Source organism: Rosa chinensis, chromosome 3 (assembly GCF_002994745.2).
Source record: "Rosa chinensis cultivar Old Blush chromosome 3, RchiOBHm-V2, whole genome shotgun sequence".
Classification (NCBI taxonomy): domain Eukaryota; kingdom Viridiplantae; phylum Streptophyta; class Magnoliopsida; order Rosales; family Rosaceae; genus Rosa; species Rosa chinensis.
Window position 1 is genome coordinate 2500690 of NC_037090.1, and position 127519 is coordinate 2628208.

A 127519-nucleotide genomic window follows, 5' to 3' on the forward strand; every position below is an offset into this window, starting at 1 on the left:
AAATTTTCCCAAATTTGGTACGTATAAAAAGTCAATTTTTGAGACGCCCCTAAATACGTACGATTTCGAAATAAAATCGATCGAACTACTTCCACACTTCTCCAAGCTTCGTACAATCACCCATGACCACGAAATCATTCAAAAATGTCCTCGGAAAATAAATTGAATTTTCGGGGTATTACACATCCTTAATAAGTCTTCGAAGCCAAACACACTCCTGTGCAGCAAGTGTAGCTGCCTTGTACTCTGCTTTAGTTTTAGATAAAACCACTGCATCTTGTTTCTTGCTGCACCAAGAAACACTTGTATTGTTGCACAGAAAGGCATAACCAGAAGTGGATCTTCTTTCGTCTAAATCTCCACCAAAATTAGCATCTGTATAGCCATTTAACAAGAAACCACCACCTCTTTTATAAAAGAGACCCAGATTAAGAGTACAATTAACATACTTGAGAATCTTCTTTGCTGCTTCTAGATGTGGCTTCCGAGGCTCTTGCAAGTATCGGCTTATGAGCCCAACTGAAAAGGCAATGTCTGGCCTTGTGATTGTCAAATAAAGAAGACCACCAACAAGAGAACGATAAGACTTAGGATCTGGCAAGAGAGATCCTACATCTCGCCTTAATTTCTCACTTATGTCAAGTGGAGTAGATCGTCTCTTGCTAAGTTTCAGGCCATATTTCTCAACCAACTTCTTAGCATAACCTTCTTGTGATAACAGAACACCATCCTTCATATTTTTCACTTCTAAACCAAGAAAATGGCTTAGCTCACCCAAAATCTTCATATCGAACCGAGTAGATAATTCTGCCCTTAGCTTTGCAATCTCACCTTCATCACTTCCGGTTGCTATCATATCATCCACATATAAAAGGACCACCATATGCAAGTCTCCATCCTTCTTAACAAAAAGACTTGAATCTGCATCTGTAGAATGATAACCACAGAATTGTAGAAATTCTGCAATCTTCCCGTACCATGCTCTCGGAGCTTGCTTTAAACCATATAAAGCTTTCTTGAGTTTGCACACATAACTTGGATGAGCTTTTGATGTGTAGCCTATTGGTTGCTCCATATAGATATCCTTGTCAAGATCACCATATAGAAATGCATTTTTCACATCGAGCTGCCATAGCTTCCAACCTTGAGAGGCTGCCAAGGAAATCACAACACGAACAGATGTCATCTTTGCAACGGGATTGAAAGTCTCCTCATAATCTTCTCCATAGCTTTGAGAGAAACCACGAGCAACCAATCTAGCTTTAAATCTGTCCACACTTCCTTCAGCTTTTCTTTTCAACTTGTAAACCCATTTACATGTGATGGGATTCACATGATCTGGTTTTGGAACAAGATCCCAAGTCTCATTCTTAATGAGAGCTTTCATTTCTTCATCCATGGCTTGCCTCCGTTGATTACTTCCTTTAGCTTCCACATAACCAGAAGGTTCTTCATCATCAATTGGCCCTGTAAAGAAGCAAGAATAAGTGCTTGTGAAGTTTTCGTCTTGATATCGTGCCGGCTTGGTGATATTTCTTCTTGGCCTTTGATTTGCTCCAACACTTGCATCACCATCTTCTGGAACTCTTCCATCTTCAATTTCTTCTTCATTTTCAGCATTAATGCTCCCCCTTTCACCTTGCTGCAAATCAGATGAAGGCAAGTGAATACTAGGAGCATTTGAGGATGTAGGCAATTCAACAATTTCAGATTCTTGCCAATTTGTATCTCCACCACCAGCTGCACCATAATATGAAGAGATTTCATCAAATACAACATCTCTCGACACAACAAAATTGTGAGTGATAGGATCCATGCATTTCCAGCCCTTTTTCCTTTCATCGTACCCAATAAATATGCATTTTTTCGCCTTTGCATCCAGCTTCCCTCTTCTAGAGTCCGGCACATGAACATAGCAAATTGAGCCAAACACTTTGAAATGCTTTACACTAGGCTTCTCTCCAAACATCAGCTCATAAGGTGTCTTCATGTTATTTGGACTCAAAGGCAACCGATTGATTACATAGGCTGCACACATCATACCCTCCGCCCATAAGGCCTTGGGTAAATTTTTGGCATGTAACCAGCTTCTACATGTCTCCGTGAGATGCCGGATCTTCCTTTCTGCGATGCCATTTTGCTGGGGGGTTTCTGCACAAGAAAACTCTCTTCTTATCCCAAACCGATGACAAAAAGAAAAAAATTCATCAGAGATGAACTCTCCCCCATTGTCGGTTCGCAGCCTCTTAATTTTCAAACCAAGCTAGAACACCTTCAACAATCTCTTTGAACTCTTGAAACTTTGAGAAAGCATCTGATTTTTGCTTAATACAATAGACCCATGTAAATCTTGAAAAGTCATCAACAAGAATCAACATATATCGAAGACCAGAAAATGAAGGAGTTCTTGTAGAACTAAATAAAACACCATGAATGCATTCCAAGGGAGCCTTGCTTCTTGATTGAGAAATTCCGAATGGAAGACGATGAGACTTACCGAATTGGCACCCTTCACACACTTCTTTGCTAGGAAAGGTTGTCAAGCTTGGTAGACCTTTCACCAAATTCTTCCGAACCATGACTTTCAATTTATCAAAGTTCACATGCCCCAATCTAGCATGCCACAACGATGCATTCTCATTGCAGCTCACTTTATCAATATAAGATGAAGCGGCAGACAACACAAATGTATCTTTTACCCTCCTACCAGTATGCATAACATCTGCCTTTATAAATTTAACATTTCGGAGAAATTTAACATCATGTGGCCCAAACAAGACACTATAACCAGCATCCACAACATTTGGAACCGAAAATAAATTCTTCTTCATGCCAGGAACATGGAAAACATTATTTAAGGTGATAGAATCGTTACCTCCATCGTTAATGACTACCGTGCCTTCATTCTCAACCTTGTGAACTGTATTATCTGCTGTCACCATAGCTTCATTGCCAATGTGTGGTTGTAACTTGGAGAACTTTGATTCATCACCTGTCAAATGATGGCCGCAACCGGAGTCCACAATCCAATCATTCTGGAAATTAATAGAAGCCATGGCATTGAGAGTTGATGACTCCACCATAAAGCATTTCCCCCAACTGTCTTCATCTTCACCATGACTTGAGTCATGAAAGCCACCATTTTTCCTAGCATAATTTCCGGAGTTGAGCTTCACATTGCAGAACTTTTTTATATGACCAGGCCTACCACATCGATGACACTTGAACTTTTTCTTGTGGGAAGGTTCACCAGCTCCTTCATTCACATGCCTTTTAAACTTTTTCTTCTCAAATATGAAATTCTTCCTTCCATGAGCAGAGAGTGCCTCCCCTGTGTTGTTGGAGTTGCTTGATATTGAAATTCCAGCCATTTGTCTGGCTAGAGATTCTTGAGAAGACAAGAGGTGTCACGCCCCGAATTTTGAATAATGAATTAAAAAAAAACGAAACATGAATAAACTACTACAACATAAGCCACTTAAAATTCAAATCTCGAAAAACTCGAATTAATTATTACAACTCACTCATACAAGTAAGATTGTAAAGCTCAAAGTGAGCATAACAAACCTCTCAATAGAAAATCAGAGTATCATATGCAGCTACTCTACACAGCTCGATCGCCTTCCTGATTCTTCTGTCCTGTAGGATTACCCGCTACACCGTTTGAATAGTGTACCAGGAATTGCAACAACACAAAACCCGGTAAGCTTTTTGCAAAGCTCGTATGAGTAAACAAGAAGGAACTGTTGATTGATTAAATTACAATTCTTACAAATCAAGTGACATTTCAACAGTAATACGTCTGCAAAGAGACATCAAACCACTCATGGAAAACCACAAGGAATACATTATCACAATCCTCAAATCACAATACACCACACTGGTCCTACAAAACCCAACCCACATAGCACCACTTTGATCCAACTTGACCCTACGTTAGAGTTCTAACTACATTGTTGTCTGCCATCTCGGTTATTATTTAACCGGCGGTCTTCGGACTCTCCCTGTCCTCAGAGCACTACATCTCGGTTATTATTTAACCGGCGTTCTTCGGACTCTTCCGTCCTCAGAGCACTACATCTCAGTTATTATTTAACCGGCGTTCGCGTTCTTTGGACTCTCCGTCCTCAGAGCACTACATCTCGATTATTATTTAACCGACGTTCTTTGGACTCTTCCGTCCTCAGAGCACTACATTTCTACCCTCTAATCAACTCAGAAGGTCAACATGATTATCACACACATTTATCGGTTAACATTATCATAATGATCATGGCAATTTCTAAGACAATATCATATCTCAACCAAATTATCGTAATTCCACACACACCTCAATGTCACACCATTCCATATATATATCCACGTAAATATATATATACGTAATCATCCGCACATGGATAATCACTAATACCAACTATAATTCATACAAGAAAACAGGAAATTCATTTTGTATAATTTAAAATCATTTTACTTACCTATGGACCGTAGTTGATCAAGTCCATATGATTTAAAACAAATATTTATTCCATAAATATTTTTCACACAATTACGACAAATAAATTAATTAAAAGTACTCGGTTCGTAATATGAACCACGTGAGGTTTACTCACCTCTAATCCCGCTGCGTCTTCAATTTCACAAAACACCCCAAAACCGCTCACCAAGGAAGACCGTCAATCACCTAAATCCAATATGATCATAACTTAGCCAACAACTCATAAACAAAATTAAACGACGATCCAACGGTCAGATCGAAATTATATGATGATCCAACGGTCGGATCCTCACGGATCGCCCTAAGGATCATCCTCCTAATTTCTCACGAAGATCCAACGGTAGGATCTTCCTGAATCATCCTCATAAACATCTCCACAAAGTGTCATGAAAATCCGACGGTCGGATTCTCACAACTCGCACTCCGAATCACTATTTAGCAATTATACGAAGATCCAACGGTCGGATATTCACCCATGACCACACATGGTCACTGGGACAGTCATACGATCAACATATCAAAAGTACAAGTCCATCGGACGGTCCGATCTTCAAAAAACATTAATTGGATTATCGAAATCGATCGAACCCGTAAAAATTCATAACTAAATCATACGATATCCAAAAAATGCGTATAATATATCGAAATGATTGTATTGAAATGTAGTATCTAAAAATGTAAAGAAATCACATTGTGTTGGGCTTCCAAGCTCCTTGTTGGGTGAAGCTAATAGTCTCGTCTCGGACTTCCTTCACCTGATGTTGGGCTTCCTCCACCTGGTGTTGGGCTTCCAAGCTCCTTTCTTGGGTGGAACTGATGGCCTCACGTCGGGCTTCCTCCACCTGGTGTTGGGCTTCCAAGCTCCTTGTTGGGTGAAGCTGATAGTCTCGTCTCGGACTTCCTTCACATAATGTTAGGCTTCCTCCACCTGGTGTTGGGCTTCCAAGCTCCTTTCTTGGGTGGAACTGATGGCCTCACGTCGGCTTCCTCCACCTCGTGTTGGGCTTCCACCACCTTGAGTTGGTGGAACTCTATGGAAAGGACTATGCATTTTGGCATAGCTTTCGGAGAGAAGAGAAAGTTCAAGTCCCCCTTTCTGCTTATGAAGGATTGATATTTATAGGAGAAAGAGTAGTTGAGATGTTGAGGGAAGGCATGGGTTCTTCCCGAAAATCAGGGTGTCAGCCCCATGATTTCTGCTTCCTGACACTCCATCTGACAGAGTTGGTGACAGATGTCACAACTATGTGGTCTCTTCCTCTCACGTCACTTTTGGACCATGCCCTCCGACCATACCTATCATCAGAGCATGACACCTTGCCTAATAGGTAAGAGTTGGCCCTTGATTTCCACTAACTATGTCTCCTTTGCAATCACTTTGTCAAAGAGTGATCCTGGTAGTCGAGGCCTTAGCCTTGGAGGTCGTGGCTTCTAAGCTTGGGGGCCGAACTCTTGGTCTTGGGGGTTGAGGCTTTGGATTATGCCTCTCTAGTAGTGAGGTCATGATACATTTTTGCCTTGCCATCCAAGATGGTGAGTCAATTACATGGTGACCGTCCAAGACTTAAGAGGTGGAGATCCAAGGTTGAAGACTTGGAGTATCAAAGTGAGGCATCTCAATAGTCATGATTATTTCCATCTTAGAGTTATCTTTTCTTTCTTGATGAAAGGTTTAAGTGCGTTGAAAGGTCACAGTGCTACGTAGACTCTTTGACATTTCAACGCGTACCACGTGGAATGGGTTGAAAAGTCAAAAGTATTTGTCGAATCAAATTATGACATCAACAGTTACTTTACTATTTTCTTGAAGTTAATTCGCATCATTTTACTTGCTTTGCTTGAATTAGAGAAGAAAGATAAAGAAGGAAAGCCTGTACTCATAACACTGTTCCAAAGTATAGGAAGGAATGTTTATACATATGTATGACAATCATCTGAGTATGACCGTGTTTTTTACTTATTGATACAAACTGACTTACACAAAATGAAAAACAGGGGGAAAATCAAGGAATTTTTCAACAATCAAATTAATCTAAAGTATATCAAACTCATGTACGATGAAACTTGAACAAATGTAAGGCGCTATCTCTTGTATGGCATGATTATGAACCCTACTTTCACAGCATCATACCCACAGACACCATTACTATAGTCATCAACTGGAATTTGCCTGGCATGAAGTCGGCAGCTGAAAAACAAGAACAAACGAGTAATGTATCAATATATTGTGTGCCTACAATTATTGAACAGAAAATATGAACACGTGTACCAAGTCTAATGCATTTTTGCTTCTGTGAAATGTTTGGTATATGATGATGCCTTTTTTAAAGTCAATTGCGTAGAGATGTGAAGTTTTAAAGCCTCAAATCCTTGACCAAGTCTTAACCCTTAAATCCCCAGCAACTCTTCAAGAATAGACTTTTACAAACTATTATTTTTAAGGAGATGGGTTTGGCCTGCCTAAACCACATTGAAGACACCAAGAGGTCTTTTTTCGTGTATTATAAGTTTTCTTGCTCAGTAGTACCCTATCCTTATAGTTTTATCTGGGAGTGCTACCTTCTTAGTTCATTAATTAGCATACGTTGAAATTAAAATTAATTAGTATTTAGTAGACAACCACACAAATAGACATCAAATATTGGTGTTTTCTGGACAATCAATCTCACCTTTATTACTGTCAGTCGTCGTTCCATCGGGAGAGGTACTAGTCGAATCTGCAACCTTGATTCCAAGGGCAGCACAGTCAGGTTGAAGTGTGCCTGCAGAAGAAGAAAGTAAACAGAGCTAGTTCCTGTTAGTTTCTCCATCGTCAATCTTGGTTTGTTCAACACTGTTTCAATGAAAATAGGAGTTTAGTGTGTCTTACATTCGTTGTAGCAGGGGAATACACTGACGCCAAGAAGATTAGTAGCCCCTGAGTTGCATTTACACTCTGGTGTGTATAGATAGGTAGAGTTCTTGACGCATGTACCTTCTCCACAGTAAACCCAGTAGCAAGCTACACATAAAAGCACAGAGAAATTAACGAGTTGATCGATAAAAGACCGAACAAACCGTTGGTTTTTTTGGTTTTGTGTACTTACGATCGAAAGCAGATAAGTTGCGTGGGACTTCTGTGTAATCAGGAACTTTAGGAGGTGCTTGGCAACCGTTGTATTCCAGTGTGCCTGAAGAACCATGAAAAATGTGTAAAGATAAGAAGCTAGCTTTTAGAAGGGAGCTAATATCACCTAATCCTCTATTTATCGAAAGGAAAAAAAGTACTTACAGTTAGGGATGACACAAGGGAGAAACTTAAGATTATCGTTGCCTTCAGCGGTTCGCTTCCATCCTTGGTCGCACTCGCAGGTATAGCCTAATGGCTCACTGGTGTCGAAGCTGCAATTTCCTTTTCCACACTCAACTTGTTTACATATTTCATCTGCAAATTGAGATCCAACAAGAAGATAAATAAGAAGAAAGAAACTAAAATGTTTGCAGGTATATGTTTCGATATTTTTGCTGTATATGTCTCGGTACAGCAGATCGAGGATGAAGCTCAGTACTTACCGGCAATAGTAGGAGAAATATCTGGCCAGTCCACAGCGTAAGTAGCCATGGGTAGCAGAACAAGAAGAGTAGCTAACAAAGCCATGGATTTAGAGAAAGCCATTTGTTTCGGTCTTAGTTTCAGAGAGAGAGAGAGAGAGATTGAATAATCTGATAGAAGCTAGAGAATAGGACAATAGGTGGTGGTGGTGATGTTCAAAATGGTACTTCCTCCTATATATATATATATACAAGCTTCGAAAGGTTTTGAAGATTTCTTGGTACCCATGCAATTAATCAAAAAAATAAGAATAGGTATAAAAATCAACACGCCTAGCTTATTAGGAGCTTTAACATACAATAACATATAAAAGACTGGAAATTTGAGAAGCTTCTAATGGCGGGCTGAATCTGTAGACTGAAAGAAGCTTCTGCTTAATTAAAAAAACGTGAAAAGGGTATCGTTGCCATCTGCTCACGTTATAAAATTTGCAAATGGGGCTTTTTTTTAGGGACACATCAAGGGTTTGGTAACGTCAACAATAAGCTACTAGAAGAACAAAGATATCAAATATTCAACAATGAAATTTATGGGGTTGATTGGGTTTGTTAATGCAAAACCAAAAGGCATTGAAACATATGATGGTATGATTTGTTGAAAAAACCTCCTCCATTATTCATATGACGATTGACTAATCTCATCCAAAATTACTATGTGACAAGAAAATGTGTACGCGAAAATATATTTTTCAACTTCTTTCTCCTTTACCAAGTCCAATGGTATTTTTTTCTTAGGACATTCCTCTAGGTGTACAAAATTCAAAAGAGAAGATAATCTAGAAGAGGGACGCAAGGAAAGTAGAACCATTCAGCTCCGTCCAAAGTCAACATGTCACCCTCAATATCTAGCTATTTGCCGTTTTAAGACTAAACTGAACCATGGCCACAAAATAGAAACAGATGGAGAAGAGCAAGAAGCTGAAGGAAGATGTCAATTGCATGTCAATTTCTCCAATAGATAACGATGTATGCACTTAATGTCCCAAAGAGAGTAGGAGTGTTCGAATCCTCTCGAGTATGTTGAACGCCCTCAAGTTATGTTCAACACCTCTGGGCCGGGTGGTTATCTTTCTAAGAGCCTAAAACATTAGTCAAAGGTCTTTAGAATCAACAATTTTACAAGCACAACCACCTCCTGTATCTGAAAATGGAGAGGGCACATCCTCTTCTTGTTTAAATGTTGGCTTCTACATAAACTATTAAAATTAGAGTACCTATTTATATATCAACAAAATGTATTAATTTGAAGGAGTTTAGTTGCATGAACCTTGCAGAACGTACATGCATATATAAATTATAGTTTGTTTGTTTAAGAAGGTTGGCCAATGCTGAGAACAGTTAATTAGTTCTCCCCGGCCGTCAACCAAGATATGTAATCTCCATTATTAGATCACACCAGAAGAAAACAACAAGAAAATGATATTGAAAGTCAACTACGTACACATAATTGATTTGCTCATCATCAGAACTAATGTTTTGAAATCCAGTAGTACATGTTCATGACATATGAGTCATGTTACTTATCTAAACAGACGTACAAATGCATTATTAATCACATTTGGGAGTGTGTGTGTACTAATTTCAATTGTGTCTCCTCCGTTAAGATCTTCAATCAAACTCAACTTGGAGTCCTTTTTTTTTTTTTTAAGAGGTTAGGTAGTAATCTTGGATTGATTTATGCACTAGTACTGTTGGAGTGCTAGTGACAGGCCGGTGTCCGTACGTAGGCTCAAGAGTACACAAATCAGTTTGTGGGACGATGACTGTGGTAATATTGCTACAAAATGGTCGCCGGAGGCCTTAATCAAGGCAATAATCTTGTAAAGACGCGCGAGGCAGGAAGCCCTAGGATGTACTTGTGGATCTAGTTGTGGTGCAACGGAACTCGTGTGGCTCACTATTGGCTCAAATAGTCTGAATAATCTATCTTGACAGTAATGTTCACTTGATCAGTAACTGATCATAAAAATTATATTCAATTACCGTTTGATGTAAATTTAACGGTAGAAAATAAAACTCAACTTAAAAATAATTATTTCACCCGGTGGATTTACATCCAAAAGTAGTTGAGTAAGATATTTTTGGTCAGTAACTGACCAGGTAAACATTTGATGATCTTGATTGATCAATCACAGAACCTCATTAGCCTTTGTGTACAATGAAATGATATTTAGACTCTTTCGGGTAGTTAAATATTATTAACTTCTAAATTTGACTAATTTGCTTTTATTTTTTATTTTTAGAAGAATGAAGGGATTGCAATTATAAGCAATTAGATAGTTACAATATGCATAAATACATTGGACTCACCATTGTAGTTAATCCTCTATCTAAAAATTGGAATGCAGGAAACAAAAAAGCGATCCTGCAAACTAAATATGCGATGCATGAATACATTTCTTGTTCATACCATGTACAGATGCTGGTCACCGGCACCACAGGCTCGGAGGACCCACGGGACCAATACAGTGGCTGAACCAAATCAAACAATGGCTTGGTTCACACACCGCCAAAAAATTCAAAAGAGGAACCTACTTTCCCACATCGAAGACACCAGGCCAACAAGTCCCTAGAAGCAATATAAAAAGGCTCATATGTGGCCAAACTAGGTCAGTCCAAACTCTGCCTTTTCCTGTACTGTCATCTTGTCAAAATCGTCAACCGATACTGATTTAGGCATCGAAGAGCCAGAGACCGGCAACCTCGGTCTCCCTCTGATCTTTTCTTTGACTTGTGAACATATAGCCAGACATCGGCAACTAGGAGATCTCAGCGTGTTCAGGAACATTACCGACTGTCGATACTCTGAAACATTTCTTAAGGGGTTATATGTACATATAACTGTAGAGAAGAAGCAAAAAAAATGTCCTCGCTTCTTGTCTCACTACACCTCCACCATCAGAAATTCAGAATAAATGCACACCACATAAGCATTAACCACCACCTGATCGAGCAGCCAACATTGACATGTTATTCCGTGATGTCAAGTCATTCTTCATGGTTTTGCTGAGGTCAATTGAGTGATTTGATAAAGATGGAGTAGCTGCTTGTGAATCACAGTCCATTCATTGACAAATCCAGCATGGAAACAGAGAGATTGCCCAGCAACGATCTTCAGAAGGCACAACCTTTGGTACTACTCTATTACCAAGTCTCCCACCTTTCATAATACGTACGCCAACAACATGTAAATGAATCATTCCATTGCAGGAAATCAGGAACCAACCACGTCAACCAAGCCGTGCACCCCACTTAGAAACAAAACAACCAGACACATCTCCCACGAATCTCTTTGATAAATATTCTCCATAGTTCTGATACCAAAGTGCAGCACCAACAATTGAACCATTAGCGTCCGAAACTTACGCACTATGACTCCAACAATCTCTCAACCAGATACAACACAAATGATTTCCAAACCACTTAGATAGCTACTAAATCATGAACAATTGACACAGATACACCTGACATAACATTAATGAAAAGAAGACTCGGCAACAGTTGCTAGCTAGGCCTCAATCCCAGTATTTCAAAAGCCATATGACTCTACCAAAAGTGACTCATAGATTCTATGCATGCCCAGAGTACTAACGGTTCAACACAAACAAACAGAACCCAGTTGAAAAGTGCAAATCGGGTTAAGTGTTAGAGAGGAAATCGGGTTTTGTGTTTGGGTGGAAATCAGGGAAATTCGAGGAGTGAAGACTGGACACAGGGCCGCAATTAGAATTGGGGATGAATTAAAATAGGGTGAGGAGAAGAAAAGTATGATATGGGCCTCTAAAAATGCACGGAGAATCCATTATTGATGGGCCTAGTCCCTCAAATATTACTGAAAAAGAGGGTCTGTACAACTATCACTGACCAGATGCTAGTTCCTAACGACCAAAGCTTTACTGGACTGGCCCTGGATCAGCTCACAAAGCCCAATTCAATCCACTCATATTCTCAGGCTCGAGGATTAAGCACATAGCCCTATTCGCATTTCTCATTCACAAGAAAAGGTCCAACCTTACTCCTCTCTCCATTCTTTTCCTAGTCGATCAGTCCTTGCACGTAATTTGTCAAAGGACTTGGGTTTCCACTCAGCACAATCCCAATGTGTTTGGATGAACGAAGATGGGAGGAGTTAGACCTGGATTGCTTAACCAACGTGTTCGGAAGAGTCGGATTAGAGTCGCTGCTTTTGGCTATCCCTTTTGTATGCAAGTCCTGGTATACGACAAGTCTTAACCCTATATGCTGGCAATCTCTGCGTTTTCCAAAACCTGACCCTTCTCCTCTGTTCATTGATGATTTTAATGTCGAACAACCTGAACCTCAGAGTTTTGGCCCTTTTTATGGTAAGTGTGTATATAGATGAATATGGGATCGACAGGACTCGTTTCTCCATCACGTACGCTTTGGTAAAGTTGGTAGTTAACGCTGCAATTGAAGTGCTCAAGAACTCAAGCTATCTGAGTTATTTACGGAATAAAGGTTGAAATATGTTTCGAATGTGTACCCTAGACCCCTTAGATTTTTGAGTTTTCCGGATGATTTGGTGATTTTCAAGCATTCGCAACTTATTCTAGAAGTGATAAAGAAAGTGTAGGTTTCTAGGTGCTTGTCTTTGGAAGGCAACTGGGACAAAATTCTGGAGCAGAGGAAGACAACATTAGTCGAGTAGACATTTTGAGGCATTGTTGGATTTGGATAGTTCCATGTGTGAAAATTTTTGGAGAAAATCCTGGTACAGATTGGTATTCACTGCAAGGATTTGCGGAGTTTACGAATTTGTGAGGTCCATTTTGGTGTAGCTCTGGCAGTGACAATTGTGAATTTGATGCCAGATCTCAAGTGCTTAAGTATTTCAGAGTCTTACATTGACTGGCCGGGATGGTCTTGTTACACTACTGGCTGCAAGCAACTTGTGGGTTTTGAGGTCAGTAATTGTAGTGGCTTTGAACCAGGCGATGATGAAATATTACAGCTTGCTTCCCATATTAGTGGGTTTATGTCTGAAGGCCGTGGTCGATATGGTTTTGGAGTCTTGGACCTTTTTAAGGAAGCTTTTTTAGCTGGAGCCGGGAGTAGAGTCTACCACAGCTAGAGCTTATTTCTGTTTCAGAGTTTTTGCTAAGCTTTGGTATGTTGGCAGCTGATTTATAATCTCATTGCAATATTTACTTCAATGTTTCTAGTCCCAAACTCCTTGATGGATTTGTTTCTCTGTTTTTTCAAGTTGCTTTTCATCACGTTGGTAGTGTCTAACAAATAAAGTTTGGTGATGGAGTAACATCTTCTTGAAGAACTATTTGATCAAACTTGATCCAGTCTAACTAGCTAGGAAACATCTCAGGCCAATGGAATACCTAACGTAAGAACTAATGATTATTCAGCAAGCCATGGGGATGTGGCATTTTTCTAGTCCCCTTTATTGCCAATTCCTACCAATTTAGAATTTCCTTCGCTCAAAGGGACCTCAATGTTCACTCCTCGATCTTCTCAGCAAAAGTCACGACAACGCTGGTGAGCTTTAAAGTACTTACTCCTTCGCTCAAATACCTGATTTGTTACCTTATACACATTTATATTCCTTTGTTGACCCATTTGCTTCTCTGATTATATTTTTATTGCGTTTCAAAATATTGTTCTGTCTGAGGCTCTGAGCACTGCTTCTATGCTTACATATTTCTAATTGATCGGTTTGCTTTTATTTTAATTTTAGCAAATTTGTTCGTGCTGAGAAGTTGGATTGATTTTCTATTAATATTTAGACTTTGTTTGATTTGATTTGTTTCTCACTTAACAGCGCTAAATTGGGGGTCAAGGCCACTAATCAAGTTTATCTTTTTGCTGAGAAACTTCCTAGCAAGACATAACCTCCAAAAGGTTGAGGCACAAATGAATACAATTCTTCTATTTTAATATACATCTCTTATATTTTCCTTGTGTTTAAGGACAATGTAAATTTAAGAGAGAGAGAGAGAGAGAACAGAGATTCAAGTGTGTCTTTCATTTCATTCAAATGAGGTATTTATAGGGATACATTTTGAAGTAATTAATGATACAACTTGATGGCATCTTCAATTGTAACCTCATCTTGTGGCTTCTTCATTTGCAGCTTCACATTGTGGTTAATTGTGATGATGATGATTGCCACACTTGTTCCCCATTGGCATAAAGCTTGACTCATAAGTCACTATACCTAAAATACCTATCTTATACATGACATAGACATTTTATACTATGAACAATACAACATGTTTCATATATACTACAACACTCCCCCTTGGATATTTCATGTTGATAGTATTTGTCTAAGTCGTGCGCTTCGAAATTGCCTCATTAAAAACCTTGCCAAGTAATAAAACCCTGTGGGAAAAAACAACCTTGGTCGAAGGAGAAAAAGAGTGCAACGCGCTTTGAGTGTGGAGTCTGTTTCCAGATACTCCCCCTGATTTAGACTCCCCCTGAAGATCATGAGAGTTCGGATAATCTTCTTAATCCGATACTCTTCACATGTTTCTCGAAAGGGGGTTTTGGTAACGACTTAGTAAATAAGTCCGCTACATTATCCTCTGATCGGATTTGATTTACTTCAATGTTTAGAAGTGTTTGTTGTTGCTGATTGTAGAAGAATTTCGGTGATATATGTTTAGTATTGTCACCCTTGATAAAACCTAATTTCATTTGCTCAATACAAGCTGCATTATCTTCGTAAATGCATGTAGGTTTATCTGTGGTAAACTTCAAACCACAAGTTCCTCGAATGTGTCTATTTATAGACCTTAGCCATATGCATTCACGCACAGCTTCATGTAGAGCAATAATCTCTGCATGATTTGAGGAAGTAGCGACAAGTGTCTGTTTTGTAGATCTCCAAGATATCGCCGTGCTTCCCATGGTAAAGACATAACCTGTTTGGGAGCGACCTTTATGAGGGTCAGAGAGATACCCTGCATCAGCAAAGCCCATCAAAACATTATTTTTATTTTGATGGAGGGGAGGAGGAGAACGTCGGTCACCATGGATGGTGTTGCCGGCGTCTGTATTACGGAAGGTGGCTTTTTGCCTCATAGGGTCTGATCCCAATCTTCCGTCTTTCATTTTCTCTCTGTAGGGATAAAACAAGCCCATATCAATCGTACCTTTTAAGTATCGAAAGATTGTCTTTATGCCAATCCAATGGCGGCGTGTTGGCGCAGAACTATGTCGAGCTAACAAGTTCACTGCGAATGAGATATCTGGTCTTGTGCATTGTGCTAAATACAATAATGCGCCTATCGCACTTAGATAGGGTACTTCAGCCTCTAATAATTCTTCGTCCTCATCCCTTGGACGAAATGGATCTTTTGTGGGCTCAAGACTTCGGCCGATCATGGGAGTACTTACAGGCTTTGCTTTATCTTCATTAAAGCGCCTTAGTAATTTTTGAGTATATGCTGAATGATGGATCATAATCCCATCACTACGGTGCTCGAGTTCTATTCCGAGGCAAAACCGTGTTTTCCCAAGATCTTTCATCGCAAACTCGGATTCCAAATATTTAGCAGTTTCCTTTAACTCATTTAGAGTTCCAATTAGGTTCATGTCATCGACATAAACTGCTACAATTGCAAATCCGGAACTTGTTCTTTTAATGAACACGCAAGGGCATATTTCATTGTTAATATATCCCTTTCCAATCAAGTAGTCACTTAGACGGTTATACCATATCCGTCCGGATTGTTTCAATCCATATAGTGAGCGTCTTAATTTTATTGAAAACGCGCTCCGTGGTTTAGAGCCACTTGATTTTGGTAATTGAAGTCCATCCGGAACCTTCATATATATCTCTGAATCTAGATCCCCATAGAGATATGCTGTAATTACATCCATCAGCTGCATGTCAAGTTTTTCGGAAACTACCAAACTGACAAGGTAGCGGAACGTTATAATGTCCATTACGGGAGAGTATGTCTCCTCGTAGTCGATTCCAGGGCGTTGTGAGAAACCTTGTGCCACGAGGCGGGCTTTATATCTCATCACCTCATTTTTCTCATTACGTTTTCTAACAAAGACCCATTTATGGCCAACAGGCTTTATATTTGGTGGTGTCAGCATTATAGATCCAAATACCTGTCTCTTTGTTAGTGAATCCAATTCAGCCTGGATCGCATTTTTCCATTTAGGCAAATCCGCTCTTCGTTGACATTCTTCAACAGAGCGAGGTTCGATATCATCATATTCTATGATTCCTTTTGCAACATGATATGCAAACGCATCATCAATTGCCATAGAATTTCTATCCATCATCTCATGTACACTATTGTAATTTATGGAGATTTCTCTATTCTCTGGAGTTGGTTCTGACATTGGAGCGTCCCCCAATGGTGTCTCTTGGACATAACCATAATCCGGAATATTCTCGTGGGATGGATTATTCATATCTATGATTAATGGATTATTTTGTGCCAAACTCGCCTTCTTTCTTGGGCGAGAATCCATCGAACCTATAGGTCTCCCGTGCTTCCTGGCAGGAGCCGTGGGCCTAGCCAATGTGTTACCCATAGAGGGAACGTTGGCGCCATTCTCATGTATTCTTGAGATGGCATTATGTCTTTTAGGGACATCAATCCTTGCAGGTATATTTGCAGCAGGTATGTGTGATCTTGTCACTTTAGCGATATCAGAAAACGCATCAGGCATCGATTCTGCTACGTTCTGAAGATCGAGAATTCTCTGCACTTCTTTTTCAGATTGTGCGGTTCGGGGATCAAGATGAGACAAAGTGGGGACAAACCACGACAATTCCTGTCCTTTTTGTTGAACATTAGTTATGTTCATGTCTCCCCCTAAAGACGGGAAGACTGTCTCATCAAAGTGACAATCCGCAAATCTAGCGGTAAATAGATCACCTGTCAAGGGTTCTATGTAGCGGATTATGGTTGGAGAGTCATAGCCAACATAAAGGCCTAATCGTCTTTGAGGACCCATTTTAGTGCGCTGTGGTGGCGCAATTGGCACATAGACTGCACACCCAAATATGCGTAAATGTGAGACATTAGGCTCATACCCAGTCACCATCTGGGATGCAGAAAAAGGTTGGGTGGCAGTGGGCCTTAGACGAATAAGCACAGCTGCATGTAATATTGCATAGCCCCAAGCAGAAATAGGGAGATTGGTGCGCATAACCAATGCCCTAGCAACCATTTGAAGTCTTTTAATGGCAGCTTCTGCGAGACCATTTTGGGTATGTACATGAGGGACAGGGTGTTCAACCTCGATCCCAATGGACATGCAATAATCATCAAAAGTTTTTGATGTAAACTCCCCAGCATTGTCAAGACGAATTGACTTAATAGGATGATCAGGGTGGTGAGCCCTTAACTTAATGATTTGTGCTAGGAGTTTAGCAAATGCAGCATTTCTTGTGGATAAGAGCACGACATGTGACCAACGTGTCGATGCATCAACCAACACCATAAAATATCTAAATGGTCCGCAAGTTGGATGGATAGGTCCACAGATATCACCTTGTATTCTTTGCAAGAATGGTATATTTTCTTTAATGTCTTTTGCATAGGATGGTCTCGATCCTACTTTTGCTAAAGAGCAAGCTTTGCAAAACGAATGATATGCTTTAGAAGTAATTCTTTGAACCTCTTTTTGGTTCGTATTCCTTTTTGTTTTAAAGAATGGATGTCCGTGTGAAGTTTTTAATATACGGATCATCATATCACGACCTGGGTGTCCCAAACGGTCGTGCCAAAGCCTGTATGTGTCGGAATCCCATAAATTTTCATTCATGACATGGTTGGATTCAATGACTCTAATAGTGGTTGCGTACAATCCACTAGAGCGACACATGAGTTTCTCTAATACTCGTGTATTTCCGTAGTTATTAGAGGTAATGTAAAGGAACTCTTGTCCATTCTCACAATGTGTTTTCACATGAAAATCATTGGCTCTTATATCTTTAAAACTTAATAGGGTTCTTCCAGCCCTTGGAGCATATAAAGCTTCGGCGACATTAATATTTGTGCCATTCGGCAATAGAAATTGAGCTGGTCCACGACCATGAATCAATTGAGATGGTCCTGCCATCGTGGTCACTGAAGATTGACTAGGCGTCATCCATAAGAATAATTGCCTATGTCGTAATATAGTATGTGTGGTGCCACTATCTAGAAGGCATTCCAATTCTCCCGAAGACATACTGAAAAAATAAAGTTCGGAATATTAACATATGTCAATGACATTGATAATGCGATACTTTATTAATAGGGAAAATAGTCAATGATTACATCAAAGTTTCCAAAGTTTATTCCAATATAAAATCAAACTTTATACAAATTGTAATTGCTCAATCCGTTTGGTAATTTCAATAAAATATGACCAGGTAAGTATAGAGATGTTGGTGGAGCGAGGCTCGCTTAAGTACCATGATCTCAAATACTTGCCTAGACATCATACTTCATTGAGTACGCCACATAAGAAAGAGTCAATACAATTGTTATTTGACTAAGGCACATTTGCCGTTTTATTGGAAAATAGAAAAGACTATTTTAATCAAAGTCTGCGGCATCCTCGTGCTCTTCATTTTCAGCTTTGAAGTCTTTTATGGTGAGAATAACATCTTCACCATCATCTTCTTCAGCAAGGTGAGCTTCTTGCTCCCTCATTTCCCTGTACTCCTTGTAGCGTGCAGCTAGTTGTGTACTTGCTTGGCATTGCTTAAACCAATGCTCGATTGATCCACACCTATGACACACGTCATTGTGGTTGACTTTCTTTATTTGAGGTGCACGTTGTGGATATTCCCTAGGCGGGTTGTTGCTGCTACTTCCACGGCGTATTATGCGACCTCCACGGCCCAAAGTGTTACGGCCCATGGTGTTGTTATATTCTCCTCTCCCACGTGTGGATTTGCCACCACGTGTGCCCGCTCCAAAGTTGCGGTTTCCTTCCTTATTGGGGCGGTTGTATGGACCCATGCGTCCGTCATGTCCCTTGTTAGGGTATACATGCCCCTTATTAGTAGGGTACCGCTCCTTGCGCCCTTTCTTGGGTGCATTATAATTCGCCTCACGAACGCTTTTGGTTCCTACGGGCCTTGAATTATAATTCTTTACAAGGATATTGTCGTGCTTCTCATCTACCGACAAAATATTGATAAGCTCATTGAACTTCGTAAGTCGTCCAGCATTATATTCAGTGCGATATTGCTTTGATAGTATAATTGCTGCGACGGGGAAGGTGGAGAGAGTCTTCTCAATTAGCTCTTCTTCTGTGAGAGGTTTTTCACAGAACTTCAGCATGGCACTTAGCCGAAGAGCTTCTGAATTGTATTCAGCAACAGACTTGAAGTCGGAGAAGCGTAAATTGTTCCATTGAACCTTCAAGTCAGGGAGGAGGGAATCTTGGATATTATCAAAGCGCTCTTCTAGCGCTACCCATAGGTCCCTTGCATCTTTGATGGACATATACTCCAATCTGAGTGCTTTGTCCATATGGCGTCGCATCAAGATAATTGCTTGTGCATGTTTTATGGGTGTTCGTTGGAACACAAGGCCTGCATTTGGTGCCTGGATTATGGGCAATATCCCTTTTGATGTGAGATGGTTTTCAACGTCGGTTTTCCAACTATGGTAATCCGAACCAGTTGAGTCAAGGATTTGAAAATCGAGTCTAGGTTCATTCGACATCCTTGAAATATAAGAAGAAAAAGATGTATTAGTTTCGGAGTTTAAAACTTCCACGAAAAACTAAAATAATAAGATTTCCGAGCTATGCTACTAAGAAATCAATTTCCAAGAATATTTGGATTAGACCGAAACAATGATGTTTAATAGGGTCATAAATCGATGCTTGCGGACGCTCTTAGTCCGAATATTATGAACACTCTTAGTTCATTGACTACGAACGCTCTTAGTTCGTTTAGCGTGAATTCTATAATTCCGCCTTTTAATTGCAAGTTCCCAAAAAGAAAAAGGAGGAGAAAAATAAATAAAATCTCAAAAGCGGGAACTTTTAGTAAATAATACCTTGAAATAGTGTTGTCGGAAACGACCGAAAAAGTTGCCCAAAAGTTGCCGGAAAAGTGTCGGAAAGTTGCCGGAATGGCAGGTGACTCGGCAGCTGCTGCGCAGCTTCTCGGCAGCTGCTGCGCAGCGTCTCGGCAGCTGCTGCGTAGGGACTCGACAGGAGGTGCTGCTTTCTTTTTGACGGAATAGTTCAGGTCCCAAAACAACTCCGATGAGGCTGAAATTTTGAGGTCAGATAGAAGAGACAGAGATGAACAACTTTGATGAAGGAAGGATTTTGATCTGAGATCCCTATCAAGATGTTTCGGGGTGTGCAAGCAGGCTGATCTGCACAGGAACCAGCATGCTGAACAACTCCCACTTCAAATGATGTACAGGTCTCAAAACCACTCCAATAAGGCTGAAATTTGGAGGTCCAATAGAAAAGACAGAGACGAACAACTTTGATGAAGGAAGGATTTTGATCTGAGGTCCCGATCAAGATGTTTCGGGTGTGTAAACGGACTGATCTGCACAGGAACGAGCGCAGGGGCAGCGCACGGTATGGCTAGCAAGGGCTAGGAGCTCGTGCTGATAACGTGTTTAAGGACAATGTAAATTTAGCAGAGAGAGAGAGAGAGAGAGAGAACAGAGATTCAAGTGTGTCTTTCATTTCATTCAAAGGAGGTATTTATAGGGATACATTTTGAAGTAATTAATGATACAACTTGATGGCATCTTCAATTGTAACCTCATCTTGTGGCTTCTTCATTTGCAGCTTCACATTGTGGTTAATTGTGATGATGATGATTGCCACACTTGTTCCCCATTGGCATAAAGCTTGACTCATAAGTCACCATACCTAAAATACCTATCTTATACATGACATAGACATTTTATACTATGAACAATACAACATGTTTCATATATACTACAACACCTTGTTATTTTTATTACAAAATATCTAGTTAACGTTAAAACTGAGGAAGATCCATGGAATAGCACTTTGAACTTTGAATTATAACTCACACCAACTTTGAGAATAATTAGCATTAGCATTTGTTGATAATTAGCCCTGGTTTACTGACTTCCAACAACAACAAAAGATTTCCAAACCATTAATCATGACGAGTGGCACCAAATATACGGAATACAATATGCAGTATTAATCACTTGAATATGATTAGAAATGATATAACAACTAAAGATTCCCCATCCATAAGAAATGATGATGAGCGACAGAAAATATAAGAAATGCACGGTGGGTTAATGGACTGAAACAACTATTCTACTTAATTATTTGTAGACAAATCGAAAAGAGGTAGTCAGCATTGGACTACTGGCAGCCATTAGATTAATGACAGTGGGTATTTGATCAAATTATTCATATGTTTCTCGGTTGACGTCTAAGTGTGAAACTGACTTTAGACCAGCATAATCTCTATGGACTCCTCCTTCTCCGGCAGCCTCATGCCTGATTCTCTCATCTATGTTGTTTCCACATGCAAGTGGTTATTATCATATATGATTCGAACAACTTCATTTTATATTTTGCAGAAAGTCAATAATCGTGCAGTCATGGTAACCTTGTGTATAGCTTGAGTTATTGAAGGATATTTCAACGAAAGTGCACAGAACTTTTCTTGAGTTTCTTCTGTTCATCTTTGCTATCAAGAGTTTTGTCCCAAGAGATAAGAAGTTTCTAATTTTATGCAAATCAAGCCTGAACTTGTAAAAAAAAAAATCAGATCAGCATAATCTCTGTGTGTTGGATCTCTCTTCGGACAGACTGATCTACTTTGTTTCCTTTCAGTTGTTTGCGAAAAACTTGTAAGTGTTTTTTTTTATCGTTTATCATATATGTTTCTTTTGTTATCCTTAGTCTTGTTTTGAAATTTTGTTCTTTCTAATCACAGAGCTTAGTAACCATCTTTATTTATTTTTGGCAGGCCGATCACCATTTTCAAATTAATTAGACTCTGGATATCTTTTGGTCCCAAGGAAGCGTGCTTTTTACTTGTGGATCTGCGTATATTGCAATATGTCTTCCTCTTCTGTTTCTTCTACAGTCCTCCCCCCTAAAGAAAAGTATGATGTCTTTCTTAGTTTCAGAGGCACGGACACTCGCAAGACTTTAACCAGCCATCTACATGCTGCTTTGATACGGAGGAAAGTGGAAACCTTCATTGATTACAGACTGGAGAGAGCAAATGAAGTTGGACCCGCCCTTCTAAAAGCAATAGAGGAATCAAAGATTTCCGTGATCATTTTCTCAAAAAACTATGCTTCTTCCGCATGGTGCTTGGATGAACTGGTTTATATACTGAAATGCAGGAAAAAACATGGACGACATGTCATACCTATTTTTTACGACATAGCTACATCACATGTAGATCCATCACATGTACAATTCCATACCGGAAGTTATGCGACTGCATTTGCTGAACATGAAACAAGGTTGAAGGACGAGAGGGACAAGACGGACGAGAAAGACAAGACGAACAAGACGGACAAGGTGGCCAAGTGGAAGAAAGCTTTAGTAAAAGCAGCCAATATATCTGGGTTTGATTCAGCTTCAAGAACTACTCGGTAACTCTCTAACTTGTACTAATTTCTGCTTCTGACTAATCTACTAAAGTTAGAAAAAAGACGTAGTATGATACCTATTAATTACCTGTACTTGGTCATTTTTGGCAGGGATGATTCCGACTTAGTTGAGCAAGTCGTCGGAGATGTGTTGGCTATATTGAATCGTGAATCATCAAGCGATTTAACTGGTTTGATTGGAGCTGAAGTCCGCATTAAGAAAATTTTACTGGAATTAGACATCATCCCTGAAGATGTTCGTGTTCGCTTTGTAGTTATCTGGGGTATGGGTGGTATCGGCAAGACCACGCTCGCTGATGCTGTATATCATGGACTCTCTTCTCAATTCGAAGCTCACTGTTTTCTTCAACATGTTAGGGAACGATCAGGCGAGAAAGGAGCTATCTCTTTTGAACTGTGTCTTTTGCGAAATGAACTTCTTGGAGAATTACTAGGGGACAGGAATTTAGCTATCCATACTCGAACTATAGGTGCTGCTTACAAAGCGAGACTCCGCCAGACAAAAGTCCTTGTTGTTCTTGACGACGTCAATGATTCAAGCCAATTAACATTTTTAGCTGGAGAAGTTCAATTTGGCCAAGGAAGTAGAATAATTATAACAACTCGAGATATGCAACCAGTTAAGGAGACTCTACTAGTGAAGGAAGTAGCTGACCATGATGTTAAGATATACGAGGTGGAGAAATTAAATGGTTTTGAATCTCTTCAGCTCTTGCATTCAAATGCTGCCACACATTGTACAGAAAATCCAGATTTTTTAGAGAAGCAGGTGGTAGATCATGCTGCAGGAATTCCATTTGCCCTTAACATTTTGCGTTCACCATTCCTTCGATGCAAGAGCAAAGAAGATAAGGAATTATTGTCCGATAAATTGAAAAAGTTTCCCAACAAAAAACTTCAGAAAATTTACAGAGCGAGTTATGATGGATTAGAAGGAAATGAGAGGGAGATATTCCTTGATATTGCATGTTTTCACAAGAGGGAGAAACTTTGTGAGGCAAAAAGAATGTTAGCTGCCTGTGGTTTATTTCCGGATGATGGAATTAATATTCTCACTGGTAGGTCTCTCATATCAATCGAAGACAACTGCATATGGATGCACGATGTGATCCAAGAAATGGGTTGGGAGATAGTCCGGGAAGAATGTACTCAAGAGCCAGGAAATCGCAGTAGGTTGCACAATGGTGAGGACGTCTGTCAAGTATTGAAAAGGAATATGGTACGAGCTCAATGCATTGAGTTTCCTTTTGACAAAGCTTATGAATTTTCAGTGGATAAAATAACTGTTAACAGAGTAGCAAAAATTACTGTTTTACCTTATTACTGCAGCTTGCTTAAGTGGTTAGTGGCATACATCTATTGTACACGTGTCAATTTCTTATGTAATCTGGGCAAGTATATAGCTGCTGCACTTCCCTCATTTTCATTTGTAACGGATTTGCCTGATTGATATAACAAAAACTCTCTCTGTTTTCTCTCTGCTTCCTCTATTTTCTGTGTTCATAGACTCAAGCTTTCAATAACTAGCTAGAAGATACTATTTTCTGAAAAACTAGTTAGATGGATTTCCACAAATTGCTGTAGTTTTGATCTTTTTCTTTTCTTTTCTTTTTTTTCTTCAGGGAACTGCCAAAGTACAAAGCATTTCCAGCAGGAATTGTTTTAAGACGCTAGTGTTGGATCCTCAAGCTTTCACAGGGATGCATAAGTTAAGATTCCTTAGATTTATACATCTTGACTACGAGGGAAATCTGGAGTATCTGCCTGATGCCCTTCAATATCTCTATTGGGAGAAGTACCCTTTGAAATCTTTGCCATCAAAGTTCTCTATGGATAATCTTGTGGAGCTTCATATGCCCAGCAGCAAACTCAAGAGACTTTGGAAAAAAGGCCAGGTATGCTTAAGTGAGTATTTAAATGCATTAAATATGGTGCATGCATGGAAAAGTTATTTGTTCAGGTTTTAGTTATTCTTCATTGCCTTTTCTCTTTAATTTGTTACAGAATCCTAAGAAATTGGAAAGGATCGATCTTAGTTACTCCAGGGACCTGGCAGATGTTGGAGAGCTGTCAAATAGTGTGTATATTGAGAGTATAAATCTTCAAGGCTGTAAAAGTTTGGTTCAAGTTCCGGATTTGTCGAAGTGCGTATACATTAAGAGTATAAATCTCCACGGCTGTGTAAGTTTGGTTCAAGTTCCAGACCTGTCAAAGAGTGTAAACATTGAGAGTATAAATCTTCAAAGCTGTGCAGATTTGGTTCAAGTTCCTTCATACTTTCAGAAGTTCACAAGGCTTACTCATCTGAGTTTGGGAGGTTGCTCTAAAATTAGTATTCTACCAAAGATACCAAGCAAGATGGAATTCTTAGATTTAAGTGAAACTGCAGTAGTAGAATTGCCTCCATCAATTTGGTCTCTTGAGAAACTTCTTGAATTGAATCTTGATTGCTGTAGCTCCATCGAGAATTTTTCGGGCAGTCCATGGAAGATGAAATCCCTCAATCATCTTTCCTTGAGCGAGACAAATATAGAAACAGTGCCCTCATCGTCATTCACGTGTATGACTGGGATCATTTCACTTGAGCTGAGAGATTGTCATCGCCTTGTCAGTCTCCCAACCGATATTTGTAAGTTGAAATCTCTTGAGAGGCTTGATCTCTCTGGTTGCTCTAGTTTCACAACATTTCCGGAAATTGCGGAGCCTATGAAGCATCTGCAGTATCTTAATTTAAGAGGGACAAAAATTGAAGAGCTGCCGTCATCGGTTGGGAATCTTGTTGGGCTCAAGAAATTAGATGTAACTGACTGCACAAGCCTTGAATTACTCCCAAATAGCTTCGACAATTTAAACCTTCTCGAGTGGTTCTCACTTGGAGGATGTGTCAAGCTAAAAAAATTGCCTCTCTCGTTCATTTTGTGCTCTTTGGTAAATCTAAACCTCGGAGGCTGCACATTGTTAGAAGAAATTCCCGATTGCTTTACTAGCTTTCCCGCATTGCAAGTGTTAGATCTAAGGGGCACCAGGATTGAGACCGTACCTCCCAGCATCAAACAAGTTTCAAGGCTCAAGCATCTGTTCCTAAATCGTTGCAAGCTGCTTCAATCTTTGCCAGTGCTTCCATGTCTTCTAGAAGAATTGGTCGCAGAAGGGTGCACGAGACTCGAGACTGTGTCAGTTTCAGTGACTGCACAGACACAATGTTTGGATCAAATACTTCCTGGGAAGAGGACCGAGAGACATACATACCCAGGTTGCGTTAATTTGGATGAAAATGCACGGAGCAACATAATGGATGATGCACGCTTCAGAATTATGCGAATGGCAACTGCTTGTAATCATGTAAGTCTCTCTCTCTCTCTCTCTCTCTCTCAATAACCATGACGTTTATATATGGTATGTACCTGCAGGAACGTTTATCATCTGGTAAAGTAGAGTTCATGTGTCCGGGAAATGAAATTCCACAATGGTTTAGCTGTCAAACGGAGGGATCTTCAATGAATATTAAGCTTCCTCCGCATTGGTCTGATGATTCAAACTTCTTGGGTATTGCTCTCTGCTCTGTTTTTGCATTCAGTGGCAATTGTCATCATCTTGAGCCTCAATGTAGGATGATTGTCAAAAAGGACTCTGGTGAAACCCATATTGACAACTTGGGAAGTAGGGGGTGCTACGAGACTGATGACCCAACGGCTGAAACAGATCATGTGTCGGTGTGGTATTATCATACAGCCGGTGTAATTTCAGATGAAGCAAAATGGTCTACGGAAGCCTTTTTTGACTTCTATACAGAAAGCAAGCGTAAACCGTTAAATATCGTGAAACGGTGTGGGGTCTGCTTTCTGTATGACCAAGGCCAAGATGACGATGCTCTGAAATTTGAAGTCATTTGTCCACAGCAGCTTAGTGGTGAGTATGATTGGGGAAGTAGTGAGCGTGATTTGGTGAGAATGATTGGGGAGGCACTGAGTATGATTGGGGAAGTGAATCTTTTTCCTTTATTTTTCCTATTCCTTTTTGTTGTTCTTTTGGGTTGGTTGTGCAAATATTTGAGGGAATATTGGAGTACTTAATTACTTATGGACAGTATGATTGGGGAAGTGAAACATATGGTGAGTATGACTGGGGAAGCGGTGAGTATGATAGTGGAATTGAACTTTCTCCCTTTTTTTTTTTTTGTTCATGTTCTTTTTTCTTAACTATTACATAAGGTAGGATACATGGATGATTTATCTAGCATTATTCAAAATAAAAAGAGATTATAATGAAATTCTAAAAATAATAGTATTAAAATCAAAAGAGTTACACAATTTTGGAAATTTAGACGGTTCATCGTACACTTACTGAGTTATAATTCTGCAAGTCTCACAAGCTTATCAATATCTGATACTTATCAGTCTTCATCATCGAATGCACCAATCATGTGGGCTAATCAAGCCGGCCAACCACATATTGGCTCAAAAAGAGAAAAACCTACCATAAAAACATCACCCAACGAGTCTAGATGATTCAGTGATTGGCACTAATTTATATAGAGTATATATAGTGAAGATACGATCAATCACTTCCTACGAGCTAGTGAGATTCAAACTCACTTGAGGTGAAAATGCTCAAACAAATGGCACTATTGAGGTGAACGTATTGATAGTAATAAGCAAGAAGGCCGATCATCATAAAGTCAAAACCTGCCAGAGCAAATAACAGTTTAAACCCAGAAGGCCCAACTCAGGAAAGCTTAAGACTCAAGCCCATCACTAAGAGTGAGCCCAAGACCATTTTTCCATTTCTCATTGGCATACACTGGTCCAAAACCTGTTCTCTCTTGCGAAGGTAGTCCCAGTCCGGCAGTCCCTACCAATTGGTACGCTCCATCCCCATTTCTATCAACTTATTACTTGGGTTGTTTTTGTTTCTCAAACTTTCTTCACCGATCTGTTTCTCTGCAACAATCTATGAAACGCAAAAATGCAATATAGGGTTTATAGAAAAGACTTTATCTTGTTCAAATGAATCCTGGGCTCGGTGCTATAGGTTGAGTGACTGAGTCTTTATATGTTGTTCTTCGATTTTCTTGTTTCTTTGTGTAATTTGAAGTACAATTTGTAATTGTGGTTTTGTTTGTGTTAGATCTTTTATCAGAAAATGGTTTAAGCTTACTGTTGTAGTTAAGTTTTTACCAGAATTATGGGTAATGCTGTCAGCAATTGGAAAGAGTAAGATTGGGAAGTTTCTGGTTCAGCCTTCACCTTATGTTTCCCTGATTGCTAAAATATGATTTAATTAGCTGTATTTGGTTGTTGAAGTTTGAAACTTTATATACGACATTGCTTTTGGAAGAGTATTGCTGGTTGTCTTGTAGATGCAAGTTTCTGAAATTCGACAATGTTATGGACACTTGATTTTGAAGCCAGTCCAAGGTTTCTCGTATCTTGTGAATTATGACAGTGTTGTGTTTGAAGATGTGGGTGTAATACTGGTTTCGCATTTGGGTGGTGGATGAAGTGAGTAGTGATTTGTTACTTTGTTGTGATGCAGGCGGTGATTGAGAAACAAGGGATTGATAGATTGTGCTGAAGAGCTTTAGTGTGTTTTCAGAAAATGATACGAATCTTAAAGATTAAGCCCCTAATATCTACGCTTGAGTCTTCTTCAAGCCACCACTTCCTTCAGAGGTGCTCTGTGAGTGGGACTGCAAAGGGTAAGTCGAAAGAAGCCCGAGGAAGCTGAAATGCCTGGCATTTCGTGAGTGTGTATCTTCGGGATCATTTCAGTCGTACTGCAAGATAGCAAACTGCTTGTGAGGCTCCCAGCCAGCATCTATGAGTTAAAATCTCTGAAGAACTTGATCTCTCTGGTCGCTTTAGAATCAAGAAGTTCCCAGAAGTCTTGGAGGTAATGGAATGTCTCGAGTTTCTTCGTGTACATAATTAAGAAATTGTAGAGGTACCCTCGTCAATTGAAAATTTCGTTGGGCTTAAAACACTAGATTCATGTGGAAGCCTTGAGTTTGTCCCGAACAGCATCTACAATTTAAACGTTCTTGAGCATTTCTCAGTGACTTACAGGCTGCGTGAAACTGAAAAGATTGCCTCCCATGTCAGTGATTTTGTGCCCTTGATATCTCTAGACCTCAGTGATTGCCAATTTTTAGAAGAAATCCCTGATGGCCTCATTGGCTCAACCTCATTGCAAAGACTAAATCTGAGTGGAACCATGATTCAGACCATCAATTCAACAATCAAACAAGCGTCTGGGCTCAAGTATCTGAACACAAGTAACTGCAAGCGCCTTCAATCTTTGCCAGAGCTCCCATGTCTTCCAACTTCGGTGGCAAATGGCTGCCCGACACCGAAGACGGTGTCATAGCCAATGACTGCACCCACGCAAGATTTGAATCAGAGGCATTCATTTTTTGCTTCTATAAATTTGGATGAGAATACAAAAAGCAACATGATGGATGATGCACGGCTCAGAATTGTGAGAATGGCAACAGTATGTCTCTTGCTCTCTCACAGATACACACACACACACACTGTCTCACTGATATTAAATTGGAGTAGATTCCTCTGCTTTCTAATGACTCAAAGCCTTGACGAGTTGGATAACCATGATGTCTATAACTCTCTATATTGTACAGGATCATCATTATATGGTACCGTTACTCTAATATGTCCGGGAACTGAGATCCCAAAGTAGTTCAGCTGTGAAAAGGAGGGATCTTCAATAAAAACCAAGCTTCCTCTGCACTTGTCTGATGATAAAAACTTCTTGGGATTTGCTCTGTCGGCTGTTTTGCCATTCTATACAGCACATTCTGTCACACTTCAATGTGAATGCAATCTCACAACCAACAATGAGCGAAGCCATCAACTTAGTTTATTTCATTCTCATTCCCATATAGCCAGGGTTGATGGCCTCGAGGATGAACATTCAGATCACCTGTCAATGGTGTACAGATCCCTTTCACTTCCAGACACAGCAAAATGGTCCACTGAAGTTTCTTTTGACTTCTCTGCTAAACTTGATGGTCAGTTCATTGAGGTGAAAAGGTGTGGTGTGTGCTTTTTGTATGCCCAAGGCCAGGATCATGATTCTCTGAAATTTGAAGTCATTGATACAGAACACGCTACTAGTGGAATTGGAACTTCCAGTGAGTCTGAATCTGGTGAAAGTGAAACTTCTAGTGAGTATGAATATAGTGAAAGTGAAACTTCTACTTGGAGAGCTTTCTTTCAATGATGCTCGGAAGTTTTATCATTAAATAAAATCCCAAAAACATGGGTTTCGCAACTGCATAATGGAATATTTGTTTGCTGTCTTTCACAACTACATTTCTACATTCTGTAATTTAATATTTCTTTGTTCTGTTTTGCACTTTTGTACAGATGTCCAGAACTTGAATTTTGTTATGAAGTAATCAACTGCCTCTCAACCGTCAATCTATTTATCGACTCTTAATCAGTGTCTTATGATCTGAAATTTACCTCTACTGAGGTATTTCCTTCATGAATTAGCACTGAAGGTCAAATGTTCTTTTTTTTCATTTTTATAATTTTTAATTCCATTGATTTATGTCTCACAAGAATTTTTCTATTTTCCCATTTTCATCTATTTCCAAGTGAATTTGCAATTTTGACTCCAAAAACTTGTTTCTCAAGAGATCTCATTAACTCAAATGGTAACTGGTATGCCCAATCAGATGACCACAACACAGAACCAAACCCAAGGACCTGAATTATATACATTTATACAAGCACCAAATATCAAGATAGTGAAGCCATTCCCTGTGTAGTTAGGAGTCCTAAGGAAAGCACTATTATTATTATTATTGCTGGAAAAATTTGATATAGAAGAACATGAAAAATACGTGAAGGCCCATATGATACTACTTTATTACATGAACAGAGACAAACAATCTATTGAATTAGGAGAATCGGCCCATCAAAGCCAACTGCAACCCAACTCATACTAATCCTTCTCTAATCACGTAATACGTAATAGGTACGTTTCTCAGCTTCTATGTCTCTCTATGTAAATATTCACTTGGATGTCTCTATTCCGCAAATTTTATTGACTGATTTGTTTCTCTGTTTCTCTTGTTATTGCATTCATTCTAACTTCTAAGCAAGAAAATATGATTGGCAATGCTTTAAATATCCAATTTGCATTATAAATTGATTAGATGTTATATATTTCTCATTGACCACTGTTTATACTGTGAATCTTTGTATAAAATGAGAAAAATTCTAGGATCTGCAATGGAGAATGTTACCATTAGTTTTGCTTAAATATATACTCTTAATTGCTTGAATATGATCAGAAATGATCGATGTGAAAGCAAATGATATCCGATCCATAAAACATGATGAGTGACACCAAATATACGGAATACATTAAGCACTGTGGTTCAATGGATGGAAACAACTCTCTTCTCTGTACAATATCTTCCACTTAAATTATATTTTGAGAAATTGAAAATAACACAATTTGCACAGAAAGTCAGCAATGTTAGCCATTACATTAATGACAGTGGTTAGATTGAATTATTGAAATATAACGTAACGAAAGTGCATAGAACTTCACTCCTTTTTTTTTTTTCGTTTTACAACGTCTCTGCTTACGTCTATGTGCCAACAATTCTTGATCCAATGACTAACGAAGTGCTCGGAACTTTTCTTCAGTTTCTTCTCTGTCTCTCCTACCAAGATTGAGTTTGGCCCCAAGAGATAAGAAGTTCCTAATTTTGTGCAAATCAAACCTGAACTTGAAAACTGATCAGATCAGCATAATTTCTCAGTGTTCGATCTCTCTTCCAACAGCCTGATCTGCTTTATTTCCCCTTACTTTTTGCTAAGAACTTATTGGGGCTCTGCTCCAATATTCAGATATTTTCATTGTTTTTACTTGTTAACTAGGAATCCTACTTTATTTTCAGTATTATTGGTAGTGTGCCATGTCAATAGTCATCTGCCAGCCTGTTATCACGTGTTTGTTCCTTATCTCTTAGTGGACACGTATCCTTCATTCTCAGCTATATGTACTGGCCTTGGCCTCATTGAAAGACTATGAAATGATATAACAAATTCTCTCTTCTGCAATTTCCTTTACTTTCCTTCTATTTTAGTACTCTCTGGTTCCAGTACCATATTATCTGGTATCAGAGCCCTTGCGCTCATGCCAAAACCGAAAGGCGGTGGTGGTCATCCGGTGACCCGTGACTTAACGGCGACGGAGTTGGATTATCTTGCTCAACAATCGCTGTTTGACTCTCAGATTCAACATATGCGTGCTTCTGTGGAGGAGATTCGTGCTGCTCAAGACTCACTTCGTGCTCAAAATGCTGATATCCAGAGCAGAAACGCTGAGATGCAGAGTAGCAACGCTGAGATGCAGACTCGGTTGCTTGAAGAACTTCATCAGCTTCGGCTTGCTTCTTCACGACCGGCGACCGATCCAAATTCCCCCAACAATCTTCGTTTTGGCTCTCTACCCATCTCTGAAGCAGGTACCCAAGGATTTCTTTCCTCCGAACCTCTTCCTGTAGCTGGCTTGGGAATATTAAGCACTATGTCTGAAGGGGGTCCTTCTGGGTTCTCTCTCCCTAGCACGACAGTTCCTACTTCTTCTGTGTCGGTACCGCCTTCACCATCCTCCTCACAGGTAGCTTCTGGTGGCAGTCTAAGTCACCAAAGAGGTAAATCCATTGCTAGTACCGCTGCTACTACTGATGTTGTGACTAGATCTGTTGGTCATAGTGAAAGGTTAATGGGTGATGCTTTTCGAGCTAGAGATAGGGAAGAACGACATGATTACGGTGGCTTTCCTTATCAATCTAATTTTTATCAGCATACCGTAGCTCCCAATCATTATACTAACATACCTGCTTCTAATTCTCAATTTATTCATGGTATACCTGTGTCACATATGCACTATGTTCATGGAACTTCTATTTTGGGAGGGCCACTACAGCACGGACAGTCTAGCAATTCTTCAATGATACCTCCATGGCAATTTCCATCCAGTAATCTTAATTTTCAGGAACAGATGGCCAGGCCTTCATTACCATTTGCAGTGAACCATTACTTAACATCACAATTGTCTACTCAACCCATACCAGCTCAGGCTTCATCTACCTATTCCACCATTTCAACACCGTACTCTCATTTTCAACCTCCGCAGTTTTCGCAAGCACAGCATGCTCACTATCAGTATCCTCAAACTCATCATGCTATTCCACAACCACAGTTTCATTTACAACCTGAGATGGATCCAAATCTTCCGACTATGCGACAAATGAGGTTGGAGTTTCAAACTTTTGGTGATGGTGACCCTCTACAATGGCTTAATAAGGCAGAGCAATACTTCGAGTTGTATCAAATTCCAGAGGACAAAAAAGTGTCTATTGCTGCTATGCATCTAACCGATGAAGCAGCGGATGTTTGGCATCTATTCAAACATCAATACCCTGGGAATTGGTTTGGTTTTGCTGAACTTCTGATGCGAGAGTTTGGTTCCCATTCTAGAGCAGATTATCAGTCTGCTTTGATTAGGCTTAACCAAACTGGTTCAGTAAGTGAATACAAGTCTCAGTTTAACAAAAATGCAAGAAGAGCTCCGGGATTTTCAGATGATATATTGCTTGCCTGTTTCTTAGGGGGACTTAAGGAAGATATTCAGGTAGATGTGAGAGCAATGCGGCCAACCTCCTTGTACCAAGCCTATGAGTTAGCGATGATTTTTGAAGAAAGACATGCTGGCCACAGAAATGCGAGGTCCAATGTTCAAAGATCTCATTTTCCTAGCTACAATTTACAACAGAGAAATCCAGTTGCTTCAGGCAGAAACCTTCAAACATCTTCCCTGCGGCCACCAGTTGCTCAATCTGCTAAACATAATACACAAGCTAGTACTACTTCTGACAGAAAGTGGACTCAAAATGATTACCATGAAAGAAGGGCAAGAGGACTCTGTTTCTTTTGTGATGAGCCATATAAGGGAGGTCATGTGTGCAAGAGAACACCAGGTCAAGGACAAGGAAGAGCATTACTGATTGAAGGTATTCTGGAAGATGAAGTTGACGTCCCTCCTCCATCTGACCTTGTTGAAGGAGACTCTGATGACGGGGAAACTAAAGGTGAGGAAACTGCCACTCTACACGTAATTAATTGCATGGAAAATCCTATGACTATGCAGCTTAAGGGAATTTTCGGGAAAAAGGAAGTTCATGTTCTCATTGATGGAGGGGCAACTCATTCTTTTATCCACCCTAGCTTGTTACAACATAGTGATATCAAGGTTGATTATGGCCGATCCTTGCAAGTTGTTGTTGCTTGTGGATTAAAAGTGAAGTCTGCTGGCAAATTACAAATTCAACTGCAGCTACAGGATACTCCAGTGGATATAGAAGCATTTATCCTTCCTGTTAATGGTTGTGAAATTCTTTTGGGAGCTACTTGGTTACGAACCTTGGGAGATATAATTTGGAATTATGAGAAAATGACCATGAGGTTCAGTTTGTGTGGGAAATCTCATTTCTTACAAGGCATTTTAGCTAGTGAGACTTCTATGGTGAGTTCTGCTGCTATGACCAAATTATTGAAACAAGAGAAGGAAGCCTTGTGTATTGAACTGTTAGCTATATCTGCTGCTAATGACCAACCTTTGAAAGATGTTCATCCCAATATTGTTTCTTTGATTGACAACTTTGCAACTCTTTTTGAAAATCCAATGGGACTACCTCCTCCTCGGTTACATGACCACAGAATAGAGTTAGTTCCTGGAGCTGCTCCCGTTAGTGTGAGACCTTACAGATTTCCACAATTTCAAAAAAATGAAGTAGAAAAAATATGTACAGAACTTTTGGCAGGGAGACAGATACAACCAAGCACCAGTCCTTTCTCTTCTCCCGTTATTTTGGTAAAAAAGAAAGATGGCAGCAAGAGGATGTGTGTTGATTATAGGTCCCTCAATGCAGTAACAGTCAAAGATAAGTTCCCCATACCAATTGTGGATGAGCTATTAGATGAGTTGCATGGTTCTGTTTACTTCACTAAGCTGGATTTGAGGTCAGGTTACCATCAGATTCGTATGCATGAGGCTGATGTCCACAAGACGGCTTTTCGCACTCACCAGGGCCACTATGAATTTCTTGTAATGCCATTTGGTCTCACGAATGCCCCTTCTACCTTCCAGTCATTGATGAACGATATATTCAAAGATCACTTACGGAAATTTGTCTTGGTGTTTTTTGATGACATTCTTATTTACAGCAAGTCTCTTGAAGAACATCTACAACATTTAGCGGTTGTTTTTTCAAAATTGGAGGAACATCAGTTAAAGGTAAAGATGAGCAAATGCACCTTTGGAGCCAAGAGTGTGGAATACCTTGGCCATGTCATTTCAGAGAAAGGGGTGGCAGTGGATCCAGAAAAAATAGAAGCAATCAAGAACTGGAAAAAGCCTATGTCACTTAAGGGGTTAAGGGGTTTCTTAGGCATGGCAGGATATTACAGGAAATACGTCAAGAATTTTGGAATCATTGCTAAAGCCCTTACAAACATGCTCAAGAAGGATAACTTTGTTTGGACACTTGAGGCTGAAACGGCTTTTGAAGAGTTAAAAGCTGCTTTGTGTTCGACTCCAGTTTTAGCTTTACCTGATTTTACAAAAAAATTTGATGTTGAGTGTGATGCTTCCGGTCTTGGAATTGGCGCAGTTTTGTCTCAAGAGGGCCATCCCATTGCATACCTTAGTAAAGCTCTGGCTCCCAAGCATCTAGCATTGAGTGTTTATGATAAAGAAATGCTCGCAGTGGTGTTTGCAGTTGAACATTGGCGGCCTTACTTACTGGGACACCCATTTAGAATCATTACTGACCACAGAACGATTCAGTACTTTTTAAATCAGAGAATCACTACCCCTGCTCAACAAAAATGGTTGTTAAAGTTACTTGGCTATGATTATACCATTGTGTACAAGTCTGGTAATACCAACATTGTACCTGATGCTTTATCTCGGCAAGGTGAGTTGAATTCCTTAATGGGGGTCTCTAGCCCTGTGTTTGAATTTATAAATGACATATCCATCTTGTGTCACACTCATGTTGAAACTCAACGGCTGATGGAAGGCATTGAGCAGGGCACTATCACTTCCAAGAACTTTACCTCGTCTAATGGCCAGCTGCTTTATAAAAAGAGAATATTTGTTCCTGATGCAGACGATTGGAGATTGAAAATTATTAAGGAATTGCATTGTGGTAAGGGTGGCGGGCATTCAGGTTGGTTAAGAACTTACAAAAGGATTTCGAGGAGTTTTCTGTGGCCTGGAATTAAAAAACAGGTGAAGACTTTTGTTTCAGAATGTCTTATTTGTCAACAGGTTCACTATGAGACTATATCACCTCCGGGTTTACTTCAACCAAATCCAATTCCAGCTGGATTATGGACTGATATTTCAATGGACTTCATTGATGGCCTTCCTCAAAGTGCAGGTAAAACTTCTATTTTAGTAGTTGTTGATAGGCTGACTAAGTATGCTCATTTCATTGCTCTTAAGCACCCTTACACTGCTCGAAGTGTGGCTGAACTGTTCGTTCAGGAAATTTTTAGGCTTCATGGGATGCCTGAGAGCATTATCAGTGATAGGGATCCCATATTTCTCAGTGCATTTTGGAAAAATTTCTTTGAATTACAAGGGTCAAAGCTGTGTATGAGTACCGCATACCATCCGCAGACTGATGGTCAAACGGAATGCTTAAATAGAGTTCTGGAACAGTATCTAAGATGTGTGATTTTGGAAGAGCAAGGTCACTGGACAGATATTTTGCCTTGGGCCGAGTGGTGGTACAATACCACTTATCACTCAACTATTAAGATGTCTCCTTATCAAGCTCTTTATGGAATTCCTCCTCCTCAAGTGAGAAAATATGTCCCTGGTAGTACTGCTGTTCATCAAGTGGATCTAGTACTGAGGAACAGAGATGAATTACTGAGCAAGCTCAAGTGTAACATGGAACAAGCTCAGGCCAGAATGAAGGTTTACTATGACAAACATCACACTGAAAGAGAGTTTGACATTGGTGATTGGGTATTCCTCAAATTGCAGCCATACAGACAAAAGTCAGTGCAGGTCAGGAAATCCCACAAATTGTCTCCAAAATACTTTGGTCCTTATCAGGTGATAGAAAAGATTGGTAAAGTGGCATACAAGTTAGAGCTTCCCGCTTCTGCAAGGGTGCACCCAGTGTTTCATGTATCTCTTCTAAAGAAGAAACTTGGAAGCTCAGTAGTTCCTTCTCCAACCTTACCTCCTAGTTTTGATTCCAACAAGAGCAATTGGGTTCCTGCTAAGGTGCTTCAGCGAGCTTTATTCAAGAAGGGTAACAAACCTGAGGTGAGATGGTTGATTCAATGGAAGAATGGTTCAGAGGACGATGCCACGTGGGAATGTGCAGAAGAATTTCAGAAGCGTTTTCCAGATTTTAAGGGGTAACTGATGGTGTTTGTCAAGGGAGGTGGGATATTGGGGCTCTGCTCCAATATTCAGATATTTTCATTGTTTTTACTTGTTAACTAGGAATCCTACTTTATTTTCAGTATTATTGGTAGTGTGCCATGTCAATAGTCATCTGCCAGCCTGTTATCACGTGTTTGTTCCTTATCTCTTAGTGGACACGTATCCTTCATTCTCAGCTATATGTACTGGCCTTGGCCTCATTGAAAGACTATGAAATGATATAACAAATTCTCTCTTCTGCAATTTCCTTTACTTTCCTTCTATTTTAGTACTCTCTGGTTCCAGTACCATATTAGAACTTGCTAGTGTTCTTTCTCGTCTCTACCATTCATGTTTCTAACTACTTGGTTTTGTTTTCAAGTTTTGTTCTTTCTAATCACAGAGCAAGTAACCATCTTTTATATGTTTTTGACAGGCCACCATTGTCATAATCTGGAGAGTTTTTGGTCCCAAGGAAGCGTGCTTTGACTCGTGGATCTGCACATTTAGCAGAATGGCTTCTTCTTCTGTCATCCACCCCAAAGAAAAGTATGATGTTTTTCTCAGTTTCAGAGGCGAGGATACTCGCCAGACTTTTACCAGCCATCTTCACGCTTCTTTGATACGGAGGAAAGTGGAAACCTACATAGACTACAGACTTGAGAGAGGAGATGAAGTTGGACCCGCCCTTCGAAAAGCAATCGAGGAATCAAAGATTTCCTTGATCATTTTCTCAAAAGACTATGCTTCTTCCACATGGTGCTTGGATGAACTTGCTTATATACTGGAACGCAAGGAAACACATGGACAACATGTTATACCTATTTTTTACCAAATAGATCCAGCACATGTACGCTACCAGGTAGGAAGTTATAAGACTGCATTTTCTGAACATGAACGGAGGTTGAAGGACAAGACGGGAAAGGTGCCCAAGTGGAAGGAAGCTTTAGAAAAAGCAGCCAATCTATCTGGATTTGATTCAGCTTCAAGAACTGTTGGGTAACTCTCTTACTTGTATTAATTTCTGCTTTTGGCTAATGGATTAAAGTTAGAAAAATACATTTATGAATAACTATTAATTGCCTGTACTTGGTCATTTGTGGTAGGCATGATTCTGATTTAGTTGAGCAAGTTGTCAAAGAAGTGTTGGCTAAATTGAATCGTGAATCGTCAAGCGATTTAACTGGTTTGATTGGAGTTGAAGGCCGCATTAAGAAAATTTTATTGGAATTAGACGTCATCCCAGAAGATGTTCGTGTTCGCTCAGTGGTTATTTGGGGTATGGGTGGTATTGGCAAGACCACCCTTGCTGATGCTGTATTTCACGGACTCTCTTCTCAATTTGAAGCTCACTGTTTTCTTGCAAATGTTAGGGAACGATCAGGTACCAAAGGAGCTTTCTCTCCTGAGCTGTATCTTTTGCGAGATGAACTTCTTAGACAATTACTAGGAGACAAGAGTTTAACTATCCATACTCGAACTATAGGTGCCGTTGACAAAGAGAGGCTCCGCCGTACGAAAGTCCTTGTTGTTCTTGACGACGTGAACCATTCAAGCCAATTAACATTTTTAGTTGGAGAAGTTCCATTTGGCCCAGGAAGTAGAATAATTATAACAACTCGAGATATGCAACCAGTTAGGAAGACTCTAGAAGTGAAGGACGTAGCTGACCATGATGTGAAGACATACAAGGTGGAGGAATTAAATGGTGTTGAATCTCTTCAGCTTTTCCATTTAAATGCTCCCACACATTTTACAGAAACTCCAGAATTTTTAGAGAAGGTGGGAGATCATGCTGCAGGAATTCCGTTAGCCCTTAACATTTTGCGTTCACTATTGATAGCCATGGCCTTAGAGAAGAGCTAGAGTTCGAAGTTTGCAAGAGAGAGAGAGAGGAAAACGAGAGAGAAGATCACACCAATCTTTCTGTTATAGCAGTTCTTGTTACAGAAAATGAGCAAGAGATCTACTATTTATACTAGTCACGACCTATTCATCCTTTCTAACTAACTAATTAGCATGACTAATTAATTAGTAACTAATCAACTAATTAACAGATACTACAGCTGGAGATAGCAGATACTACAGCTGGAGACAGCTGGCATTAGAGACGTATTGAAACTGACGAAGCTTCTAGCTTCACCAACTAACACCCCTCCTCAAGCTCAGCTAGGTTTACTAGTCTGAGATTGGTACAATGTGTTCGAAATATTGGTGAAGGCAGCCCTTTTGTTAAAATATCTGCAGTTTGTTCTGTGGTGGACACATATTCAAGGCAGAGATCATTACGTTGTACACGTTCACGAACAAAGTGAAAGTCGTTATCCAAATGCTTGATCTTGGAATGAAACACAGGGTTTGATGCCAAAGCCAAAGCTGACAGATTGTCACATTTAAGCAACGGAGGACGAGGAATCTTAACTTTCAAGTCACACAACAAGTGTCTAATCCAACTAATCTCAGCAGCAGTGTTGGCTAAGCTCCTGTATTCAGCCTCAGTAGAGCTGCGTGACACCGTACCTTGCTTCTTGGATTGCCAGGATACAGGACACAAGCCAAGATATACAACAAACCCAGTAGTAGAACGTTTCTGTATGACTTCTCCAGCCCAATCAGCATCACAAAATGCCTTCACACACACAGCATTATTCAAAGCACCATTAGAACTATAAAACAACCCTTTATGTAAAGACCCTTGCAAGTACCTCAAAATTCTTTTGACAGCAGCATAGTGAATATCTGTGGGGTTTGTCATGAACTGGCAAACAGTATTGACTGCATAAGCTATATCTGGTCGTGTGAATGTTAAGTATTGCAGGGTACCTACAATGCTTCTGTACATTGTGGGATCTTTGAGAGGTGTACCTTGATCTTTTGTCATTTGATAATGTGGAAGACATGGAGAGCTACAAGATTTAATTGTATCCATTCCTGTCTTAGCAAGTAAATCTTTAGCATATTTGGTTTGACTCAGAAATATACCTTGTTGAACTCTGGTCACCTCTAATCCAAGAAAGTATGTTAAAGCCCCGAGATCCTTCATGTCAAACACCATACTTAGTTCAGAAATAACCTCATGAATACCTGCAGAGTCAGAGCCTGTGATCACAATATCATCTACATATAGTAACAAAGCTACCATTCCTGCAGCAGTGTGTCTAACAAAGAGGCTTGGATCAGAATGAGAGAAAGTAAACCCCAGGCTTGGCAAGAAATTAGTAAACTTCTCATTCCATGCTCTTGGAGCTTGCTTCAAGCCATAGAGGGATTTTCTTAACAAACACACATAATCAGGATGCATCGCGTCAACAAAACCTTGTGGTTGAGCCATATAAACCTCCTCCTTTAGATCTCCATGTAAAAAAGCATTTTTAACATCTAACTGTCTCAGCTCCCAATTGTTCATGGCAGCAAGAGCCAAAATAACTCTCACAGTACTGTGTCTCACCACAGGACTAAAGGTCTCATCATAGTCCAGACCTTTGGCTTGACTAAAACCTTGAGCCACCAATCTTGCTTTATATCTTGAAATAGAGCCATCTGGATTTTTCTTGATTTTGTATATCCACTTACTTCCCACTATATTTCTGTTCTTTGGACAGGGAACAAGGGACCAAGTACCTTGTTTCTCTAATGCTTCAATTTCTTCTAGCATTGCATTATCCCATTCTGTCTTTCCTGTAGCAGCTTTGAATGATTTTGGTTCAATCACTTCACTGATATCAGTAATAGCAGTAAAACCACTGAAGAATGGATACTCAGCATAAAGCTTTTGTTGTGTAATAGCAGAGAAACAATAAAAATCTTCAAAAGTTTTCTGTTTCACAATTCCATTCTTGGCTCTAGTCAACATAGAATGATCATTATAGTTTTGGTCCACAATGAAATTAAGTTCCTGAGGTAAGTTGTCACCTGCATCAATGCTTCCTCCATACTGTAATGCATTTAACTCATTTTCATTGAGACCATTAACTCCTGCAGCTTCTGTTTCCTGAGCTTGAGATTCAGTTACTTGAGTTACTTGTGGGGCATCATGTTCAACATCAACATCATCTTCTCCTTGAGAATGAGAGTCTTGAATATCTTCAGAATGAGGGTCTTGAATATCTTCAGGGTCTTGAATATCTTCAGATGCACTATCAGAATCAGAAGTAGTGGAGATATTAGCAACACCAACACCACCATCTGTACTTATGTCCCCCTGCAACTCAGTGAGGTCCTCACGGAGTGGCACAACAATTATGGTAGAGGGCTGCACTTGAGGTGGGGAAGAATGGGAAAAAGTGGGGAAGAATGTAACAGGATCAGCCTTAGCAGATGCAGACGGAGAGAAAGCCAAAAATGGAAATGTGGTTTCATCATGAACAACATGCCTGGAGATCCACAACTTGTTGAGAGAGATACTGTAACAAAAAACTCCTTTGTACCCTAGAGCATAACCCAAGAATACACACTGAGTAGTTCGAGGATCTAATTTGTCATGAGTATAAGGTCTAAGATATGGATAACAAGAAGAACCAAACACTCTAAGTTGTGTTACATCAGGAGGCTTATGAAATAGAAGCTCATAAGGGGAAGACATATGCAGTGACTTACATGGCATTCTGTTGATTAGATAACAGGAATGAGCAGTACTATGGAACCAAAACTGTTTAGGAAGACCTGCAGTTGACATCAAGGAAATAGCTGTTTCCACAATATGTCTATTTTTCCTCTCAGCAACTCCATTTTGCTGAGGAGTATAAGGACAGGTAATTTGATGTAAAATACCTTTTGAAAGCAGAAAATTATGAAAGGCTTTGCTATTAAACTCCCCTCCACCATCTGTCTGAAATGTCTTAATTGTCAAACCAAACTGAGTTTGGACAAAAGCACAGAAATGCACAAATTTGGCAAGAACATCTGATTTATTGATAAGTGGGAAAATCCACACAAACTTCGTACAGTCATCAATGAATGTAACATAGTATCTATATCCTTCTATGGACAAGCTTGGGGCAGGTCCCCATACATCAGAATGCACCTTATGGAAGGGCACAGAAGAGTGAGACACTGAATCATTAAAAGGCAGTCTATGCATCTTACCTTCTAAACAAAAGGAACAAATATGACTAGGAGGAGAATTAGAGAGCTTTATTTGAGAGCTAGAGAGCATCTTGGTCATCACAGGTTGAGAAGGATGACCTAAACGCTGGTGCCAAATAGGAAAAGATGCTGAAGATCCAACAAAGGCAGTGTGCGACAGGGAACTTATTGATGAAATTTGTGGTGTCTTGAAGAGAAACAGTCCCTCCTCACTACTCTTTCCTTGATACAGAACAGCTTTTGTTACTTTGTCCTGTAGAGCAATATCATTCTCATCAAGAGTTATAAAGCAATCATTATCTCTGCATAATTTTGTAAAGGATAGCAGGTTCATGGCTAGACTAGGAACATGTAAAACTTGATTTAGTTTCAAAACATGATTAGCAGGCTTAATGTAGCTAGACCCAGTATGTGCTACAGTCAAACCTGCTCCATTGCCAATAGTGATCTTGTTGTCTGAGGCATAAGGTTGAGCAATGGTCAAGTTCCTCAGGTCAGAGGTCATGTGGTGAGTAGCCCCAGAATCACCAACCCATACTTCAGTATTATTTGAGGTGCCAGCAGTACCAGAAGATGAAGCTCCAATGCTTGGATGAAAACCACCAGGGAAGGTTGATGTAGTAGCTCCATTGGACACCAAGTATCCACCATGAGATGGCTGAAACATACCATTGTGATCACCATTATTTTGTGCAACCAATGCAGCAAGAGAGGCAGGTGGCTCAGAGCCTTGATAGGCAAAGTTGGTTCTGTGAGTACAATTCAAAGCAACATGGCCCTTTAATCCACAAATCTGACAGGTAGGAGTAGACAATGAAGGATGTCCAGCAGGAACATCTGATCTATAGAAACAATTTGTAGCAGTATGACCCTTCTTAGAGCAAATTTGGCACTCAGGTGCTGGTCCATTACTTGATGACCTATTTTGAGGCAGTGTAGCTTGTTGACTCTTGTACTCAGGATTCTGATAGCAAGTGCTGGTAAGATGACCATGTTTCCCACAGATTTGACACTTGTGAACCCGAAAGCATGTGTCCACAGTGTGTCCTCTCTTTCCACACACTGGACACTCAGTACTGCCACTAGTTTGTTTTCCATCCTTTCCTTTACCATCACCCTTGTGACCCCATCCTCTTGTATCACCATCTCTTTCTCCATTCCTGTATCCATCACCTCGAGCCACCATAGCACTCATGTTGGAATGGAGGGAAAAACTTCCTTCAATGCGCCTTTCTGCAGAAAGCAATTGAGATCTCAGGTCTCGAAGAGTAATAGCTGTCTCTCGTCCCTCAATCACAGTTCTAACTGTGGAATATTCGTCTGGCAGTCCATTTAGGATAACAATGATAATGTCCTCATCTGGAATAGCAACTCCAACAGACAGGAGTTGATCACGAGCATTCTTCACGCGCTGTAAGTACTTCTCAACAGATTCTCCTCCTTTTCTAAGTGTGTGTAACTCAGATTTGAGCTGCATGACACTCACTCTGGACACAGCAGAAAAACGTTCTTGAAGTGCAAGCCAGGCTTGCCGAGATGTTTTGCAGCCAATAATCACATCCACAATGTCTTCATCCAGTGTTGCCATAAGCAAACTCAGTAGAGCCATATCAGTTTGTTTCCAGGCTTTATATGCATCAGTTTCTTCATTAGTAACCTGGCCTTCTGTAGTAAGGGCATAACGAGGTGGAGCCACCTCAGTGCCAGCATAATATCCGAAAAGACCATTTCCAGCTAGAGTAGACTCGAACTGAAAGCTCCATTTGATGAAGTTTCTTTCTCCCAGTCGCATAGTAATCACACTCAATAATGAGTGTACATCAGAGTGAGTAAGTGCAGGTGTAGTACCAATTCGAGGTGCCATTAGTAACCTTCTGCAAATATCCAACAATAATTTCCTATAGAGAACAATAATTGCAAGAACGTCGCCAAATTCCACAACTTAATAGAGATTAGCAGCCTTAAACCCTAGATCCTTCAATTTGATTCAACGTTTACTCAATTTTGCCCTATTTGCTCAGACATTTCCACTCATATTACTTATCACCAAAACAATTTACTCAAATTGTGCTCTATACACAAAATATCTCTTCAATTTTCTAGAATGTTAGCACAGATTTTGCTCAACAAGACACAGTGCTCAGATCTTGCTCAACAAGACATAGTGCTCAAGATTTTATACATCATTTTGCTCATTTTGCTCAAGAATATAGCTCGAAAACACAAATCACTTCACAGAAGTAGAGAGACAAGTATGATTCACCTTTACAAGATCAGCGAGCACAAGAACAGCTTCGAATTGAAAGTTGAAGAAGAGCGACACTTGATTCAAGCTTCGTAGACGATCAAGGCTTCAAATCGTAGCAGAGACGAAACGAAATCTGAAATCACAAAAGATAATCACTCACACAACAATAAGAATGCGGAAGCATGAATTACAGATCCCGAATCTATGAAGGCTCTGATACCATGATAGCCATGGCCTTAGAGAAGAGCTAGAGTTCGAAGTTTGCAAGAGAGAGAGAGAGGAAAACGAGAGAGAAGATCACACCAATCTTTCTGTTATAGCAGTTCTTGTTACAGAAAATGAGCAAGAGATCTACTATTTATACTAGTCACGACCTATTCATCCTTTCTAACTAACTAATTAGCATGACTAATTAATTAGTAACTAATCAACTAATTAACAGATACTACAGCTGGAGATACCAGATACTACAGCTGGAGACAGCTGGCATTAGAGACGTATTGAAACCAATGTTTTCAAATGCGAAAGCGAAGGCGAAGGCGACCACCTAGAGCCTCGCGAGGCGAGTGCCTCAAGGCATTGAGGCGTCGCCTTTCCCGTAATTATTATAATAATACACTACATTTATAAATAATATGAATATACTTAAATAAGGTTCCAAACAACAACCATATAGGAAAATCCAAAGAATCAAGCTACATTTTAAGCATTTCAAGAGTCAAGAAATCCCTAAATTACTAAAACCGATTTGAGCAAAACCCCAAACCACATTCAATGCCAAGCTGATCAGCCACGAACAATCAAGAAATCCGTAATTTCAAGAATCCATATATCCCTATATTTCGATACTCCAAACCAGAAATTAAAGCCATATTACAAAAAAACTCACACCAAAGTCATGAAGAATCTGAGTTCTTTACCTCAATGAAGCAGTCATGGAAAAAGAGGCGCAGCAACTGAGCCGAGACATTCCTCTGATCCATTGAATCATTATTGTGCATAAAATCAATACTATGAGATTCAGTTAACCTCAATTGATGTTGACACTTTCTTTTCACTGATCTTCTCATACTTCTGCTTTTTAGTTCCAGCCTTCAATCCCTGCCATGGAAGACTATCCAAAACACAAAGTCATGACATAATCGAATATGCAAAAGAATAAAAAGAAAAAATACACTTGTTCAGAAATAAATGCATTATGTAAGCAATATCGTGTGGTCTGATTACCTTACAGTACTGCACATCACAAGTCTCACTAAACCAATTCATAATCAACCAAATTTATGTTAAAAAACTTATTCCAAAAAGTGGATCTCATTCATTTGGGGTAGACACCGACCAACTACAGCCTCAATCCAGGCCTTGACGGTAACTAAATACACAAACCGCATTCTGCATTTTCAAATTACCCTTTCCCAGCATCACCCAATCGCAAGCCCTCTCGATAACCGCCTTTACACTAACAATTACATAACAACAGCAAAAACAATTCCTCACAAGAGACAAAATTTCCACTTGCACAAGTCTCAACATGGCTTTCTTTCTATTCCCAGAAACCAATCCCTCCCAAAATCACAAACTGATCAAAATTGCAAGGTCAATTCAGCACAAACTCATCATCTCAGCCAAAAACATCAAAGTCAAAACCAACAATTTCTCAATGCCAAAACGCAAAATTGAAAAACGCAAAGATAAAACTCACAAGCTTAATCGCAACCTCCTCGTTCGTCTGAATATTAGTACCTGCAAATCATCAAAAATCCCAAAAAACTTCATTTACAGAGCTTACCTTCACTTTTTTGGGTTCCAATAGAAATCGTACTTCAGATTCCCCGACGCCTCATCCGTCATCGTTTCGGTGTGGAACTCTTCTCGCCTTCCTTCGCTAGAAGCCACAGAGACCAGAGTGACCAGCGACTTGTCGGAGGTCGTTGACGACGAAGAAGAAGAGAGAGAAGGTTTGCTTCTCAATCTGATAGAAGTAGACTAGTCTACCACGATAGATGTCGACTTCGTATGGGGGAAATCAAAAAAAAAAAGTCAAAACGACGTCGTTTTGACGGAAAGAAAAAGGACAAAAAAAGATCCTCGCGTCTTCTTCTTCTTCCTCGCACCGCCGCCTCAGGCGCCGCTTCTGCAAAAAGCGAACGCTCCGTCGCCTAGGCGACGCTTTTCCAGCAGCACGCCTCATTTTGATCCGGCGAGGCAATTTCCGGTCGCCTCACACCGGAGCGCGCCCCGGGCGCGCCTCGGCAACGCCTTTGAAAACATTGATTGAAACTGACGAAGCTTCTAGCTTCACCAACTAACAACTATTCCTTCATTGCAAGAGCAAAGAAGAACAGGAACTATTGTGGGACAAATTGAAAAAGTTTCCCGATGACGAACTTCAGACTGTATACAGAGCGAGTTATGATGGATTAAAAAGAAATGAGAAGGAGATATTCCTTGATATCGCATGCTTTCACAAAAGGGAGAAACTTTGTGATGCAAAAAGAATGCTAGCTGCCTGTGGTTTATTTCCGGATGATGGAATTGAAATTCTCATAGATATGTCTCTCATATCAATTAAAGACAACTGCATATGGATGCACGATGTGATCCAAGAAATGGGTTGGGAGATAGTCCGTGAAGAAAGTACTGAAAAGCGGGGAAAGCGCAGTAGGTTGCACAATTGTGAGGATGTCTATCATGTATTGAAAAGGAATACGGTAAAGTTCAATGCGTTACTTTTATTTTATTTTATTTTAATTAATTTTTTTTATAATATTTTTTTGTGTGTGAAAAAGCTTATGAATTCAATAGATAAAATACGCAGTTAGAAGACGCTTATTCCTGAAAAGCAGTTAGATGGACTTCCACGAATCACTGTAGTTTTGATGTTTTTCTTTTCTTTGCTTTTTTTCTTTAGGGAACTGCCAGAGTACGAGGCATTTCCAGCAGGAATTGTGTTAACTGGCTAATGTTGGATCCTGAAGCTTTCTCAGGGATGCATAACTTAAGATTTCTTATGCTTAGATTTATACATCTTGACCACAAGGCAAATCTAGAGTATCTTCCTGATGCCCTTCAATATCTGTATTGGCATAGTTACCCTTTGAAATCTTTGCCATCAAAGTTTTTTCCAGACAATCTTGTTGAGCTTCATATGCCCTGGAGCAAACTTAAGACACTTTGGAAACAAGGCCAGGTATGCTTAAGTTAGTAATTGAATGCATTAAATATAGTGCAGGGAAAAGTTATATATTCGGGTTTTAGTTATTCTTGCCTTTTCTCTTTAATTTGTTACAGAATCCTGAGAACTTGAAAAGGATCGATCTTAGTTACTCCATGAACCTGGCTGAAGTTGGAGAGCTGTCAAATAGTGTAAACATTGAGAGTATAAATCTTCAAGGCTGTAAAAGTTTGGTTCAAGTTCCGGATTTGTCAAAGTGTGTATACATTAAGAGTATAAATCTCCTTGGCTGTGCAAGTTTGGTTGAAGTTCCAGACCTGTCAAAGAGTGTAAACATTGAGAGTATAAATCTTCAAAGCTGCGCAGGTTTGATTCAAGTTCCTTCATACTTTCAAAAGTTTACCAAGCTTACTCATCTGAATTTGGGATATTGCTCCAAGATCAGTACTCTACCAAAGATACCGAGCAAGATGGAATTCTTAGATTTAAGTGAAACTGCAATAGAGGATTTGCCTTCATCAATTTGGTCTCTTGAAACACTTATTAAATTGAATCTTCATTGCTGTTGGTCCATTAAGAATTTTTCGAGCAGTCCATGGAAGATGAAATCCCTCAATTCTCTTTCTTTGAGGCAGACAAATATAGAAACAGTGCCCTCGTCATCATTCATGTGTATGACTGGGATCATTTCACTTGACCTGAGTTATTGTGATCGCCTTGTCAGTCTCCCAAATGACATTTGTAAGTTGAAATCTCTCGAGAGACTTGATCTCTCTGGTTGCTCTAGTTTCACAAACTTTCCGGAAATTGAGGAGCCTATGGAACATCTGCAGTATCTTAATTTAAGAGGGACGAAAATTGAAGAGCTGCCTTCATCAATTGGGAATCTTGTTGGGCTTAAGACATTAGATCTCTCTGACTGCACAAGTCTTAAATTACTCCCAAAGAGCTTCTACAAATTAAACCTTCTCGAGTGGTTCTCACTTAGTAGCTGTGTCAAGCTACAATTATTGCCTCCCTCGTTCACTTTTTGCTCTTTGAGATATCTAGACATCAGAACCTGCAGTTTGTTAAAAGAAATTCCAGATTGCTTTGATAGCTTTCCCGCATTGCAAGTCTTAGATCTAAGTAAAACCATGATTGAGACCATTCCTCCCAGCATCAAACAAGTTTTTGGGCTCAAGTCTCTGAGACTTCAAGGGTGCATGCGACTTCAATCTTTGCCAGTGCTCCCATGTCTTCTGAAACGGTTGGATGCAACAGAGTGCACGAGACTTAAGACAGTGTCAGTTTCAGTGACTGCACAGACACAATGTTTGAATCAAATACTTTCTGGGAAGAGGACCGAGACACATACATATTTAAATTGCTTTAGTTTGGATAAAAATGCAAGGAGGAACATAATGGATGATGCACGCTTCAGAATTATGCGAATGGCAAGTGCTTATAATCTTGTACGTCTCTCTCTCTCTCTCACACGCACGCACGCAAGCACATGCTGTAGATTAAATCGGAGTAGTAGATTTCTGCTATTTCAGCAATCAATTAAGCTTTCACGAGTTGAATAACCATGACGTTTATATATTCTACGTGCCTGCAGAAACGTGTAGCATCTGGTAGAGTTGCATTACTGTGTCCGGGAAATGAAATTCCAAAATGGTTTAGCTGTCAAACAGAGGGATCTTCAATGAATATCAAGCTTCCTCAGCATTGGTCTGATGATTCAAACTTCTTGGGTATTGCCCTCTGCGCTGTTTCTGCAATCCGAGGTGCAGATGCTCTTTCTCTTGGGTATCAATGTGAGATGATTCTCAAAAACAACAATTGTGAAATCGAAACTGTCAATTTGGGAACTGCAGAGCGCTTCAAGACTGAGAACCCGATGGCTACAACTTATCATATGTTGATGTGGTATGATAGAGTCCATGCAATTTCAGATGAAGCAAAATGGTCCATGGAAGCCTCTTTTCACTTCTATACAGAAGTCGATGGTGAGCGGCGGGATAACGTGGAAAGGTGTGGTGTCTGCTTTCTGTATGCCCAAGGCCAAGGTAATGATGCTCCGAAATTTGAAGTCGTTCCTCTACCGGCTCTACAAGCAGTTTCTGATTTTAAGTTCATTTTACTTACAATAGTTTTTCTTTGTTTTCTTTTTTTATATCTCGAACACATGACCTCGAAAATATTACCATTGGAGACAAGTGGGGGCAGTGACCTCCAATGACATTTTTATTTTTGTTAGATGATTCATCTTGACGTTATTTTTTTGTTTATCCCCAATGAAATTTTCATTTTTATTAATTGGGCTTCATCTTGATGTTGTTTCTTTGTTTGACTACACCATACGCAGTACGCACTACTTTTGACTCCTAGCAACAAAAAAATAAAAAACTGCCACTCCTACGACAGTTAACAAAAACCGTAAAGCCGCAATCCAATTACAAAAAACTTCTACTTTGTCGTTTCTATAGATTGAATTAATGAAGAGTAACTCACATCTCGGTCTGCAATTTAGTGCATTTTCTAAATCCAAGTCTGTAAATGTAGCAATTGGACAATATTCATATGAAAGCCTTTCCCCGCCTTTCCCCATTCTTCGAGTGCTTCTTCAAGCTTCGAGAAATCCCACTTGAAATTAAACCCTGAAGGCCCAACTCAAGAAAGCGTAAAGCCCAAGCCCGTCACACCTATAGAGCCCAAGACGTACCATTCTCCCATTTCTCTATGGCTTACACGGGGCTCCCAGTTTCCCATTGCGAGGTAGTCTCAGTCCCTAATAACCAGTCCTCCTTTGATGAGCTTAGTGCCATTTCCGCGAAGCCAAAGTACTAAATAGGTATAGTGTTCTCTGCTTAGATTTCTATCGACTTTTCACTTACGTTTAATTTTTTCTGTTTCTCAATCTTTCTTCACCGATTTATTTCTCTAGAACCATCTATGAAACGCAAATGCAGTAGGGTTTAAACATTGGTTCTGTCTGAGCACTGCTTGTCTGCTAAGACCATCTCCAATGGAGAGGTCAAATGCCATGTGGAAGCCCAACGGAAATTTTTGACAGCCCAAACCTCTCTCCAACCGGCCTGTTTTTTCCACGTGGATTTGACCTAACTCTCCCCTCTGTCAAATTTGACAGCCTCTTCCCTTTCTGTCATTTATTTTTTTATTGTTTCTCGATCACTTTCTCTCGGTGCGTCTCTCTTTCCCCTTTCACCATCTTTCTTCCTTCATCTCACCCAGAAACTCAAACACTATGCATGTCTTCAAATCTCACCGCTCTTCTTGAATAACCAGAACATGGATCAAAGATGCTCAGATTCATCTTCAGATGCTGCGAATGAAGACTTTTGCTCGTAGATGAGAACAGAGTTGCCATAGCCTAAAGACTTGTATATCAGTAAGTATATGGAACATGGTGATCTTTATTTATGTTGTTGTTTAAGGCAATTAGCAGAACAAAACAAGGCCTGTGGTATCCAGTGGCATCTAGTTGCAGTTTGTCTCTGTTTATTTCTTCAGTTTGTATCAATAGATCTGGTATTTATTTCTTCAGTGGCATCTTGATTGGTTTTGACTTTTAATTGGCTCATGATCATAAATTAGCTGTTAGCATGTAGTAAGCACAAGATTGCAGATGACTCGGGTGTTCATAAAGAAGGAGAGTTTCAATCGGACCCGATCACTATATAAACCCCCCACAATGGCTCTTTCCGATTCGTTTAATTCCACACAAGAGAAGAATAAGAAGAAGAGCAACAAAGAGAAGAAGGGAAAGGGGAAAAAAGACTCATTCTTTCTAGGGGTTTTGCTTCCCTAGAAGCTTTCTTTCTTTTTTTCCCCCGGAAAATTTTTTATCTCTCTTTTCTCCCTCATCGGAGTTTTGGTTTCTCTGCAGCAATTTTGGTTTGGTTTTCAACAATGGAGGACTACTATTATGTGAGCAGCGAGGACGAAGGCTATTACGATGACGAGGAGGATAATGATGATCCTGAGAATTTGGACGAAGGCTATTACGACTATCATTGTGGTGTCATGTTTTTTCAGCTGATCTGTGGCATGTTCTAGCTGTCATTATAGCTGGAATGTTCTATTGCAAATCGCTGTGATATTGGATCAACTCATATAGAATGGCACATGCATTTAAGAAATAGTATTGTTCTGAATTAAAACTTTCTCTTTCTATAATAACAAATCATGTTATTTGTTACAAACCAATACTGGTGTAATTTGATAATGGTAAATGTGCCATCTTTCATTTGATAGAAACTAAAGATGTTGTGAATCAGGAAAGCTAGAGTTGCCTCATCAGATTTTCTCATGTTCAAATTTGATATGGCCTTGGTTTTGGTATGATCCCTGTGATTTCGTTGTACAACATGCAGTTTAGGCAGATTGATTATAAAAATGACTTTTGATATATGATGCTGTCTTATATAGCAGCTTTTGGGGCATATGTTTTCCTCTATTCCTAAAATGTTAAAAGCCAACGTTTCTTTCTTTTTTTACTTGTTCTCATTGCCAAGGTTATATACATGATCATCAGTCTTGTATCATTGTATATGAATGTTACAGTGACATATTATTGTTTTTATCCAAATCTGCTATATTGTTTGGATTTGCTGCTATATGCTAGCTAGCTCTTACCATAATAAGGTATCTAGCTAAATATTTTTTTTTTACTGTGATGATATAGTCTAATGCACTCATTAGCATTCAAGAACATTCCGGGAGAAATTTTGTTTTCTTGAGTTTTTGGGGTGAAAAACAATGCTGAGCTAAGGTCGATCTTAACTATTTTTCTTTGGAATGAGCAGGTTCCTGCTTCGGTTCTTGACTGTGAGCCGAACTTTGATTTCAAGAAAGACATTGAAGCAAAGAGGTAATAAGATAATTATCCCTATTAGTTTTTCATGTGTCTGGTTATGATTATGAAGACTTTGTATGGAAAGCTGCTTTATGAAATCTTGAGTAGACTTTGTGTTTCATAATTGGAGACCATCCATATACTTATTTGGTTGATCATCAACTCAAAAATCATTCTGGGTATTAAAAAAAAACAATGAAATCACACCACAATATCTCATTTGTCAAAGATTGAAAATACCAAACCAGGAAGTGCATGTAGAATAATTTATATCAAATGTATTGTACATATAGCATCATATTTACAAGATTCTTTCTATAGTCTGTCCTTACAAGATGGATTGAATACACCCCCCCTAAATTTCTGTTCTTCTTTTGTATCGCAGTGTCTTGTTTGGTTGTTGAGATTATTGTGTGGCTCTCCGTCTGCAATTGAGATTTTGGAGTTTTTATATTTTTGGTTGATCAATTAAAACCTTCAATGGTGTTTTGCAGGTAATCTCAAAAGAATCTCTCTTGGCTTTCAGATGAAAATTTTGCAAGTTGATATATGAAGTTTATGCTGCAATATTCCTCCAATTGTTTTTGAACACTACTTGGTCTTGTAATATGCAGCATTGCAGAATGGAGGTGGTCATGAAAGCCTTCTAGATTTTTTTGTTTGGATCAGTTCGTTGGTTTCCAGGGGTGCACTTGATGTTTATGTTTTCACCGAGTTTATGTTTCCTGCTATGTATTCCCATATCTCAAATGTCTCATAATCTCAATTGCATCTCTCAATTGCACCATTCATGGTATGATTTTTCATTTATAAGATTAAAAAACAAAAAAGGAAAAACAACATAAATAGAATTTTATATATTAAAGTAATATTCAAATTTGACATAGCCATTGGAGTTAAGGGATGTCAAAATGTTGTTATATCAAATTTGCCATGTCATATGTCAAATTCAAATTTTACTCAAACCAAAAGAATAAGCCATTGGAGATGCTCTAATATATTTCTATTTGTTCGCATCGCTTTTATTTTAACTTTAGTACATTTGTTAGTGCTGAGAAGGTGGATTGACTTTCTTTTAATCTTTTGATTTTGTTTGATTTGCTTTTGTTTCTCACGTAACGGCGCGGCGCGGCGCTAATTGGGGGTCAAGGCCACTAATCAAGTTTATCCTTTTGCTACGAAACTTCCTACCAAGACATCAACCTCCAGAAGGGTGAGTCGCATATGAATACAGTTATCTTAAGATACAATTAACTATGTTATTTCTTGTTCTTTTATAATGAAAAGATCTTTTCTCAAGTTCCATGCAAAGAGAGGACAAGCAGCCAGAAGAGGGCACTGTGGATCGTTACCCCGCAAGAACTAGGGGTCCTCCTCATAAGCTTAATTTATGAAGATTATTTTTTGGAATATTCGGGGATTAGCAAATGCTCCTACAAGAACTGCTCTTCGTAGTTTGATTAGTAAGCACTCCCCTGATTTCCTTTGTTTATCGGAACCAATGACATCTTTGACACATATTCCTGATTCTTTTTGGAGATCTATTGGTATGCAATTGGTCGGTGTTAATGATAGAGGTCAGTTATTTCCTAATATTTGGGTTTTCCATTCAATAAACATATCCTCTCCTACTATGATATCTTCTTCTAGTCAACATATGTTTGTGCAGTTTTCTGTTGGTGGTATTGCTCATGGTCTGATATTTATCTATGCGGCAACAACTAGTGTGGCACGTCGTCCTTTATGGTCTGTACTTGAGCAAATAAAGACAAGCTTCTCGGGTCCTTTGCTGTTAGTTGGTGATTTCAATGCGATTTTAGGAGCCCATGAAAAGACGGGTGGTAGACTACCTACTCGTGTTTCTTGTGATGACTTTCAGCATATGGTGGATGTGTGTCATTTGACACAAATTGATCTTAAAGGGTCACCGTTTACATGGACAAATGGTCGAGGAGTTGGCTCACATATTGAAATGTTGTTGGACAGGTGCTTTTGTTCTATTCCATGGTTAGACTATTGGCCGATGACTAGTTGTTCCACTTTAGTTCGACACTCTTCTGATCATAATCCTCTCTTGATTTCATTCACCAAATACATTGCACAAGGTCCAATTCCTTTCCGTTTTCAGAAGCTTTGGTTGGGGCACTCAGATTTTCTTAAATTTGTTCAAGTAGCATGGCAATCCTTTGAGGTATGTGGTTGTCCAATGTTTATTCTACAAAAGAAGCTTAAGCTTTTAAAACCTATTCTGAAGGAGTGGAATGCTAATGTCTTCGGTAATGTTCATACTGCTGTGGATAGTGCACGCGCTGCCCTTGAAAAAATTCAACTAGCAATATCTCTTGATGGGTTTACTGAAGTGCGTCATGTTGAGGAGCTTTTAGCCCAGGATGCTTTATCAAATGCTTTATTGGTTCAGGAAAAATTCTGGGCGGAGAAGGCAAGGGTGAGGTGGGTTAGGGAAGGTGACAGAAATACTGGCTATTTCCATACTTTGGCAAAAATTCGACGAGCACGCTCCTCTATCACTTCTCTTCGCATTGGGAATGACTTGGTAGATGATGTTAATATTTTGCGTGATCATGTTGTTCAGCATTTTACAAGTGCCTTTTCAGATGATGGAAATATTGCTGATACAGGTTTGGTTGAAAATGTTATTCCTTCAATGGTTTCAGATTCAGAAAATGGCTCTTTACTTGCTATTCCTTCTGCTGAAGATGTCAAAAATGTTGTATTTTCCATGAATGCTGATAGTGCCCCAGGTCCGGATGGTTATTCTGGTCACTTTTTTCAGGCTTGTTGGGATGTAGTTGGGTTGGATGTGGTCCGTGCTGTTAGATCATTCTTTCAGTCAGGTTATATACTGCCTAATCTAAATTCCAGCTTTGTGGCGCTTATTCCAAAGGTTCAAGAAGCTGATGTTATCACTCAATTTCGGCCCATTGCTATGGCTAATTTTTCTTTTAAAATTATTACTCGCATACTAGCCGACCGTCTTGCTCCTATTGCTTCCAGGATTATATTGCCGAATCAATTTGCTTTTTTGAAAGGAAGACAAATCTCTGATTGCATTTTTCTGACTTCTGAGTGTGTTAACTTGTTGGATAATAAATGTCGTAGCGGGAATGTTGCCATTAAGTTTGATGTAGCAAAGGCCTTTGATACTCTGAATTGGGACTTCCTTCGTAGGGTTCTTAACGCTTTTGGTTTTCATGCAACTTTTGTGGAATGGATTAGTTCTATATTGGCTTCAGCTCGGCTCTCTATCTTATTTAATGGCTCTTCAGTGGGATTTTTTAGTTGTAGCCGTGGAGTTCGACAAGGTGATCCATTGTCTCCTCTTCTTTTTTGCCTTGCTGAAGAGGTTCTTAGCCGTGGTATCTTGCGTCTGGTTGATATGGGGCATGTCCAAGCTATAACCTCTCCTCGTGCTGTGAAAGTCCCTTCTCATGTTTTATTTGCTGATGATATAATGGTTTTTTGTAAGGGAGATAAAAGAAGCCTACTAAATCTTATGGCTTTCTTTGAGGAGTACGGACTCAACTCGGGTCAATTGGTGAACAAAACCAAGTCTCATATTTATTTGGGGAAGTCAGCTCTTCATCGTCGTACTCTAATATATTCCTGGTTGGGTGTTTCAGTGGGTAAATTGCCTTTCATGTACCTTGGTGTGCCAATTTTTGTTGGTCGCCCAAAGCGAATTTACTTCCAAGTCTTGGCTGATCGAATTCGTAATGTTATGTCTAATTGGATAGGGCATTCTCTTTCCATGGCAGGACGGGTAACTCTAGTCAATTCTGTGGTGGTTAGTATGCTTTCCCATAGTTTCACAATTTATGCTTGGCCAAGGACTGTATTGCAACAAGTTCGAAATTGGATGAGGAATTTTATTTGGACCGGCAATGTGTCTTCTAGAGCCTATTATCCAGTCTCTTGGAAAAAGTGTTGTGCTCCATTGAAAGAGGGTGGTCTTGGAGTTCGTAATATTATGGCTCTTAATAAGGCTTTCCTTCTAAAAAAAATTTGGGATTTCTTAACTAAGTCTACACCAGCCGCTGCTTTTTTTTCTGCTCGGTTTCTTCAACGTTCAGGTCAGCCATGTTCTTACTATAAAAAATCATCTATTTGGCCTGGCATGCGACCCTTGTTTATGGATATTTTCTACAACTCTAAATGGTTAGTGGGCAATGGTCGATCAATTGATTTTTGGCATGGTAATTGGCTTAATGGTTCAGTTGTTGATAGATTGGGTATTGTGCATCAGCTTGGCAAATTATTATGTGCCAAAGTTTCTGATTTCATCAGAGATGGCTCTTGGTATTGCTCTACAAATTTGATTGCTGATCTTTCTGCACTTTGGTCAGAAATTTCAGCTGTTAGACTTCCTTATTCAAACATGGAGGATAAGCTGGTGTGTGATAGGAGCATAATTATGCGATATTAATAACGTTAACCTCTATACTTTGTTTGTCAGTTAATGTATTTTCTCGTTATTTACGTTGTTTACTTGTTTTATAGGTATTTTGAGCAAAGAAGGAGAAAAGAAGTAAAAGAGGGATTGAAAGGCAAAATCGGCAAATCTGCCTGTGCAGATCAGTCAAGTTCGACAGATCACTGAGACCAGCTCACAATGATCCAGAGGATTATCTTTATATTGATGGAAAGCTTCAGATGTCTAGTTTCCAGTTCTTTTTACGGCTCATCAATATCATTTTTCTAGAAGAAGTTATGGCCGATTTAGTACAAGAAGGTCAGGCTGCACGTGAATCTGAGGTTGGACGGGAATTTATGTTTCGAAGCCCAAATCACACCGAAAAGCCCGAGGACGAGTTTTTGCATCATATTCTGACTTAATGGGCGATGTGAATGGTTGGAATAAGTCATCAAGTTCAAGAGCCAATAGGAAAACTCCACCTAAGCACGTGAGCCCTAATTCTTTTAGGTTTTGGATTTCCTACACAATAGAAAGATGAAGGCAACCTCTAAGTATATAAAAGGAGATAAATCTGCAGCAGCTCTTGGCTTCTCTTCCCGGCTCCCCGCCCTCTCTCTCTACTGCAACTTCTTATTTTTCTCTTTAGCTTGTTTTTGTTTTTCTTTCTATGAGAAACTAACTCTTTTGTTAGGGGTTGTTGAAGCCCCAAATCATGATTGTAAACTCATTATGACTTTCAATTAGTTTTGTTTATCTATTGGATGAGAATCTAATTTCTATCTTCACATTGATGATTCCTTTGCATGTTTTCTTTGGTGCGCAACTTAGATTGCATGTTTAGGATTCTATTGCTAAGAATGATCATTGCCTGTGCCTTGTTTCGAGGGTTCCGTTGAGAGTTCTAGAGTAGTAAATCGTCTATAAGGCGAGTGATTAGGTTCCTAGGTTAATTGAGACGCGTCGTACTCATGATGCCTTGTGATGTCTCGTTTTTCTTAATCTTAATGATTTCTATGTGTTAAATCTAGAGTTGCGTCAACCTAGGTTGCATTTTAGAAAATAGGTTAGGTGTAGAGCGTCTCTCACCTAGCATACAAGTAAGGAAGAACAATAGGTTAATTCAGGCGTTGGGTTAACTTGAGCATCTTCATCCATAGATAAATGAAATTAGGTTGAACATGATTAGTATACTTGATTGATTGGTGGTGGATGCAATTCCTCTAACTTATTTTATCTTTGATTTTCAAAACCCTGAAATAAGTCTTTTTATTTTCGGAGTCATTTAGTGTTTTGTTTTTATTTAATTAGTTCGTCAACCAAAACATCTTCAAAAATTATCAAACTTTGTCAGTAGTTAGTTTATCATGTCTAGAGTCTGTCTGTAAATTTTTGTGACATTTAGAATAGTTTAGAGTCGTCTGCCAGTCAGATCTTTATAACTGGACAGTTTAGGTTTATTTTGTTTTGAGTCTTTAGATTAGTGATTAGACCACAATCTCTTGCGGGAACGATCCCTACTTACCTATACTATTTTCGACATTCTTGTAGGGTTAAATTATAGACATTTTTGTGCATCTATTTAGGTGTATAGAAATAGCTTATCAGTGTGGTTGGATTCTTCTGATGGGAGTTTATCTTTATCTATAGCCTATGAGTTCAAGAGGAGTAAACAGGCAATTGTTCTTTGGGATAGATGGGTTTGGCGTCAATGCTTTCGTCCTCAAAACTCTGTTACTTTATGGAAATTTCTTCATGGTAAGCTTTTAACAGATGATCTCTTACTTCAGCGAGGCTTTTCTTTTGCTTCTATGTGCTCTCTCTGTCATGCATCTGCTGAGACGGCCCACCACCTTTTTTTTTAGTGCTCTTTCTCTATGAATGTATGGTCTGCAGTTTTATCTTGGTTTCAGGTCAGTATTCATTTCCTGGATATATATGATTTCTTCTCTTACCCACTGCAACATGGTTTTGGTACTCAATTGCAATTGCTATGGTGGGGAATGATGGGAGCTGGCTTCTACTCTCTTTGGGAGGCTAGAAATTCTATCCGTTTTGATGAGCGTCGCTTAACTACTGATTATTTGATTCGCTCTATCAAGCAGCAAATTCGAGAGGTTGATTCTTGGGGTTTAGGAATTATGCGTAACTCAGTAGATGAGCTTTGTATTTTCAGTGCTCTTAGAATCAGCGGTCGAGCCTCAAGATCACATCAAATTCGTGAGGTAAATTGGCATGCTCCTTGTGCTTTTCAATTAAAGGTTAATACAGATGGTGCTGCTCGTGGGACGCCAGGACTCGCGGGCTATGGAGGTATTTTTCGTGACCACTTGGGTAATTGTATGGGTTGTTTTGCTGGTTCCTTGGGTATTGCTACTGCCCTAGAAGCAGAGCTTCAAGCCATTATTCATGCAGTTTCAATAGCATCAGGAAAAGGATGGACTTCTCTCTGGATTGAGTGTGATTCAGCGATAGCAATTCACTTTCTTGCCAATAAAAATTACTCAGTCCCTTGGCGTCTAAGTGTTGATTGGGTCAATTGTTGTACCACTCTCTCCTCTATGCAGATTCAGTTTTCACATATTTATCGAGAAGGGAATCAAGTGGCTGATTGCTTAGCTAACTATGGGGTGGATCATGAGGGGCATTATTGGTGGGACTCTTGCCCTCCTTGTGCATCAGCTGCCTTTGTTCACAATCTGCAAGGGTTACCGAATTTCCGTATTAGCTAATTCGGAAGTGCTTGATAGATTTCATGCAACGGTGGTTTATGTTGCATGTTTGCTCTATTCATTAGTTTGTAACTATTTTAGCTCAGTGCTCATTTTGAGTACTTTATTTTGTTTTCAAAGAGGTTTTGGTTCTTGTCCCCCTCTCTCTTCTTGTGTTTTCTTTTCGTTTTTTAATAAAATAAAATAGAGGGATGGGCGGTGGGTTCCCGGTTGCGATGACCCCCTTTCTTTCGAGATTGTGGGTGGGTGCCAGTCACCCCAAATCGGCTGTTGCAGAGGAACTAATATCGCCTAATCCTCTATTTAATTTTTAAAAAAAATTAACCCCCACCAACCATTTGAGAATTAGCATTAGTATTCTCACTGCTTTTAATGTTTTTTGTTGATAATTAGCCTTAGTTTACTGACTCCCAAGTCCCAACAACAACAAAAGATGCCCTTCCTATAAAACATGATGACGAGTAACAGCCAATATACGGAATACAATATGCACGGTGGGTAATGGACTGAAACAACTATTCTACTTAATTATAAGTATACAAATTGATAAGATCGAGAAACTCAGTACCGGCCGGCAGGCGCGCGGTAGCCATTAGATTAATGACAGTGGTTAGTTTGATCAAATTATTTATAGATGCAATAACCTCATCCGTGTTGTTTCCACATGCAAGTGCTTATTCTCATATATGCTTCATTTTATATATATGTTGCAGAAAGCCAATAGTCGCAGTCATAGTCTTTGTTTAGTTTGAGTTATTGAAACACATTTTCACGAAAGTGCTTGGAACTTTTCTTGAGTCTCTTCTTTTTATCTCTGTTACCAATAGTTTTGCCCCGATCGAGAGATAAGAAGTTCCTAATTTTGTGAAATAAAACCTGAACTTGAAAACTGATTAGATCAGCATAATCTCCTCCGTCTTCGATCTCTCTTCCAACAGACTGATCTGCTTTGTTTCCCCATGTTTCAATCAGTTGTTTTCTAAGAACTTGCAAGTGTTTTTTTTTATCGTTTATCATATATGTTTCTAATTTCTTAGTCTTGTTTTCAAATTTTGTTCTTTCAAGTCACACAGTTAAGTAACCATCTTTATTATTTTTGGCAGGTCCCCATTTTCAAATTAATTAGACTCTGGAGAGCTTCTGGTCCGAAGGAAGCGTGCTTTGACTTGTGGATTTTCGTATTTTGCAATATGGCTTCCTCTTCCGTTTCTTTTTCTGTCATCCCCCCCAAAAAAAAGTATGATGTTTTTCTCAGTTTCAGAGGCGCGGATACTCGCAAGACTTTTACCAGCCATCTTCATGCTACTTTGAGTGTGATTCAGCGATAGCAATTCACTTTCTTGCCAATAAAAATTACTCAGTCCCTTGGCGTCTAAGTGTTGATTGGGTCAATTGTTGTACCACTCTCTCCTCTATGCAGATTCAGTTTTCACATATTTATCGAGAAGGGAATCAAGTGGCTGATTGCTTAGCTAACTATGGGGTGGATCATGAGGGGCATTATTGGTGGGACTCTTGCCCTCCTTGTGCATCAGCTGCCTTTGTTCACAATCTGCAAGGGTTACCGAATTTCCGTATTAGCTAATTCGGAAGTGCTTGATAGATTTCATGCAACGGTGGTTTATGTTGCATGTTTGCTCTATTCATTAGTTTGTAACTATTTTAGCTCAGTGCTCATTTTGAGTACTTTATTTTGTTTTCAGAGAGGTTTTGGTTCTTGTCCCCCTCTCTCTTCTTGTGTTTTCTTTTCGTTTTTTAATAAAATAAAATAGAGGGATGGGCGGTGGGTTCCCGGTTGCGATGACCCCCTTTCTTTCGAGATTGTGGGTGGGTGCCAGTCACCCCAAATCGGCTGTCGCAGAGGAACTAATATCGCCTAATCCTCTATTTTTATAAAAAAAAAAAAAAAATCTTCATGCTGCTTTGATACGGAGGAAAGTGGAAACCTACATTGATTACAGACTTGAGAGAGGAGATGAAGTTGGACCCGCCCTTCTAAAAGCAATCGAGGAATCAAAGATTTCCGTGATCATTTTCTCAAAAGACTATGCATCTTCCGCATGGTGCTTGGAGGAACTTGTTTATATACTGGAATGCAGGGAAAAACATGGACAACATGTTATACCTATTTTTTACGAAATAGATCCATCACATGTACGCTACCAGACTGAAAGTTATAAGACTGCATTTGCTAAACATGAAACAAGGTTGAAGGACAAGACGGACAAGGTGGCCAAGTGGAAGGAAGCTTTAGTAAAAGCAGCCAATCTATCTGGGTCTGATTCAGCTTCAAGAACTGCTCGGTAACTTTCTAACTTGTATTAATTTCTGCTTCTGACTAATCTGTTAAAGCTAGAAAAAGACGTTGTATGAACTACTATTAATTACCTGTACTTGGTCATTTGTGGTAGGGATGATTCCGATTTAGTTGAGCAAGTAGTCAGAGATGTGTTGTCTAAATTGAATCGTGAATCATCAAGCGATTTAACTGGTTTGATTGGAGCTGAAGACCGCATTAAGAAAATTTTATTGGAATTAGACATCATCCCAGAAGATGTTCGTGTTCGCTCTGTAGTTATCTGGGGTATGGATGGTATTGGCAAGACCACGCTTGCTGATGCTGTATATCACGGACTCTCTTCTCACTTTGAAGCTCACTGTTTTCTTGCAAATGTTAGGGAACGATCAGGTATCAGAGGAGGTTTCTCTCCTGAACTGTATCTTTTGCGAAATGAACTTCTTGGAGAATTACTAGGGGACAGGAGTTTAGCTATCCATACTCGAACTATAGGTGCTGTTGACAAAGAGAGGCTCCGCCGTGCAAAAGTCCTTGTTGTCCTCGACGACGTGAATGATCCAAGCCAATTAACATTTTTAGCTGGAGAAGTTCCATTTGGCCCAGGAAGTCGAATAATTATAACAACTCGAGATATGCAACCAGTTAAGGAGACTCTACTAGTGAAGAAAGTAGCTGACCATGATGTTAAGATATACAAGGTGGAGGAATTAAATGGTGTTGAATCTCTTCAGCTCTTCCATTCAAATGCTGCCACACTTTCTACACAAAATTCAGAAATTTTAGAGCAGGTGGTAGATCATGCTGCAGGCATTCCATTAGCCCTTAACATTTTGCGTTCACTATTCCTTCGGTGCAAGAGCAAAGAAGAACAGGAACTGTTGTGGGAAAAATTAAAAAAGTTTCCTGACAAAAAACTTCAGAATGTGTACAAAGCAAGTTATGATGGATTAGAAGGAAATGAGAGGGAGATATTCCTTGATATTGCATGTTTTCACAAAAGGGAGAAACTTTGTGATGTAAAAAGAATTTTAGCTGCCTGTGGTTTATTTCCCGATGATGGAATTAAAATTCTCACTGATATGTCTCTCATATCAATTAAAGACAACTGCATATGGATGCACGATGTGATCCAAGAAATGGGTTGGCAGATAGTCCGGGAAGAATGTACTGAAGAGCCAGGAAAACGCAGTAGGTTGCACAATGGTGAGGACGTCTGTGATGTATTGAAAAGGAATGTGGTAAGAGCTCAATGCCTTGACTTTTCTTTTGACAAAGCTTATGAATTTTCAGTGGATAAAATAACTAGCTAGAAGATACTATTTTCTAAAAAACTAGTTAGATGGATGTCCAGAAATTACTCTAGTTTTGAGGTTTTTCATGTATTGAAAAGGAATACGGTAAGAGCTCAATGCATTGACTTTTTCTTTTGAAAATGCCTTTGAATTTTCAGTAGATAAAATACCTAGCTAGAAGAGATACTAATTTCTGAAAAACTATTTAGATGGACTTCCACAAATTACTGTAGTTTTGAGGTTTTTATTGTTATTTTATTTTTTTAATTCAGGGAACTGCAAAAGTACAAAGCATTTCCAGCAGGAATTGTGTTAACAAGCTAACGTTGGATCCTGGAGCTTTCACAGGGATGGATTATGCTTAGATTTATACATCTTGATGACAAGGAAAATCTAGAGTATCTTCCTGATGCCCTTCAATATCTCTATTGGCATAGTTACCCTTTAAAATCTTTGCCATCAAAGTTTTCTCCAGACAATCTAGTGGAGCTTCATATGCCCTGGAGCAAACTCAAGAGACTCTGGAATAAAGGCCAGGTATGCTTTAGTATTTAGATTCATTAAATATATGTAGTGCTTGGAAAATTTATATATATTCAGGTTTTAGTTATTCTTAATTGCCTTTTCTCTTTAATTTGCTACAGAATCTTGAGAACTTGAAAAGGATCGATCTTAGTTTCTCCATGAACCTGGCTGAAGTTGGAGAGCTGTCAAATAGTGTAAACATTGAGAGTATAAATCTTCAAGGCTGTAAAAGTTTGGTTCAAGTTCCGGATTTGTCAAAGTGTGTATACATTAAGAGTATAAATCTCCTTGGCTGTGTAAGTTTGGTTGAAGTTCCAGACCTGTCAAAGAGTGTAAACATTGAGAGTATAAATCTTCAAAGCTGTGCAGGTTTGATACAAGTTCCTTCGTCCTTTCAAAAGTTTACCAAGCTTACTCATCTGAATTTGGGATATTGCTCCAAGATCAGTACTCTACCAAAGATACCGAGCAAGATGGAATTCTTAGATTTAAGTGAAACTGCAATAGAGGAATTGCCTCCATCAATTTGGTCTCTTGAAAAACTTGTTAAATTGAATCTTCATTGCTGTTGGTCCATTAAGAATTTTTCGAGCAGTCCATGGAAGATGAAATCCCTCAGTTATCTTTTTTTGGGTCAGACAAATATAGAAACAGTGCCCTCGTCATTATTCATGTCTATGACTGGGATCATTTCACTTGACCTGAGTTATTGTGATCGCCTTCTCAGTCTCCCAACTGACATTTGTAAGTTGAAATCTCTCCAGAGACTTGATCTCTCTGGTTGCTCTAGTTTCACAAACTTTCCGGAAATTGAGGAGCCTATGGAACATCTGCAGTATCTTAATTTAAGAGGGACGAAAATTGAAGAGCTGCCTTCATCAATTGGGAATCTTGTTGGGCTTAAGACATTAGATTTATCTTACTGCAAAAGCCTTGAATTACTCCCAAACAGCTTCTACAAATTAATGCATCTTGAGTGGTTCTCCCTTAATAAATGTGTCAAGCTGAAAAAACTGCCTTCCTCGTTCATTTTGTGCTCTTTGATAGAACTAGACCTCGGATGCTGCAATTTGTTAGAGGAACTTCCCGATTGCTTTACTAGCTTTCCCAAATTGCAAGTCTTAATACTAGACAAAACCATGATTGAGACCATACCTCCCAGCATCAAACAAGTTTATGGGCTCCAGTCTCTGAGCCTATATCTGTGTGAGCGGCTTCAATCTTTGCCAGTGCTCCCCTGTCTTCTACAAGAATTGGGTGTAGCAGGGTGCCCAAGACTTGAGACAGTGTCAGTTTCAGTGACTGCACAGACTCCAGGTTTGGATCAAATACTTTCTGGGAAGAGGACCGAGATACTCAGATATATAAGTTGCGTTAAGTTGGGTGAAAATGCATGGAGCAACATAATGGATGATGCGCACTTCAGAATTATGCGAATGGCAACTGCTTGTAATCTTGTACGTCTCTCTCTCTCTCTCTCTCTCTCTCTCTCTCACACACACACACACACACACAACTCACATGCACATACCTACACGTTTGTTTATGTTAAATCAGAGCAGTACGAACATCTCTGCTCCTTCAGTAACCAAGCTCTAACGAGTTGAAAAACCATGATGTTGATATATGGACATATGGTGTATGTACCTGCAGAATGTTGTAGTATATATGATTCACATGTACAAAACATGAGTCATAGTATAAATGTCTATATCATGTATACAAATAGGTACTTGAGTGTATAATGTAGGTATTGTGACTTGTGTGACAAGCTTTATGCCAAAGGGCAACAAGCATGGCATTTTATCATCATCACAGCCACCATAGAAGGCTGCAGCTGTGAATGTAGAGGTTATCAAATTGAGTTACTCTTTGAGCTTTCACACTTGTAATATTTTCCTATAAATACCTCTTTGTGTGAGATGAATAAACACACTTGAATCTATATCCTCACAGAAACATTACTCTCTCTCTCTGTTTATCATTTCATACTTGTCCTCAAACACGTTATCAGCACGAAATTGCTCTAGAATCAGAATCGAAATTGAAAAGAGGAGAGGTAGTTCATAATCCGATCGAAGTCATTTTTTCAAACTTGCAAAAAACCTCCAAACCCTAGCTCATATCAAAGCCCTTGATTCAAGAAGCTCAGAACCGGTTTCAGAACCTCCAGAACCGGCCGGAAACAGCCAGAACCGGCCAACGGAAAATTTGGACCGCTGCCGAACCGCTGTCGAAGCCCTGCCGAGTCCTGCCGATATCTGCCGAAAGCTGTCGAGCGCATCTGCCGAAAGCTGTCGAGCGCATCTGCCGAAAGCTGCCGAGCGCATCTGCCGAAAGCTGCCGAGCGCTCCTGCCGAGTCCTGCCGAGTCCTGCCGAGTCCTGTCGACAGCACCTGCCGAAGGCCTGCCTAGCAGCTGCGCAGCATCTGCCGAAGGCCTGCCGAGCAGCTGCGCAGCAGCTGTCGACACATCTGTCGGACAACTTTCCGGCGACTTTTCCGGCGACTTTCCGACAACTTTTCCGGCGACTTTCGGACAACTTTCCGGCGACTTTTCCGGCAACTTTCCGACAACTTTCCGGCGACTTTTCGACAATTTTTCCGGCGACTTTCGGACAACTTTCCGGCGACTTTCCGACAACTTTTCCGGCGACTTTCGGACAACTTTCCGGCGACTTTCCGACAACTTTTCCGGCGACTTTCGGACAACTTTCCGGCAACTTTCCGACAACTTTTCCGGCAATTTTTGGACAACTTTTTCCGGCAATATTATTCCAAGGTAATATTTACTAAAAGTTCCCGTTTTTGAGTTTTTACTCTATCCTTCTTCTCTTTATTTTTCTCGGGAACTTACAATCAAAAGCGGAATTCCAAGAAATTCACGCTAAACGAACTAAGAGCGTTCGTAATTATGAACTAAGAGTGTTCATAATATTCGGACTAAGATTGTCCGCAAAACATCATTGTTTTGGTCTAAAGATTATTGATTTTAGATTTCGTGGAAGTTTTGAACTCCGAAACTAATATATCTTCTCTTATCTTCAGGATGTCGAATGCACCTAGACTCGACTTTCAAATGCTTGACTCAACGGGTTCGGAATACTATAGTTGGGTAACCGACGTTGAGAACCACCTCACTTCAAGAGGGATATTGCCCATAATTCAAGCTCCTAATCCAGGCCTTGTGTTCCAAAGAACACCTACAAAGCATGCACAAGCTATTATCTTGATGCGGCGCCATATGGATAAAGCTCTCAGACTAGAGTATATGTCAATGAGAGATGCTCGAGACTTATGGGTAGCGCTAGAAGAGCGTTTTGGTAATATCCAAGATACCCTCCTCCCTGACTTGAAGGTTCAGTGGAATAATATACGCTTCTCCGACTTTAAGTCTGTTGCAGAATATAATTCGGAAGCTCTTCGACTCAAAGCTATGTTGAAGTTCTGTGGAAAGCCTCTCACAGAAGATGAGCTACTTGAGAAGACTCTCTCCACCATTCCCGTCTCAGCAATTGTGATATCAAAGCAATTTCGCACAGAAGTCAATGCTGGACGAATTACAAGGTTTAATGAGCTTATTAATATTTTGTCGGTATCTGAAAAGTACGACAACATCCTTGTAAAGAATTATAATTCTAGGCCCATAGGAACCAAGAGCGTCCGTGAGGCAAATTATAATGCACCCAAAAAGGGGCGCAAGCAGCAATACCCTAATAATAAGGGACAAGAAAGGCGTACGGGCCCATATAACCACCCCAATAAAGAGAGAAACCGCAACTTTAAAGCGGACACTCGTGGTGGCAACTTCACACGTGGTGGTAACTCCACACGTGGCAACTTCACACGTGGTGGCAACTCCACACGTGGGAGAGGTGAATATAATAACAATATGGGCCGTGGAGGTCGCATCATAAGGCGTGGTAGTAGCAGTAACCCTCCTAGGGAATATCCACAACATGGACAAACTGCACCTCCAATGAAAGGAGGCAACCATAATGACGTGTGTCATAGATGCGGATCAATCGAGCATTGGTTCAAACAATGCCATGCAAGTACTAAACTAGCTGCAAGCTACAAAGAGTATAGGCAAAACAGGGAGCAAGAATCCAACCTTGCCGAAAATGAAGATAGTGAAGATGTCAATCTCACAATAGAGGACTTCAAAGCTGAACAAATGCACGAGGATGCAGCAGACTTTGATTAGAATAGTCCTTTTCTATTTTCCAAGGGCAAATGTGCCTTAATCAATAACAATTGTATTGACTTTTTCTTATGTGGTGTACCCAATGAAATATGATGTCTAGGAAAGTAATTGAGACCATGGTATTTAAGCGAGCCTCGCTCCACCAACATCTCTCTACTTCCCTGGTCATATTTCATTGGAATTACCAAACGGAATGAGCAATTACAATTTGTATAAAGTTTGATTGTACTTTGGAATAGACTTTGGAAACCTTGATGTAATCATTGGTTATTTTCCTTATTAATAAAGTATCGCATTCAATGTCATGGACATGTGTTAATATTCCGAACTTTACTCCTTTTTCAGTATGTTTTCCGGAGAAATGGAATGCCTTCTTGATAGTGGCACCACACATACTATATTACGACACAGGCAATTATTTTTATGGATGAAGCCTAGTAGATCTTCAATAACTACGATGGCAGGATCATCACAATTGATTCATGGTCGAGGACCAGCTCAATTTTTGTTGCCAAATGGCACGAATATTAATATCATCGAAGCTCTATATGCTCCTAGGGCTGGAAGAACCCTATTGAGTTTTAAAGATATAAGAGCCAATGATCTTCATGTGGAAACACATTGTGAGAATGGACAAGAGTTCCTTTGCATTACCTCTAATAACTACGGAAATACACGAGTATTAGAGAAACTTATGTGTCGCTCTAGTGGATTATATGCAACCACTATCAGAGTAATTGAATCCAACCATGTCATGAATGAAAATTTATGGGATTCTGACACATATAGACTTTGGCACGACCGCTTGGGTCACCCAGGTCGTGATATGATGCTCCGTATATTAAAAACTTCACACGGACATCCATTCTTCAAAACGAAAAGAAGTACGAACCAAAGATTGGTCGAAAGAACTACTTCATATCATTCGTTTTGTAAGGCTTGCTCTTTAGCAAAGGTAGGATCAAGACCATCCTATGCAAAGGACTCTAAAGAAAATATACCATTCTTGCAAAGAATACAAGGTGATATTTGTGGACCTATTCAACCAACTTGCGGACCATTTAGATATTTTATGGTGTTGGTTGATGCATCGACACGCTGGTCACATGTCATGCTATTATCCACGAGAAATGCTGCATTTGCTAAACTCCTAGCACAGATCATTAAATTAAGGGCTCACCACCCTGATCATCCTATTAAGTCAATTCGTCTTGACAATGCTGGAGAGTTTACATCAAAAACTTTTGATGATTATTGCATGTCCATTGGGATCGAGGTTGAACACCCTGTACCTCATGTACACACCCAAAATGGTCTCGCAGAAGCTGCCATTAAAAGACTTCAAATGGTTGCTCGAGCATTGGTTATGCGCACCAATCTCCCTATTTCTGCTTGGGGCTATGCAATATTGCACGCAGCTGTGCTTATTCGTCTGAGGCCCACTGCCACCCAACCATTTTCTGCTTCCCAGATGGTCACTGGGTATGAGCCCGATGTCTCACACTTACGAATATTCGGGTGTGCAGTCTATGTGCCAATTGCGCCGCCACAGCGCACCAAAATGGGTCCTCAAAGACGATTAGGTCTTTATACTGGATATGACTCTCCCACCATTATCCGCTATATAGAACCCTTGACAGGCGATCTATTTACCGCTAGATTTGCGGATTGTCACTTTGATGAGACAGTCTTCCCATCATTAGGGGGAGACATGAACAGTAATGTTCAACAGAAAAGACAGGAATTGTCGTGGTTTGTCCCCACTCTGTCTCATCTTGATCCCCGAACAGCACAATCTGAAATAGAAGTGCGGAGGATTCTCGATCTTCAGAACGTAGCAGAATCAATGCCTGATGCGTTTTCTGATATCGCTAAAGTGACAAGATCACATATACCTGCTGCAAATGTGCCTGCAAGGATTGATGTCCCTAACACTAGAGGACATGATGCCATCTCAAGAATACATGAGAATGGCGCCAACGTCCCCTATATGGGTGATGTAGTGGCTAGACCCATGGCTCCCGCCAGGAAGCGCGGGAGGCCCATTGGTTCGATGGATTCTCGCCCAAGAAAGAAAGCGAGTTTGGCACAAAATAATCCATTAATCATCGATACAATTAATCCCTCTCATGAAAATATTCCGGATTATGGTTATGTCAAAGAGACATCATTGGAGGACGCTCCAATAAAAGAACCAATTCCAGAGAATAGAGAGATCTCCATGAATTACACTAGTATACATGGGGTGATGGATAGAAATTCTATGACTATTAATGATGCTTTTGCATATCATATTGCAAAAGGAATTATAGAATACGATGATATCGAACCTCGCTCCGTTGAAGAATGTCAACGAAGAGCAGATTGGTCTAAATGGAAAGATGCGATCCAGACTGAATTGGATTCACTAACAAAGAGACAGGTATTTGGGTCTATAATGCTGACACCACCAAATATAAAACCTGTTGGCCATAAATGGGTCTTTGTTAGAAAGCGTAATGAGAAAAATGAGGTTGTTAGATACAAAGCCCGCCTTGTGGCACAAGGTTTCTCACAACGCCCTGGAATCGACTACGAGGAGACATATTCTCCCGTAATGGACGTTATAACGTTCCGCTACCTTGTCAGTTTGGTAGTTTCCGAAAAACTTGACATGCAGCTTATGGATGTGGTTACAGCATATCTCTATGGGGATCTAGATTCAGAGATATATATGAAGGTTCCAGATGGACTTCAATTACCCAAATCAAATGGCTCTAAACCACGGAGCGCGTTTTCAATAAGATTGAGACGCTCACTATATGGATTGAAACAATCCGGACGGATGTGGTATAACCGTCTAAGTGACTACTTGATTAGGAAGGGATATATTAACAATGAAATATGCCCATGCGTGTTCATTAAAAGAACAAGTTCCGGATTTGCAATTATAGCAGTATATGTCGATGACATGAATCTAATTGGAACTCTAAATGAGTTAAAAGAAACTGCTAAATATTTGAAATCCGAGTTTGAGATGAAAGATCTTGGGAAAACACGGTTTTGTCTCGGAATAGAACTCGAGCACCGTAGTGATGGGATTATGATCCATCAGTCAGCATATACTCAAAAATTACTAAGGCGCTTTAATGAAGATAAAGCAAAGCCTGTGAGTACTCCCATGATCAGCCGTAGCCTTGAGCCCAGAAAAGATCCATTTCGTCCAAAGGATGAGGACGAAGGCTTATTAGAGGCTGAAGTGCCATATCTAAGTGCAATAGGTGCATTATTGTACTTAGCTCAATGCACAAGACCGGATATCTCATTCGCAGTGAACTTGTTGGCTCGACATAGTTCCTCGCCAACACGCCGCCATTGGATTGGTATAAAGACAATCTTTCGATACTTAAAAGGTACGATTGATATGGGCTTGTTTTATCCCTACAGGGAGAAAAGAAAGGACGGAAGTATGGGATTAGATCCCACATGGCAAAAAGCCACCTTCCGCAATATGAACGCCGGCGACACTTTCCATGGTGGCCGACGTTCTCCTCCTCCCCTCCATCAAAATGATAATGATGTTTTGATGGGCTTTGCTGATGCAGGGTATCTCTCTGACCCTCACAAAGGTCGCTCCCAAACAGGTTATGTCTTTACCATGGGAAGCACCGCGATATCTTGGAGATCCACGAAACAGACCCTTGTTGCTACTTCCTCAAATCATGCAGAGATTATTGCTCTACATGAAGCTGTGCGTGAATGCATATGGCTAAGGTCTGTAAATAGACACATTCGAGGAACCTGTGGTTTGAAGTCCACCACAGAAGAACCTACATGCATTTACGAAGATAATGCAGCTTGTATTGAGCAAATGAAATTAGGTTTCATCAAGGGGGACAATACCAAGCATATATCGCCAAAATTCTTCTACAATCAGCAACAACAAACACTTCTGAAAATTGAAGTAAATCAAATCCGATCAGAGGAAAATGTAGCGGACTTATTTACTAAGTCGTTACCAAAATCCCCTTTCGAGAAACATGTGAAGAGTATCGGATTGAGAAGGCTATCCGAACTCCCACGATCTTCAGGGGGAGTCTAAATCAGGGGGAGTATCCAGTTACATACTCCACACTCAAACGCGCGTTGTGCTCTTTTTCTCCTTCGACCAAGGTTGTTTTTTCCCACAGGGTTTTATTACTTGGCAAGGTTTTTAACGAGGCAATTTCGAAGCGCACGACCTAAACAATACTATTTGACATGAAATATCCAAGGGGGAGTGTTGTAGTATATATGATTCACATGTACAAAACATGAGTCATAGTATAAATGTCTATATCATGTATACAAATAGGTACTTGAGTGTATAATGTAGGTATTGTGACTTGTGTGACAAGCTTTATGCCAAAGGGCAACAAGCATGGCATTTTATCATCATCACAGCCACCATAGAAGGCTGCAGCTGTGAATGTAGAGGTTATCAAATTGAGTTACTCTTTGAGCTTTCACACTTGTAATATTTTCCTATAAATACCTCTTTGTGTGAGATGAATAAACACACTTGAATCTATATCCTCACAGAAACATTACTCTCTCTCTCTGTTTATCATTTCATACTTGTCCTCAAACACAGAAACGTTTATCATCCGGTCAAGTAAAGTTATTGTATTCGGGAATAAATGAAATTCCAAGATGGTTTAGCTGTCAAATGGAGGGATCTTCAATGAATATTAAGCTTCCTCTGCATTGGTCTGATGATTCAAACTTCTTGGGTATTGCTCTCTGCTCTGTTTTTGCAAGCCATGAAAAGGGTCTTTATCATAAATGTGAGATGATTCTCAAAACCAACAATGGTGAAACCCATAGTTTCAGTTTGGGATGTACAGAGGTCTCCATGACTGGGGAGCTGAAGTCAGACACAGACGATCACGTGTTGGTGTGGTATGATAATGTCCCTGCAATTTCAGATGAAGCAAAATGGTCTATGGAAGCCTCTTTTCACTTCTATACAGAAGTCCATGGTAAACGAAGGCATATCGCAAAAAGGTGTGGGGTCTCCTTTCTGTATGCCCATGGCCAAGATGATGATGCTCTGAAATTTGAAGTCATTCGTCCACAACATGTTACTACAACTAGGAGACGCCTCGGCAGCTTTGGGGATGAAGCTAGCGGAAGTCAAATGTGGGAACACCGTGGCCGCTTTGAGGATGAAGCTAGTGGAAGTCAAATGTGGGAACACCGGGGCCGCTTTGAGGATGGAAGTCAAATGTCTGGTCACTTTGATCCTGGAAGTGAAACTAACGGTGAGTAAGATAGTGGAAATGAAACTTCTACTTGAACAATCTGGCCTTGGAGCTTCGGAAACCTGAATCACGGTTTCCAGAACTGTACGTCAACTGGCTTTCGCAGCTACATTTTTTACATTATGTTTGTGTTGATTTCCATTACATAGAGAGCAAAACAAGTACTTTCTGTATGTATCTATGTTTTTGTCAAGTAATTAAAAGATCTTAATCTATTCTTGCTCAAATTTTTGTAAATATTTGGTTAATTAGTTTTGATTTATTGCAAAACCTGATCTTTTCGTCACTACATCATGCATGCCTTTATTTGTGTGATTTGCATAATATATTGCTGAAAGCTGAGGCCGGCTAAGCACAATTGGCTTCATTGAATATTGACTGGGCAGGGCAAAATATTTGGTCACAAAAGATTACATTTCACTCGAGTAGTCTTATATATTTCTTTTACAAACGTATATGATGAAGTACAACAAAGTAAAAATCAACTTTACATATATTAATTAGGGATCAAGTTATGACTACGTACTTAATCAAACTGAAAATGTTTGACAGCAAAAAAAATAGGGAATCGAGTTTTGCAGTTGGGATTAATATATGTGGCATCTGGTTGATTTCAGAACTGAATCATCACAGAATCTCATGAGCAGTGCCATAGTTCCTGTTGACAACTGCATTCTTAAACTCTGATATGTCAGTATTGGGTGTTTGTACCGGACTCTCATCTTCATCATGTTATCCACACTTCTTCTCCGGCCGCCTTCCCTAACTCGAAGATTAATATTCTCTCCCTTTGCTTCTCCTTCCACCTTCACAATCTTTTCATCATCTCTTCTCTCACCTCATTCTCATCATCACCACTGAAGTACAACTCCTCCAGTTCATCATTATTAGCACTAAAGTGTGCTGGCCAAAAAATAGAGAAACCTACTACATAAACTACTAGTCTCGACACTAATTTGTATAGAGTATATAGAGCAGATACGATCAATCATTTCCTACGAGATAGTGGGATTCAAACTCGATGCATGTTAATGAAAACTGAGGTGAAAATACTTGATCATCAACCTCCCCGCTAATAACGTAGCTTAAACCCTGAAGGCCCAACTCAAGAAATAGCAAGACCCAAGCCCATCACACAGAGGGAGCCCAAGACCATTTTCCCATTTCTCATCGGCTTAAACGGGTCCAAAACCCTATCTCCTCTCCCAATTTCTCTCCGGCTAGTAGTCTCAGTCCTCCTCTGATGAGCTTAGTGCCATTTCTGCTGAGCCAATATTACTAATAGGTATGCACTTCTCTGCTTATATTGCTATCAAGTTTTTACTTGGGTTGTTTCTGTTTCTCAACCTTTCTTCACCGGTTTGTTTCTGTGGAACAATCTATGAAACGCAGAAATGCAATAGGGTTTATAGAAAAGACTTAATCTTTGTTCAAATGAATCCTGGGTCTAGTGGGTTTAGTGCTGAAGGTTGAGTGTTTATGTATTGCTCTTCGATTTTCTTGTTTCTTTGTGTAATTTGAAGTACAAATTGTAATTGTGGTTTTGTTTATGTTAGATTTTTTATCAGAAAAAGATTTAAGCTTACTGTTGTAGTTAAGTCTTTACCAGAATTATGGGTAATGCTGTGAGCAATTGGAAAAGTAAGATTGGGAAGTTCCTGGTTCAGCCTTCACCGTATGTTTCCCTGATTGCTAAAATATGATTTAATTAGCTGTATTTGGTCGTTGAAGTTCGAAAGTTTAGATACGACATTGTTCTTGGAATCGGTGTAATGGGTTTTGTAAGACTATTGTTGGTTGTCTTGTAGATGCAAGTTTCTGAAATTCGATAATGTTATGGACACTTGATTTTGAAGCCAGTCTAGAGTTTTTCATATCTTGTGATTTATGTCAGTGTTGTATTCGAAGTTGTGGGTGTAATAGTGGTTTTGCATTTGAGTGGTGGATGAAGTGAATAGTGATTTCTTACTTTGCTGTAATGCAGGCAGTGATTGAGAAACAAGGCATTGATATATTGTGCTGAGGAGCTTTAGTGGGTTTTCAGAAAATGATACGAACCTTAAAGATTAAGCCCCTAATATCTACGCTGGTGTCTTCCTCAAGCCACCAGTTCCTTCAGAGGTGCTCTGTGAGTGGGACTGCAAAGGGTAAGTCGAAGACGAAAACTGCAGCTCCTCTGAAGCACTCAAAGATAGCTACAAAAAAGGTTCTGGAGATGGTGCTCCTAAAGGTGCAGAGGAAATTCACGCAGTGCTATGTAGGCCTCAGAACTCTCCAGAAATAACCCAAGCACGTGATCCGTTTTCATGACTTGACAACCCACGACGTGACCCGACCGGAAGATAAAATACTTGCACTGCAACTAAAGAGTTGCCTTCATCAATTTGGTCTCTTAAAAAACTTGCTAAACTGAATCTTTCTAGCCGTTCAGGCATTAAGAATCTTCCAAGAAGCCCTAGGAAGCTGAAATGCCTGGCATTTCGTGAGTGTATATCTGTGGGATCATTTCAGTCGTACTGCAAGATAGCAAACAGCTTGTGAGGCTCCCAGCCAGCATCTATGAGTTAAAATCTCTGAAGAACTTGATCTCTCTGGTCGCTTTAGAATCAAGAAGTTCCCAGAAGTCTTGGAGGTAATGGAATGTCTCAAGTTTCTTCGTGTACATAATTAAGAAATTGTAGTGGTACCCTCGTCAATTGAAAATTTTGTTGGGCTTAAAACACTAGAGATATCTTCATGTGGAAGCCTTGAGTTTGTCCCCAACAACATCTACAATTTAAACGTTCTTGGGCATTTCTAAGTGACTTACAGGCTGCTTGAAACTGAAAAGATTGCCTCCCATGTCAGTGATTTTGTGCCCTTGATATCTCTAGACCTCAGTGATTGCCAATTTTTAGAAGAAATCCCTGATGGCCTCAGTGGTTCAACCTCATTGCAAAGACTAAATCTAAGTGGAACCATGATTCAGACCATCAATTCAACAATCAAACAAGCGTCTGGGCTCAAGTATCTGAACACAAGTAACTGCAAGCGCCTTCAATCTTTGCCAGAGCTCCCATGCCTTCCAACTTCGGTGGCAAATGGCTGCCCGACACTGAAGACGGTGTCATATCCAATGACTGCACCCACACAAGATTTGAATCAGAGGCATTCATTTTTTGTTTCTATAAATTTGGTTGAGAATACAAGAAGCAACATGATGGATGATGCACGGCTCAGAATTGTGTGAATGGCAACAGTATGTCTCTCTCTCTCTCTCTCTCTCTCTCTCTCTCACACACACACACACACACACACTGTCTCACTGATATTAAATTGGAGTAGATTCCTCTGCTTTCTAATGACTCAAAAGTCTTGATGAGTTGGATAACCATGATGTCTATAACTCTATATATTGTACATGATCATCATTATATGGTACCGTTACTCTAATATGTCCGGGAACTGAGATCCCAAAGTAGTTCAGCTGTGAAAAAGAGGGATCTTCAATAAAAACCAAGCTTCCTCTGCACTGGTCTGATGATAAAAACTTCTTGGGATTTGCTCTGTCGGCTGTTTTGCCATTCTATACAGCATATTCTGTCACACTTCAATGTGAATGCAATCTCACAACCATAATGGATGATGCAAAGTTCAGAATTATGCGAATGGCTACTGCTTGTAATCTTGTACGTCTCTCTCTCTCTCTCTCATGTAGAATAACCATGAAGTTTTTATATGGCTTGTACCTGCAGAAACGTTTGTCATCTGGTAAAGCAGAGTTCATGTGTCCGGGAAATGAAATTCCTAAATGGTTTAGCTGTCGAACGGAGGGATCTTCAATGAACATTAAGCTTCCTTTGTACTGGTCTGATTATTCAAACTTCTTGGGTATTGCTCTGTGCTCTGTTTGTGCAATCAGTGTCCCATTTCTTTTTCATAGGTATGAATGTGATATGATTCTCAAAACCAACAATGGTGAAACCCATAGTGTCAATTTGGCAAGTACAGAGCCAACAAGACTGATGACCGGACTGTTGACACTGATCACGTGTTGGTGTGGTATGATACAGTCCATGCAATTTCAGATGAAGCAAAATGGTCTGCGGAAGCCTCGTTTGACTTCTATACAGTACTCTGTCTTAAGCGGTGGAATAAAGTGAAAAGGTGTGGGGTCTGCTTTCTGTATGCCCAAGGCCAAGATGATGATGCTCTGAAATTTGAAGTCATTCATCCACAACAAGTTGCTACAACTAGGAGAAGTCATTTCAGAAGCCTCCCAAATAAGAGTCACCAGTCTCACCCAGTGAATGAAAATGTTTGGAAGTCTATTGGGAGTTTGAAGGTCCGTCCAATTATCAAATCTTTCTTTCGTAGAGTAGTTTGTAATGCACTGCCTACCACTGTCAACTTGTTCAGAAGCAATCTGGTAAGAAATCCCATGTGCCCCATCTGCCATAAAGACGAAGAATCAATATACCATGTGCTGTTATTATGCCCTTGGGTGGAGACAGTCTGGTTTGGCTCCCCTTTAGGTTATAAAATTAACGAATGCCAAATCACTACTATTCATAAGTGGTTCTTGGATTTACAAGGTACATTTACTACTGACATTGAGAAGAATTTGGTTCTTACCATGGGGTCCTCTGTTGGTCAATTTGGAAAAGTAGACGCAGCTTTGTTTGTCAGGGGAAATCACTCTCTCCGGTTGATTCAATCACCAGTGCAGTCAGTTTGATGAATGAGTTTTTGGCAGACTAATCTCTCGGTGCCCAACCACTAAATTCTTCTTCACCATCTCGAACCAAATTCTGGTTTCCTCCACCATAGCCACTAATCAAGGTTAATTGCGAGGTGGCCTTGGAGAAGGAGACACGCAAAGCAGGGCTTGGTGTTATTGGACGCAATCACAGTGGCTCTTGCATTGGAGGATTGACTCAAAGTTCAACTTGTTGCTCTATGTTTGTAGAGGAAGGTGGTTGTGGAGGGAGTTTCTCTGGCTAGATATTTGAGTCTGTGAGAAGTTGTAATCCATTCTACGATTGTCAACAAAATAAGAAGGTTAGCAGCTAACTTTGACGGAGTGGTCTCCCCGGTAAGAGGACTTGGCAGCTCATACTGCTGCATTGCTTGCCACTAGAGAGGTGGGTCTTAATAGATGGGTTTCATCGCGACTACCTTCTCTGACTCTGGTACTGAGGAATGATGGGTTGGGCAACGTCCACAAGTGGTGTAGCAATAGGACGGCAGCAATCTACTTTTTCCTCTTTTGGTGTGTTCTTTCCTTGTCCTGAACTTCTCTTGATTAGGTTGGATCTGCTTTCCCTTGTTCCATTTGATATTTGGGCTTGGTCCTATATTCCACAAAAATAAAAAATCTAGGAGACGCCGTGGCAGCGCTGAGGATGAAGCTAGTGGAAGTTGATCAACTGTCTGGTCACTGTTATACTAGAAGTGAAACTTACGGTAAGTATTGATAGTGGAAGTGAACTTTGTACTTAACTATGTTGCAATGAAGCTTGACCCGAATTAAGGTCTTCAGAACTGTCACCTGGCTTTCGCGACTGCATGTTCCACATTCTGTTTGTGTTGATTTCCATATCACAGAGAGCGAAACCAGTAGCCGTCTGTGTGTGTGTACGTTTTTGTCAAGTAAGTAAAACATCTTGATCTATTCTTGCTCAAATTTTTGTAAATCTTTTGGTTAATTAGTTCTGGTTTCTTGAAAAACCTGATATTTTGGCTAATACATCATGCCTTTTATTGGTGTAATTTTCATAATATACTACTAAATGCTAAGGCCGGCTAAGCATAATTCATGATTGGCTTCACTGAACATTGACTGGGCAGGGCAGAATATTTTGTCAGAAAATATTTCATTTCACTCAAGTACTCTGAAAAATTCTTTTACAAATGTATTTGATGAAGCACAACAAAGCAAAAAAACATAAGCTTTACATATATTAATTCATAATGTTTTGTCCCTAGCTACTACGTACTTGATTATCGTCACCACTGAAGTACAACTCCTCCAGCTCATCGTCATTAGCACTAAAGTACTTCTCCTCCACCTCATGAACGTGACCTTCATGACACATTACTTGCCCCGCCGGATCTAAATAAGGCACGGCGTATTCAAACTTCGCTAGATCACCGTTTCCCTTGACATTTTTGTGTTTGAGAGCAGCCCTTCTTTGCGTGCTGCTCAAGACAAAGATTTCAGGACCTTCGTTGTCTACTCTCTTGTCCAAACGAACGTACAGAGCCCAGTCCATCTTCAATCTCTTCATCAAAATTCTCTTTTCCACTTCTCCCTTACTCTCTATAAGCCCAAGCTCATTTGAAGGCGGAGAAGCAGAAACGACGGCCACCACCACAGGGATAAAGCAACCGCTTCTTTTCTAACCATGGCCTCCTCCGTGGAGCCGAATAGATAGACTCTGTTGCTCTTCTTGTACAGCTTTCCCCCTTCTTCGAGTGCTCCTTCAAGATTCGAGAAATCCCACTTGAAAGAATGGTAAGAGTGGTGAGTCCAAAACAGACCTTGGTGTCCCAACCGGAAACGCAACCTTCCATAGATCCTCCAGGCTCCGGGGCTCCTCCAAGTACTCTGCGGGTCAAGGCTTGACACGCTTTCGCAGTCGCTGAGCTGTGATTTCAACCTCTAGTTCCCTCAAAGCCTTTCTCTTCATCGCTCCCAAGACCCAAATAATTGCTTGTGATAGTCAAAGTCGAGAAAGTGAAAGCGATCGTCCCAATTAACACAAAGTCAAATCAATATTGGGTTTGGCTCCCCTTTATAAAGAAATTGTTGTAATTCTATGTGTAGCTAGGAGTCTTACAACAATAAGGGCATTGGTCCATTCCCTGTGTAGGGAAGGCTCAAAATCCAACGCACCATTCGTTTCATAGATTTCTGTGTAAGGAAATCTATGAGGAAAGCATTGGTCCATTTCCCTGTGTAAGGGAATCTATGAGGAAAGCATCGGTCATTCCCTGTGTAAGAAAAGCATTGGTTTGTTTTATAGATTTCTACCAAAAAATAAAATGAGATTATAATGAAATCCTTAAGATAATAGTGTTAAAATAAAAAGAGTTGCTCAATATTCGAAATTTAGACGCTTCATCGTACACTTACTACACGGATTATAATCCTGCAAGTCTCTCAAGCTTATCAATATCTGATACTTATTAGTCTTCGTCATTGAATGCACAAATCCTGTGTGCTAATCAAGCCGGCCAACCACATATTGACCTAATTAAAGAGAGAGAAACCTACCTTACAAACATCACCCAACGAGTCGTGATTGACACTAATTTGTCTAGAGTATATAGAGAAGATATGATCAATCATTTCCTACGAGCTAGTGAGATTCAAACTCACTTCACGTTAATGCAAATTGTGGTGAAAATGCTTCAACAAATGACAATATTGAGGTGAACTTACTGACAGTAAAAAGCAAGAAGGCCGATGACCATAAACCTCCCATAGCAAATAACGTAGCTCAAACCCTGAAGGCCCAACACAAGAAAGAGTAACACCCATGCCCGATTTTCCCATTTCTCATTGGCTTAAACTGGCCCAGTCCCTAACATTTCTCATCGGACCATTTTCCCTTCTCTTCTCTTGCAAAGCAGTCCCAGTCCCTAGCATTGGTTCCATCTGAGCACTGCTTATATTCCTATATTTCTAATTGATCGCTTTGCTTTTATTTTAATTTTAGTACTTTTGTTCTTGCTGAGAAGGTGGATTGATTTTCTTCGAATCCTTGGATTTTGTTTGAATCGCTTTTGTTTCTCATTCGACAGCGGTAATTGGGGGTCAAGGCCACCAATCAAGTTAATCTTTTTTCTATGAAATTTCCTACCAAGAATCAATCTCCGAAAGGGTAGGTCATTTATGAATACAGTTATTTCTATGAAGAAATGATGTCTGCTCCGTTGTGAACCCAATAATGGAGAAGACATCATTTCTTTACGTATACGTTGCTCTGGCCCAGTCACTTTTTCCTGGTCCTAGTTCGGATTTCAAAACACCAATTCGTTAGTGCTTGAATATGAGTACTGCTGACTCTCTTAATTTGGCTACCATCTCTAACTCGTGGATTTATTGAAAACTAACCAAATTACTCAGAGAACATCAGAGCCTCAGAGGGACGACTCGGAGTCATCGGAGAGTAGAAGAAATGATAATCCGATCTGCTAATTATGATTTAAGAAAAGCAAATTGCAAACAGAAACTAGAGATAAAGGCTGAACGCACTGGTCCACCAAAACGCGCTTCAAATACCTCGATCTTTTCACAATGGGTCATACGTTCTCAGTCCCGTGCTTGTCGGTGCACGCGTTCCAGAGCTTGCCTCAATGAAGGTGCCTGGAACTTTCTTAAACTAGTTAAATCATCTCAGCTAGCTACTAAGAATTATTGTCCCAACAGTTCCTAAACTTGTGAAAATCTCCAACCAAGCTACACCTGAAAACTGATCAGATCGCATAATCTCAATCTCTGTGAGTATCTAGTTTATCATATATGCTAATTCTATTGTTAATTTTGTATTATGCTTCGAACAGCTTCATTTTATATGTTGCAGAAAGCCAATAGTTGCATAATGAAGTTGTTCGACCAAAACGTGAACAATTCTATTTTGAGGAAAGAAAATTGCAAACAGGAACTAGAAAATTAAAGGCTGAACGCACTGGTCCACCAAAACGTGCTTCAAATGCCTCTTTCACAATGGGTCCATACTAACCCCTCGAATCCTCGATTTCCCCAACCCATTGGATTCCCACTCAAACTCACCAAAGACAACTATTTACTCTGGAAAGATGTGCTCACCCTAGTTCTACAACACTATTGACATGTTCAGCTTTGTTGATGGCTCAGAGCAATGTCCAACCCCTCAGCTCAACAACCAAGTCAATCCAGCTCACTCTCAATGGCTCAAGAAAGATAGGGCATGTCGCATTTGGCTCATCATCGCATTTCCAAGCTAATTGCCCGGATACCGTTCAATAGCTTGCGGGGGCATAATGAAACCATGATCAAGCCACATCAGCAAGACCACATGACTAGTGATAAAGATGCACACATGGAGAGCAATCCCAAGCTTACAGCCAAGAATGGCGTGCAACAAAGGCAGGGCATGCACTGCACAAGTCTGCACATCCTTCACATGCAAAGACTATCACCAACTCTGTACATGTAATAGTACCATAATTCAAAATATCTCATAGGTCTGCACCAGTCTAAAATCCTATGTAGGCTTGTATAAATATATGTATCACTATTCAATGTAAATTAATCGAGGCGCTTCATTATAATACACAATTACCTTTCTCCATCATATCACATCCCAATAAAGTTTCTTTACATGCGTTGTCAAGTCAGTAGGAGCCACTCAGTTCACATGCTCTTTAATGCATTCTAGAGCTTGCCTCACCGAAGGTGCCTGGAACTTTAGTCCTTAGAGCAAGTGCACTCGTAGTCAAGAAAAGGCAAAGTCGAGAAGTCAAGAATTTGACCAGTCAAGTTACTATTCACTGCCACTAGACATGGGTTTAGAGCAAGTTCACCGGTATGACTTTGCCCGGGCATAGTGAGGGAATGATGATGTGGTGACCGGGCATGGAGAGAAACAACCTTCCACCGGGCTTTGTTTGACCAGCCAAACTTTGGCTTTGCATGACTGAGGTCAAAAAAAGGGGCAAGCCGATGACTATTTTCTTGCCCAAGGTCATGGAGCTGCCAGCTCGGCCAACCACAGAACGTGGGTGACATCAGGAAGCTGCGAAGAGACAGACGCGGCTAAATCCAAGGGTGGAAGACACGGACCAATCCAAAAGCGCCACGTGGCCGACCTGCAGTAGGATTTTGTCACCCAGTAGCCGAGAGGATGCCGGAAAACTGGACTTCCGGCCTGGTCATGCCTCACGGCTGTGGGAGGCCTTCGATCTCCTTCTGGCCTGAGTGGTGAGGTGAGGCACCACTGTGGGGAGGACGAGCGGGCCGAGGCGAGCCTGTATGGACCGGGTCTGCTGCTGGAGGACGCACGACGGCGCCGGAAAACTCAGGTCGGGTCGGTCGGGACACGATGGGTCTGAGGAGACGCGGAGGAGAGAGAAGAGATAGTTTCAGGGGTGAAAGTGAAAAAAGAAGAAAAATCTGTCCTTATAAAAAAGGATCAGAAATTTTTGTTATTTATAGAAAATTTTCAAATTTTCAAAAATTTATAATTAATTCATACGAACTCCGATTTTTGCATTCCACATATGCACGAACTCGTATCGATGATCTCTATAACTTTCATGAAGGAAGTTTTCCCAAATTATGTATGTATAAAAAGTCGATTTTCGAGACCCCCCTAAAATTATATAATAATGAACAGTGTTGACCGGGCAAGAAAAACAACGGGTGTAAAAGTCAAGAAAAGGCAAAGTCGAGAAGTCAATAATTCGACCAGTCAAGTTACTATTCACTGCCACTGGACATGGGTTTACACCCGTTGTTTTTCTTGCCCGGTCAACACTGTTCATTATTATATAATTTTTGGGGGGTCTCGAAAATCGACTTTTTATAGATACATAATTTGGGAAAACTTCCTTCATAAAAGTTATAGAGATTATCGATACGAGTTCGTGTATATGTGGAATGCAAAAATCGGAGTTCGTATGAATTAGTTATAAATTTTTGAAAATTTGAAAATTTTCTATAAATAACAAAATTTTCTGATCCTTTTTTATAATGACAGATTTTTCTTCTTTTTTTCACTTTCACCCCTGAAACTCTCTCTTCTCTCTCCTCCGCGTCTCCTCAGACCCATCGGGTCCCGACCGACCCGACCTGAGTTTTCCGACGCCGTCGTGCGTCCTCCGGCAGCGGACCCGGTCCATACCGGCTCGCCTCGGCCCACTCGTCCTCCCCACAGTGGTGCCTCACCTCACCACTCAGGCCAGAAGGAGATCGAAGGCCTCCCACAGCCGTGAGGCATGACCCGGCCGGAAGTCCAGTTTTCCGGCATCCTCTCGGCGACTGGGCGACAAAATCCTGCTGGAGGTCAGCCACGTGGCGCATCTGGATTGGTCCGTGTTTTCCACCCTTGGATTTAGCCTCGTCTGTCTCTTCGCAGCTTCCTGATGTCACCCACGTTCTGTGGTTGGCCGAGCTGGCAGCTCCATGACCTTGGGCAAGAAAATAGTCATCGGCTTGCCCCTTTTTTTGACCTTAGTCATGCAAAACCAAAGTTTGGCTGGTCAAACAAAGCCCGGTGGAAGGTTGTTTCTCTCCATGCCCCGGTCACCAAATCATCATTCCCTCACTTTGCCCGGGCATGCAAAGTTATAACGGTGGACTTGCTCTTAGATCATCTCAGCTAGCTACTAAGAATTATTGTCCCAACAGTTCTTAAGGTCAACAGATAAGAAGTTCCTAAACTTGTGCAAATCTCCAACCAAGCTTCACCCGAAAAAAAACTGATCAGATCCGCATAATTTCGATCTCTGTAAGTATATATCTAGTTTATCATATATGCTAATCCTAATGTTAATTTTGTATCGGATTTGCTTCAAGTGTGTGCGTGTACATATGCTTCGAACAGCTTCATTTTATATGTTGCAGGAAGCCAATAGTTGCAATTGTAGTCACCCTTTGTTTAGTTTGAGTTGTTGAATGATATTTAATGAAAGTGTTTGGAACTTAAATTTTCTTGAGGTTCTTTAATCTTTGCTACCTGGAGTTTTGTCCCGAGAGATAAGAAGTTCCTAATTTTTGTGGAAATAAAACCTGAACTTGAAAACTGATCAGATCAGCATAATCTATCTGTGTTCAATCTCTCTTCGGACAGACTGATCTGCTTTGTTTCCCCCTACTTGTTTCAGTTGTTTGCTAAGAACTTGTAAGTGTTTTATTCTTGTTTATCATATATGTAGTACTTAGTTTTGTTTTGAATTTTGTTCTTAATTTCTATTCAGAGAACCCAGTAACCATATTTTATTTATTTTTGGCAGGTCACCATTTTCAAATTAATCTGAATCTGGAGAATTTTTTGGTCCCAAGGAAGCGTGCTTTAGATCTGAGCAGTTATGGCTTCCTCTTCTGTTTCTTCTTCTGTCATCCCCACAAAAGAAAAGTATGATGTCTTCATCAGTTTCAGAGGCCAGGATACTCGCAGGACTTTTACCAGCCATCTTCATGCTGCTCTGATAAGGAGGAAAGTGGAAACCTTCATTGATTACAGACTGGAGAGAGGAGATGAAGTGGGACCCGCCCTTTTAAAAGCAATAAAAGAATCAAAGATTTCCGTGATCATTTTCTCGAAAGACTATGCTTCTTCCACATGGTGCTTGGATGAACTTGCTCATATACTGGACTGCAGGGAAAAACATGGACAATATGTTATACCTATTTTTTACGAGATAGAACCATCACAAGTGCGCTACCAGACCGGAAGTTATGAGGCTGCATTTGTTCAACATGAACAATGGTTGAAGGACGACAAGATTGACAAGGTGGCCAAGTGGAAGAAAGCTTTAGAAAAAGCAGCTGGCCTATCTGGGTCTGATTCAACTTCAAAAAAATTTCGGTAACTCTCTTAACTTGTACAAATTTCTGCTTTTGACTAATGGATTAAAGTTGGAAGAAGACGTTGTATGAATAACTATTAATTACCTGTACTTGGTCATTTGTGGTAGGGATGATTCTGCTTTAGTTGAGCAAATCGTCAAAGATGTGTTGGCTAAATTGAATCGTGAATCCTCAAGTGATTTAACTGGTTTGATTGGAGCTGAAGACCGCATTAAGAAAATTTTATTGGAATTAGACATCATCCCAGAAGATGTTCGTGTTCGCTCTGTAGTTATTTGGGGTATGGGTGGCATCGGCAAGACCACGCTGGCTGATGCTGTATATCATGGACTCTCTTCTCAATTCGACGCTCACTGTTTTCTTGCAAATGTTAGGGAACGTTCAGGTACCAAAGGAGCTTTATCTCCTGAACTGTATATTTTGCGAAATGAACTTCTTGCAGAACTACTAGGGGACAGGAATTTAGCTATTCATACTCGCACTGTAGGTGCCGTTGACAAAGAGAGGCTCCGCCGTACAAAAGTCCTTGTTGTTCTTGACGACGTGAACCATTCAAGCCAATTAACATTTTTAGTTGGAGAAGTTCCATTTGGCCCAGGAAGTAGAATAATTATAACAACTCGAGATAGGCGACTCGGTAAGGAGACTGTACCAGATAAGAAAGTAGCTGACCATGATGTTAAGATATATGAGGCGGAGGAATTAAATGGTGTTGAGTCTCTTCAGCTGTTCCGTTCAAATGCTCGCACGTGTTGTACAGCAAATCCAGAACTTTTAGAGCAGGTGGCAGATCATGCTGCAGGAGTTCCATTAGCCCTTAAAATTTTGAGTTCAGTATTCCTTCAATGCAAGAGCAAAGGAGAACAGGAACTGTTGTGGGAAAAATTGAAAACGTTTCCCAACGAAGATCTTCAGAAAGTGTACAGAGCAAGTTATGATGGATTAGAAAGAAATGAGAGGAACATATTCCTTGATATTGCATGTTTTCACAAAGGGAAGAAACTTTGTGAGGCAAAAAGAATGTTAGCTGCCTGTGGTTTATTTCCGGATGATGGAATTAAGATTCTCATTGATATGTCTCTCATATCAATCAAGGACAACTGCATATGGATGCACGATGTGATCCAAGAAATGGGTTGGCAGATAGTCCAGGAAGAATGTACCGAAGAGCCAGGAAAACGCAGTAGGTTGCACAATGGTGAGGACGTCTGTGATGTACTGAAAAGGAATGTGGTAAGAGCTCAATGCCTTGACTTTTCTTTTGACAAAGCTTATGAATTTTCAGTGGATAAAATAACTAGCTAGAAGATACTATTTTCTAAAAAACTAGTTAGATGGGTGTCCAGAAATTACTGTAGTTTTGAGGTTTTTCTTTTCTTTTCTTTTTTCTTTAGGGAACTGCCAAAGTACAAAGCATTTCCAGCAGGAATTGTGTCAACACACTAATGTTGGATCCTCAAGCTTTCACCGGGATGCATAACTTAAGATTCCTTATGCTAAGATTTATACATCTTGATGACGAGGCAAATCTAGAGTATCTGCCTGATGCCCTTCAATATCTCTTTTGGCATTGTTACCCTTTGAAATCTTTTCCATCAAAGTATTCTCCAAACAATCTTGTTGAGCTTCATATGCCCTGGAGCAAACTCAAGAGACTTTGGAATAAAGGCCAGGTATGCTTAAGTTAGTATTTAAATGCATTAAATATAGTGCATGGAAAAGTTATTTGTTCGGGTTTTAGTTATTCTTAATTGCTTTTTTAATTTGTTACAGAATCCTAAGAACTTGAAAAGGATCGATCTTAGTCACTCCATGGACCTGGCCGATGTTGGAGAGCTGTCAAATAGTGTAAACATTGAGAGTATAAATCTTCAAGGCTGTAGTAGTTTGGTTCAAGTTCCGGATTTGTCAAAGTGTGTATACATTAGGAGTATAAATCTCCTAGGCTGCGCAAGTTTGGTTCGAGTTCCAGACCTGTCAAAGAGTGTAAACATTGAGAGTATAAATCTTCAATACTGTGATGGTTTGGTTCAAGTTCCTTCATACTTTCAAAACTTCACAAGGCTTACTCATTTGAATTTGGGACATTGTCGGGAGATTAGAGTTCTACCGAAGATACCAAGCAATATGGAATTCTTATATTTGGATCATACTTCTATAAAAGAATTGCCTTCATCAATTTGGTCTCTTGAAAAACTTCTTACATTGAATCTTCGCAACTGTTGGCACATTGAGAAGTTTCCGAGCAGTCCATGGAAGATGAAATCCCTCACTCATCTTTTGTTGAGCGGGACAAACATAGAAACAGTGCCCTCATCGTTATTCATGTGTATGACTGGGATCATTTCACTTGAGCTGAGAGATTGTCGTCGCCTTGTCAGTCTCCCAACCGACATTTGTAAGTTGAAATCTCTTGAGAAACTTGATCTCTTTGGTTGCTCTAGTTTCACAAACTTACCGGAAATTGCGGAGCCTGTGGAACATCTGGAGTATCTTAATTTAAGTGGGACGAAAATTGAAGAGCTGCCGTCATCGGTTGGGAATCTTGTTGGGCTCAAGACATTAGATTTAAGTGGCTGCACAAGCCTTGAATTACTCCCAAACAGCTTCGGCAATTTAAACATTCTTGAGTGGTTCTCATTTCGTGGCTGTAAGAAGTTAGAAGAAATTCCCGATTGCTTTACAAGCTTTCCTGCATTGCAAGTGTTAGATCTAAGTTGCACCATGATTGAGACCATACCTCCCAGCATCCAAGAAGTTTCTGGGCTCAAGTCTCTGATACTTGCTATGTGCGAGCGGCTTCAATCTTTGCCAGTGCTCCCATGTCTTCTAGAAGAATTGAGTGCATGGGGGTGCATTAAACTTGAGACTGTGTCAGTTTCAGTGACTGCAGAGACACAAGGTTTGGATCAAATACTTTTTGGGAAGAGGACCGAGGTGCATGATTTTGTTGGTTGCGTTAATTTGGATAACAATTCAAGGATAATGGATGATGCACGCCTCAGAATATTGCGAATGGCAACTGCTTATGATCGTGTAAGTCTTACATACGCACACGCATAGACACTCACCCACACGTACACACTGATGCACATAGTTCATTTATGTTAAATCAGAGCAGTAGATCTCTGCTCTTTCATTTATGTTAAAATCACGAGTTTACTAACCATGATGCTTATATACGGTATGTATCTGCAGAAACGTTTATCATCTGGTAAAGTAGAGGTAATGTGTCCGGGAAATGAAATTCCAAAATGGTTTAGCTGTCAAACGGAGGGATCTTCAATGAATATTAAGCTTCCTCTGCATTGGTCTGATGATTCGAAGTTCTTGGGTATTGCTATCTGCATTGTTTCTGGAACCGTCCGTGCGTGTCAATGTGAGATGATTCTCAAAACCAACGACGGTGAAACCCATAGTGTCAATTTGGGAAATCCAGTGGGCTTCCCGACGGATGAAACAGCGGATGAAACAGATGACGTGTTGGTGTGGTATGATACAGTCCATGTAATTTCAGATGAAGCAAAATGCTCTACGGAAGCCTCTTTTGACTTTTGGTCTAATAAAGTGAAAAGGTGTGGGGTCTGCTTTCTGTATGCCCAAGGCCAAGATGATGACGCTCTGAAATTTGAAGTCATACGTCCACCACAAGTTACTACAATGTCTGGTCACTTTGCTGGAAGCGAAGCCAAAGTTAATACAATGTCTGGTCACTTTGCTGGAAGCGAAACCAAAAAAAGAGTCTGGTCACTTGGGTGGAAGCGAAACCAGAAAAAGAAAAAAAGAGTCTGGTCACTTTGCTGGAAGCGAAACCAAAAAAAGAGTCTGAACACTTGGGTGGAAGAGAAACCAGAAAAAGAAAAAAAGAGTGGTTGTTGTAGTATAAATGTATTATAGTGTAATGGCTATATCATGTAATAGGTACTTGAGTGTATAAACATAGTACTTGAGTGTATAGATATAGGTACGAAGACTTGTGTGGCATAAAGCTTGTAGGGAGGCAACAAGCATGGCAATTATCATTATTGCAGCAACCATGTGGAGTTGCAGCTGTAACTCAAGTAGTCACAAAATTGGATTTCTCCTAGAGCATTCACACTATCTTGTATTTCTATATAAATCCTCCTTTGAGAGCAGAATAAACATTACTCTCCATTCTCTGCATCTAAACTCTCTCTCTCTCTCTGTTAATTTATACTTATACTTAAACACGTTATCAGCACGATATTGCTCTAGGATTCGAATTACAAATTGACAAGAGAAGAGGAAGTTCATCATTCAAAGTGGGAGATGTTCAGCACGCTCGTTCCTGTGCAGATCAGTCTGCTTGTACACTGAGAAACGTCTTTTTCGGGATCTCTGATCAAAATCCTTTTTTCATCAAAGTTGTTCATCTCTGTCTCTTCTATCTGACCTCCAAATTTCAGCCATGTTGGAGTCGTTTTGAGACCTGTACACCATTCGAAGTGGGAGCTGTTCATAAGCGAAGCTGCTCTGAATTTCAACAAGTAAGTTTTAAATATTAAAGTTCCTACTTTCTTGTTTCTTTCAATTTCTTTATTTTATTCAAGGACTTGCAACCTCCTTTCTTCTAACCCCCTATCTTCTTCATAGGGGAGACCAAAAAGCGGAATTGTAGGGATTCACGCTAAACGAACTAAGAGTATTTGTAATCAATGAACTAAGAGTGTTCATAATATTCAGACTAAGAGTGTCTGCAAGCATCAATTTATGACCATGTTAAACATCATTGTTTCGGTCTAATCTAAATATTCTTGGAAATTGATTTCTTGGTAGCATAGCTCGGAAATCTTATTATTTTAGTTTTCGTGGAAGTTTAAACTCCGAAACTAATATATCTTCGCTTCTTATTTTCAGGATGTCAAATGAACCTAGACTCGACTTTCCCTATGCTTGACTTAACAGACTCAGATTACCATAGCTGGGTAACCGATGTTGAAAACCATCTCACCTCAAATAAAGGGAGGTAACCACAATGACATGTGTCATCGATGTGGATCAATTGAGCATTGGTTCAAGCAATGCAATGCAAGTGCCCAACTAGTTACACGCTACAAGGAGTATAGGGACTTGAGGGAGCAAGAAATCTACCTTGCTGAAGAAGAAGATGGTGAAGATGTCAATCTCGCCATTGAGGACTTCAAAGCTGGAAATGAAGTGCACGAGGATGCCGCAGACTTTGATTAGAATAGTCCTTTTTATTTTCCAAGAACGGCAATGTGCCTCAGTCAATAAATGACAATTGTATTACCTCTTTCTCATGTGGCGCATTCAATGAAGTATGATGTCTAGGAAAGTAATTAAGATAGTGGTACTTAAGAGAGCCTCGCTCCACCAACATCTCTCTCTACTTCCCTGGTCATATTTTATTGGAGTTACCAAACGGATTGAGTGACTACAATTTGTCTAAGTTTGATTTTATTTTGGAATAGACTTTGGAAACTTTGATGTAATCATTGGCTATTTTCCTTATTAATAAAGTGTCGCATTATTATTCAATGTCATTAACATGTGTTAAATTCTTAACTTTATTATCTTTCAGTATGTTTCCCGGAGAGTTGGAATGTCTTCTTGATAGTGGCACCACACATACTATATTGCGACATAGGCAATTATTTTTATGGATGACTCCTAGTCGATCTTCAGTGACTACGATGGCAGGACCATCACAATTAACTCATGGTCGAGGACCAGCTCAATTTATGTTGTCAAATGGCACAAATATTAATGTCACCGAAGCTCTATATGCTCCAAGGGCTAGAATAACCCTATTGAGTTTTAAAGATATAAGAGCCAATGATTTTCATATGGAAACACATTGTGAGAATGGACAAGAGTTCCTTTGCATCACCTCTAATGACTACGGAAATAAACGAGAATTAGAAAAACTTATGTGTCGCTCTAGTGGATTGTATGCAACCACTATTAGAGTCATTGAATCCAACCATTTCATGAAAGATAATTTGTGGGATTCTGACACATATAGGCTTTAGCATGACCGTTTGGGACATCCAGGTAGTGATATGATGCTCCGTATATTAAAAACTTCACACGGACATCCATTCTTCAAAACGAAAAGAAGTACGGACCAAAGATTGCTCCAAGGAGTTGCTTCTAAAGCCTATTATTCGTTTTGCAAAGCTTGCTCTTTAGCAAAGGTAGGATCAAGAGCATCCTATGCAAATAACACTAAAGAAAATATACATTCTTGCAAAAAATCCAAGGTGATATTTGTGGATCTATCCAACCAACTTGCGGACCATTTAGATATTTTATGGTGTTGGTTGATGCATCGACACGTTGGTCACATGTCATGCTCTTGTCCACCAGAAATGCTGCATTTGCTAAACTCCTAGCACAAATAATTAAGTTAAGGGCTCACCACCCTGATCATCCTATTAAGTCAATTCACTTGACAATGCTGGAGAGTTTACATAAAAAACTTTTGATGATTATTGCATGTCCTTTGGGATCAAAATTGAACACCCTATCCCTCATGTACACACACAAAATGGTCTCGCAGAAGCTGCCATTAAAAGACTTCAAATGGTTGCTAGAGCATTAGTTATAGAGCATTGATTATGCGCACCAATCTCCCTATTTCTGCTTGGGGCTATGCAATATTGCATGCAACTGTGCTTATTCGTCTGAGGCCCACTGCCACTCAACCCTTTTCTGCGTCCCAGATGGTGACTGGGTATGAGCCTGATGTCTCACACTTATGCATATTTGGGTATGCAGTTTATGTGCCAATTGCGCCGCCACAACGCACCAAAATGGGTCCTCAAAGACGATTAGGCATTTATGTTGGATATGATTCTCCAACTATTGTCCGCTACTTAGAACCCTTGACATGCGATCTATTTACCACTAGATTTGCGGATTGTCACTTTGATGAGATAGTCTTCCCGTCGTTAGGGGGAGACATGAACACTAATGTTCCACAGAAACGACAGGAATTGTCGTGGTCTGTCCCCACTTTGTCTCATCTTGATCCCCGAACCACACAGTCCGAAATTGAAGTGCGGAGAATTCTCGATCTTCAAAACGTAGTAGAATCGATACCTGATGCGTTTTCTGATATCGCTAAAGTGACGAGATCACACATACCTGCTGCAAACGTGCCTGCAAGGATTGAAGTCCCTAAAACTAAAGGACATGACGCCATCTCAAGAGTACATGAGCATGGCGCCAACGTCCCCTATATGGGTGACGCAGTGGCTAGGCCCATGCTCTTGCCAGGAAGCGCGGGAGGCCCATAAGTTCGATGGATTCTTGCCCAAGAAAGAAAGCAAGTTTGACACAAAATAATCCATTAATCATCGATGCAAATAATCCATCTCATGAAAATATTCCGGATTATGGTTATGTCCAAGAGACATCATTGAAGGACGCTCCAATGACAGAACCAATTCCAGAGAATAGAGATATCTCCATGAATTACACTAGTGTACATGAGATGATGGATAGAAATTCTATGGCCATTGATGATGCATTTGCATATCATGTTGCAAAAGGAATTATAGAATACGATGATATCGAACCTAGCTCCGTTGAAGAATGTCAACGAAGAGCAGATTGGCTTAAATGGAAAGATGTGATCCAGACTGAATTGGATTCACTAACAAAGAGACATGTATTTGGGTCTATAACGCTGACACCCCCAAATATAAAGCCTGTTGGCCATAAATGGGTCTTTGTCAGAAAGCGTAATGAGAAAAATGAGGTTGTTAGATACAAAGCCCGCCTTGTGGTGCAAGGTTTCTCACAACGCCCTGGAATCGACTACGAGGAGACATATTCTCCCGTAATGGACGTTATAACGTTCTGCTATCTTGTCAGTTTGGTAGTTTCCGAAAAACTTGACATACAGCTTATGGATGTGGTTACAGCATATCTCTATGGGGATCTAGATTTAGAAAGATATATATATATATATATATAATATTATATATATATATATATATATATATATATATATGAAGGTTCCAGATGGACTTCAATTACCCAAATCAAATGGCTCTAAATCACGGAGCACGTTTTCAATAAGATTGAGACGCTCACTATATGGATTGAAACAATCCGGAAGGATGTGGTATAACCATCTAAGTGACTACTTGATTGGGAAGGGATATGTCAATAATGAAATATGCTTATGCGTGTTTATAAAAAGAACAAGTTCCGTATTTGCAATTGTAGTAGTTTATGTTGATGACATGAACCTAATTGGAACTCTACATGAGTTAAAGGAAACTGCTAAATACTTGAAATCCGAATTTGAGATGAAAGATCTTGGGAAAACATAGTTTTGTCTCGGACTAGAACTCAAGCACCGTAGTGATGGGATTATGATCCATCAGTCAGCATATACTAAAAAATTACTGAGGCGCTTTAATGAAGATAAAGCAAAGCCTGTGAGTACTCCCATGATCGGCAGTAGTCTTAAGCCCGGAAAAGATCCATTTCGTCCAAAGGATGAGGACGAAGGCTTATTAGAGGCTGAAGTGCCTTATCTAAGTGCAATAGGTGCATTATTGTACTTAGCTCAATGCATAAGACCGGATATCTCATTCGTAGTGAACTTGTTAGCTCGACATAGTTCTGCGCCAACACGCCGCCATTGGATTGGTATAAAGACAATCTTTCGATACTTGAGAGGTACGATTGCTATGGGCTTATTTGATCCCTACAGAGAGAAGAGAAATGACGGAAGTATGGGATCAGACCCCATAAGGCAGAATGCCACCTTCCGTGATGTAGACGCCGGCGCTGCTGTCCGTGGTGGCCAACGTCCTCCTCCTCACCTCCATCAAAATGACAACGATGTCTTGATAGGTTTTACTGATGCAGGGTATCTCTCTGACCCTCACAAATGTCGCTCCTAAACGGGTTATGTCTTTACCATGGGAAGCACAGCGATATCTTGGAGATCTACAAAGCAGACCCTTGTTGCTACTTCCTCAAATCATGCAGAGATTATTGCTCTACATGAAGCTGTGTGTGAATGCATATGGCTAAGGTCTGTAAATAGCCATGTTTGAGGAACTTGTGGTTTGAAGTCTACCACAAATGAACCTACATGCATTTACGAGGATAATGCAGCTTGTATTGAGCAAATGAAATTAGGTTTCATCAAGGGCGACAATACCAAACATATATCGCCTAAATTCTTCTACAATCAACAACAACAAACACTTCTAAATATTGAAGTAAAACACATCCGATCAGAGGATAATGTAGCGAACTTATTTACTAAGTTGTTGCCAAAATCCCTTTTCGAGAAACATGTAAAGAGTATCGGATTGAGAAAGTTATCCGAACTCTCATGATTATATTTTTCAGGGGGAGTTGAAATCAGGGGGAGTATTCAGAAGCATACCCACTTGACCATTGTGTACTCTTTTTGTCCTTCGTCCAGGGTTATTTTGATCCACTATGTTTTGTTACCTAGCAAGGTTTTAACGAGGCACATCTTTAGCATGGTCACCCCACTTATACTACATCCTGAAGATGTTTTGATTCAACATATATGCATTTGCTCATCTTTTCCCTTCGACCACGGGTTTTTCCACTGGGTTTACCGGGCAAGGTTTTGGTATAGCAACTCTAAATGCATCCCTCTCGTAGACATACTACCTACTTGTGATGCTGATAAGAAGACTCCACTTATCTCCGAAGCTATGATATTGCTACTCCACACTCATGCGCGTTGTGCTCTTTTTCTCCTTCGACCAAGGTTGTTTTTTCCCACAGGGTTCTTTATTACTTGGCAAGGTTTTTAACAAGGCAACTTAGAAGTTCACGGCCCAGGCAACACTATTGACATGAAATATCCAATGGGGAGTGTTGTAGTATAAACGTATTATAGTATAATGGCTATATCATGTAATAGGTACTTGAGTGTATAAATATAGTACTTGAGTGTATAGATATAGGTATGAAGACTTGTGTGGCATAAAGCTTGTAGGGAGGCAACAAGCATGACAATTATCATCATTGCAACAACCATGTGGAGTTGCAGCTGTAACTCAAGTAGTCACAAAATTGGATTTCTCCTAGAGCATTCACACTATCTTGTATTCCTATATAAATCCTCCTTTGAGAGAAGAATAAACATTACTCTCCATTCTCTGCTTCTAAACTCTCTCTCTCTCTCTGTTAATTTATGCTTATACTTAAACACTGGTCACTTTGCTGGAAGCGAAACCAAAAAAAGAGTGATGGGTATGATTGAGGAAGTGGTGGGTATGATAGTCGAAGTTTAGACCAAAAAAAAAAAGAGTGATGGAAGTGAACTTTGTTCGAGAGTTTCTCCTTTTTTTTGTTCTTATTCTTTTTTGTTGTTCTTTTGGTTTGGTGGTGCAAATATATGAGGATATAACTTCCAATATTTGAGGGAATATTGGAGTAATTATGGAGAGTATGATTGGGGAAGTGAAACATATGGTTATATGATTGGGGAAGTGGTGAGTGTGACAGTGGAATTGAACTTTCTCATTTTTTTTTTTCTGTATTCTTTTGGTTTGGTTGTGGAAATATTTGAGGAAATTACCACTAGCTACAATGGGCTAGTGTTTCTTCACATGCACTAGATTCATAACTTGCAGCCCATGTGGTCAATTTTAAGAGTAATGAAGGCACAACAAGTTTTAAATAACTACAATAATTGCCACAACCTTCTCTTCCATTTCTCTCAAAATTAAAATAGTCAAATCTAGCATTGGTCTGATGATTCAAACTTCTTGGGTGTTGCTCTCTGCTCTGTTTCCGCAATCCATGAAGATCTCCATCATCCGAGTATCAATGTGAGATGATTCTCAAAACAAACAGTGGTGAAACATGTTTCAGTGGTATCGCTAAAGTTTCACCCTACATGCCATGCCTGAATGGCTCATACTCACTATGCCTGGATGACATACATTCGCCATACCTAAATGTCACACACTTGCCATACCTATATGGCATACACTCTCCATGATAAATGTTCCCAATACTGGGAGACTTGCACACCCTACCTGCCATCTGTGGATGACACATCCCCTCCATGCTTCAGCGACATATCACCATGCTATACTTGCCATGTTTTTGCGATATCTCACTTCTGCTTCAACAGTATCTCATCTATGCCTCAATGGTATCTTATTTATGCTTCAGCAACATCTTATCTGTGCCTCAGTGGTCAACCATCTATGTTTCTGTGATATCTTATCTATGCCTCAACAGTATATTATCCAGGCCTCAGCGATATCTTATATATGCTTCAGCAGTCTATTATTTATGTCTCAACGTTATGTTCTCCATGCTTCAGCAATGTCCTCGCCATCTTTTAGCGACATACTCGCTATGCTTCAATGATACACTCGCCATGTTTGAGTACCATACTCGTCATGCCTCAGTGGCACATTCTCGACATGCTTCAACGGCGTACTCGCCATGCTTTAGCGACGTACTCGCCATGATGTACTCGCCATGATGTACTCGCCATGATATACTCGCCATGCTTCAGCAACATCTTATATATGCTTCAGCGATCTATTATCTATGCCTTAGCGACCTATACTCGCCACACCTCAGCAGTATATTATCTACAGATCAGCGATATCTTCTCTATGTTTTAGTAGTATCTCCTCTATGCTTCAATGTGAAATGCTGAAATGCGATCACAATGCGAAAGGCGAAATGCGATCAATGCTTCAATGCGATCAATGCGAAATGCTCCAATGCGATCAAGGCAAAATGCCTAAATGAAATGCAATCAAGGCTAAATGCCTAGATGAAATGCGATCAATGCGAAATGCTCCAATGCGATCAATGCGATCAAGGCAAAATGCCTAAATGAAAGGCGATCAATGAAATGCTAGCAAGGAGAAATGCCTAGATGAAATGCGATTAAGGTGAAATGCCTCCATGCGATCAAAACGAGGTGGCTAAATGAAATACGATCAAGGGGAAATGTCTCAACGCGATCAAGCTAAACACATGATCGAGATGAAATAGCTACAAGCATGGTTGTGGTAACATAGCCTAGCACTATCCTAGAAAACATCTAATATGACCACAGGCATAATTACGACACGCTCTCCTTTATATGATATTGCCATGGGTTATCTCTCCATTATCTGATATCGGCATGAGTTATATTCTTCCAACACTTGGTATTGCCATGTTTTATCTATCTATTACATGATATCGCCATGCTTTATCTCTACTATAAAATATGGCTATGTTTTACCTCTCCATTACACGATATAGCCATGAGTTCTCTTCAACACTCGATATCGCCATATGTCATCTCTCTATTAGATGATATCGACATAAGTTATCTTTATTCAACACGAGGTATGCCATGTTTTCTCTCTATTATATGACATATGTGTTTTATCTCCATTACATGATATCGCCATATTTTATTTCCCCATTACATGATACAATATCGCCATGGTTTATCTCCATTATACAATATCACCATGTCTCATCTTTCTCCATTATATGATTGCATGCCATTACATGCAAAACAAAAGGCTGTGCCAAGCTTAATAATAGCGATATCACCACATAGATTCCAGCCACTATCAGCTACATTCATTACAGTCATTATTGGCTTTACGCCAAAATTATTAATATCGCCATATGCAAAAATGGGCTGACATAGCCAATGCTATCCTTGCAGACACCAAGTGTATCGAGTACACCTTATATCGAGCATACCTGATGCCATATACTAGCAGACCTTGGTCTAAACCCTCTTACCTCGGTCTCGGGAGACTGGGGGACTAGTCACCCTAAGGAAGAAACTCTTGCCAAATGTCCAATGAAGGCTTGCGCCGTTTTTACTCTAAAAATGAAATCACCACCCCAGTCAAGACTCTTCTTAGCTGGGGACTTGGGGGACTGGGGGGTAATATTTGTACGGAAGCCACGTGGCAAGGATACTCGCCTTGCACTTCCGATACTTTTATCATGGACAAACTCTCCATCCAAGAGAACTCTTGACCGGGGACTTGGGGGACTTGTTGGTATAGATACCTCTCAGGCACAAGTACCGGAAGCACAAGGCTCACTAGCCACTTGAAAAGACACCAATAATGCTCATACACAACACCGATACCGCATACTAGCAGTATCGGGTAGGCCATGCATAATCCCACATTGGAAATAAAGGGATGACAAGCCCATCCCCACACTATAAATACATGTTTCTCTACTCATTCAAGGTAAGTTACCACTCTCCATTTACTCCTACCTAGTCTACATTCTTACATGTAACTGACTTAGGCATCGGAGGGTTGAAGGCCGACTAGCTCAGTCTTCCCTCTGACCTCTGTTCATGGTTAGCATGTATGGATTTCGGATGTGGAAGCTCTCATGACAACCTCGTTTCTACCACTGAAACAAAACCTATATTGTCAATTTGGGAAGTAAAGAGCGCTTCAGGACTATGGACCTGAAGGGTGAAACAGATCACATGTACGTACGGTATAATAAAGTCCATGAAATTTCAGATGAAGCAAAATGCTCTTTATTGGAAGCCTCTTTTGACTTCTATACGTACGGAAGTCGATGGTAAATGGTGGAATAACGTGAAAAGCTGTGGGGTCTGCTTCTTGTATGACCAAGGCCAAGATGACGATGCTGTGAAATTTGAAGTCATTCGTCCACAACAACTTACTATAACCAGGAGACATCGCGGCCGCTTTGAGCATGATGCTGCTGGAAGTCAAATGTCCGGTCACTGTGATAGTGGAAGTGAAACTTGTAGTGAGTATGATATATAGTGGAAGTGAACTTTCTACTTGAACAATCTTGCAATGGAGCTTCGAAAACTGACTTTTTGTAAATCTTTGGTTAATTAGTTTTGATTTATTGCAAAACCTCTTCTTTTGGTCAATACATCATGCATGCATTTATTTGTATAATTTGTATAATATATTGCTGAAAGTACAACAAAGTAAATATCAACTTCACATATATTAATTAGAGATCAAGTTATGACTACGTAAATCAAAATGATAATGTTTGATAGCAAAGAAAATAGGGAATCGAGTGTTGCAGTTGGCCGGGATTAATATATGTGGCATCCGGTTGATTTCAGAACATAATCATCACAGAATCTCATGAGCGGTGCCATAGTACCTGTTGACAAATGCATTCTTAAACTCTGATATGTCAGTAGTATCTGGTGTTTGTACTGGATCGAATTTGTAAATCCTCATCTTCATCATATTCTCCACACTTCTTCTCCGATCGCCATCCCTAACTCAAAGTTCAATATTTTCTCCCTTTGCTTCTTCTTCCACCTTGACATTCTTTTCATCATCTTCTTCTATTACCGCATCCTCATCTTCACCACTAAAGTACAACTCCTCCAGGCTCCAGCTCATCATCATTAGCACTAAGGTACTTCTCCTCTTCCTGAATATGAACTTCATGACACATTACTTGTGCCGCCGGATCCAAATAAGGCACGGCGTATTCAAACTTCAATAGATCACAGCTTCCCTTGACATTTTTTGTGTTTGTGAGCAGCCGTTATTTGCTTGCAGCTCAAGACAAAGATTTCAGGATCTTCTTTGTCTACTCTCTTGTCCAAAGGAACATACGGAGCCCAGTCTGTCTTCAATCTCTTCATCGGAATTATCTCTTCCACTTTTCCCTCACTTAAAACAAGTCCAAGCTCATTGGAAGGCAGAGAAGCCGAAACAACGGCCACCACCACGGGGATCAAAGCAACCACTTCTCTTTTAACCATGGCCTCCTCCGTGGAGCCGAATAGATAGACTCTGTTGCTATTCTTATACAGCTTTCCCCCTTCTTCGAGTGCTCCTTCAAGATTCGAGAAATCCCACTTGAGAGAATGGTAGAATGGCGAGTCCAAAAGTGACCTTGGTGTCCCAACAGGAAAGGCAGCCTTCCATGGACCCTCTAGGCTCCGGGGCTCTTCCAAGTACTTGGCAGGTCGGGGCTTGAGCCGCTTTTGCAGTAGTTGAACGGCGGTTTCAACCTCTAGTTCCCTCAACGTCTTTCTCTTCATCGCCCTCAAAAGTTGATTAAAGACAACTGCCTGTGATAGTCAAAGTCAAGAAAGTGAAAGCGAGATCCCAATTAACATAAAGTCAAAAAATCTATATTGGTTTGGCTCCGCTTTATAAAGAAATTGTTGCAATTCCATGTGTAGGTAGGAGTCCTATAACAATTAGGAAAGAGGGAAGGCTCAAAATCCAACATACTACGTTTCATAGATTTCTGTGTAAAGAAATCTATGAGGAAAGCATTGGTCCATTCCCTGTGTAAGGAAAGCATTGGTTTGTTTCATAGATTTCTACCAAAAAATAGAGCAATGTTAAGTGAACAACTTTTTTGGATACCACATGCATCTCACATTATGTTGCAATTGATGTAGCAGAAAGTCCAACCTAGCTAGTACATAATTTTATTAAATGACATGAATGTGTCACATTAACTATCACATAAGGTAGGATACATGTGGTATCCAAAAAGATGATTTATCTAGCATTATTCAAAATAAAATGAGATTATAATGAAATTCTAAAAATAAAAGTGTTAAAATCAAAAGAGTTACTCAATTTTGGAAATTTAGACGGTTCATCATACACTTAGTGAGTTATAATTCTGCAAGTCTCACAAGCTTATTTGTATGTGATACTTATTAGTCGTCATCATCGAATGCACCAACCACGTCTGCTAATCAAGCCGGCCAACCACATATTGGCCTAAAAAGGGAGAAACCTACCATGCAAACATCACCCAACGAGTTTAGATGATTGAGTGATTGACACTAATTTGTCTAGTATATATTGTGAAGATACGATCAATCACTTCCTTCGAGCTAGTGAGATTCAAACTCACTTGAGGTGAAAATGCACAAACAAATGACACTATTGAGGTGAACGTATTTGATAGTAATAAGCAAGAAGGCCGATGATCATAAACCTCCCATAGCAAATAACATTTAAACCCAGAAGGCCCAACTCAAGAAATCTTAAGACCCAAGCCCATCACGAAGAGTGAGCCCAAGACCATTTTCCCCATTTCTCATTGGCATACACTGGTCAAAAACCCTTTCTCTTCTCTCCCATTTCTCTCTTGCGAGGAAGTTTTAGTCCCTAACCAGTCCTCCTCTGATGAGCTTAGTGTCATTTCCGCTAAGTCTATAATACCAATAGGTCTGCTCTTCTCTGCTTATACTTCTAGCAACTTTTCACCGATTTGTTTCTGTGGAACAATCTATGAAACGCAGAAATGCAATAGGGTTTATAGAAAAAACTTTATCTTGTTCAAATGAATCCTCGGTTTAGTGCTAAAGGTTGAGTCTTCATGTATTGTTCTTCGATTTTCTTGTTTTTCTGTGTAATTTGAAGTACAAATTGTAATTGTGGTTTTGTTTGTGTTAGATCTTTTATCAGAAAAAGGTTTAGGCTTGCTGTTGTAGTTGAGTTTGTGCCAGAATTATGGGTAATGTTGTGAGCAATTGGAAAAAGTAAGATTGGGAAGTTCCTGGTTCAGCCTTCACCTTATGTTTCCCTGATTGCTAAAATATGGTTTAATTAGCCGTATTTGGTTGTTGAAGTTTGAAACTTTAGATACGACATTGCTCTTGGAATTGGTGTAATGGGTTTTGTAAGACTATTACTGGTTGTTCTGTAGATGCAAGTTTCTGAAATTCGATAATGTTATGGACACGTCATTTTGAAGCCAGTCTAAAATTTTTCATCTCTTGTGAATTATGGCAGTGTTGTATTCGAAGTTGTGGATGTAATACTGGTTTTGCATTTGAGTGGTGGATGAAGTGAATAATGATTTCTTACTTTGTTGTAATGCAGGCAGTGATTGAGAATAGGCCTGGCATTTAAACTCGTAACCCGCAAACCCGCACTATACCCGCACGCTAAAAATCCGCACAAACCCGCCCGTTTATTAATCCGGGCTAAAAAGAGCCCGCACTCAAAAAACCCGCAAATTCACGTGTTTTGCGGGCTAAACCCATTGGAACCCGTTAACTAAAATTCTTCCCAAAAACCCATTACCCATACGGGTTCCCTTTTTTTTTTTTTTTTTTTTTTCAACCAAGGCATTTTTATAATTTTTCTTATTCCCCATGAGGATCCGACAGTTGGATCTTCGTATAATTGTGAAAAGACGATTCAAAAGGAGATCCGTGAGGATTCGACCGTTGGATCGTCGTATAATTTTGTGAGGATGATTCTAAAGGCGATCTGGAACGATCCAACCGTTGGATCTTCGTATAATTATGCAAAGATGATTCAAAAGGCGATCCATGAGGATCCAACCGTTGGATCGTCATATAATTTTGTGAGGATGATTCTAAGGGCGATCCGGGACGATCCAACCGTTGGATCTTCGTACAATTTTGAGAGGATGAATCTAAGGGCGATCCGTAAGGATCTGACCGTTAGATCTTCGTATAATTGTGCAAAGATGATCATCTAGGTGATCCGTGAGGATCTGACCGTTGGATAGTCATATAATTTTGAGAGGATGAAACTAAGGGCAATCCGTGAGGATCTGACCGTTGGATCATCGTATAAATCGGTAAAGATGATCCTCTAGGTGATCCGACCGTTGGATCTTCGTATAATTTTGAGAGGATGAATTAAGGGCGATCCGTGAGGATCCGACCTTTGGATCATCGTATAAATCGGTAAAGATAATCCTCTTGGTGATCTGTGAGGGTCCGACCGTTGGATCGTCGTATAATTGTGATTTGTGAATTATTTTTTGTCCAAAAAGGAAAGGAAAAAAAATCTAAAAAGATAGAAAATAAAAAATTTCAAAATAGAAAACAAAAAAAGTTCATATAGAGAAAATGGCAAATGAGGGGGATATATATAAGTCTTAATTGGTTTTAATTGTTTTGATAAAAAGTTTTTAAAAAAAATTAAAAGAAATGTTTATGGGTTCCAACGGAAAACCCGCAAACCCGCCGGGTTTGGCCCACGAAACCCGTTAAGCTAACGGGTTCTTACCGGGTCGGCCCGTTAAAAACCCGACCCGTTAAGAACCCGCACCATACCCGCACGTTGCCAGGCCTAATTGAGAAACAAGGCATTGATATATGAGAAAATTATAGATAAGTGAATATTTCAATGTTTGTTTATCTTTAAGGCCACTAAATATTTTTTTTTCTCTTAAGGCCACTAGGTTAGAAATGGTGTTAAATTCTAAACATTAAAATTAAAAGAAATTACAGCTCTGCCACTGCTATCTAAACAGACCCAATTTCACATTCTAGGTCATTTGGAATCAGAAACCGCCTCTCTCTCTCTCTCTCTCTCTCTCTCACTCTCTCTCTCTCACTCTCTCTCTCTCTCTCTCTCTCTCTCTCTCTCTCTCTCTCTCTCTCTCTCTCTCTCTCTCTCTCTCGATCCCGATCTCGACTCGACTTGTCATTGCGGCGCTCTCTCCGTCGGTGGCGCTCTCTCAGTACCTCTCTCCTTCGGCGCTTCTCTCTCTCAGTAGCTTTCTCCGTCGGCGCCTCTCTCTCTATCTCGATCTCAACTCCGTCGTCGCCTCTCTCTCTCAGTAGCTTTCTCTGTCGGATCTCTCAGTAGCTTTCTCCGTAGGCTCTCTCAGTAGCTTTCTCCGTCGGCGCCTCTCTCTATCTCGATCTCAACTCCGTCGGCGCTTTCTCTCTGGTAGTAACATTTCTTGTGCTTTTTCTCTCTGTAGCCTTAGTAGCTTTGTTTGTTGCTAGTAGGTTTCGTAGTTTCTGGTAGTAGATTTTGTGATTGTTGCTAGTAGGTTTCATAGTTTATGGTAGTATATTCTGTGATTGTTGCTAGTAGAATTCATAGTTTATGATAGTAGATTTTGTGATTGTTGCTAGTAGGTTTTGTGATTGTTGCTAGTAGATTTTGTGATTGTTGCTAGTAGGTTTCATAGTTTCTGGTAGTAGATTTTGTGATTGTTGCTAGTAGGTTTCATATTTTCTGGTAGTAGATTTTGTGATTGTTGCTAGTAGGTTTCATAGTTTCTGGTAGTAGATTTTGTGATTGTTGCTAGTAAGTTTCATAGTTTATGGTAGTATATCTAGTATATTCTGTGATTGTTGCTAGTAAGTTTCATAGTTTATGGTAGTAGCTTTTGTGTTCGTTGCTAGTAGGTTTCATAGTCTTTCGCAGTAACATAGCATTTTTGTTGTTTGTAATTTTCTGTTTGTAGCCTCAGTAGCTTTGTTTGTATCTACTTGCAGAAGGAAAAATGGCTGAACATAGAGACCGAACACCACAGTATAGAGCAAGTCTACAGTCATTCAATGACAAGATGAAAACCTACAAAGGGATGATCAGTCCAGATGTAATGTTGAGGTTGAATAGGACACCATTCTGGGAGATCATTTATGTCTTCCATCATGGACTTTTAAAAGACAATGAATGCAGAAAAGTAGATTAGGACATTCATAGAATGGTCAAGACATACGACGTCAATCAGAAAGGGTTTCTGCTTGGGGAAAGGATACTAAAAATAACCCGTGAAGATGTAGCTATCTGCCTTGGAATGCGATTGGAAGGTGTCACATTCGAGCTAAACAAGCATCACTAGAAGCCAACGAAGAATCGCATCATCGACAAGTATTTTGGAGATGTAAAGAAAGTGACAAAAGCGATGGTCGATAGTGCACTTGCCGAATCTTTGAAAGACACAAGGAATCAAGTCGCAAGTGAGGTGGCATCGCTAATCGTCATGAGTCTGTTCATATCTTCTTGTTCTGCACCTCATGTTCTACATTGTCCTGGAAGTTGGTAGAAATTTGTACCGAATGGAATTCTTGGCGACGATATTCATGGGCAACCTTAGTATTAGACCACCTGCACAATGGTCTAAGTAAGAAGTAGGAAGACAAAGATGTCAATTTGTCAGGTTGTTTGCCGCTAATCATGGTAAGTAACGACTGGTGTTAGTTTCATTAACATATCAGTAGATTTAGCCCTCAAAATTAATGTTTTTCTTATTGTTGTGTAACAGTATTGGTTAGCTGAGAAGACAAAGATGGGAGGAGCAATCAAGAGAAATGAATTAGGGTCGCCAAATTTCATAAGATGGTCACTCGTCGAGCTGCACAAAGAAATGGAGAAACTAACCAACGAGCAGATAGAGGTAAAGAAAGAAAAATAAAGAATAAATTTGCAATAAGAAATCAGTTTAGAAATATTGTTCTAGTCTTTAACATTGTGTGTACTTTGTTTGATGAAAAATAGGAAATGTTTGACCGAAAGCTGACAGATTAAGACTTGGAAGTGGCAATGAATGACATCAGAGGAAGAAACAGAGGAGTAGCATCAGATGAAGAGCTGAGGGAGGAAGACTTTGTAACTCCAACTTTTGGAGATTGGGTAAGTAGCTTTCTTTGCCTAGGTTACTAGCTTTCTCTGCCTAGGTTAATTAGTAGCTTTCTCTGCCTATGTGATCTATACCCAATTAATTTTCTTTGAAAATTTTAGTAGTTTTCTGTAACTGTCTGAATAGCTTCTTTTAAGCTCATCAGTAGCTTTTTAAAAATTTTAGAAGCTTTCAGTTTCATGGATGAGTTAGTAGATTCGTATGATTATGTCAGTTCTTTAACCATTTTTGAGTAGCTTTTTGTATTCAAATCAGTAGCTAACAAACTTTCAGTTTCGTTTAATCAATTCTGAGCAAGTTTGTATCTTTGTATAGCTATGTTAGTAGATTTTTATAACCACCTCAGTAGCTTTTTAATGTGCTTTTTTATTTTTATTTTTTGATACAGCACCAGAAAACCACCCAAGAACGGCGAAAAGAAGAAGCAGAAAGTCAGAAGAGAATGAAGGACTTAATAGGCTCGTTGGAAGAAGCAACAACTCAGATGAGTCTCTCACAAGAAGAAAACCATAAAACTCAAGGCTTGTTGACGAAGTTGACCAAAGAGAATGAAAAGCTAGCAAGGCAGAATGATAGATATTGGGAGATGTTGGACAAAGCCTTTGAGGAAGACAATATGGCAACAAGGAAGATACAGATCTTGCAGAACAAATTGTTGAAGAAGTGGAAAGTTTTTACAACCATTGAGAAGGAAAAAAAGAACTTGGAGGACGTCATTGAGCAGCAGAGAGAAATGATACACAATCTGGAAAATGAATTGCTGGAAATGGAAAGAAAAGCTACTGGAGAAAGATATGTTGGATTCTCAAGAGGATTTACGGAAAGATGATATAGACAACAGTAACAGTGATGGTGAGGATGGTGAGGAAGAGGGTGGAGAAGGAGCTGATGATGAAGATGGTGAGGAAGGTGGAGAAGGAGCCGATGGTGAAGATGGTGAGGAAGAGGGTGGAGAAGGAGTTGATGCAGAAGATGGTGGAGATGATGATGAAGACAAAGAAGAAGAACCTGAGGTGAGAACAACCAGAAAGAAGCACACATCAATAAGAAAAGATAAAGAAGGCAGGTCTTCTCAGAAACAGGAAACAAAGAAACAATCAAGGAGAATGGAAAGGGTGAAAAAAGCTGCTGCTGAAGAAGAAGCTGCTAATGAAGAAGCAGAACCTGAAGCAGAACCAATTAAAAGGATGAAGAAAGGGAAGAAGCAAGCTGTAAAAAGAAATTCAATGGTGGATCGAATCAAGAACAAAAAAAGGAAGGCTACTGAAGACAAGGAGTTCACGTACACCACTAAAAGAACAAGGAGCGGCAAGAGGCATTAGATGATAATCGGAAACAGTAGCTTTATGCAGTGCTGACAGTAGATTTTTTAGGCTATGAAAGTAGATTTTCATATGTGGACAGTACCTTTATGTTGACAGCAGATTTTTTTAGGCTATGAAAATTGACGTCGGGCTGACAGTAGTATTTTGAAGTACTGACAGTGGCTTTACGAACTGTTAACAGTAGCCTTATGTTTAATTTTCAGCTTTAATGTTGGATGGAAATTGATGTCTATTTTGTTACTTTCAGCATTAGTTTTCTTCTTTAATGTCCATTTCCAGGTTTGATTTGAAAGTTATGTCGAAACCATTAGACAAAGTTTCTGTGGATGTAGAAATTTTTTAAGTTTCATGGATTGACACTCATAAGTTACACATCAATCTCAAAAGCTATTCTCAATGTTAAAAAAAGCCAATATAGTAAAAGCTATTACATCATCACTAAAAGCCACTCCCAATCATATAAACAGATACTGCAAAGGTGATCAAAAGATACTGTTAATGTTGTATAAAGATACTCTGACAGGGCCCACCCTGAATTCCACCCTGGAATCCGAAGTGGCCCTGCGGGACCCACCTTTAAAGGAGATTCACCAAAAATTTCGGCATAACCTCCCTTAAAAATGGATAACCCAAAATCCTGCGGAAAACCAAAATTCACTTCTAATAAATCCAACCACAACACCTGGAGCCACCCTGCTCCCAAATTCAACCAATCCCATCTCAAAGCTAACAACATCATACATAATCTCCGAAAGGTACAAGTTACTACAATCACCAAAGTTAGGTCATAGACCTCAAATATAATTCATACAAGTTTGGGTCACATATCCCTTAGTAATCAGAGCATTCTAGGAATATAAGTTTAACATAGAGTACAGTAGGCTAAATAAATAACCTACAAAATATGATGACCGAAGCGGATGCGGTCACTATGGCTCACTTCAAAACGCCGAGCAACAACACTGAAAACTGGGCATTTGAAACCGAAGGGCCCAGGGAAAAGTATATAAAAACGTTAGTGTGAGTGGACAAAAATAAAAGATTTTTAAACCAAATGGATTTTACACTTTCCCATATTTATTTCTTTAAAATTCCCGATGCATGCAATGATTAACAAAAATAAAATAAGAGGAGTTCCGCTCTTGAAAGCCGACTAGCCCCGCTAGTCACAAACGAATAAAAGAAAAGGGTGAAACTCTGATACTCAAGGAAATAAAACCAGCCCCGCTGGCTAAAATAAATCGGACTAGCCCCGCTAGTCGAAAATAGTATAAAGAGTAGGGGAAGACGATAGCCATACGAGTGAGCCACCCAGGCTCGGGTGACAGCCTCCCAGGCCAAAATACTCCCATTACTCCCGTATATACCCTTCCGCCACTAAGTGTAGCGATAGGATACTGGGCTTCAGAATTACTGTCACAGAGACAGTAATCAGCGCCACAAAGGCGGAGGGCTTCGGTGATCCCATCACCTCACCTAAAATGCGGAAGATCAAAGCTAGCAATGATAAGTCACCCAAAGTATGGCAAAAGAAATCCGAAAACCAAGTAAATCCATAAATGCATAAGGCTTCTGCATCTCTCATAAAAGAATTTCCCATGACGTGTCCCACACGCCAAGATAATCTAAAGTTCGAAATAAATAGGAGATAAATAAATAAAGGAAAATAAGCATAATCCAAAGACGTGACCCCGCACGCCATAAAACCTTCAAATATTCAAATAACCAAACCCTTCCTGAAATTAACCATATACTCAGGAAATTAATACTATAAACCAATTATAAGCTCGGAACCAATTAAATAAATGCATGCATCATTCTTTGAAAAATAAAAGTCCACTCACAATATATGCTCAATCCTGACGTCGCTCGGTATTTTCCTCGTATGGAGACTCCTCTCGTCCTGTACGAATAACATTCATAAATATATATAATTCACAGGACGGAATTTTAACTTTACGATACTCATAATTGGAAATTCAAAACATCCCCCTTCCTAAAATCCGACTCCTCAACACTCTACAACATCCATCCTTAATACTCCAACATTAATCTTTCATCGATGTAATATTTAAAGTGAACTCGAAAGGAATTCGGCGATCGAATTCGTGAAAATCAATAATTAATCAATTAAACTCAATTCGTAATTCCTCCGATTTCCACCAAACTTCATGCATTACATTCTACAATCATTATAGGGTATATGGGATTAAAACTACAATTAAATCGCAGCTCTACGCGCCACCACGCGCCGCCTACAGTGGCGACGCGTGGGGTCCACGCGCCGGCGACCACTACCTCTGATGACCACCAAATTCCGGCACTAGCATCTACACAACAGGCCCAACAATTTTCCCAACTACAACATAATCCAATTTTACCTCGGAGTGGCCGAATCAAACCGGTGAAGAAATGCCCCGAAACCTCAAGAACCCTAGAAATGAGAAATTGTTAATTCGACCTCTACAATGCAAATTGGAAAGAACTACCTTAGGGGAAATGATCTCCATAAAAAACCGAACCTTCGCTGCTAACCTGGTGGTCGGAGGTGGCCGGAATGGCCGGAAATCGGTGAAATCCCAAAACTGCAACCGGAGTAATCCTTGCTTCGATCCAGACTTTCACGGCCAAAACTCCAAAATCCTAGGTCACTAGTGTCAAGAGCGGGTTGAGGCGCTCTTGTGGTGACCGGTTGCACGCCGGTTGGTGGCCGGAAAGTGAAGAATCGAAGGGAAGAGGAGAACCCGAAGGAAAAGGGAGAAGAGTCGGGGGAGAGGAGAGAGAAAAAGGGGTGGGTTTCCGGTTTTGGAAACCTACCCGGGTAACTTTCTATATTTATCCAAATTTTATCATGAATAGTAACTTTCGTATTTCACTCATAACTTTTGCATACGAACTCCGATTTTTACGTATCACATATGCACGCGCTCGGTTTAACGTCCTCTACAACTTTCGTGAAGGAAATTTTCTCAAATTATTAACTCATAAAAAGTCAATTTTTAACCACCCCCTAAACGTTAAAATTATAACCGCGAACGGTAACCATAAAGAATTTCATGTAACTCAGTAAAAAGGGTATATCAGATGTGGGGTGTAACATACTCTGTTCATTTACAGTTTCCAACACAAGTAAAAGCTCTGCTCTGTAAAAGAATGACAGTATAGTAACAGCTACTCCAAATGGTATGGAAAGACACTCAAATTGTTATAGAAAACTACTGTTAATGTTGTAAAAAGATACACCATCTGTTCTTGTACTACTGCCAACTTTCAGATTGGCGCAGTACACGTTATCTTGTTGTGGCGCCCTAACTCACCACATCGGCCACACTTGATACGCCTCCTCGTGCCTCCTTCTGCTGCAGACTTCATTCGAACAGATTTTGGCCGGCCGGATGGCCTCCTAACCAATGGAGGCTTAACAACAGAAGTTGAACTAGCTGCATCTTCATAAAACTTCTCCATATTTGGTATAGGATGAATACCATGCGCGTAGGAATCCATGTAGCTTTGACAGGTGTAAAACGGCTCAATGTAACTATACACAGGTTCCACTCCAACCTTTTAGACTGCAGCAAGAGCATGTGAACATGGGAATGAATTAATTTGCCATTGACGGCAAGAGCAAGTGATGTTCCCAAGATCAACAGCCACTGATTTATCAGAATGAACTTCAAAAACAGTCTCACTAGACATACTAACAGCCTAATGCCGCCCAATATCCATTGATTTCTTCAACAAAGCCTCCATTGGAGGACACAAAATAGTGGTCCACCTCTTGCATGCAACCTTCCTCTCAGACACATTCTCCATAACCTTAACCCTTAAGCCTTCAAACATCTCAAATATAGGAAGCTCACGCAAATCTCTAGTCCAATTGTTAAATGACTCAGCAACACTATTTGCCATTTCACCATACCTGTTTCCTTTGAAAAATGCATTGCACCACTTTTCCAACGGCAAAGATCGCAGAAACTCTTCAATAAGCGGACCACCTTCTTTCTTCAAGTTGTGCAAGTTGAAGTTATAGCTTGCTAATGTAGGTGAATAAGCAACTTTCATAAATTCCTCCACAATCTTGTCAACAAAATAATTTCCAGATTGCTTTCGGTACACACCTCTAACATTCTCCTTAAGGTGGTAGTAGCAGTATGAATGAGGAGAATCTGGAAATACCCTGGAAACAGCATTCAACAGTCCGCTGTGTCGATCAGTAACAAAAGTCACATTTCTACCTTGTGGAGACAAGATGTTATATAGATGTTCAAAAAACCAATCCCAATTCGTATGATTTTCAGAATCTACAACTGCAAATGCAAAGGGGAAGAACTTTGCAAAAAAAGATAAAACAAATAATTAGTATTTGAAAATGGAAACTGAAACAGAAGCTACTAACCCTTTAAAAGCTACTGACCCTTTAAAAGCTACTGATATAGGTACAGAAAGATGCTATCATAGGCATAGATATATACTATCACAGGTATATAAAGCTATCGTCCAAGATACTGAGCACAGAGCAGTGGACACAAAATAAAACATACCTTGGTTTCCATTCTTTCCAGTAGCACAGAGCATGTATCCCTTATACTTACTCTTCAAATGAGCCGCATCCACGAACAGAAGCGGAATGCATGACTTAAAACCCTCAATGCAACCAGAAAAACAAATGAAGAAACGTTCGAAACGATTACTTAAAGGATCAGTTTCCAATATGCAATAAGAGCCCGGATTACTAGATAAAATAGCATCACGATGCCAAAGCAGCTGAGAATATGAGTCACCATCATGACCATAGACAGCTTTTCTAGCCAACTCCTTCCCATACCAAGCATTCCTATAAGACACATCTAAACCAAAAGAATGCTTGAAACGAGACACAATCTCTTTAGGCTTGAGTTGAGGATTGGACTTCAACTCATTAGCAATCTCCGATTTCACAACATGAGACCCCAAAAGCTTACTCTTTTGCTGCCTAAGAACTCCTTTGCATGTGTGAACATTATTCAACTTCTTTATGTAGAAAAAGCCATTCACCTTGTTCTTCAAAGCGCGAATAGACCATTGACAACCATCAGAATATCTCTTAGCACACTCTGCAATAACACGACTTGAGGTATTCCGTGTGTACTTGAAAAGAAAACCAGTTTCAATAGCAAACTTGGTCAACTTTTCCCTAAATTCTAACACTCCCCCTTCGAACTTTTGATCCTCATGCCTTATAAAGCCCTGCCACTCATGAGTGAGATAACTCTTTGGAGCCTCTGGCCTATAACACCCCAAGTATTCACTTGCATCAATAATATTGCTTGAACCCACTGACAAACATGAAGAAGCACATGAAAAATCATCCAAAGATGTTGTTGCAGAAGTAAAACTACTACTCCCACCACAATAAGGCACCAAAATGGTGCTCCCATTAGAATCCCTCACCAAAATATCAACAGAATTCAATTTAAAATCAAACATACACCTAAACATCAATTTCACATCCATATCACTTGATAACACACAGCTTTTATATCCAGGGAAAGAATACCTCAAGTAGAATGAACCAAGATTCAAATTATTAAAACCCATAGAGACCTCCCTCACAATATCATTAAACGTATGCTTCATATCAAGAACGAACATGATTGTCTCAAACATATACGTGCACCTCGCATAAGGTTCTGCATCCATGGCTAAGTTACTGCAATTACACATTAGAGGAAAAATAATTAGCTTCTATTCGCAATATCAAACAGAAAAGCTACTGGAATCAGATTGAAAATGAATACTAGCAGAGGAAAAGAAAGCTACTACCACAGAAAGATAAAGGCACTATAACAGTTATACAAAGCTACTATATGTAATCAAAAAGGAAAAATGAAGACATGACAAAGATTGGTATTATAATGAAAAATGAAGACAGCAGCGTGCCGCTGCACGCGAACCTATCAGTCTATCAATCAGCTTCTAGTTTTGATATGAATTAAAAGGCAAGAGGAAAAAACAAAGAATATATAACAAAACAGCAAATGTAGAATTATTTCATTCTGTTAGTTGCTTTTCTGAACTGTATCAGTAGCATTTACAAACTGCATTCGTAACTTTGACTGTACAAATAAGCTAAAACTTGCATTAGTTAACAGAGATAGCTATGAACAATCAACTTGCACAACAGTTTCATTGTGCAATCAACTTTCAACAAAAACACATGATTGATACAGTGATGAAATCACAACAACTACGCATGATTTAATAGCTAATTTAACTATAAGCTACGCACAATTTAGGTTTAGCAAAACAAAAATGAAATCGCATTGATGAAATTTGAAATACAAATCAAGCTAAACAAATTGTAGAGAGAGAAGGCTGAGATCGAATCAAAACAAAAACGAAATTACAGTGATGAAATCGAAGTAAAAATCAAGCTAAACAGAGTGCAGAGATATGGAATTAAACCTCAATGATCGATTAGACTGTTGCGAACTAGAGGGAGAGCTTCATCTTCGTTTCAGAGCTAGAGAGAGAGCGTCGTCTTCCTGAGCGAGCTAGAGAGAGAGAGAGAGAGCTTCACGGTTTGCTAGAGAGAGAAAGAGTTCTTGAGCGAGCTAGAGAGAGAGACACTATGCCAAAAAGGCCTTCAGACGACAGAACAGTTCTGTCGTCTGAACGAACCAAAATATGTCGTCTAGTACGGTGTTGTGTCTTGGGGGTATCAGACAACAGAACACTTCTGTCGTCTGATTTTTCAGACGACAGAACTTGGGGGTATCAGACGACAGAACACTTCTGTCGTCTGATTTTTCAGACGACAGAAACAAATAAAAATCTTCTGTCGTCTGATGAGTTTTGCATTTCAGGACCATTGCGATATGTATCTTTAAACGTAATCACACAACAGTTTTGTGTTGTATGAGAAACAAAACAACTACATTCTGATATAAATTCTATTGTGTGAAGTATATTTGCAAGACATATTTCTGTCGTCTGAGGTTATTAACATGACAAATATTTGTGGTCTGAATATAAAATGGACCACAAATTGTAAGTCTTATATATTATCTTTGGTTAAATCCAACCACACTTATTTGTTGTTGTTATACGCTTTAGCCAACATTTTTATCAAACTTCTGTTGTTGTTTTTCCATTCAGACTATAATTTTCTGTTGTACGAACGCCAAAAAGACAATACACTTCTAATTGATTTTTGTGTTGTTTGTGTGCAGTTGCAACCACACATTTTGGTGTGCTTTTGTTGTAGCTTGCAATTTGAGATAACACATATTAGTTGTCCCCCGTTACAATTGGTATGCATACATTCTGGAAACTAAAATTGCCCATTCATGAAAGTACGAAACCATAAAATCTACATCCAAAATCATTCATTACAATTTCCATTAATCCACCATTGTCTCATGTACACAAACCTAATCATGAATATCAATTCAAAATGACCCATATCTACTAATCTGGACATGCAGACAAGTCCAAATGCTTAAAGAAGGAAGAATTTCTACTAGACACAAGTTAATAAAAGAACTAGCTAGCCATACTGCTGTACCAGTTTCACAATCTGATCATGAATGGAATCACCCGAATCATAAAAGTGGTCATTGAAGACGGAAGGTATTCCGGGGTGCGTGAGTATATATGCATAACCCTGCAGATAATATGCACATAGAATGAAGTTATATCCTTGTTTTGCTGGATCAGATATCATGCAACCAAGGACAAAGCAGTTTAGCAGAATAATAAACAAAATAGCAAAACATCAAGCCACATTACTCAAGTGTCCTTACCAAAGAAAAGAAAAGAAAAAAGCTTACCAAAGCATGATTAAATTTGTCTTTGCTATTGTGGGCATCCATGAAAATGATAGCCAGTAAATAAGGATCCATTTTCTTACAGCAAGCCAGCACAAAGAGCAAAATGATGTCTTACAGCCCTTTGAAGCAAATTAGAGAATAGATTAGAGAACATATTAGCTTGCAAGAAAACAACAAAAACCTTCAAACGACGAGCCCAATTAGAGCAAGAACATAGCAAGAAACAAGATGATACCTCATGACTAACAAACTAACTAGAAGCAAAATCTTGACATCGATTATATTTCAAACAAACATCTTTCATGGCTTTACGTGTTCCCTTATAAGAAAAGAATAAAATAAAAAATTTAAAAGCTTTCAAACACCATAGTAAGAATGCTAAAATAAAGCAACAAGTGCATATTGACCGAGAGTTGACTCTACTAGATCTGCTTTATTCCCAACTAGTGCCATGACCATATTTGGATTGCCTTGTCATAAGAGAATGATCCAAGTAGATAGAATTAGCTATATTGAAAGACGCAAACTCGCATAGAAAGTTAGTATACAGAGTACAGCACCTAAACAAAGCTGAAATTAAAGTTATAGCCTAAAATTGTTTAAAGCAGCCAAGGACTGAGTGAGTTTAGACAGCAAGAAAGTGCGAGCAATACCTTGTGATTTCAGTTCTAGCACCCATTTTTTTGCTCGCTCAAATGAGGCCTACAAGAGAAAAAAATAAAGTTGAATTTCTGTTTAAGGCATAATCAAGTAGCAGAACTTAGAGCTTTCCTGGCACTATCCCTATATTCAACATATGAAACGGAAAAGAAAATTTCAAATGATACTTAGTTACACAGAAACAATTGTCAGCTCGAGAAGACTAAAATATTTTCATTGTTTTAACTTTTATTTTTCAGAACTAGACCTCTTCACAAAACGCAGCAAGGCTGACGTGCATTCCTTCACCTGCCACAGAATAGAATTGCCAGAGCTCAGTACTTTCAGCCCTGAAGCCATTGTATGGTATTATAATGTGAGGTTAGTGTTTTTGATAATCTCAACCTAGTTGGTTTAGAGTTTGAATATTAGACAACTACATGAAGGTGTCTCACAGTCAAGAACCTAGTAGTCAAAAGTGTGGGTGTTCAGATGCAATGCAAACATTGTCAAAAGGAAACAAGTTTTTAAGTATAAATTGATTGAAACAAGTTTCAAAGTACTACACAATTTTGATTCTCCCGAAAGGTGTTATAGCCAAAGCAGCCAATGAAGATCAGACATCTAGAATTTGATCATATGCTTGGTATGTTACAAGTAAAAACTCCAACTTGAACAATGCCTCCAGGACTTCCAGCCACTCCTTTTAAATGAACTGTTTGAATGGAATCAGTAATTAGAGCCTGAGGAGCCAGAGACCAACTTTCCTCTAATATATCCTGAGGAAAAGCATGAAAATCAGTTGCTCAACTTTATTCAAAATATTCCAGATTAGGACAAATAACATGCCTTGCTGCTCAGTGATGATACAATAGGCATGGAATGCGGATGTGCGCTTATGTTTGAAATACATATAATAGAATTACTGTAATAAAGTCATGAAAACTAGAAGGTGTAGCACCACTCCACTAGTCTTTTGTCATTGCACAGAAATGTGGAATTTGGATCTAGTGTGCATGAGACTGATTAAAATCTAATCGTTAGAAATAAACACTTTCAGAATAGCCCAAGGAATTCAGGATAGTGTGTCAAATAAAATTAAGTGATGACCTGTCAGTATTTACCTCAAATTGAATAGGCTCAAGATGGTGGGAAAAAATTTCCAATTTTTGCTTAATTTGAAAGTAGTAACGAAATGTCCAAACAAATTCAGAATAGGAAAATATTATGGCCTAAGAGGATAAAGGCTACTCTGAAATAAAAGAATCGAACTGGTGCTCCTTCTTTAACAAGTAAAATTTACAATGAAACATTGTCAACTGAAATAATGGCATCCTTATATACAATCCCTCGTACTATTGTCCAACAAAACATATAATGATATTTTTACTAGAAAGCAGACATAAAATAATACCACGCTATATATCCATGCGTCATATACTACATGTTGCTACTAATGCACAGACAAACTAAACAGATACACAAATATAATACCCTGAAATATCATGTTATGCAGCCAAACCTGTTGGTTATAAGTCTCTGTCAAAGAAGAATTTTCAGAAGCCAATGACTCAGCTAGAGCAGGTGAAGCCTCGAGTGCTCGTTGCAAAGAAAACTTTTATTGTGTCAAATCTTCAATGTGCTGCATAACATGAAACGATAAATGCAGAACATACATTATCAAAAAATTATTCCAACCAAATGAGCTCAGCAGAGCAAATTTACCATTAAGTTTAAATGTACAGAAAGCAAAAGTGTTAATTAAAGCTTTCTCTTTGCCAGTATTCCAACCTAAGATCTTCCACAAAAAGACAGAATAATTGCTCACAAACTATAATTCAAACATAGAATGGTAATGAAACTTAATTAACTAGGTGACTAAAGAAACTTAGCACATAATGATTTAGAAAGATGAAATCATCTCACTAAAAAAGGCCAAATGGATCAGGTGAATAGGTGTTGGCTTGGTAAACTTATCCTTCTCTGCTATGCTAAAGCTATTTTTTTTTCTTAACAGAACAATGGTAACCTTGAGAAGTATTCTAGGAGCACATATGATCCAAATAGCCCCCAGTACCTTCCTGATGCATTTGAAAGACAGGTACTTCATGCTCCAACAGTATATGTTAGTATCTCCATGTTATAGACTTCATTACAATCTACATCTTTTCATTCTAACTGTAGCCATGTTTACTACCCCTCAAAAATTATATCTCACAACTATGTCATCAATATAACTTATTACTTGGGATGAACTTTAACAATCAACCCTATATTTCCATCAGACAGGAATTTCAATAAATCAAACTGCAAATCATTCCATTCCTTCTTCATGCTACATGTGTATTGAACAAGGGCTCACAGTGACCAACTACTTAAATGCTTGAGGACATTTTTAGGCTCTAAATTAGATACATGTATATATATTTTAAATGGAGAAGAAATGGAAACAGTGGACATTATAAATATTCACTAGCAGATAATAATAGAATACAGTACCTGTTCCAAAGCTGCAAAATCTTCATTTTTCTTAGATGAATAGAACTCCTGTTTTCTGTCCACGCTACTTTCAACTATTGGCCTCTGCTGGTCCACCCCAGCATTAGTTTTCCTTCTCCAAATCTGAAAGTTACAGGATCACCGAAGTCTGCAGTACCACCACGCATGCTTTTCCCAACTTCTTGAGCAGACTCTCTTGCACTGGTACTAGGTTGAATCAAGTCTGATATGAATCTCATAACATAAATCCAGTCAGAATCTTACTCCAACCAAACGAATCAGAGATATTGTAAACAAACACTACAATTATTGCCACATGCTTACAGTTCAGCAATCACAGATAACAAAACCTACACATGTCAAACCCAAATACCCATAATTTTAAACTCAAAAACCCAGTTAAAAGATTCAAACTTTATCATGAAAAACATAAACACAAACCATTATCAAATCCCAGAACACTACACCCTCAAAACCCAGATAAAAAACCAAACTTTCTTCAATTAGAAAGCAGAGATAAAGTTTCATGCCTAATATCAACCACAAAAACATTTACAGAATTATCAAAATCATTTTCCCAACTCAAAAAGGAACCAAACATTCTTTCAAAAACTAACAGAGTCTAATATTAAACTGTGACACAAAACTTACAATGGAATTCGCCGATCTTTCCAACTAATCCCCCAGTTCACATCATTCAACCGCACAGGCTTAACCTTCCCACTTGGCAACCAAGACCTCACCTTCTCCAGTTCACATCAGTCAAAATATCATCCAATTTCCTAATACACTCAAGAGTTGAAAAGGTCGAGAACAAAAAAGAAGGAATGAAATTTTAAGTTCTAAGAGAGCAAAATTCATACAAAAAAAATTAAATGAATCAAGAAAGTAAAGTGAGAAAGCAAGAAAACCTAAATACCAATTCGAAGAGAAGAGAAGACCCACCCTTTCTTAGCAGAGGGTTGAGGAGTGGGTCGTCGTTCTTGAAATCGAGAAGGTTATTGAAGTCCATCATACCATGAAGAGAGGCGCAATGTAATAATCGCCTTGCAGGTACTTCCAGTACCTGGTGACCTTTTATCGATAATCAAAGACGATATCGGAGTCTCGATTGAGGGATTTTCCGACATAAAGATTATCGACGACACTTCCCCGGGATCCTACGGCGATGTTGTTGTTATCGGCCTCTTTGCCCAGGCTGTATAAGTAGCTCACAGAGTCCTCACTCCTCAACACTTTGCCTTCCCTTCGCCCCACGAGTCCAGGCCAGGTCGCACCTCCTCCAGCCACGCCTCGAAGCATTGCCTTTGCGAGAGAGATTTCATCAATTTCAATCTGCAGTAAGAAAAATCTCATGAGAAAAATGTAAGAAACCAGACAAACCCCAAAATCAGAAGAACCCTAAATGCCCAAATTAAAAAAACCATTGTTTTTGGGAGAGCAGCCTTCTGGGGATTGGATCTGAACGGAGAGTTGAGCCGGAAGAGGAAGAGGCGGAGTTTGGGGCATGTTGGTTTTTGATTGAGAGTGATTGTGGTGGCTGTTGGGGAGGTTGCGGGGTTTGGGGAAGGAAATGAGAGAGATGGAGAGGAAGACGGGGTTTTGCTGAAGGAGAGAGAGTTTTAGACAGAGTTTGTGGGAATGAAAAAACACGAAGGGTTTATGTTATGCCAAAAGAGACCTAAAACCAAAAAAGTCAAACTCACCTTATTCAGACAACACTTATACGTTGTCTGAATATCACCCCATTGATTAGTCAACTATAAGGTTTGGGCGCTTAAGAGGGAAAAGACTCAACTTGTTGGAGGGAAATCTAAAATTTCTGCTAGGGTTTTTTCCCATCTTTTCAAACAACATATAAGTGTTGTCTGAATGCTCACCATTTATCCAAATTTGAGATAGGAAATCACCACCTTCTACAACTACACAAATGTGTTGTCTGAATGCTCACCATTTTTCCAAATTAAACCAGTATGGTTTTTGGCATATTCAGACGACAGAAAAGAAAATTATGTCGTCTGAAAAACTCAGACGACATAAAACAAAACTTATGTCGTCTGATGCGTGTCGTCTGAAGGCCTTTTTGGCATAGTGAGAGAGCTTTGTCTTCCTAAGCAAGCTAGAGAGAGAGAGAGAGCTTCACGGTTTGCTAGAGAGAGAGTTTCATCGTGGTAGAGAGAGAGAGAGACTGAGTAACTGAATCTGAAATAGAAATTTAAATATTAGATAGGTGAGGGTAAAATAGGTATAGCATAAAAAGGAGCTGATAGTTTTGGGCCCTAAAATGGCCTTATGTGTACAAAATAATTTAGGTGGCCTTATGAATCATATATGTCTCAAAGTGACACTTCTTTGTAATTTTATATTGATGTATTATGTTGAGGAGCTTTAGTGGGTTTTCAGAAAATGATACGAATCTTAAAGATTAAGCCCCTGATATCTACGCTCGAGTCTTCTTCAAGCCACCAGTTCCTTCAGAGGTGCTCTGTGAGTGGGACTGCAAAGGGTAAGTCGAAGACGAAAACCGCAGCGCATCTGAAGTGCTCAAAGATAACTACGAAAAAAGGTTCTGGAGATGGTGCTCCTAAAGGTGCAGAGGAAACCCACGTAGTGCTATGTACGCCTCCGAACTCTCCAGAAATAACCCAAGCACGCGATCCGTTTTCGTGACTTGACAACCCACGACGTGACCCGACCGGAACTCTTCCAGAGATGCCAAGCAAGATAAAATACTTGGGTTTAAATGAAACTGCAACTCGCAACTAAAGAGTTGCCTTCATCAATTTGGTCTCTCAAAAAACTTGCTAAACTGAATCTTTCTAGCCGTACAGGCATTAAGAATCTTCCAAGAAGCCCTAGGAAGCTGAAATGCCTGGCATTTCGTGAGTGTGTATCTGCGGGATCATTTCAGTCGTACTGCAAGATAGCAAACAGCTTGTGAGGCTCCCAGCCAGCATCTATGAGTTAAAATCTCTGAAGAACTTGATCTCTCTGGTCGCTTTAGAATCAAGAAGTTCCCAGAAGTCTAGGAGGTAATGGAATGTCTCGAGTTTCTTCGTGTACATAATTAAGAAATTGTAGAGGTACCCTCGTCAATTGAAAATTTTGTTGGGCGTAAAACACTAGATTCATGTGGAAGCCTTGAGTTTGTCCCGAACAGCATCTACAATTTAAACGTTCTTGAGCATTTCTTAATGACTTAAAGGCTGCGTGAAACTGAAAAGATTGCCTCCCATGTCAGTGATTTTGTGCCCTTGATATCTCTAGACCTCAGTGATTGCTAATTTTTAGAAGAAATATATCCCTGATGGTCTCATTGGCTCAACTTCATTGCAAAGACTAAATCTAAGTGGAACCATGATTCAGACCATCAATTCAACAATCAAACAAGCGTCTGGGCTCAAGTATCTGAACACAAGTAACTGCTAACGCCTTCAATCTTTGCCGGAGCTCCCATGTCTTCCAACTTCGGTGGCAAATGGCTGCCCGACACTGAATTGTGATGCACGGCTCAGAATTGTGAGAATGGCAACAGTATGTCTGTTGCTCTCTCTCTCTCACACACACACACACTGTCTCACTGATATTAAATTGGAGTAGATTCCTCTGCTTTCTAATGACTCAAAAGCCTTGCCGAGTTGGATAACCATGATGTCTATAACTCTATATATTGTACAGGATCATCATTATATGGTACCGTTACTCTAATATGTCCGGGAACTGAGATCCCAAAGTAGTTCAGCTGTGAAAAAGAGGGATCTTCAATAAAAACCAAGCTTCCTCTGCACTTGTCTGATGATAAAAACTTCTTGGGATTTGCTCTGTCGGCTGTTTTGCCATTCTATACAGCATATTCTGTCACACTTCAATGTGAATGCAATCTCACAACCATAATGGATGATGCCAAGTTTAGAATTATGCGAATGGCAACTGCTTGTAATCTTGTACGTCTCTCTCTCTCTCTCTCTCTCTCTCTCTCTCTCTCTCTCTCTCTCTCTCTCTCTCTCAAGTAGAATAACCATGAAGTTTATATATGGCATGTACCTGCAGAAACGTTTGTCATCTGGTAAAGCAGAGTTCATGTGTCCGGGAAATGAAATTCCTAAATGGTTTAGCTGTCGAACGGAGGGATCTTCAGTGAACATTAAGCTTCCTTTGCACTGGTCTGATGATTCAAACTTCTTGGGTATTGCTCTGTGCTCTGTTTGCGCAATCAGTGTCCCATTTCTTTTTCATAGGTATGAATGTGAGATGATTCTCAAAACCAACAATGGTGAAACCCATAGTGTCAATTTGGCAAGTACAGAGGGCAACAAGACTGATGACCCGACTGTTGACACTGATCACGTGTTGGTGTGGTATGATACAGTCCATGCAATTTCAGATGAAGCAAAATGGTCTGCGGAAGCCTCGTTTGACTTCTATACAGTACTCTGTCATAAGCGGTGGAATAAAGTGAAAAGGTGTGGGGTCTGCTTTCTGTATGCCCAAGGCCAAGATGATGATGCTCTGAAATTTGAAGTCATTCATCCACAACAAGTTGCTACAACTAGGAGAAGTCATTTCAGAAGCCTCCCAAATAAGAGTCACCAGTCTCACCCAGTGAATGAAAATGTTTGGAAGACTATTGGGAGTTTGAAGGTCCGTGCAATTATCAAATCTTTCTTTCGTAGAGTACTTTGTAATGCACTGCCTACCACTGTCAACTTGTTCAGAGGCAATCTGGTAAGAAATCCCATGTGCCCCATCTACCATAAAGACGAAGAATCAATATACCAGGTGCTGTTATTATGCCCTTGGGTGGAGACAGTCTGGTTTGGCTCCCCTTTAGGTTATAAAATTAACGAATGCCAAATCACTACTATTCATAAGTGGTTCTTGGATTTACAAGGTACATTTACTACTGACATTGAGAAGAATTTGGTTCTTACCACGGGGTCCTCTGTTGGTCAATTTGGAAAAGTAGAATCAGCTTTGTTTGTCAGGGGAAATCACTCTCTCCGGTTGATTCAATCACCAGTGCAGTCAGTTTGATGAATGAGTTTTTGGCAGACTAATCTCTTGGTGCCCAACCACTAAATTCTTCTTCACCATCTCGACCCAAATTCTGGTTTCCTCCACCATAGCCACTAATCAAGGTTAATTGCGAGGCGGCCTTGGAGAAGGAGACACGCAAAGCGGGGCTTGGTGTTATTGGACGCAATCACAGTGGCTCTTGCATTGGAGGATTGACTAAAACTGCAACTTGTTGCTCTGTGTTTGTAGAGGAAGGTGGTTGTGGAGGGAGTTTATCTGGCTAGATATTTGAGTCTGAGAGAAGTTGTGATCCATTCTACGATTGTCAACAAAATAAGAAGGTTAGCAGCTAACTTTGAAGAAATCCATTGGGAGTGGTCTCCCCGATAAGAGGACTTGGCAGCTCATACTGCTGCATCGCTTGCCACTAGAGAGGTGGGTCTTAATAGATGGTTTTCATCGCGACCACCTTCGCTGACCCTGGTACTGAGGAATGATGGGTTGGGCAACGTCCACAAGTGGTGTAGCAATAGGACGGCAGCAATCTACTTTTTCCTCTTTTGGTGTGTTCTTTCCTTGTCCTGATCTTCTCTTGATTAGGTTGGATCTGCTTTCCCTTGTTCCTTTTGATATTTGGGCTTGGTCCTATATTCCACAAAAATAAAAATTCTAGGAGACGCCGTGGCAGCTTTGAGGATGAAGCTAGTGGAAGTCGATCAACTGTCTGGTCACTGTTATCACTTATACTAGAAGTGAAACTTACGGTAAATATTGATAGTGGAAGTGAACTTTGTACTTAACCATGTTGCAATGAAGCTTGACCCGAATTAAGGTCTTCAGAACTGTCACCTTTCGCGACTGCATGTTCCACATTCTGTTTGTGTTGATTTCCATATCACAGAAAGCGAAACCAGTAGCCGTCTGTGTGTGTGTACGTTTTTGTCAAGTAATTAAAACATCTTGATCTATTCTTGCTCAAATTTTTGTAAATCTCTTGGTTAATTAGTTCTGGTTTTTTGAAAAACCTGATATTTTGGCTAATATATCATGCCTTTTATTGGTGTAATTTTCATAATATACTACAAAATGCTAAGGCCGGCTAAGCATAATTCATAATTGGTTTCATTGAACATTGACTGGGCATGGCAGAATATTTTGTTAGAAAATATTTCATTTCGCTCAAGTACTCTGAAAAATTCTTTTACAAATCTATTTGATGAAGCACAACAAAGTAAAAAAATCAGCTTTAAAAATATTAATACATAATGTTTTATCCCTAGCTACTACGTACTTGATCAAAATGATAATGTTTGACAGCAACAGAACAGGGAATCAAGTGTTGCACTCGGGTTAATATGGCATCCGGTTGATTTCAGAACATAATTATTACAGAATCTCATGAGCAGTGCCATAGTACCTGTTTACAAATGCATTCTTAAACTCAGATATGTCAGGAGTATCCGGTGTTTGTACCGGATAGAACTTGTAAATCCTCATCTTCATTATATTCTCCACACTTCTTCTCCGGCCGCCTTCCCTAACTCCAAGATCAATATTTTCTCCCTTTGCTTCTTCTTCCACCTTGACATTCTTTTCGCCATCTTCTTCTATCACCTGGTTCTCATCGTCACCACTGAAGTACAACTCCTCCAGCTCATCATCATTAGCACTAAAGTATCCTCCTCCTCATGAACATGAACTTCATGACACATTACTCCCCGCCGGATCTAAATAAGGCACGGCGTATTCAAACTTCACTAGATCACCGTTTCCCTTGACATTTTTGTGTTTGAGAGCAACCCTTCTTTGCGTGCAGCTCAAGACAAAGATTTCAGGACCTTCGTTGTCTACTTTCTTGTCCAAACGAACACACGGAGCCCAGTCCATCTTCAGTCTCTTCATCAAAATTCTCTTTTCCACTTCTCCCTTACTCGATCTCTACAAGTCCAAGCTCATTCGAAGGTGGAGAAGCCGAAACTACTGCCACCACCACAGGGATCAAAGCAACCACTTCTTTTCTAACCATGGCCTCCTCCGCGCGTGGAGCCGAATAGATAGACTCTTTTGCTCTTCTTGTACAGCTTTCCCCCTTCTTCGAGTGCTCCTTCAAGATTCGAGAAATCCCACTTGAAAGAATGGTAGAGTGGCGAGTCCAAAAGGGACCTCGATGTCCCAGCAAGAAAGGCAGCCTTCCATAGACCCTCTAGGCTCCGGGGCTTCTCCAAGTACTCAGCAGGTCGGGGCTTGTGCCGCTTTCGTGGTGGCTGAACGGCGGTTTCAACCTCTAGTTCCCTCAACGCCTTTCTCTGCATCGCTCTCAGTAGTTAATTAAAGACAATTGCTTGTGATAGTCAAAGTCAAGAAAGTGTAAGCGAGATCCCAATTAACACAAAATCAAATCGATATTGGGTTCGGCTCCCCTTAGTAAAGAAATTAGTCGTTGTAATTCCATGTGCAGGTAGGAGACCTAAAACAATAAGGAAAGCATTGGTCCATTGCCTGTGTATGGACTAGGGAAGGCTTAAAATCCAACGCACTATTCGTTTCATAGATTTCTGTGTAAGGAAAGAATTGGTCCATTCCCTGTGTAAGGAAAGCATTGGTTAATTTGTTTCATAGACTTCTACCAAAAAAATAAAAGAAGATTATAATGAAATCCTTAAGATAATAGTGTTAAAATCAAAACAGTTGCTCAATTTTTGAAATTTAGACCATTCATCGTACACTTACTGCACGGATTATAATCCTGCAAGTCTCACATGCTTATCAATATTTGGTACTTATTAGTCTTTGTCATTGAATGCACCAATCCTGTGTGCTAATCAAGCCGGCCAACCGCATATTGGCCTAATTGAAGATAACCTACCATACAAACAGGGGCGGAGCCATGTTGGGGTCTATTGGGTCTTGTGCCCCATTGGGATTTTGAATAAGTAGTATAGAGTTTCCCCGGATAACTAAATGCCAAGTTGGTGCAGTGGTGGCTCCATGATTCTACTAATATAGCTGCAGGTCCCAGGTTTGAGGCCTTTTGCAGCATATTGGACTTAGTTTTGTTTTCAAATTCTTGCTTTTTTAACATTAACACTATTATTTCTTATAATTTTAAAAATCACTATTATTTCTTATAATTTTAAAAATCAAAGGTAAAATATATAACCATCATAAAAAAAAAAAAACTATAAATTTGATTAAAAATATATATAACTTTTTTTAAAATATTGATATTTTCGTAAGTTTATCCTAATTTATTGATTTTTATTAAAGTTTGATTACTTTACATATGCAATTTTTTTTTTCTCTAAGATTTCCGGGTGCCCCACTTGAGTTTAATTTCTGGCTCCATCACTGCATACAAACATCACCCATCGAGTCAAGATGATTGACATTAATTTGTATAGAGTATATAGAGAAGATACGATCAATCATTTCCTACGAGCTAGTGAGATTCAAACTCACTGCATGTTAATGCAAATGGAGGTGAAAATTTACTATATACTAAACGTGAGTGCACTGTTCATAAGTGACAGAAAGGACGGTTTTGTCCTCACTTTATCTTTTTTTACGGCTCTGCCATTCACTCTCTCTCTTCCCCATAAAACAAATTTTTCTCCCTTCTCTCGCTCTCCTACTCCCCTCGCTTTGAACCGTACGGATCTTTCAAATTTCAATTGGTTTTTGAAGAAAGCCCAGAAGCTACAACTTGAAGGCACCAATCAAAGAACACAAGTTTGCAATTGGGAGAGAGAGTTCAGAGTTTCTGCCATTGGTGGTTGATCGAAGCTAGAATCACAGACTGATTGGTGCTTTCGAATTTGGATTTTCTAGGTCTTCCTTTTCCTCATCATCTTCTCTAATTTCTGGCAGAGGATTGAACATATTTTTTAAAATATGATTTTGTGATTGCTTTATGGTGCAGCTTGCGTTGGGTTGCTTGCTTTTGGCCAGGCAAGGTAC

General features: G+C 39.7%; 9 protein-coding genes and 4 long non-coding RNA genes across 16 annotated transcripts; 8 read left to right on the forward strand and 5 right to left on the reverse strand.

Annotated features, from left to right (window-relative positions):
• Positions 1-6369: 6369 nt before the first annotated feature.
• On the reverse strand, positions 6370-8248 carry LOC112195201. The gene is made up of 6 exons (XM_024335569.2): positions 8048-8248; positions 7767-7919; positions 7582-7665; positions 7365-7496; positions 7165-7257; positions 6370-6683 (listed from the first exon to the last, which is right to left on the reverse strand). Exons 1-6 carry the CDS (start codon positions 8148-8150, stop codon positions 6613-6615), a joined length of 636 nt encoding a protein of 211 aa, XP_024191337.1. The 5' UTR covers positions 8151-8248; the 3' UTR covers positions 6370-6612.
• A 10305-nt stretch (positions 8249-18553) lies between these two features.
• LOC112195200 lies at positions 18554-20553 on the reverse strand. The gene is made up of 2 exons (XM_024335567.2): positions 20098-20553; positions 18554-19759 (listed from the first exon to the last, which is right to left on the reverse strand). The coding sequence occupies exon 2, from the start codon at positions 19756-19758 to the stop codon at positions 18619-18621; it is 1140 nt and encodes a 379-aa protein (XP_024191335.1). The 5' UTR covers position 19759; positions 20098-20553; the 3' UTR covers positions 18554-18618.
• Positions 20554-21663: 1110 nt separating this feature from the next.
• On the forward strand, positions 21664-27126 carry LOC112192530 (disease resistance protein RPV1). The gene is made up of 6 exons (XM_040516278.1): positions 21664-21906; positions 22026-22665; positions 22774-23902; positions 24306-24578; positions 24688-26025; positions 26094-27126. Exons 2-6 carry the CDS (start codon positions 22118-22120, stop codon positions 26754-26756), a joined length of 3951 nt encoding a protein of 1316 aa, XP_040372212.1. The 5' UTR covers positions 21664-21906; positions 22026-22117; the 3' UTR covers positions 26757-27126.
• Positions 27127-27559: 433 nt separating this feature from the next.
• Positions 27560-30138, forward strand: LOC121052107. Its single transcript, XR_005808001.1, has 3 exons — positions 27560-27714; positions 28219-29175; positions 29321-30138. It is a non-coding gene; the product is annotated as an uncharacterized LOC121052107 (long non-coding RNA).
• Positions 30139-31857: 1719 nt separating this feature from the next.
• On the forward strand, positions 31858-37173 carry LOC112192533. The gene has a single exon (XM_024332301.1). The coding sequence runs from the start codon at positions 31858-31860 to the stop codon at positions 37171-37173; it is 5316 nt and encodes a 1771-aa protein (XP_024188069.1).
• A 517-nt stretch (positions 37174-37690) lies between these two features.
• LOC112192534 (disease resistance protein RPV1-like) lies at positions 37691-39042 on the forward strand. Its single transcript, XM_024332302.1, has 2 exons — positions 37691-38175; positions 38283-39042. Exons 1-2 carry the CDS (start codon positions 37691-37693, stop codon positions 39040-39042), a joined length of 1245 nt encoding a protein of 414 aa, XP_024188070.1.
• A 21415-nt stretch (positions 39043-60457) lies between these two features.
• Positions 60458-73321, forward strand: LOC112191922 (disease resistance-like protein DSC1). Its single transcript, XM_040516447.1, is given in 8 exon segments — positions 60458-60680; positions 60813-61002; positions 61619-62012; positions 62121-63246; positions 63573-63653; positions 63655-63837; positions 63945-65282; positions 72644-73321. Coding segments are annotated over 8 exon segments (4002 nt in total). The 5' UTR covers positions 60458-60668.
• Positions 73322-81728: 8407 nt separating this feature from the next.
• Positions 81729-82635, forward strand: LOC121052191. The gene is made up of 2 exons (XR_005808347.1): positions 81729-81800; positions 81884-82635. It is a non-coding gene; the product is annotated as an uncharacterized LOC121052191 (long non-coding RNA).
• A 1422-nt stretch (positions 82636-84057) lies between these two features.
• Positions 84058-90042, forward strand: LOC112191921 (disease resistance protein RPV1). 4 transcript variants are annotated; one of them, XM_024331410.2, is made up of 7 exons: positions 84058-84790; positions 85296-85870; positions 85980-87105; positions 87267-87545; positions 87646-88908; positions 89071-89697; positions 89743-90042. In XM_024331410.2, exons 2-7 carry the CDS (start codon positions 85371-85373, stop codon positions 89767-89769), a joined length of 3822 nt encoding a protein of 1273 aa, XP_024187178.1. In that variant the 5' UTR covers positions 84058-84790; positions 85296-85370; the 3' UTR covers positions 89770-90042. The 4 variants fall into 4 exon arrangements, with proteins under 4 accessions (XP_024187178.1, XP_024187179.1, XP_040372441.1 ...); XM_024331411.2 differs by having other exon boundaries at positions 89071-89686; positions 89732-90042; XM_040516507.1 differs by having other exon boundaries at positions 84059-85183; positions 89071-90042.
• Positions 90043-100381: 10339 nt separating this feature from the next.
• Positions 100382-100924, reverse strand: LOC112192541 (protein HEAT INTOLERANT 4). Its single transcript, XM_024332326.1, has one exon. The coding sequence runs from the start codon at positions 100922-100924 to the stop codon at positions 100382-100384; it is 543 nt and encodes a 180-aa protein (XP_024188094.1).
• Positions 100925-105764: 4840 nt separating this feature from the next.
• On the forward strand, positions 105765-106156 carry LOC121052159. Its single transcript, XR_005808215.1, has 3 exons — positions 105765-105812; positions 105898-106029; positions 106131-106156. It is a non-coding gene; the product is annotated as an uncharacterized LOC121052159 (long non-coding RNA).
• Positions 106157-111302: 5146 nt separating this feature from the next.
• On the reverse strand, positions 111303-113276 carry LOC112192543. The gene is made up of 2 exons (XM_024332328.1): positions 112139-113276; positions 111303-111904 (listed from the first exon to the last, which is right to left on the reverse strand). The coding sequence occupies exons 1-2, from the start codon at positions 113274-113276 to the stop codon at positions 111303-111305; spliced, it is 1740 nt and encodes a 579-aa protein (XP_024188096.1).
• Positions 113277-115187: 1911 nt separating this feature from the next.
• On the reverse strand, positions 115188-116695 carry LOC121052023. Its single transcript, XR_005807784.1, has 4 exons — positions 116316-116695; positions 116062-116110; positions 115409-115527; positions 115188-115242 (listed from the first exon to the last, which is right to left on the reverse strand). It is a non-coding gene; the product is annotated as an uncharacterized LOC121052023 (long non-coding RNA).
• Between the last annotated feature and the right edge of the window lie 10824 nt (positions 116696-127519).

What these genes read in the sequence shown, in the direction of transcription:
- LOC112195201 (XM_024335569.2), bottom strand. Translation starts at nt 8,150, where the DNA reads ATGGCTTTCTCTAAATCCATGGCTTTGTTAGCTACTCTTCTTGTTCTG. An exon ending in CCCTTGTGTCATCCCTAACT is followed by an intron (nt 7,666 to 7,766) that starts GTAAGTACTTTT and finishes ATGGTTCTTCAG; the next exon opens with GCACACTGGAATACAACGGT. An exon ending in ATTCCCCTGCTACAACGAAT is followed by an intron (nt 7,258 to 7,364) that starts GTAAGACACACT and finishes CTTCTTCTGCAG; the next exon opens with GCACACTTCAACCTGACTGT.
- LOC112195200 (XM_024335567.2), bottom strand. Translation starts at nt 19,758, where the DNA reads ATGTCGAATGAACCTAGACTCGATTTTCAAATCCTTGACTCAACTGGT.
- LOC112192530 (XM_040516278.1), top strand. Translation starts at nt 22,118, where the DNA reads ATGTCTTCCTCTTCTGTTTCTTCTACAGTCCTCCCCCCTAAAGAAAAG. An exon ending in TCAGCTTCAAGAACTACTCG is followed by an intron (nt 22,666 to 22,773) that starts GTAACTCTCTAA and finishes CATTTTTGGCAG; the next exon opens with GGATGATTCCGACTTAGTTG. An exon ending in TGGCAACTGCTTGTAATCAT is followed by an intron (nt 26,026 to 26,093) that starts GTAAGTCTCTCT and finishes ATGTACCTGCAG; the next exon opens with GAACGTTTATCATCTGGTAA.
- LOC112192533 (XM_024332301.1), top strand. Translation starts at nt 31,858, where the DNA reads ATGCCAAAACCGAAAGGCGGTGGTGGTCATCCGGTGACCCGTGACTTA.
- LOC112192534 (XM_024332302.1), top strand. Translation starts at nt 37,691, where the DNA reads ATGGCTTCTTCTTCTGTCATCCACCCCAAAGAAAAGTATGATGTTTTT. An exon ending in TCAGCTTCAAGAACTGTTGG is followed by an intron (nt 38,176 to 38,282) that starts GTAACTCTCTTA and finishes CATTTGTGGTAG; the next exon opens with GCATGATTCTGATTTAGTTG.
- LOC112191921 (XM_040516507.1), top strand. Translation starts at nt 85,371, where the DNA reads ATGGCTTCCTCTTCTGTTTCTTCTTCTGTCATCCCCACAAAAGAAAAG. An exon ending in TCAACTTCAAAAAAATTTCG is followed by an intron (nt 85,871 to 85,979) that starts GTAACTCTCTTA and finishes CATTTGTGGTAG; the next exon opens with GGATGATTCTGCTTTAGTTG. An exon ending in TGGCAACTGCTTATGATCGT is followed by an intron (nt 88,909 to 89,070) that starts GTAAGTCTTACA and finishes ATGTATCTGCAG; the next exon opens with AAACGTTTATCATCTGGTAA.
- LOC112192541 (XM_024332326.1), bottom strand. Translation starts at nt 100,924, where the DNA reads ATGAAGAGAAAGACGTTGAGGGAACTAGAGGTTGAAACCGCCGTTCAA.
- LOC112192543 (XM_024332328.1), bottom strand. Translation starts at nt 113,276, where the DNA reads ATGGATGCAGAACCTTATGCGAGGTGCACGTATATGTTTGAGACAATC. An exon ending in TGGAAAGAATGGAAACCAAG is followed by an intron (nt 111,905 to 112,138) that starts GTATGTTTTATT and finishes TTGCATTTGCAG; the next exon opens with TTGTAGATTCTGAAAATCAT.